Source organism: Artibeus jamaicensis, unplaced genomic scaffold (genome assembly GCF_021234435.1).
Source record: "Artibeus jamaicensis isolate MK-2021 breed Jamaican fruit bat unplaced genomic scaffold, CSHL_Jam_final contig_311, whole genome shotgun sequence".
NCBI classification, from domain to species: Eukaryota; Metazoa; Chordata; class Mammalia; order Chiroptera; family Phyllostomidae; genus Artibeus; species Artibeus jamaicensis.
In genome coordinates this window covers 180,058-324,236 of record NW_026521717.1, presented here as the reverse complement: position 1 = coordinate 324,236, position 144,179 = coordinate 180,058, and the positions used below count along the sequence as shown (strand labels likewise).

At 37.9% G+C, this 144,179-nt stretch overlaps 2 protein-coding genes across 3 annotated transcripts; both read left to right on the top strand.

The window, feature by feature from the left end:
- Positions 1-87,334: 87,334 nt before the first annotated feature.
- On the top strand, positions 87,335-102,852 carry LSM8 (LSM8 homolog, U6 small nuclear RNA associated). 2 transcript variants are annotated; one of them, XM_037163404.2, is made up of 5 exons: positions 87,335-87,496; positions 88,628-88,668; positions 98,142-98,192; positions 100,072-100,199; positions 102,610-102,852. In XM_037163404.2, exons 1-5 carry the CDS (start codon positions 87,340-87,342, stop codon positions 102,698-102,700), a joined length of 468 nt encoding a protein of 155 aa, XP_037019299.2. In that variant the 5' UTR covers positions 87,335-87,339; the 3' UTR covers positions 102,701-102,852. The 2 variants fall into 2 exon arrangements, with proteins under 2 accessions (XP_037019299.2, XP_037019300.2); XM_037163405.2 differs by lacking the exon at positions 98,142-98,192.
- Positions 102,853-117,079: 14,227 nt separating this feature from the next.
- On the top strand, positions 117,080-139,095 carry ANKRD7 (ankyrin repeat domain 7). Its single transcript, XM_037163403.2, has 7 exons — positions 117,080-117,309; positions 134,736-134,850; positions 135,015-135,188; positions 136,085-136,191; positions 137,025-137,162; positions 138,800-138,848; positions 138,964-139,095. The coding sequence occupies exons 1-7, from the start codon at positions 117,080-117,082 to the stop codon at positions 139,093-139,095; spliced, it is 945 nt and encodes a 314-aa protein (XP_037019298.2).
- Positions 139,096-144,179: the final 5,084 nt, after the last annotated feature.

Sequence of the window (144,179 nt, the reverse complement as noted above, 5' to 3'; positions counted from 1 at the left end):
AAGGCAAGGGTAGCATCAGGTGTTCATCTCAAATTTCCTTTCACACCAAGTCTCCTGACTTCCAACTCAAGCCAAAAGAGCACCAGGCAGTAATTCTTACCCCTCCTAGAAAGGAAGGTGGCCAGGAACACAAAGATAAGAACAAAATTAAATCATGGTTGCAAAACCAGGATATAACTTCTATCAGTGGGTTTAGCGTGTAGTATTACATATTATATCAATATTTACCTATTTGTATTATTTGCTGTTTATTAAAGGAGAGTCTTGAAAGGGTTTTGTGAACTGTCTTTTTACATTATAGTTTCAATTAAATTGCACCCTGGAAATGGCTTTTCTATACGGATTGCAATGAAGTCAAAACAACAAATAAAGTACTCTCTTTTCACCTGCTGATATATGAGAAAACTGATGTTTCTGCTTTTCTATAAAGGCTAAAATAAAAATTTAGAACCTTGGACCTTTAGCAGAACAACTAAATTATACTCTAAGATTTAGGTTCACTGTAGGTTTTATAGTTTCTGAGGATATCTGAGAATATAATCATATATTCTGGGCTTGATTATTTCTTAATTTAAGAGATAATTAAACTTACTTTATTTCATAATTTTTGTTCCCCTCCTCCTTTTCTGTAATATGCATACACACACAATAGTTTTTTTTTAACTCAGCTACTAATTTTCTATTAAAACTCAACCCAGCTAGCAGCTCCTCTGACAAGACTTTCCCATTGTTATTATCCACCTACAGCACTGGAGTTTTCTTTTTTTCTGTGATTTCTAGGATGGGGTAGGGGGTGCTTTACAACAATTATAAACACCAAACACTTTCTGATGGACTAAACCTAAACCCTTCCTGACCAAACTAACAGTTCGGAAGCCAGAAGTAAACATGCTACCCTAAAGAAAACAAAGGGTTTATTTATTTTAGTCCTGCAATAGTTAGCTTCATCTTGGACTACTCTAAGATATTTATTTACCTATATGACCGGTTCTGTGAAGCTACTTCATGATTTCATTATTGCATTTTTAGTTCTCATCCTGAGGTTTTTCCTTCTCTAAGTGAATTCCTAACTGTCTTTTAAAAAGCACATCAGTATAAGAATCACAAAAATTGACATTGTTAGAATAATGAATGGTAGCAATGTTTACTAACATAAAGGTTAATTACCCAGGGAAAAAAGTCCACATGAGAATTATTATCAGTGTGTTCTGGAAATTGCAATGCCTGATACAAATGGCTTGAGGGCCTCTGGCTAGGCTTTCTGCGCTCTTAGTCATTTTGTGCCCAGTAGACTGCCTGGAACTCAGTAAATATTGTGAAATAAATAGTGGCTTTGTCAAGCCTAAGACATAGTTGGGCCTATATCGGAAAACTATTTTTCAAGTTATCTGCTTCAAAGAAAAGACTTAGCATTCAGTACTACAGGTATTAAAACTGACTTTGACATGCCTTCACCCAGGCTCCCAAGGCTGTGGTCAGAGCCTTGCTGAACTACGATACAGAGTGGTATTTTCTGTAAACTTACTCCAGCCTACATGTACTTTCGAATTTCTAGTCCTGTAAATCAGTGATTTTCAAATCTGCCTTCACATAAGAATCATCTGAGTTGCTTTGAAAAAAAAAATACTGATGCCTGTGATCCACTCCCAGAAGTTCAGATTTAAGTATCAGTAACGCTGGTATTTTTGGAAATTGGGCATTTTAATATAAAGTGCTAGTTACTGCTGGAAAATATTCTGTTCTATTTCTGTCTAGTATCTTAGCAAAGTTCTAAAAATTTCACTTTGGTGTAAGTTTTTTTTCCCAAAGCTTGCATGGGGCTACCATGACAGATAATTTGCATATTCATCTTTATGTGAATATTGATACTACTATGTTTAGCATGTGATTTCTTCAAAGAACAGCAACATAGATGACCTGGAGGAATCTGACATTTAATTGTTTGAATTTCCAGGTAGGATTCCTGGGAAAACATTGATATAACTGATGACACTGAAGTTACCGGTGCATGTCCTAAACTGTTGTGTTGTGATTTTCTCTGAGTTCCAGGAAAGATAAAATAGCTGGGAATTCTGTTAGCTAAAAATCTGAATAAAGTTTAAAGTGGATGAAAGGTCTTTAATTCATGAATAATTGTCATCTAGTTTTTAAGTGACCACATGTCCAATCTTTCATAAAATAAAGATAGCTTTCAGTGATACAACAATAAATTAACCTAGTTAACCTTTCTTTTAAGCCATCACATTGCATAGCAATCACAACTAAAGATCACAAAGTAACTGGTTATTTCTGTAATGTATAGTTTAGATGTCAATTCAAAAATTGAAATTGGAAAACATTTTTTAAAATTAAATGTTCTTGGCTTTCTACATTATGGGTGCTGTTTTGTTTCTAAAATTGTAGCCTAAATTCATACTCCATTTTGGTTGGGCAAGTGAAAATATTTTTAAAAGGTTGGACAAATTAAATTACAGCCAGCTACATTTTAAAACCTTAGACATAAGATTGCTATATTAAGAAGTAAAATTGGGGTTATGAAAATGTTTTTACTATGTTTAAAGTGACTCAGGCCCTGTATGTTCAAGAAGAGGAGAAGAGAGTAGAGTACTCAAGATAATTTATAATGGGTCAAATTCAAGTCTCTCATTTGAAGATATTAATATGAAAATTATTTTGGATATCAACTGACTCTTACAGAATATTATTAAATTTAAGTGTAAATGAGCTGGAAACATGCACTCTGTTTTTCTTGAAATGTACTTATTAAAAGACTGGCAGAAGTGCAGAGAACAAGAGTAGCTAGTTGCTATACGCCACCTGTACACACACTAATGTTAGCTTTGTTTATTGCCTTCCTAATGGGCTCAGGCTTCCTGGCAGGTTTTAGTGGAAGGACTGTTTCTAAATACTCATCTCTAGCAAAAAAGGAAGGTGACAGTAAGCTCCATTAGCGGTTTGTAATACAGGCACTATTTACAAAAATACTGAGAAAATCATGGGAACATAGTGATCACAAACATAATTAACAAGCTACATCAGAGGTTATGGGAAATATTTGGCAATATTCAGACAGTGAGGACTTCTTTGCCTATCACCCAATTATCTTTTATGTTTGGCTCTGACTTAAGTTGGGATATGTTACAGACAATTCACTACTAGGACTGGGATTTTTTTTAATCAGTACTCACTTATGAGAAGACTTGCTCTTTCTGTGGCTCTGCTTGCTTATTCTTTTATAGTTGAGTATTCAAATACCCCCTTTATAATGACCTATAAAACAATGACAACTATAACACAAGAAGAAGAGGATTATACTGTACTCAACAACAGCTCTAAAAATCTTGCTTTATATTTTGTAAATATAACTAGCCAAATTGAAAACTTCCTAAGCTATGGAACAAGTGGCAATTGACATTCATGATGAAGAAAATCATTATGATTCCTGGGCTTAAGTGACTTTTCTTTTAAACAACAGCCTGGTCACACACAGGTTCTTCTGCAGTGTTTCTGTTGTGTGGCGGTGCAGGAAATTGTCATGACTCCTACTTCCCAAGAGCTAGAGTGCCATAGTTTCCTTTTACTCATAATCATGGAGAATTTGATTGTCCAAAGCCATGGGTAGTGTAAGTTAATTATTTGAGGAGCAACATAGAGAGGTCTTGGAGAATTCTATCTCTGAAGTGTTCTGCCTTCAGGGGTTAAATATCCAGACATGGCCTGAAATGCTGATCTAAGATATTTGAAATCAAAAAAAAAAAAAAAAAAGAAGAAGAAGAAGAAGAGGCAGTTTCTATCAGCCAGTTTGTTCATTCATCCCATGTTGGGCGTGCTAGAATGACGATGGCTGTCAACAGCATTAACTGGACTTATTTTCTTGCAAGAAGTAGATAGAGATGTGACAACTCAAGTGAAAGTGATTTATTTAAGTTTTTACACAGTTGAAGGCAAAGCAGACTTGCTGCCATTCCAAGAGGAGATTGAGAAGACCATTGCAATTAGTGTGGTTCAAATACTCAGAGAAGAAAAAAATTACTCTATTTTCATCACTCTCCAGACTGTAACCTTCTGTTTGACAAGAAATTGCCTCTAACTTTGACAAGATCATAATGTACATCTTTTCTCCCCACACCTTATAGCAAATTGCTGTGCTGTTATTAGGATAAAAGTTCCCCTGTCCCCCATTTACTGTTTCCTGTGTGGTTTTTGACATTTTGTGCTATTTCAAAGTAGAACATCAGTATTCTTGTTTCTGAAGTTATAAAAAATTATTTAAGCAACCTAAATTATGAACTATTTATAACTTCAAAGAACACTGACTTAATTATTTCATGTATACAAAAAGAGGAAACCAAGGCCAGTTTTCAGCTGCAAGACTCTTCTTCCCCATGAGCCAATTAGCCTCTGTACTCTGGTGGCAGAGCACTCTGCCAGAGCACCTCTTCATCTTGTCAGACACTTGCCGTTGAGCACACTGCAAACAGGACAGCCTTGGCATTAATATCACTGGTACTTTCTGGCCTCTCCACTGGCTACAGGGAAACCAAAAAGGTGAAGTAAGTATAAATGCTTCATCTGAAAGAAAATCTATAGTTTGCTATTGATAGAAATCTTACAGTCCATGCAATGAAAGGAAATAAAACAACCCTTACAATTAAAAAACAAACCCAAACAACAAAAAAGTAAAACAAATCAAACAAACAAAAAAACTCAAAAGATGTTTAAAAAAAAAAACTAAAATTATCTAACAGCAGTGGGTTATTTGAAGAAATCTGAGGAAGATATCTGGATGCAGCTTAGTTCTAATCCCTGTCCTTTTCTACTTTTTCATACCAATCTCTTCACCTTTTTCCATTATTTTTCCCCTGTTCCCTAAGTTTCCCTTTTATGTCCTCACTCCTCCTCTCCCTTCCTTTGTCACAGACTATTACTACCCTCCACTCTCTAATTCTAATTTTTTAAGTTTAAAAAATATGGATGCTTATTATAGGATACTTTGATAGGATCGATAAGTGGAATAGAAATACTTGCAGGTCATTTTGACAATCTATAACTTGAATTTAAAAATCACTACAAGCAAGATTTTATTTATCATGATGCTTTCTTTTATTTCTTCATTTCATATCTTCTTTTCATTTTTCAATTTTACCAACAGATTTCTCAATTTCTTTAGTATTTAAAATCTTGAGGTTGATGGCACCCATAACACCAAGTTCAATGTTTTCACTACCTGACTGAACCACTTCCAGAAGGGCCCTGATAACCAGCTGGATGGTCAGATCATCCACTTCAGTGGATTTATCGGTATAGTTCCACACTAGAAATTCGCACACTGACATGGCACCCTGGCCAAAGGCAATGGCCTTCTAGACATGGCATGTGCCTGAGGAGCCAGTCTCCTGAGGTGTAGGAAGGTGAGGGTGAAGTTGGGTTGGGTCCTTGCCAGAGTGTGGAGCAGGGGTGAGAGGCAGCCCCAGAAACAAGAATAAAAGTTCAGACTCCAAGAACCCAGGAGGCCTGAAGTTCCAAGACTCCTAAACTGGTTCTGGTTTGGAAAGAACCAGCATGGACAGAATTTATAGGTTCAACAGAGTCAAACAAAGGACAAATAAAACTTTTGGATGAATATAAATATAAATAAAACTATTGTAGAATGCTAAAGGTAAATATCACTTCCAGTTTCTCTTGTGAGGTTTGTTAATATAAGGAATTTTCTTTGGAAAGCTATTCTTTTTAAAACTGAAGTCTTATAAAATGTCGAAATGACCAAAAATATTAACATAAGGCTTGATTATAGATATTTTGTACAAAATAATTCAAAGTGTCAAAAGAATTTTTAGCACAGAGTTTTTAGTATAGCAAAATTGTTTTACAGAAATGTGTAAAAATGAAACCACAGATCCATAAATTCTTGTATATACACTATAAAATTTTGTGTAGCTACTAAAGGTACCCAAGTAAAGAAAATCACAGAATACCTTAACAGCAAGGTAAAAGAATATAATCAATATATATGTATTGATATGGTGCCATCTTCAATACAAATGATATAGCAAGTAGGATTTTTATAGTCACAAGTTTTTGTGGAAAAATGTATTTTTACTTGTTCTACTGGCTGTAATATCTGACTCTTAACTTCCCATTCTTCCTAATGAAGGAAAACATTATCTAGTCATTTCTAGGTAGAATCTGTCAAATGCAGTAATTGTTCAGTCATTCCAATGTTTATACTCAAGGAAATAGACGTATTGGATGCTGGCAATCTGCCATGACAGACCCTGAAAACCCAACTGCCTTCACCACTGTGCTTGCCACAAGGCTCATGTCCAACTCCGTGTCCAAACCTCACTGTGAATTTAACTGATTGGCTGGCACATAGTTACATGCCTGCCATAGTTTCAAGGGAATGTTAGAAATCTAATTTACTGTTTTTACTTTCCAGCCTCTCTGGTAAGTAATGGAACTCACAAGGAGTTGGAACTACTTGGTAATGGAGTCATAACTGGCTATAGCATCATCTCATTAGGATGATCAAATTGGTCTACAGTTTGAAGTTACTGAGAGTATACCAGCCTCATGGTATCTAACAATTGATTTAAATGATGCAGTTTGACTATTCAACTGATTTTAAAAAGAATAACTTTAATAGTTTTTTCCCTTTTTAATCATGTCAGATTTACCCCTATGAAATAGCAAATATCTCTCAGAATGATCACATTTGTCAAACAAGATAATGCAGTGATTTAGCAATCGTTCAGAGTATCTATTGAGCACTACGTGCAAGGTAATTTAGTAGAAATTAACCATTGCCTTATATTTGCACATGCTTCAATTTTATAGAACACACTTGTGCCTGTTCTTACTTGAGCCTAAAAATAGGTTTGTGAAGTGAAGAGATCCCTGTTTTAGATGAGGAGACAGTGGATCAGAGTTGAACCATTTTCACTAAGTCAAACTAGTAGTAAATGGTAAAGTTGGGATGAGGACTCAGCTGATTGTATAAGTACTGTTTCCAACATTCCACATTGTCATATTTTCTAATGACTCTGTAAAGAGGCTTTGGGAGGAAAGCTGAAGAAAATCTGGGGAATAGGAAGGAGGTAACTCTAAATGTGGAGGATGAGGGACAGCACCTTTTGAAAGGAGAGTTTAGTGAAATTGAGGGCTTCTTCTTTCACCAACTTCCCAACATCACCCAGGACCAGCCCTCCATTAGTAGGTATGTTTCCAGCTCAGGTTCTATTCCCTGACTCCTTCTATTGGTCTCTCTGACCAAATACACTCTGATTATTTGAAAACAAGTTAGAAGTTGTAAATACAAAATCCCAGAAGGTCCCACTTGCCAAAGCACACTATAAAAAGTCCTGGTACTTTGGCCTTGGGGAGGGAGCTTTCATTTGTTTTCAGAATAACTGTGAATTTCTATCACTGATCTGAAACACTCTTTTTTAAGCCAGGGACCTCCTGGTGTATGTGTTGAAGGGATGATGAAGATTGGAAAAATGAAAGACTTCTGGCCAAGATGGAGGTGTAGATAGACACACTGTGCCTCCTCACACAACCAAAAGAAGGACAACAATAAATTTAAAAACAAGAAACAATCAGAACTGACAGAAAATTGAACTGTATGGAAGTCCAACAACTAAGGAGTTAAAGAAGAAGCACTCACCGAGACCAGTAGGAGGACCAGAGATGGGCAGACGGGTGGAGAGAACTCTCAGCAAGGCAGTGGCTAGAGGACCAGGAAAGGTGGTGGCTTGTGGACTGGGTGGTCCCACATGTGTATGCAAATAAACCGGGAGGAACAACTGGGGAGCAAGACAGACCTTGCAATCCAGAGGGTTCCAGTGCCAGGGAAATAAAGCCTCAGAACCTCTGACTGTAAAAACCTGTGGAGGTTGAGGTGGCAGTAGGAGACACTCCCAGCCTCACAGGAGAATCCACTGGAGAGACCCACAGGGTCCTATAATGTACACAAACCCACCCACATGGGAATCAGCACCAGAAGGGTCCATTTGATTATGGGTAGTGGGGGAAGTGACTGAAAGCCAGCAGAGAGCTAAGCAAGCAGCACCATTCCCTCTCAGACCCCTCCCCCACATACAATGTCACAACGCAGCAAGGTGGGTTGTCTTGCCCTGGTGAACACCTAAGGTTCCACCCCTTACTACTACCAGGCATACTGAGAAAAAAAAAAAGGCCCAAATAAAAGAACAGATCAAAGCTCCAGAAATATATAACTAAATGATGAAGAGATAGCCAGCCTATCAGATGCGCAGTTCAGAACACTGGTAATCAGGATGGTCACAGAATTGGTTGAGCACAGTCGCAAAATGAAGGAACAAATAAAGGCTACCCAAAGTGAAATAAAGGAAAATATACAGGGAACCAACAGTGACAGGAAGGAAACTGGGACTCAAATCAGCAATTTGGAGCAGAAGGAAGAAATAAACATTCAAACAAAATAGAATGAAGAAACAAGAATTCAAAAAAAAAAAAAAAAAAAGGAGAGGCTCAGGAATCCCCAGGACAACTTTAAACATTTCAACATCTGAATCATAGGAGTGCCAGAAGAAGAAGAATGACAGCAAGAAATTGAAAACTTATTTGAAAAAATAATGAAGGAGAACTTCGCTAATCTGGCAAAGGAAATAGACTTTCAAGAAGTCCAGGGAGCTCAGAGTCCCAAAGGAGTTGGACTTAAGGAGGCACACACCAAGATACATCATAATTACATTAGCTAAGATTAAAGATAAAGAACAAGAGAAAAGATTAAAAGGAGCAAGAGAAAAAGAGACAGTTACCTACAAAGGAGTTCCCTGAAGACTGTCAGCTGATTTCTCAAAATAAACCTTGCAAACAAGAAGGGGCTGGAAAGACTTATTCAACGTCATGAAAGGCAAGGACCTACATCCAACATTACTCTATTTAGCAAAGCTATCACTTAGAATGAAAGGGCAGATAAAGTGCTTCTCAGATAAGGTCAAGTTAAAGGAGTTAATCATCACCAAGCCCTTATTGTATGAAATGTTAAAGGGACTTATCTAAGAAAAAGAGGATAAAAAATATGAACAGTAAAATGACAACAAACTCAAAGTTATTAACAACCACACCTAAAACAATAACAAAACTCAGCAAACAACTAGAACAGGAACAGAATCACAGAAATGGAGATGGCAGGGAGGGTTATCATGGGGGAGTGGGAGGGGAACGGGGAGGGGGAGTACAGAAAATAAGTAACATAAATGGTAGGTAGAAAATAGATAGGGGGGTGGTTAAGAATAGTATGGGAAATGTAGAAGCCAAAGAACTTATATGTACAACCCACAGACATGAACTAAAGGCAGGGGGAATGCGGATGAGAGGGGATGTGCATGGTGCAGGGGAATAAAGAGGGAAAATGGGACAACTGTAATAGCATAATCAATAAAATATATTTTTTAAAAAGACTGGAAAAATGAGTCCAGTGACTCTGAAAACCTAAAAGTCACAGCGTCCCTGCTAATATTTTACATTGTTATTGCTTGCCACAGTGTTGGAGAATAACTCAATGAGTCTTGATCAGATTTACAAAAAGACAGCAGGCTTTTTTCACAAGTGAGGAGTAGGTATGAGAAAGAGGGTGACAAAAGAAACACTGTAACAGTTTAAACCAAAAGAGAAAAACCATGTGCCTCTTCTGCTCAGTTTTCTGTAGCACCCAAACATCTAATGTCAGCAAAGGAAAAGAAACAAAGGGTTAAAAATAAGAAATACCCATGTTTCATGGTAGAAAGGAATGAAGGTAAGACTTATGTTAAATAATTTTAACTGTATTCTGTCAGCCTGGGGAAAAAAAGCTATCTGCTTGGAAAATCCTCAGGCTTCTTCTCAGTGAATGCTTTTAACAGTGCAGGTTCTTCCCATATATCTCTCTTGTTAAAGTGCCTTCACATTGGTTGTTTCTAAGCTTAGCACATTGTGATAGTTACATCAAAGTCATGGGTGTATGTTGGTTACTAGTTTGTTTATTCATTTACATTCGGCTTTGTTCTAAAAATGCTTTTAGATGGCAATGTCCATTGTGCTTTGTGCCTTGATTGTATTTAGTCAGTTATAAAATACACAAATGATCATTTCAAAGCATACTCGGATGAATGAAGGAGTACAAATTTACAACTATAACTAGGAACATAAGCCAGAAAGCTTTTGCATTAAATTAACAATAGGTATGCAGCAGTTTCTGTGGTAGATGAAGGCTAGATAATTGTAGTTTAAAGTGATCAACAGTGTACTGTGCTCTAAAGAATCATAAAGGCCCAGTGAGACAGAGATACCCAACTACCCTGCTCTTGGAAACCCCCAGAAGTATACACTATAATCCTCAAACTCAGAGAATTTTAGCCCAAACTAGCACCTCTTATATAATAAAAACTACAGCATACAAGGGGGGACCCCAAAAAAACCCCTGGAATTATATTTTGGAGGGCAGACACCTTGTAGTACAGGCTTCATCTGCTGGGTGATTGTTCTAGGAACCTGCCTGTAACAGTATATCAGCTGGCATTGTTGTGAGGAGCTTTGTTCATCTTCAGGGAATTTTTAAAAATACTTTTCCTGTGTGTTTGCCAGTATCATGATGGGTGATTTATGAGTGCACCTACCTACAATGTGCTGAGTGTTCAGCAGTGTTTGATCAACACAGTATGATCCCTTCACCCCTATGCCCCCACTCTCCCTATTCACATGATCTAGCCTCAAGCGACTTTTTTTGTTTGTTTCCCTGATGAAAAATGTCCTCAAAGGGAAACATTTTGCTGATGTGGAAAAGACGAAACAAAAAAAATGGCAGAAGCACTAAAAGGCATCAAAATCAATGAGTTCAAAAACTGTTTTGACAGTGGAAAAAAAGTCTCAGTAGGTGTATTGAATCAAATGGAAAGTGCTTTGAAGGTGACTGAAGTTCAAACATGTAAGAATAAATATACAATTTAATAAATTAATTCTGTTTTTCCTGGATTCCCCCCTCTTAGAGAGTCACTGGGATATATCACTAGAGACTGAACAAGATGTTTATATAATTACTGTTAATTTTATTCAATCTAATTTTAATCTTGAACTAATTTGGACTCTCTCTGCAAAGTTAAAGAACAAAACAATTATTGTGGCAGAGTTGTAAAATGGTTAAAATTATAGTCTCTGTCTTTAAAGAGATGGGTTTGAGGACTTCTATAACCATGGTCTAGCTTGTTCTATGGACTTGGACAAGTCCCTTAATCTCTCAATGCCTCAGTTTCCACATTTGAAAATGAAGTAATAATACCTGTCCCATCACCTTGTTGCATCAAATGAAGTAACACAAAAAATGCTTAGCATATTATGAAAGTTCATTGATGTTGTCCATTATTACTATGTACCTGGTATTGTTTTAGGCCTTACAGATGCCAAAATGCCTTAGTCTATTCAGACTACTATAACAAAATACCATGAACTAGGTGGCTTAATAACAAAACAAATTTATTTTTTACAGTGCTGGGGAATGGAAAGTTCAAGATTAGCATATTTAATGATGTTTGGTTCATAGATAGCCATTGTCTCACTGTGTTCTCAAGTTGCAAAACAGGTGAAGGAGCTTTCTGGAATCTCTTTTAAAAGGATACTAATCCCATTCATGTGTGCTCCACCCTCATGACCTAATCACCTTCCAAAGGTCCTGCTCCACATACCATTACATTAGGGATTTAGTCTATAGCACGAAATGATTAAATACAGTCTGCCCTCAAGGAGCTTGTATTAGTCTGGGTTCTCCAGAGAAACAGAATTAGGAACATAGAGAATATAAATCTTATTTTTCAAAATTTCCAACTAATATGATTAGAATAAAGTTGTTTGCTTAAAATAATAAAGTTTCACCTAACTGGAAAATTTAGCTACTTATAAAAACTTCCATGAGGATTTAGAATAATATTTGGTTTTAATAATTGCTATAACATGAAAATAGGTACATGGCTTCTGAGGTTCCCATGAGACAAAATATAGACTTTGTGTGTTCATTGACTAATGATATATGATATAGTAAATCTGATAAGAAAGTTAAAAAGTTAATGGTTTACATTTTGAAGAGGTAAAAAATATAGTCCAATATCACAAGTAGCTTAAACATTGGTCAGCACGTGTTACAATGAAAGCTATAACTAATTTCCTTAGTGGTGATGATGGAAACTAAATATGAACAGAGATTTACTTACATCAATATGTGTAAACAAGCAGACTCAGTGATTGAGCAATGTTATGTAGCTAATGGAATTTTGTTCAGGTTAAGTGCTTTGTCAAGAAGAATGTTGCCTGCAAAGATAATAAGCCATTAGGATAAAGTCATTTCCAATTAATCTAATATCTGAGTTTCATTGAGAAAAAGCTAAAGAAATGCCTTAGCAGCAGAAGGATTGATGATCACCATAAAGAAACTTGGGGTCAAAAATCAAACAAGATCAATTTATCAAGTAAGGCTAGGTGACCTGGAAGAGGATGGGGTGCAGACACACCCAGATTGTCTTTTATAATCGGTATGTTTATTTTTCCTGTATTATCAATAGAATGATGACAATAAATTTAGTCACAAAATTGGTCACTGTCCTTTTTCTCCATTTTCTTTCCCTTTTTTTCATTTGTTTTCTTTTATATCCAACCAACCAGCTTGTGTTAATGGACTTTTCTTAAAATTGATTTGAGTCAGGCAGTATGAAAGTAATTAAATTAGTCACTCACAAAGAAAGAGCCTGAGAGATTTTTTTAAAGCTTAAAAAACAATCTATTAACAGCAATTTTCAACCAACGTGCCACATCAGGTTCACTGGTGTGTGCCACGAGAACTTTTAAAACATTCAATAGCAGACTATTTAGTCAGGGGCAGTGACCTCTTTTCCCCTGGATTGTCATATTTAAAAAATGACACTAGCCAATACAACAATAGCTGTCCAATGACATCATCCAACACTATAGCCATCCAGTGTGAATAACTCAAAATTACACTTATTTTTTGGTCATATCAGCAAGAAATGTATTTTTTTTGGTATGTTGCATAATTTTAGCAATTAGTTTATGTGTGCAATTAGATAAAAAAGAGATGGAAAATCACTGCTTCTTAACATAAGTAGTATGGAACAAACCATCAGAGATCCTCAAAATCTCAAGAATGATTGGGGTGAAGAAAAGGAAACAGATCCAAAGAGGGAAGGTAAGGTGCTGCTGCCTACTGTGGCTTTCCTACCTGGCCTGTTTTCTAGACACATGACTTGAGACCCTGAGAAGCACCTTTCTTTGGAGGAGATTCAAAGAAATGTGAGAAAAGGATGTCTTTTGATCTAAGTTAAAACAATGGAGGAAAAACAGGCATAAATTCTACACACAGTTGCAAGGGTACACTGATTAGGTTAATTGCCCTCACCATTTCCTTTATTTCTGTTTAACTGTGACAACTTCATAAATGACACTAAGCTTCCAAGATTTTTTAATCTTTCAGAGTCATTCTCACATAGACAATTCTTGAATTCCAAGTAGAAAATTTTAATAGGTAATTTGAAGGATTGATATTTTGAGAGTGCAGAATTTGAGGCTATTTATATGTTTAATTTTCTGAAAAATATCTTCTGATTTACATGGCACAATTACTTTCTTATTCTTTTCTGTCCCTCACTAATCCTACTAGGTATGTTCACTTCTTCCCTATCAGAATCCACTGCAGTATATATTTCCTGTAGTTATATCTTTGACAACTCTTCTCACCCTAAATACTCTGTCATCGGGGTTCAACCTTATTTCATGGATTGAAGCAATATAAATTCCAAATGAAAAGAAGAAAAATCTTCCAAAGAATACTCCTTACAGTAACAATCCCCTATTATAAGGGTAACTGGATATGAAATATCCTTTTTCATGATATTCTACAATACAGATTCTACAGTCATTTCTATTTATATTTGTCCAGAAAGCATTTTGCTTACCCTTTGTTTGACTGTGCTGTAAATTAGTTCAGAGAAAATGGAGAACTTTTGAACTCCCTCCATCATTATGGACAACCTTCCAGGATCCAACACACGAAGTCACTCTAAGAGATTTGCCACAGCAGAACCACATGGCAATGGTTGTCTGGTCTTTATTTAGGTGAAAGTAAGTTATTATTTTTAAATTCAGAATCCACCTTATTTTTTATCAAAGAAACTAAATATTTAACACCCTTAAAATGCTAAAATTTATAAAACTTTTCAAAAATATATAAAAATAAAAATTGATTAAGCAGCAGCTCAGGGGATAAACCAGGAGGGTCTAAACTTTTCCAATCTTCTCACACAGGTGGCTGAGATGGTTTGGTGCCTGGGTCTTGATGGTTTGTGGGATGGAATCCCTCTAGATCTAACCCTTGGATACCCTATGTGATCCCTGTCAAAACACTCTATCTGTTTATCTTTCAAGTAGCAGGTACCTCTGAGCTGAGGAGGGAAAGGCTGGCACCTAGCTGGCCACCAGGACCAGACTGGCAGTCTTGTCTGCATGAGGCTCCCAGGGATTCAGAGTATAAACTTTAGCTCCTCCTTCTGAGTCTGCCTCTCACCCACTTCACCAATCATGACTTAACCTGCCTTTATCCTCAGCCCCACCCCAAATAAGTTATTAGTGGGAATTAGGGACTAGAGGTCTGAAAAGATCTTGGAGACAGAAGAAAAGCAAGGAGGGAAGACAGAAGATGAAGGGACTGGAGACAACACATACACACACACACACACACAAAACAAAAAGAGTAAGGAAGGAGGAGAAAGGGGAAGGAATTAAAAATAAACTACATCCAAATATTTTCCCCAGATGTCTTTAGATAAGCCTATCTTTTGTTTGATAACTTTGAGGAGACATTTTTTTTATAAACCTTGTGTTTCTTGCTTGATTGGTTGGTTAGTTCAGTTTTTCTGTGTTAGTTTATTTTATCTAATTATAAAACTTTTCAGAGTTGTTGTTTTATTTTGTTTTCTTTCCAGGACTTCAAGAATTCCCTGGTGCCCCATCTCATGAGAAGCCTTCATCTATGCTGCCCTATCACTCCCCCTTACCTAGGTCATAACACAAATGGCTCTGTTCATTGTTTGTTTTGCCATGTCTATTATCGATTTAAACCACCAGTGAGAGGGCAAATTTTTCTGCAGGCTCCCCCGTCAGCCATGGATGAAAGTAAACACTACCAAGACATGATCTGCTTGGAGAGGAGAGGTGGCCAGTTTCTCTGAGGAAAAAGGCCTTGAGCCCCTTCCTCCAGGGGCTTTTATTGGGTTGTAATACACAGGAATATAGGGTGGCAAGGATCAAACAGTAGATAACATTTCAAAGAAATTGGAGGGCTTAGTCTGAGTCAGAGTCTGTCAGGAAGGGAGTTTTGTAGAAACTTTAGGGTTTCCTGCTCAGACCCTTAACATGAGAATGAAAACACTCTTAGCAGACAGGTTTCACAGGATTTTTAGGAATTCTTTGTGATGCCAGATTTTTCCCTGGGGATCCACTCTGGCAAGGCAAGGAGCTGCACCCCCTCCCCATTAGGTATTCAGGCTTAAGGGGATTAGAGCCAGGAAGTGCTTCTCCCAGAGGACATGGGACCCAAGCTATGTCAGATAGCCAGTGGCAAGGGTCCGTTGCTTGCTCTTTGTTGCAGCCCGGTGAGTCCTTCCATGATGGCCTCCCAAGTGACTGAGTCTGGCTTAGGTTGCCCCCTGCTGTGAGTCTGGCTTAGACAGCGACCTGCTGTCTTACCTGTCATTGACTTCTGACCATGCTTTGGGGGCAAGGAGAGGAAACTGAGGCAGGGTTTGCTATCAGAGACAAGCTTTGTCTCCTGTGGCTTGCATTCCAGAGGTTGCTCACTCGTCCTTAGCCATGAGGGGTAGTTACAATTTCTGAAACTAGGCAGAGCGGTCCACAACACACCAGGAGGGCAGGGACTGATTTGTTTTGTTCTGTTTCTAATGGTATGCATTCACCAGAAAATAACCTTTTCTACAATATAAATACTGCACATAAAAATTCTTAAGACATAACATGTCAAGATTAAGAGGAAAGTATAAAAATACACGTTCTATTTCTTATTCAACAGTTCCACTTTTTACAAATGTGGATATAATTGTGGTTCAATGAAAAATATGCTTACTTATCTCTTTGGTCCTCCCTTTGAAACATTCCTTAATTGATAACACATTTGCTTAGCCACTCTACTAGGTGGCTAATACTTAAAAGCTAGAGAATTTTTAAAGAGTTAGTAGAAAATCTGGGTAGCTGTGAAAACTGATTTTAGCTGAATTTCTAACTATCAGCTTTCTTTGCTTTGTTCAAGAGTGTTTGTTCCCATACAATTACATTTGCATCTACCTTATACCAATTCTTAATAACAAGTAATTTTACCCCTAGCAGTCTTATTTGGGTCCCCCCAGGAACCTAGAAACTTAAATGATTGTTTCCTGCTTGACTTCAGCCCATGCCTGAGTCTTGGCATTTATCAGTTTATTCTGCTACAAAATTTTAAACTGTTAATAACTTTATTTATACCTATGATTTTGGATTTTGTATCACCTTTTAATTCATTCTTTTATGCATTCATAAAATAAGAGACAAAAGATGAAGAAGTAATGGATTATACCCTCAAGAAATTTACTGTAGGGAAATAGTCAAATAGTCCATTGCACTACAGTGATATAAGTGCTATTTATTTATTCATTCATTTATTCAAGTGGTTTCTGAGTTCCTTCTCTGTCCTAGCTCAGTGCAAAGTAAAAGGTATGAACAGACTGCCATATAAAAGGGGCTTATAAAGAAGGAAAAGGAAATATTCTGGAGGAGGTGATCCCAAGTTTAGTCCTGAATGATAAGGAGCCTGTAACCAGGAAAGTTGGGGGCAGGGGAACAGCGAATGATGATGTTCAAAGCAGAGGGAGCAGCACCTGAAAAGTTATAGAAGCAAGCAAGATTTGCCAGAGGTATTACAAGCTAGCTCCTGACTATAGCTGGCCTATAGAAAAGTAGAGATTGAGCTCAGGACATGTCATAGCAGCATGTGTTAAATATACAAGTATGTTTAATAAAGGAATAGAGAGAAATGAGACTAGAGAGGCAAGGAGGAATAAAATTTTTTTAAAAATTTATAATCATGCTCAGGAGTTCAAACTTCATCTTGCCAATTTTGAGAGTCTACTGCCAGGATGGGTGGGGCTTTCCTTTTCCTGCTGAAAAGGAAAGAGATGTGATCAAGCTTGTATTTCAAATGTTTTACTTTGCTGTTATCATCAAAAAATGATAGAGGCAAGAGTGGAGTCAAGGAACCCAGGAATGAGGATAGTGTTGTAATTTAGATCCTAGTAACCCAAAATGTGGTCCAGGACAAACAGCATCATTTACATCACCCAGGAACTTGTTAGAAGTGCATAATCTTGGGCCACACCACATAATATTGAGACAGATTCTGCATTTTAATAAGTTCACCCACTGATTGAAATTCATATTAATGTTTGAGATGCACTTCTAGTGGTAGTAAGGCTAAGAAGAATGGGAAAATTTGAGAGGTATTTTACTAGAACAATTCAACCAGACTTTCTAAATTAATGGATGAGAGGGGATGATAGGCAGGCAGATATGATGTCTGTAAGTAAAGAAAAGGGTTATAGATAAAGCTGGTACTGATCTCTTGGGTGTGTACTTTACATATTTGATTTGGACTGCCAGTCGAGATGGTGGCATAGGCAGGTATTTCTTTCCCCTTCACACAACCATAGCAAAATTACAACTAAAATATAGAACAACCATCACTCAGGAACATCAGAAATAGAGCTGAATGGAAGTCTGACAACTATAGAATTAAAGAAACCACATCCACCCAGACTAGTAGGAGAGGAGAAGACACAGAACACGCTGGTCCCACATAAACGTGGATAAAAATTTGGGAGGGATATCTTGGGAGTGAGGAGTCCCAGACCCACACCAGGCCCCCAGTCCAGGATTCCAGTACCAGTAAGATAAGTCCCCAAAATTTCTGGCTGAAAAAACCAATGGGGATTGAGTCAGTGAAAGAAACTTCTGAAGCTCCAAGCAGTTTCTCTTAAAGAACACAGACATGGACTCACCAACCCAGACTCACTCCCTCTGAGCTCCAGCACCAGGGCAGCAGCTTGAAAGGCACCAGTGATATACAGGGAGAAACTGAATTGTCTGGCATCAAGACAAGAAGAGGGCATTGTCCTTTTGCTAACCCTTCCCATCACAGAGCTGGTAAGGAGGCGCCATATCTGAGACTACATCAACCTGGTTAGCGCTGTATGATCCACCTTGGAGATCCAAAGACGCTCCACCCCACCTAATTTACTGGCCCACCCAAGCTGCTTTTCCATAAGAATGTCTTGGTTTAGCTCCTGAATCCTATCAAATAAGCAACAGCTGGCTTCAGTGAGCCCTCTAATCTGGAAGCCAGATTAGAGCCACAGCTTGGCTTCACCTGAGAATTTCCAAGCCCAGCACAAGTAGCAGCCTCCTCAGATTCCTTCACAGCTCAGGCAGGGTGCCCTGGGTAAACACAGGTGGGGGATGACCTTGGGCTGCACCACCCAGGACACCCTGGGGCTAGCTGGACACCCAGTGGATAGCTACAGACCACATTAGAGCACCACCACCATGCCCTTGCATGGCTGATCCACCAGAAAAGGTGGAGGTTGGTGGTCTGTGGTCACAGCCAGTCCTTGCAGCTGACAGGCCTGGGTAAGTCCCTCCTATTGATCAGCTAACAGCAACCAAAGCTCAACTGCAAGAGGAGGATCTACTTGGCCCACATGAAGGACGCATCTTGAGAACCCAGGTGGGGTGATAGGGGAGGCTGTGCCACTGGACCCTAGAAGACACCTACTAAATTAGCTACACTTACTATACCTACTACCACACTGCCAAGAAATGGAGTAAAAGCAGTTCTATCTAATACATAGGAACAAATACAGGGAGGCTGCCAAAATGAGGAGGCAAAGAAACATGGCCCAAGTGAAGGAACTCAACTCCAGAAAAAGTGCTAAATGAAATAGAGATAAGCAATCTATGAGATGCAGAGTTCAAAACACTGGTTATAAGGATGCTCAAGGAACTTAGTGAGGAATTCAGCAACATAAAAAGAAAACCTAGTCAGAAATAAAGGATACATTAATTGAAATAAAGAACAATTTACAGAGAAACAACAGCAGAATGGATGAAAGTGAGAAAGAAATCAATGCTTTGTAATGTAAGGAAGCAAAAAACAACCATGCAGAACAAGAAGAAAAAAGAATTAAAAAAAATGAAGACAGTATAAACAGCTGCTGGGACAATTTCAAGAGTTCCAACATTCACCTGATAGGGGTTCCAGAAGGAGAATAGAAAGAGCAAGAAATTGGAAATCTAGCTGAAAAGATAGTGAAAGAAAACTTCCCTAATTTGGTGAAGGAAATAGACATGCAAGTCCAGGAAGCACAGAGAGCCCCAATTATGATGGATACAAAGAGCCCCACTCCAAGACACATCAAAACTAAAAGGCCAAATGTTAAAGATAAAGAGACTCTTAAAAGCAGCAAGAGAAAAGTTAGTTACCAGATAGTTGCCAGATGGGAGGGGAGAGTGGGAGAATGAGTGAAGAGGCGAGGGGATTAAGAAGTCTAAATAGATGGTTACAGAATAACCATGGGGATGTAAATTAAAGTATAAGAAATGGAGTAGCCAAAGAACTTATACACATGACACATCGACATGAACAATGGTCCAGGTTTGCCTGAGGGAGTAGGGGGTGCTGGGTGGAGGCGGGCAAAAGGGGAAAAATTAGGACAACTGTAATAGCAAAACCAATAAAATATAATTTAAAAAATTTGATTCGTACTCTGACCAGTGTGACTCAGTTGATTGGAGCATAGTCCTTCAAAGTGAAATGGCACTGGTTCCATTCCAGGCCAGCGAGTATGCCGGGTCAGGGCTCAAAGGAGAGGCAACTGATCAATGTTTCTCTCTCACATCTATGTTTCTCTCCCTTTCTTCCTCCCTTCCTGTCTCTAAAAATAAATAAATACAATCTTTTAAAATTTTGATTTGCAATTGGTCATAGAATAAAGTTGTTATATAGCTAATATCTACTCTGAAAACGACAGCCAGGCGATGCTTAGAATTATAACATAGGAAATATCATGAAGTTAAAAGAATCAACAGGGTAGTACATTGTAGATTACCGGTACATCCTATCTCAAAACTTCTCTCTTTGTGGCAACAGCCCAGAGACTGAAATACTACTTTGTCTTAGTTCACTTTAGCATAAGTGTAGCAGATCACAGAGGGAGAATATAAAGGAGGTTACAGGAAACAGAGAGAGAAAGAGAGAGAGAGAAATTCAGGGTCTTTCCCAAGTCACAGCTCCAGCCACCATTTGGTAGAGAGTGTTGGAAAAAAGTAAATTTTCCTATATATAAAGTTTATAAAAATTATATATCAAAATAAATTTTCCTTAAAATTTTAAGGGAATTGATAAGATTCTAAGGATTTTGAATACCTTGTATGTGCCAGTCATTGCCTATTCACTGTATTTAATCTTATTTCTCTTAATCCTGTAGGGTGAGTATTTCCCTCTCCCCTTTACAATTAAGGAGTTTGAGGATCTTTGATGTGAAGGCATTTGCCCGAGGCAGGTCACCCAAATCAAATTTCAACCCAGGATTTCAACCCAGGCTGTCCATGCTTTTCCTACTGTTATACTGCCTTTTAAAACAAAGAATTATTTGCAGTTGAAAAAACAAAACAAAAAAACTTTACAAGGAACTGACACTCCAGCATGGATAAAGTTGAACATAAACACCATGCACATTCACCAAGATAGGAATAGAGACCAGACAAGGTCAGAAATATTCTCCTTAGCCACAGAGCTAAGAATTCATCACTTCCTAGAGAGCAAAGGTTAGAAAGTTAATTCTAGACCCACGATGTATATAATTTGTATTTATAGTTATATATGAGGTCTGTCAGGAAAAAGTCCAGCCATTATTAATATAATGAGAACAGTTTGCGTGACATCAATGTAACCTGGCAGCCAAGGAGAGTAGACTAGAATGCACATGTGTAAACAATGACAATTTCACTGTATTAGTTAGTGGGGGCAGTAGATGCTGCTGAGCAAGCATGTGTACTCTGTGGCCATTGCATTCAAAATGAGCAAGTGGATCTATGAATCTGCATCAAATTTTGTGTTAAACTTGAACATTCTTCAGCAGAAACCATTCAGATAATTCAGAAGGCCACAGCTACGGGCAACTGGTGATTGGCAGCTTCATCATGACAACCTGCCAGCCCAAGCATATCTCATGCAGAGTTTTGTGGTGAAACATCAAATCACCCAAGTAACTCAGCTCCCCTAGAGCCCAGATTTGGTGCCCTGGGACGTCTGCCTTTCCCAAAATTAAAATCACCTTTGAAAGGGATTTTTTTTTTAATCTCAGCAATTCAGAAAAATATGATGGAACAGTTGATGGCTATTGGGAGAACTGTGTGAGGTCCCAGGTGCCTACTTTGAAGGGGACTGATGTGTCATTGTCCTATGTACAATGTTTCTTGTATCTTGTATCCTTTTCAATAAATGTCTCTATTTTCATGTTCCATGGCTGGGTACTTTCTGGACAGATCTCATATCTTTTTAACTTGACCTTTTAAAAATAGAGTATCTAGATAATGTATAATGTAATATATCTGATGTCTCTGTTTTCTGGTTTTAGCAATTGAATTCTCAAGCTTGTTAACTGAATTCAAATAGCATGGCCACAGACTCAAAATCATAAAACTCCAGTTTACAAAACTAAGAAAGATGAGATGAAGAATATTTAGGTATACTAACAACCAATATAGTGTCTTTCTGGGGAGAATAGGAGAAATGCTTATTGATGAAATCTTTCTTTGGCTGCAATTCACAAACTCACTTAGCTGTGTTCTGCCAATCACTGAAAGGATATTATCTGGCTTTTGAGCCCTTCCAGGCATTTCTTAGAGTTTAATTTTTTTCTTTCCACATTGCTTAAGAAGAAGAAAAATTATATTTCATAGCTTCATTCTGTATTGTTAGCATAAAGTCTTTACATGTGTGTTTTTAAAAATCAGAAATAGGTAATCTTTAATATTATTTTCAAAAGCAAGAACTCTTCTTTTCTTAATGCGGGATTTTCATTTCCAAAAATTTCAGGGTCTTTTGGGGGTATTGGTAGGCAGTGGGGAGAGGGCTCAAATGATATCTGGAAACTTAATTCTGTATCTTATTTCTCCCTGCTTTTCTATCCCAGTTCCTAACAAACCCATTTTGGCTCATATACGTTTTTCATATGTAACTTCTAAAAAAAGCTAAATGTATAGTTTCTGTGTTCCAAATCTAGTTTTCAGACTTAGCATCTAAATCTTTTTATTCTCATCCTTATCTTTACCAAATTTTTAGATAATAAATATTTTACTTTAGACAAGATCGGGTGCCATTCAGAGTGGTATGGCCATAGACAAATTCTTTACTTTAAAAGTACAGATTTCCACCCTGGCTGGTGTAGTTCAGTGGATTGAGCATGGGCTGTGAAGCAAAGGGTCGCCAGTTCGATTCCCAGTCAGGGCGCATGCCTGGGTTGCAGGCCAGGTCCCCAGTGGGGGACACATGAGAGGCAACCACACATTGATGTTTCTCTCCCACTCTTTCTCCTTCCTATACCCTCTTTCTAAAAATAAATAAATAAAATATTTTAAAAGTACAGATTGCCCTGGCTGGGTGACTCACCTGGTTGGAACATCATCTCACACACCAAAATGTTACTGGTTCAGTCTCTAGTCAGGGTGCATACAGGAGGCAACTGATCAATGTTTTGCTATCTTTTTCTTCCTCTCTCTCCCCCCTAAGCCCTTATTCTCTCTCTAAAATCAATAAACACATCCTTGAAGATTAAAATAATAATAATAATAATAATAAAGTACAGATCATTGGACCTTAGTATATTCAAATTCACTTTTTTTGAGTTTCTAATCTTGAGATCTATATAGAAAATGTATCTATTTTTACCTTCTGTCTGTCACACATTGTATTATTAGAAAAGAACTTTTTAAGCCCTGGCTGGTGTAGCTCAGTGGATTGAACACGGGCCTGCGGAACCAGACATTCGAGGTTTGATTCCCAGTCAGAGCACATGCCTGGGTTGCAGGCCGGTTCCCTGTAGGCCAGTTCCCAGCAGGGGATGCACAAAAGGCAATAATACATTGATATTTCTCTCCCCCTCTCCTTCCTTTCCCCTCTAAAGATAAATAAATAAAATCTAAAAAAAAAAAAAACACCTGGGAGGATGCTTTTAAAAAAAAAGAACTTTTTAGTATGAATTCCATGAGATCAAGAGGATGACTAACTCCTGTCACTCAGTTGCAGATGAGTTTCTTTACCTTTTCTCTCTTTATTTCAGAAGATATCCCCTATTCTGTGTTCTGGTGTTCTACATCATTTGCTATGTAGAATAGGTTTAATATAAATGCAAAGTTAATTTTTAAAATAATTCCTTTACAGAGGGGATGTTTCTTGTAGGCAATGTTCTAGAATCTTGATTTGAGTGCTGGTTACATGAATATATTTGTTCATTTTGTGAAAATTCATCCAGTTGTATACTTACAATTTGTGCCCTTTTCTTCAATATAAGGTTTATTAAAAAATACTGAATGAAAGATCACCTTTTTGTCTGAGTCCAATTGCATTGTGGACCACTTTTCCATTGAGGTGTTTGTCATTTTTTTAATTGATGTGTAAGAGCTCTTCCAATAACTCGGGCCAAAATCTTCAGTCACCCTTGACTCTTCTCTTTCTCACACTTACACCTAGGTCCAATCTGTAAGCAAATACTGCCAGCTGCACTCTGAAAATTGATCCATAGTCCTACTCCTTCACTCCATTGCTACCAGTAGCTAAGCCAGCATTATCTTTGCATAGATACTGTAATAACCATGTAAATGTTCACTCTGCTCCCACACTGTTCCCTGAACCCTATATTCAGTATAATATCAAAGTAGCCAGACAGATCCTATCAAATGTAAAGCAAAGTTTGCTATTCTTCTGCTCCCAATTCTCCAGCAGGTTAATATTTTGCTCCAAGTAAAAGCCAAAATCATTACTGTACAGAGACCTATACAATTGTCCCGGGGTGACTGACCCATTGTCACCTGTTAGTACTCACTCATTCACTTACTCTGCCTCACCACAGTGATCTCACTGATGCTCCTCAAACGCACTAGACAACCTCCAGTATCAGGTTCTTTGCAATCACAGTTGCTTCTACTTAAAAAACTCTTTTGCAGGATACACATCCACATGTCTTGTTCTCCAAATCTTCACATCTTAACATAATTGTCACCTTTTCACTGAGGCATTTCCTGACTATCCTATTTAAAATTGCAACTGTTTTCCTCAAGCATTTCCTACCCCCTTCCCCTGATTTACTTTTAAATTGACCAGTAGTTAAAATGCCAGGTGGATAGACAGATGTAGATGAAATATTAATAAAAATATAGATATGTATAAATATTATTGGCAAAAGATTGTTCTACATACCTGCAGTAATCATTCAACTACCATGAGAATTGCATTCCTGAGGAAAGAAATTAGTATATTAAAACCACTGTTAGAAAGAGAAACAAAATTGGAAAGCCTTTAAGCAGGCTCATCAAGAAAAAAAAAGAGAGAGGACCCAAATAAACATAATCAGAAATGAAAGAGGAGACATTACAACTGATACCACAAAAATACAAAGGATTGTAAGAAATTATTATGAAGAACTAAATGCCAAGAAATTTGAAAACCTAGGTAAAATGGACAAATTTCTAGAGAAATATAATCTTCCAAAACTGAATGAAAATAAAGCAGAAAGCCTGAACAGACCAATAACAGCAGATGAAATTGAAGCAATAATAAAAAAACTCCCAACACGCAAAAGTCCTGGACCAGACAGTTTCACAGGAGGATTTTACAAGGCATTTAAGGAAGCACTAACCCATATCCTTCACAGATTATTCCAAAAAATCCAAGAAGATGAAAGACTCCCAAACTCTTTTTATGAAGTCAGCACATCCTAATCCCAAAACCAGATAAAGACATAACAAAGAAAACTTCAGGCCAATCTTGCTGATGAACATAAATGTTAAGATCCAAAACAAAGTATTGGCAGACCACATCCAGTAATATGTTAAAAAGATGATACATCATGATCAAGTGGGATTCATCCCAAGAATGGAAGGATGGTACAATATTCACAAATCAATAAATGTAATACATCACATAAACAAAACAAAAGACAAAAATCACATGATCAATCAATAGATGCAGAAAAAGCATTTGATAAGGTACAGCACCCACTTATGATAAACCACTCAGCAAACTGGGAATAGAGGGAGCATTCCTCAATATAATAAAGGCCATATATGAGATACCTACAGCCAACATCATACTCAATGAGCAACAACTTATAGCTTTTCCACTAAGATCAGGAACAAGAAAAGGATGCCCGCTTTGACCACTTCTATTCAACATAATATTGGAGGTCCTAGCCACAGCAATCAGATGAGAAAAGGAAATAAAAGGCATCCAAAGTGGAAAGGAGGAAGCAAAACTGATATTGTCTGCAGATGACATGATAGTGTATATAGAAAATCCTATTGACTCCACCAAAAAACTATTCAACCTAATAAGTGAATTGGCAAAACAGCAGAATACGAAGTCAATATTCAGAAATCAAAGGCATTTTTGTACATCAATAATTAAATATCAGAAAGAGAAATAAGGTAAAAAATCTCATTTAATACAGCAACAAGAAAAATAAAGTACCTAGGAATAAACCTAACCAATGATGTAAAATACCTATACTCAGAAAACTACACAACACTGAAGAAAGAAATTAAGGAAGATACAAACAAATGGAAGCATGTGCCATGCTCATGGATTGAAAGAATTAACATCACCAAAATGTCCATACTACACAAAGCAATTTATAGATTCAGTGCAATCCCTATTAAAGTGCCAATGACATATTTCACCGATATAGAACAAACATTTCAGAAATTTATATGGAACCATTAATGACCATGAATAGCTGCAACTATTTTATGAAAGAAGAACAAAGTAGGAAGGATCACAATACCTGATATCAAACTGTATTACAAGGCCACTGTAATCAAAACAGCCTGGTACTGGCATAAGAACAGGCACATAGACCAATGGAACAGAACAGAGAGCCCAGAAATACACTAAAGTCTCTATGGTTAATATTTGACAAAGAGTGCAGGAGCATAAAATGGAGTAAAAATAGCTTTTTCAACAAATGGTGTTGAGAGATTTGTATAGCTACATGCAAAAAAAAATGAAACTTGATCACCCACTTGCACCACAGACAAAAATAAATTCAAGGTGGATAAAACACTTAAATATAAGTCCTAACACCATAAAAGTCATAGAGGAAAACATCAGCAGGAAAATCTCAGATATTCCATGCAAAAACATCTTCACTGATATGTCCCCTAAAGCAACGGATATAAAGGAAAGAATAAACATATGGGACCTAATCAAATTAAAAAGCTTCTGCATGGCTAAAGAAAACAGCATTAAAATGAAAAGAGGACCAACTACATGGAAAGACATATTTGACAGTGGTACCTTGAACATGGGTTTGATCTCCAAAATATATAAAGAACATGACTCCACTCCAGGAAGACAAAAAACCCAATTAAAAAATGGTCAAAAGGCTTGAATAGACACTTCTCCAAGGAGGACATACAGAGGGCCCAGAGACATATGAAAAGTGATCAGCATCACTAGCCATAAGATAGATGCAAATTAAAACCACAGTGAAATACTACCTCACACCAGTAAGAATGGCCATCATGAACAAATCATCAAATAAGTGTTGGAGAGGATGTGGAGAAAAGGGAGCCTTGGTGTACTGTGGTTGGAAATGCAGACTGGTGTAGCCACTCAAGAAAACAATATGCAATTTCCTCAGAAAACTAAAAATGGAAATGCCTTTTGACTCAGCAATTCCACTGCTGCGATTATACCTGAAGAACCCTGAAACACCAATCCAAAAGAACTTATGTTCATAGTAGCTCAATGTACAATAGCTAAGTACTGGAAACAACTAAAGTGCCCATCAGTAAATGAGTGGATTAAAAAGCTGTGGTACATTTACACAATGGAATACTACACAGCAGAGAGAAGGAAGGAGCTCCTACCCTTCGTAACGGCATGGATGGAACTGGATAGCATTACGCTATATTATAGCGTAATGGAGGTGTTGGAGCCAGGCTGTGAGGGACAATTGCCATATGATCTTATCTTTAACAGGAACCTAATCAACAAAAATAAAAAAAGCAAACAAAATTTAACCAGAGACTCTGAAATTAAGAACCAGTAACCAGATCTGACAGTATCTGACAGTAAATCAATCTGACAGTAACCAGAGGGGAAGCGGGAGAGGAAATGGGGGGAAGGGTTTTCAGGTACAACTATAAAGGACACATGAACAAAAACAAGGTGGGGGTGAAGAAAGGGAGGGAGGTGGGTTTTGCTGGGTTGAAGAGGAAGTGGTGGTGGGGGTAAATGCAAACAACTATAATTGAATAACAATTGAATAACCTTTTTAAAAAAAATGCAGCACTTTAATGGCAAATGAAGACCTGCTCCAACACCTTTGCTGTGAAAAAAAAAAACCCAATAAAGAACAAAAAACACTTTTAGCAACAACAAAGTCTCAGAGAAATAGGTGATACTTTTTTGTGCCTTTTTAAAATTTTTATTTTTTTGATTATGCCATTACAGTTGTTCTATTCTCGCCTTCATTCCCCTCCACCCTGCACCCCCAACCCTATCATTTTCCCCCCTTTAGTTTATAACCATGTGTCTCAAGTTCTTTGGATTCTATATTTCCCATACTATTCTTGCCCTTCCCCCTGTCTATTTTCTACCTACCATCTATGCTACTTATTTTCTGTACCTTCTCCCCCCTTCTCCTCCCACTCCCTTGTTGCTAACCCTCCATAAGATATTCATTTCTATGGCTCTGCTCCTGATCTAGCTGTCCTCTTAGTTTGCTTTTGTTTTAGGTATGGTTCTTAATAACTGTGAGTTTGCTGTTCTTTCACTGTTCATATTTTTTATCTTCTTTTTCTTAGGTAAGTCTCTTTAACATTTCATATAATAAGGGCTTGGTGATGACGAGCTCCTTGAATTTGATTTTATCTGAGAAGCACTTTATCTGTCCTTCCATTCTAAATGAAAGCTTTGCTGGATAGAGCAATCTTGGATGTAGGTCTTTGGATTTCATGACTTGGTATACCTCTTTCCAGCCCCTTCTTGCCTGTAAGGTCTCTTTTGAGAAATCAGCTGACAGTCTGATGGGAACTCCTTTGTAGGTGACTATCCCCTTATCTCTTGCTGCTTCTAGGATTCCCTCCTTCATTTTAATTTTGGCTGATGTAATAATTATGATGTGCCTTGGTGTGTTCCTCCTTAGGTCCGGTACCTTGGGACTCTCTGAGCTTCCTGGATTTCCTGGAAGTCTATTTCCTTTGCCAGAATACGGAAGTTCTCCTTTATTATTTGTTCAGATAAGTTTTCCCCTTGTCGCTCTTGCTCTTCCCCTTCTGATACCCCTATAATTTGGATGTTGGAATGTTTAAAGATGTCCTGGAGGTTCCTAAGTCTCTCCTCATTTTTTTCAATTCTTGTTTCTTCATTTTTTTTCTGATTGGATGTTTCTTTGTTCCTTCTGGTCTACTCCATTGATTTGAGTCCCAGTTTTCTTTCCATCACTATTGGTTCCCTGTGCATTTCCCTTCATTTCAATTAGTTTAGCCTTCATTTGTTCCTCTAATTTGTGACTAAAATCAACCAGTTCTGTGAGCATCCTGATCACCAGTGTTTTTGAACTATGCATCTGATAGGTTGGCTATCTCTTTGTTGCTTAGAAGCATTGGCTCTGGGGCTTTGACCTGTTCTTCTGCTTGAGCCATAATGTTTTGGTCTGTTCATGCCTGTTATGTATGAGGGGCAAAAGTTTAGGTGTTCACTGAGGTGGGTCAATCCAGTCCCTGGGTTGTGACTGGGGGCAGGGTCAGAGAAGGAGAAATGGTGCTTGTTCCATGCTCTCTCTCATATTTTGGTCCCCTCTGCTGCTTCCCACAAGCAAATGGGGCCCTTCCAGTGCTGGTTCTGGGTGGGTGGGCTTGTGTATGTTCTAGGACCCTGTGGGTCTCTCCAACAAATTCTCCTGTAAGGCTGGGAGCCTCTCCTGGCACCTTGACCCTCAAAAGTTTTTCTAATTGGTGCTTTTAGGCTTTATTTCCCCATCACTGGGACCCTGGTTTGTGCAGTCTATCTCACTGCTCACTCCTTTGCCTGGTTTATCTGAGTGTGAATGTGTGACCAGGGTCAGCCAGCCACCTTGCACCCTCACTGGGTCCGCTTGTTGCCACCCCATGCCTGGGATCTGCCAACCACTGCCTGCGTGCCTGGGTAGGTCTAGCAGCTTTTTCCTGCCAGGACTCCTCTCCACCAGCTGCTGAGTCCACCCCTCTTACCAGTCTGGATGAATGGTTTGTTGTTGTCGGACTTCGTTGCAGTTCAATTTGCTGTCTGTTTTGTTTGTGTTTTTGTTACTAAAACTTTGTTGTCTTTAAACTTGGTTGTGTGAGGAGGCACAGTGTTTCAACCTATGCCTCCATCTTGGCTGGAAGTTTTGTTTTACATTTTAATTTTCGCCTATCTTAGCTTGGTTTTCATTCCTGCTCTCTCTATCCTCTCAAAATCACATTTATTTCCTCTAGACATAAGCTTTTCTTTCTTTCTTTTTTCCTTGTTATTCCCATTCCAGCTATTCTAATCTTTGCTCATTTGTTGTGAATATTACTATGGTGGATCTTCTTGTCCAATTTACTTCCTATATTTTACACTGTATATTTCTTAAAAATTTATTTAAACCTAATACTGTACTCTTCCCTTCTCTACTCTACTCTGCAATCTTCCCTACCTTTTTTTATTTGAATGCATTTTATTTATTTCATCACCTTGTTTCTATTCCCTATTTTATTATTTCTCCTCCCTTGACCCTCTCAAAAACATTTTTCTTTCAGCTAGTCATATCATATTTGCTTTTCCATTCTTATAATAATCTCAATCTCTTTACATCTTCATTAGTATTTGCTAATATGCTGTTGATAGTGTGGCTGTGGGTGGAAGTTGCTTTTGTGGGTATGGGTTTGTTTCCTGGGTTGTTTGGTTGTACTCCAGCTGTACCTGTTCAACAGCATGGAAGACATAGTAGGTGGTGTAACAGTCAGCCAGCCATAGGGAAGTACCCACTGAAAAATGACCCAACAACAACCAAAACCCAATTACAACTGAAGAACCCATAAAAATGGCATACCATTTTCGCAGTCAAGAGGACTGCACCACTGAGTCCCACAGCTCTCCTACCACAGAAGGCTACACCACAAAGATAGTGTTTCAGATCAATCTGTAATATAAGTAACAAACAAGAAGAGTCACCTAAAATGTGGTGACAAAGAATCAACCCTCAATTGAAAGGAAAGATGGAATCCTCAGAAAGAGTGCTAAATGAAATTAAGGTGAGCAAACCCTCAGACAGTGAGTTCCAAATAATGGTTATAATGATGCTCAGGAAGCTCAGTGAGAACTACAAGGATCTCTATGGATGTTATAAAGAACTTACTGGGCACTACATCAGCATGAAAAAGGACATAGAAACTACCAATAAGAGCCAGGAGAAAATGAAGAATATAGTATCTGAAAAGAAGAATATATTAGAAGGAATAGTAAGTAAGCTAGATAAAGAAGATCACATCAGTGAGCTAGAAGACAAGGTAAAAAAATAACTCCCAGATTTCCAGCCAAGACAGAGGCATAAGTGGAAATACTATACCTCCTCACACAATCAAATTTAATGACAACAAAAATTTAGAAAAAAACCACACAACCAAATCAGACAGAAAATTGAACTGTACCAAAGTCCAACAACAACAAACCACTCATCCAGACTGGTAAGAGGGGCGGTCTTGGCGGCTGGCCAAGAGGTGTTGCAGCAGGGAAAAGCATTGCCTGCCGGAGTAAGCCAGGTGTGCAGGTGTCCCAGGTGTGGGGTGGTAACAGGCAGACCCAGTGAGGGCACAGCATAGCTCACTGACTCAGCAGTCACACATTCACATGCAGATAAACCAGATGAAAAAACAGACAGTGAGACAGACCGTGCAATGCAGGGCACCAGCGCCAGGAAATAAAGCCTAAAATCACCAATTGGAAAAACTTTGGGGGGTCAAGGTGCCAGGAGAGGCTTCCAGCCTTACAGGAGAATTTTCTGGAGAGACCCACAGGGTCCTAGAACATACACAAGCCCACCCACCCAGAACCAGCACTGGAAGGGCCCCATTTGCTTGTGGGAAGCAGCAGAGGGGACCGAAATCTGAGAGAGAGCATGGAACAAGCACCATTTCTCCTTCTCTGACCCTGCCCCCAGTCACAACCCAGGGACTGGATTGACCCACCTCAGTGAACACCTAAACTTTTGCTCCTCATACATAACAGGCATGAACAGACTAAAACATTATGGCTCAAGCAGAAGAACAGGTCAAAGCCCCAGAGCCAATGCTTCTAAGCAACAAAGAGATAGCCAACCTATCAGATGCATAGTTCAAAACACTGGTGATCAGGATGCTCACAGAACTGGTTGATTTTAGTCACAAATTAGAGGAACAAATGAAGGCTAAACTAATTGAAATGAAGGGAAATGCACAGGGAACCAGTAGTGATGGAAAGAAAACTGGGACTCAAATCAATGGAGTAGACCAGAAGGAACAAAGAAACATCCAATCAGAAAAAAAATGAAGAAACAAGAATTGAAAAAAATGAGGAGAGACTTAGGAACCTCCAGGACATCTTTAAACATTCCAACATCCAAATTATAGGGGTATCAGAAGGGGAAGAGCAAGAGCGACAAGGGGAAAACTTATCTGAACAAATAATAAAGGAGAACTTCCGTATTCTGGCAAAGGAAATAGACTTCCAGGAAGTCCAGGAAGCTCAGCAAGAGATAAGGGGACAGTCACCTACAAAGGAGTTCCCATCAGACTGTCAGCTGATTTCTCAAAAGAGACCTTACAGGCAAGAAGGGGCTGGAAAGAAGTATTCCAAGTCATGAAATCCAAAGACCTACAACCAAGATTGCTCTATCCAGCAAAGCTTTCATTTAGAATGGAAGGGCAGATAAAGTGCTTCTCAGATAAGGTCAAGTTCAAGGAGTTCATCATCACCAAGCCCTTATTATATGAAATGTTAAAGGGACTTATCTAAGAAAAAGAAGATAAAAAATATGAACAGTGAAAGAACAGCAAACGCACAGTTATTAACAACCACATCTAAAACAAAAGCAAGCTAAAAGTACAGCTATATCAGGAGCAGAGCCATAGAAATGAAGATCTTATGGAGGGTTAGCAACAGGGGAGTGGGAGGAGGAGAAGGGGGGAGAAGGTACAGAAAATAAGTAGCATAGATGGTAGGTAGAAAATAGACAGGGGGAAGGGCAAGAATAGTATGGGAAATGTAGAATCTAAAGAACTTGTGACACAGGGATATGATCTAAAGTAGGGGGAAGGGGGGAGGAGTTGTGCAGGGTGGAGAGGAATGAAGGGGGGAAATGGGACAACTGTAATGGCATAATCAATAAAATATATTTTAAAAAGTAACTCCCAGACAGAGCAACAAAATGGAAAAAGACTAAAAAAAATGAAGAAGGCTTAATGGAGCTGGAAGACAACATGAAAATAATAATATATGTATCATAAGGACACCAGAAGGAAAAAAGCAATAGATACAAAACCTGTTTAAAAAAGGAATAACAGAAAACTTTCCTAACTTGATGAGGAAAAAAAATCATGGGAGAACAGGAAGCACACAGGGTCCCAATCAACATAAATCCAAAGAGACCCACTCCAAGACACATCATAATTAAAAGAATAAAATTAAAAGACAAAATAAGAATCTTAAAGGCTGCAAGGGAGAAATAGCTGTAACATACAAGGAAGCTCTGATAAGGCTATCAGCTTATTTCTCAACAGAAACACTACAAGCCAGAAGGAATGGCAAATATTTTAAGTAATGAAAAACTAAGGCTTACAACCAGGACTACTCTACCTGGCAATGCTCTCCTTTAAAAAAGAAGGTAAAATGCGCGATTTCACAAACAAAAAAAATCTAAAAGCATGCATCTCCAGCAAACCAAGTATGTAAGTGATGCTAAATAGACTGCCTTAAGAAGATGAAGAAAAGTAAGAGAGAGGGGAACACAGGAACAACTGGAAAAAGTGGCAATAAATAAGTAGCTATCAATAATAACCTTCAATGTTATTAAATGCAGCAATAAAAAGATATAGGGTAGGTGAATGGATAAGAAAACTTGACCTGCATATATGCTGTCTACAGGAGACCCACCTCAGAACAAAGGTTTTACACAGCCTGAAAGTGAAGGAATGAAAAAAATTATTACAAGCAAATGAACATGAAAGAAAAATCTGGGGTAGCAATACTTATATTAGACAAAATAGATTTCAAAACAGAGGCCATAAAAAGAGTCATAAAAAAACCAGTGCCTAATACTTAAAAGAGTAAACTATCAAGAAGATATAACACTTATAAACATGTATGCACCCAACAAAGGAGTACCCAAATATATGAGGTAAATTTTGGAGGACTCAGGAAAGATATCAACAGCAACACAGTGAACATATGGGATTTTTATACACCACTGTCAACAATGGATAGATCTTCCAAACAAAGAATCAACAAGGATATTGTGGCATTGAACAGCACTGTAGATCAAACGGACTTGATATATACAAACACTTTGCCCCCAAAAGCAAAATATGCATTATTTTCAAATGCACATGGAACATTTTCAAAGATAGAAAACATAATAGGACACAAAACAATCCTCAACAAATTCAAGAAAATTAATATCACATGAAGCATCTTCTAATGGCTTGAAACTATAAACCAAACTCATGGAAAAAACTCAAAAAACAATCAAATACATGGAGACTGAATAACATGCTACCAAATAATGAATGGGATAACAAGAAGATCAAGGAAGAAATCAAAAAGTTTCTGGGAACAAATGAAAATAAACACATAACAACCCAAAATCTATGGGACATAGGGAATGCAGTCCTCAGAGGGAAGTTCATAGAAATACAGGCCTACCTATAGAAGAAAGATCTAAAATAAACAAACTAACTCTACATCTATGCTAACTAGAGGAACAACAAAAACAAAGCCCAGGGCCAGTGGAAGGAAGGAAATAATCAAGATCAGAGCAGAATTAAAAGACAAAGACACTAAAAGAACAATGAATAGGATCAATAAATCCAGCAACTGGTTCTTTGAAAAAAATAAATAAGATTGACATGTTTTTAACCAGACTTATCAAGAAAAAGAAAAAAGAGAGAGGACCCAAATAAATAAAATCATAAATGAAAGAGGAAAACTTACACCTGATACCACAGAAATACAAAAGATTATAAGAAATTACTATGAACAACCATATGCCCCGAATTGGATAACCTGGGTGAAATGGAAAAATTTCTAGAAACACACAATCTCCCAAAACTGAATCAAGAAGAAACATAAAGGCTGAATAGACCCATACTAGTGAAATTGAAGCAGTAACAGAAAAAACCAGCACACAAAGTCCCTAGACCGGATAGTTTAAGGGTCAAATTTTACCAAACATTTAAAGAAGAACTAACTCCCATCCTTCTCAAACAATTCCAAGAAGTTCAGGAAGAGGAAAGACACCCAAACTTTTTTACAAGTTTAGTTTTCTACTAATTCTAAAACCAGGGAAAGACACATCCAAGAAAGAAAATTACAGACCAATATCTCTGAAGAACATAGAAGATAAAATCTTCAACCAATACTGGCAATCTGGATTTAGCAATACATTAAAAGATCGTACACAATGATCAAGTGGGATTTATCCCAGGGATGCAAAGATGGAATATTTTCAAACCAATAAACATAAAACCCTACATAAATCAAATGAAAAACAAAAATGACATGATCATATCAATAGATGCTGACAAGGACTTCCGCCAAGATGGAGGCATAGGTGGATGTGCTGTGCCTTCTCACACAACCAAGATTAGAGAAAACTAAATATTAGCAACAGAAAACACAGCCAGAACACGGAAAATTGAACTTTTCGGAAGTCCGTTAACAACAAATTCTTCAGCCTGACCGGTAAGGGGCGAAACCAGCGGCTGGCGGAGCAGGGTTGCACAGAAGGACTCGGCCAGACGGACTCAGGCTCAGGGTTGGACCTAGTGAGCAACCCAGCAAGCGACCGCGGGGGAGACAGCGGGGCAGCGGGGCTGCGAGTTGACTGAGGTCGCGCATTTGTGCGCGGGTGGACAGGCAAGGGAGTGGGCGGTTGGACCGGGCCGACAGGTCCCCACGGCAAGCGGCAGTGGAGGGCGCCGCCATTTCCCTGCTCTGACCCCACCTCCACATACATAACCCAGCGACTCTGAGTGGCCCGGCCCAGGTGAACCACCTAAGGCACTGCTCCTCCGCACCCAGCTGTGAGAAGCAGCAGAGGGGGTCGCCATTTCCCCGCTCTGGCCACGCCCCCACATACAGCGTCACAACCCAGCGACCTGGGAATCCAAGGCACCACTTCTCACACTTAAAGGGCCAGAACAGACCAAGAATGGCGCAGGAGGATCTCAGAGCCCCAGAGCCAATAGATCTAAGCGATGAAGAAATAGCAAAACTCTCAGACGCACAGTTTAAAACATTGGTGATCAGGATCCTCACAGAACTGGTTGATTATACCGACAAATTAGACAAATATATGAAGGCGAAACTAATTGAAATGAATGGAATTGCACTGGACACCAATAGCAATGAAAAGGAAACTGGGACTCAAATCAATGGAGTGGACCAAAAGAAAGCAAATAATGGCCAAACAGAAAAGAGTCAAGAAGCAAGAATTCAAAGAAATGAGGAGAGTCTTAGGAACCTCCAGGACATCTTTAAACACTCCAACATCCGAATTATAGGGGTACCAGAAGGGGGAAAGGCACAGCCACCAGTGGAAAACTTATTTGAACAAATAATAAAGGAGAATTGCCCCAATCTGGCAAAGGAAATAGACTTCCAGGAAATCCAGGAAGCTCAGAGAGTCCCAAAGAAGTTGGACCCAAGAAGGAACACACCAAGGCACATCATAATTACATTAGCCAAAATTAAAATGAAGGAGAGAATCCTAGAAGCAGCAAGAGCTAAGGGGACAGTCACCTACGAAGGAGTCCCCATCAGATTGTCAGCGGATTTCTCAAAAGAGACCTTCCAGGCAAGAAGGGGCTGGAAAGAGGTATTCCAAGTCATGAAATCCAAAGACCTACAACCAAGATTGCTCTATCCAGCAAAACTTTCATTTAAAATGGAAGGACAGATAAAGTGCTTCTCAGATAAGATCAAACTCAAGGAGTTCATCATCACCAAGCCCTTATTATATGAAATGTTAAAGGACTTATCTAAGAAAAAGAAGTTAAAGAAACATGAACAGTGAAAGGACAACAAACTCACAGTTATTAACAACCACACCTAAAACGAAAGCAAACTAAAAGGACAGCTAGATCAGGAGTGGAAACATAGAAATGAAGATCTCAAGGAGGGTTAGCAACAGGGGAGTGGGAGGAGGAGAAGGGGGGAGAAGGTACAGAAAATAAGTAGCATAGACAGTAGATAGAAAATAGATGGGGGGGCAAGAATAGCACGGGAAATATAGAATCTAAAGGACTTGAGACACATGGTCATAAACTAAAGGGGGGTAATGGTGGGGATGAGGGGTAGGGTGGAGGGGAATAAAGGGGGAATAGAACAAGTGTAACAGCATAGTCAATTAAAAAATTTTAAAAAATAGATGCTGACAAAACATTTGATAAAGTACAGCACCTATTTATAATAAAAAACATTCAGCAAAGTGGGAATAAATGGAGCATACCTAAAAATAATAAAGGCCACATATGAGAAACCTACAGCCAACATCATACTCAAAGGACAAACACTAATAAAATCTTTCTCCTTAAAATCAGACACAAGACAAGGGTCTCTGCTTTCATCACTTTTATTGAACACAGTATTGGAAGTTCCAGCCACAGCAATCAGACTACAAAAAGAAATAAAAGGAATGCAAATTAGAAATGAGGAAGTAAAAATGTCATTATTTGCAGATGACATGTTAGTGTACATAGAAAACCCAATACTCTCCATCAAAAAAATTACTCAACCTAATAAGTGAATTTGGCAATATAGTGGGATATAAAATCAATATTTAGAAATCAAAAGCATTTTTGTACACAAACAATGAAATATCAGAAACAGAGACTAAGCGGAAAATCCCATTACCTATAGCTAGAAGAAAAATAAAGTACCTAGGAATAAACTTAACCAAGGAGATAAGAGACATGTACCAGAAGAACTACAGAATACTGAAGAAATAAATTAAGGAAGATACAAACAAATGGAAGCATATACTATGTTCATGGATTGGAAGAATTAACATTATTAAAATGTCCATATTACCCAGAGCAATATATAGATCCAACACATACCCTATTAAAATAATAGTGGCATATTTCACAGATCTAGAATAAATATTTTGAAAATGTATATGGAACCAAAATGATTCCAAATAGCCTCAGCCATCTTGAGAAAGAAGAATAAAGTAGGAAAGATTACAATACTCGATATCAAACTATATTACAGGGCCACTGTAATCAAAACATTCTGGTACAAGAACAAACACATAGATCAATGAGACAGAATAGAGAGCCCAGAAATAAACCCATATTTCTATAGTCAGTTAATAATTGATAAAGGGGGAAAGGACCATAAAATGGAGTCCATAAAATGGACCTAAAAATAGCCTCTTAAATAAATGGTATCAGGAGATCTGGACAGGTACATGCAAAAAAAAAAAAAATGAAACTAGACCCTGAACTTATGCCATACATCAGAATAAACTCAAAGTTGTGACACCATAAAAGTCCTAGAGGAAAACACAGGCAGTTAAATTTTAGACACTCCATGAAGCAATATCTTTGCTCATTTATCTCCTAGGGCAAGGGAGATAAAGGAAAAAATAAACAAAAGGGACTACATCAAATTAAAAAGCTGAACAGCTAAAAAGATCTCAGCAAAATTTCCCACTGTATGGGAAAACAATTTTGCTAATGATATCCTGGACTAGGGTTTGCTCTCCAAATTATATAAAGAACTCATATGACTCAAGGCTAGGAAGATAAACAATCCAATTTAAAAATGGGCAAAGGACCTGAATAGACACTTCTCCAAGGACATACCAAGGGCCCATAGACATGTGAAAGAATGCTCAACATCACTAGCCCAAAGAGAGATATAAATGAAAACTACTGTGATACCTCATCAGACTGTTTAGAATGGCCATCATTAACAAATCATACAAGTTCTGGTGTAACTGGAGAAAACAGAAACCTAGTGTACTGTTTGTGGAAATGCAGACTGGTGAAGCTACCATTTAGAACAATATGACATTTCCTCTGAAAACTGGAGAGAACTACCTTTTGATCCAGTGGTTTCACTGCTGGGAATATATCCTAAGAATTCTGAAACACCAGTTCAAAAGAATCTATAAACCCCAATGTTCATAGCTGCACAATTTATAATCGCCAAGTGCTGGAAGCAGCCTAGGTGCCCATCAGTAAATGAGTGGATCAATAAACTATGGTACATTTACACAATGGAATACTATGCAGCAGAAAGAAAGAAGGAGCTCCTACCCTTCGTGACAACATGGGTGGAACTGGAAAGTATTATGCTAAGTGAAGTAAGGCAGGAAGTGAAAGACAAATACCATGTGATCTCACCTATAAATGGAACCTAATTAACAAAACAAACTTGCAGGCAAAATATAGACAGAGACATTGAAATCAGTAATAAGCAGATAGTAACCAGAAGGAATGGGAAAGGGACATAAATGAACATGTGTGAGGGACCCATGGACAGAGCCACTGTGGGGTGTGATTGAGGGTGGGAGGTAGGGCAGGGAAAAGTGGTTGTGGGAAAATTGAGACAACTGTATTTGAACATCAATTTTTAAAAATGTCAAAAAAAAGGATATTAGAACTGATTATTCTGTTCTCACTCCATGGTTTATATATGATAAACCAAATTATCCATTATAATTATGGACTACAGAATTAAAACTAGTGGGTATAAGACTCAAGAAAACAGAAATATTCATCAACAGAAATGTCTGAATAATGATGTTGTTATAATGTTAATGAAAACCACAGATGGTGAATGCTCATTTGAATTTAAAATGGTTGTAGGTTTTCAATTGTAGTGAAACAATTCAGCAAAAATTGCATGATAGGAAAAATGTACATAATTGTGTTTCTCTTATTCCAGGAGAAACCAGGAGGGCACTCTAAATATCTGTTGAGGCTTCCACTGATGGTAAAAACAGAAGGCTTTTTGTCAAGGCTACTAAAAGTAGGTAATATAATAGCATGATCTGTGGTTTGAAGATTGAGGAAGAGATTTGTATTTGTACTTCATGTTATTTTGTTTCTTTTTTCTGTAATTATTGTAAAACTAAATTTATAGCATCGCATGTTTTCTCAAAGTTTAGCTTTCTTTATTAATAACTTAGAAGGTGAAAATCTTTATTTCCGTATTTACCTGAAGAAACTCAAAGGGAAAGCCATCTTTAACCATTCCATAGTAGATTCAGAGGCCTCTATAAACTCTTCTGATACATTTTGGTTATAGCCACAGCTCCATGAATATCTTCCATGAGAAATGATATAGACCAGTGGATTAAAAAGTGGGGGTTGGGAGGGGATAATGGGGCAAAAGGGGTAATGGTTTTCAGAAGCAACTATAAAGCACACATGGACAAAACCAAGGGAGGGGTGGCATGGGGGGGAATGTGGGGATGGCTGGAGTTGTGGGGAGTGGTGGGGTGAGTAAGATAGACAACTGTACTTTAACAACAGTAAAAAAATAAATAAAAATAAAAATAAATAATTGGCCACATAGAATTATCTGAGAAGTACCTTAAAAATAACATCTAGGCCTTACTTCAGTATGTTTTGATTCAGTATGTCTGGGATAGAGTCTAAGGGTAAAAACTTTTGATGAGAATATATACCTGTGGGCCACCCCCTCCCTCCTCACTCTCTCTCTCTCTCACGCACGCACGCACACACACACACACAGATTTTGATGTAGTTATCCAACTGTGTTTGGCAATTCCTTTTTTAGATATATTTTATTCATTATGCTATTACAGTTTTCCCAATTTCCCACTTTATCCCCACTCCATCCTGTACCCCCAACCCTCCAGCATTCCTCCCTGTCTTAGTTCATGTGCATGGGTTGCACATATAAGTTCCTTGACTTCTCTGTTTCCTATACCATTTTTTACCTTTCCTCATCTATTTAATGCCTACCAATTATGCTTCTTTTTCCCTGTACCTTTTCACCCCATTCCTCCCTTCCCCCTCCCCACCAAAAACACTCCATGTGATGTCCATTTCTCTGATTCTGTTCCTGTTCTATTGGTTGCTTAGTTTTTGTTTTCATTGTTTTTCTTTCTTTTTTTTTTGTTGATAGTTCATTTGTTGATAGTTGTGAGTTTGTTGTCATTTTACTGTTCATATTTTTTATCTTCTTTTTCTTAGAGAAGTCCCTTTTACATTTCATATAATAAAGGGTTGGTAATGGTGAACTCCTTTAACTTGATCTTATCTGGGAAACACTTTATCTTCCTTGCCATTCTAAATGATAGTTTTGCTGGATAGAGTAATTTTGGATGGAGGTCCTTGCCTTTCATGACTTCAAATACTTCTTTCCAGTCCCTTCTTGCCTGTAAGGTTTCTTTTGAAAAATCAGCTGACAGCCTTATGGGAACTCCTTTGTAGGTAATTCTTTCCTTTTTTCTTCTGCTTTTAAGATTCTTTGTCTCTAATCTTGGGTAACTTAATGATGATGTCCCTTGGTGTGTTTCTCTTTAGGTCCAACTTCTTTGGGACTCTCTGGGCTTCCTGGACTTCCTGGAAGTCTATTTCCTTTGCCAGATTGGGGAAGTTTTTCTTCATTATTTGTTCAAATAAGTTTTCAATTTTTTGCTGTTGTTCTTCTCCTTCTGGTACCCCTATAATTCAGCTATTGAAAAGTTGGCCCAGAGGTTCAAAAGTCCCTCTGCATTTTTTTGAATTCTTGTTTCTTCGTTCTGATCTGGTTGAATATTTATTTCTTCCTTTTGTCCCAAATCACTGATTTGAGTCCTGTTTTCCTTCCTGTCACTTTTTGTTCCCTGAATAGTTTGCTTTATTTCATTTTGGGTATCTTTCATTTTTCGACCAAGGTCAATCAATTCTGTGAGGATTTTGATTACCAGGGCTTTAAACTCTCCATCAGGTAGGTTGGCTGTCTCCTCATAGCTTAGCTCTGTGGTTTCATTTTGGCCCTATTTCTTTGTTTGGGGCACCCGTTTAAGTTGTAAGTGGGTGGGGCCTTAGGTATTCACACTAGCAGGGCAACCCTCCTTACTGTGCTGTGGTGCTGCTTGTTGTGGTGGGGCCAGAGAGGGAACAATACAACTCCCCTGCTTGTCTCTATCCCACTTTCCAACAAACTCTCCTGTGAGACTGGGAGTTTCTCCCACTGCAGCAACTGCCATAGTTCACAGCTAGCTCTGAGTCTCAGTTTCCCCTTAAGTCAGCCCTGCTTGTACAGTCTGCTGCCTCACCATGGGTTCTCTCCATCCACTGCCTTACCAGTCTGGTTGTTCTGTTTGATTGTTTCTTTAATTCCATGGTGGTCAGAGTTCCATGCAGTTTGATTTTCTGGCACTTCTGGTTGCTTATTAATTTTAGATTGGTTGTTATCCTCCTTTGGTTTGTGTGAGAAAGTGAAGGGTTTTTACTGGTGCCTCCATCTTGGCCATAACTCTGGTTGGCAATTCTTGACAGACTCCTGGATCTCATAAAATTTAGAACCCTATCTACAGATCCCACCATCCCCTGAAACATTAGGATGGTTTAGTTTTACTTTCTCAGAGATAGGTTCTATTCCACAAGGTTCAGAACCATGTGTAAGGGAATAGAAGCATATTGTGAAGGTATGGAACTCCATCTAAGATACTCTAATATATTTAGAAAATACAACTCCCTAATAATCAAAAATCATTGTCCAATTAAGTGTTTTAATTGCTTGTCTACATTTGAAGAAAAAAATGATCTGAGACTATCTCCTTGGCTAGTCTCAGAATAACCTGTGGTGTAATTTCTCTCAGTCTGTACCATTTATTTGTAAGCAAAAAACTTATTTGCAAGGTTATGAGAGACACAACCAGAGAGGCATCTTGATTTCTTACCCACAATAACTGTACAATGGTAAATATTGTTGTTCTATGCCATTTCATTTTAAGGTAATTACTATAGTTTAAAATATTTTATCATAGGTGCTCCACCAGTAACAAAACTTAGCATCAATGTAGGGATCTTGCATCTAATATTGTTACTCTTCAGACTAAGTTTCCAGGAATCAGGTTCAGAGGATCCAGTTCTAGGTAAATCCCACTGCAACTGCATACATAGCAACACAAGCATCCTGAAAGATATAAGAATCATCCTTCTACCAGAGAGGTTCTAGTGTGACCAGCATCCTGAAAGATATAAAAAACATCCTTCTACCAGAGGGGTTCTAGTGTGACCAAAGAATTCTTGCAAGTACAACAGAAAATGACAATAGTAAACAAAAAATATCAATCTGTGATGCTATATAAAGCATGATGGAATAGGTAACTTTTAACAAAGGCTAAGACTGTTTGACTAGCCTACCTCTATTTGAAACCCATGGTTTTTTCTCACATGTTTTTCTACACTAGTTTTTAATTTTCTTCTTTGGATGTCAGCAGTTCCATATGATGCCATTAACTATTTTTTTTTACTTTAAGATTTATTTGTTTTTAAAATAAATTTATTGGGGTGATATAGGTTAATAAGATCATATAGGTTTCAAGTGTAAATTTCTATGATAAGTTATCTGTCTATTGCATTGCATGCACATCATCCATAGTGTGATCATCTTCTGTTACTATATATTTAGACCCTTATTCCCTTTACTAACCCCACTCCCATCCCTATGGTAGCAACTATGCTGTTATCTGAGTCTATAAATTTTAGTTTTATATCACACATATGAGTGAAATCATATGGTTTTTTACTTTTTCTTACTGACTTGTTTTGCTTAGCATAATATTCTCAAGGTCCATGAAGGTCATCTTTTCTTATGGTGAGTAGCATTCCATAAGATATATCTACCACATCTTTATCCCATCCTCTATCCAAGGACACTGATTTTCTCCATGTCTTGGCCACTGTGTGTAATGCTTCAATGAACATAGGGGTGCATAAGTCTTTGTGAATAAATGTTTTTGAATTTTCAGGTAGATCCCCAGAAGAGGGATTGCTGAGTCATATGATAACTCTATTCTTAATTTTTTTAAGAAACCACCATGTTGTTTTTCACAGTGGCTTTACCAGTTTGAATTCCCACCAGCAGTGAAGGAGGGTTCTGTTTTCTCCACAACTTCTTCAATACTTATTACCTGTCTTGTTCATAATAGCCATTCTAACAAGTATAAGGTGGTATCTCATTGTAGTTTTGATTTGCATTTCCTTAATAGCTAGTGAAGTCGAAAATTTTTTTGCATGTATCTATTGGCCATTTGTATGTCTTCTTGGGAGAGGCATCTGTTCAGGTCCTCTGCCCATTTTTAAATTGGATTGTTTGTTTGGTGAGATACATGAGTTATTTACATATTTTGGGAATTAACCCCTTGCTGGAGCTGTTGTTTGCAAATATCATGTCCCATTTTGTTGGTAGCCTTTTTGTTTAATTGGTGTGCAGAAGTTTTCTAGTTTGATATAGCTCCATTCATTTACTTTTGCCTTTACTTCCCTTGCCTTTGGGATCAAATTAATAAAATGTTCTTTACTTTTTCATTCCCGATTTTGATGCCTTTTATTTCTCACTCATCCTTGATTTCTCTAGCTAGGACTTCCAGAATTATATTGAGTAACAGTGGTGAGAGTGGGTATCCTTGTTTTCTTCCTAATTTTAGAAAAAAGCTTTCTGTTTTTTACCATTGAGTATGATATTGGCTGAAGGTTTGTTATAGATAGCCTTTATTATGTTGAGGTACTTTCTTTTTATACCCATTTTACTGAGTGTTTTAATCATAAATAGATGTATCTTATTAAATAAGATCATATTATTTTCCTTTATTCATTAATGTGGTGTATTATATTGATCTATTTGAGTATTTTGAACCATTTGTGTCCTTGAAATAAACCCCACTTGATTATCATGTATTTTTAAATATTTTATTGTATTTGATTTGTTAGTATTTTGTTTAAAAATTTTGTGACTATTCATCAGAGATATTTGTCTGTAGTATTTGTCTTTTGTGTTATCTTGCCAGATTTTAGTATGAGGGTTATGTTGACCTCATAAAATGTGTAAGGAAATATTGCCTCTTCTTTAATTTTTTAGATGAATTTGAGAAGGATAGCTGGTATTAGATCTTCTTTGAATATTTAGTAGAATTCACCAGTGAAGCTATTTGGTCCTGGGTTGTTGTATTTTAAAAGGTTTTTCATGGTTGTTTCAATTTTCTCACTGTTGATCAGTCTTTTTAGGTTCCTCTAGTTCTTTAATATTCAGTCTAGGAAGGTTATATATTTATAGGAGTTTATCTATTTCTTCTAGGTTATTGAATTTTGTGGGATATAATCTTTCATAGTGTTCTAGTATGATTCTTTGTATATCTGTGATGCTTGCAGTGTTCTCTATCACTTCCTAACTTTCTGTATATGTCTTTTTTTCTGTTTTTGCTTTAAAATTATTTTATTAAAATTTTTTTTAATTTAATTGTTGTTCAAGTACAGTTTTCTGTCCTTTACCCCATCCCAGCCACCCCTCAGTCCTCCCCTCCTCCCTCCTGTCTCCACCCCACCCTTGTTATTATCCATGTGTTATTATTCTCTATACTAGTTCTTGCAGACCCTTCCCCTTTTTTCCTGAAATTCTTTCCCCTCTCCCCTCTGTTCACTGTTAGCCTGTTATCTATTTCAGTATCTTTGCTTATATTTTGCTTCTTTGTTTGTTGTTGTTGTTGTTTTTTAGGTTCCTGTTAAAGGTAAGATCATATGGTATTTATCTTTCAAATACAAATGGCTTTGTTGCCTGGCTTATTTTACTTAGCATAATGCTTTCCACTTTGTCTCAAAGGGTAGGAGCTCCTTCTTTCTTTTTGCTGCATAGAATTCCATTGTGTAAATGTACCATAGTTTTTGGACCCATTCATTTATTGATGGGCACCTAGGTTGCTTCCAGCACTTAGCTATTGTAAATTGTGCTGCTATGAATATTGGGGTGCATAGGTTCTTTTGGATTGGTGTTTCAGGGTTCTTAGGATATAATTCTAGCAGCAGAATTGGTGGGTCAAAAGGCAGATCCATTTTTAGTTTTTTAGAAAATTCCATACTGTTTTCCACAGTAGTTGTAGCAGTCTGCAATCCCACCAACAGTGCACTAGGGTTCCCTTTTCTCCACAACCTCTCCAACATCTGTTGCTTGTTGCTTTGTTTATGATGGCCATTCTGACTGGTGTGAAGTGGTATCTCATTGTGGTTTTTAATTTGTATATCTTTGATAGCTAGAAATACTGAGCATCTTTTCATGCATCTCTGGATCCTCTGTATGTCTTCTTTGGAAAAGTGTCTGTTCAAGTCCTTTGCCCATTTTTTAATTCGGTTGCTTGTCTTCTTAGAGTGGAGTCATGTGAGTTCTTTATATATTTGGAGATTAAACCCTTGTCTGAGGGATCATTGGCAAATATGATTTCCCATATAGTTGGTTCTCTCTTTATCTTAATACTGTTTTCTTTAGCCATGCAGAATCTTTTTATTTTGATTGAGATCCTATTTGCTTATTCTTTCCTTTATGTCCCTTGCTCTAGGGGACATATCAGTGAAAATATTGCTGTGCAAAATATCTGAGATTTTCCTGCTTATGTTCTCCTGTAGGACTTTAATGGTGTGGTGACTTATATCTAAGTCATTTATCCACCTTGAATTTATTTTTGTGTATGGTGTAAATTGGTGCTTGAGTTTCATTTTTTGCATGTAGTTGTCCAACTCTCCCAACAACAGTGCTATGTCCTTGGCTTGTTCCAACTTTTCTCTTTTTTGCCTTCCCAGTTTTCTTACTCTTGCTCACCTTTAAATATTTCAATGCACAGATCTCCTAGGTGTGTTTGTGCATTAAGCAGGGAATTCTTAATTGAGTTATTGCTGTTCAAATTGTTGAAACTTGAATAGGAGGGACCAAAGGTATCTTTCATGCCACCTTTCCTCTGATGTCACTCTGACTTTAAGATCATCATCCACTTTTCAAAGTTGTCATGAACCAGTCTGATAAACAAGATGGTAATAGAGAAAGCCCACAGACTTCAGCATTGAAAATGTCTGGCTTCAAGTTCTGGCTGACACTAATTGTAGATCTTTGGGTAAGTCACTGAGTATTTAGATGGGTGTGGGCTAATGTTTACCTTTCAGAATTGCTGTGAATATTTAAACCTCAAAATTTAAAGTAATGCAGTGAGGACTCATACACTGTAGGTGCTAGATAAATAACAGTCATCATTGTTATTGTTGCTTCTTTCATGTTTTTCCCCCTCTTAATTCTGATTTTATGGCATCCTCCAACACATTTTATTAAAAATCCCTTTTAACAAAATCAAGCTGTATTTAACAGCAAAACATGTTCTAGACTCTCCCCACATGCCTTTTCCAGGATCTAGAAAATCCTATTTCAGAGTAAATGGTACATCTACAACACGGAAATACTCATTCTTCAGTACTTATTGAATGCAGAAGAAAGGTTGTTTGTTGGCATGTGCCAAGTAAAGAATAAGCTAAACACACTACTAATTTACCACAGTGCAGTCCATCACATACCCTTACTCTGAAAGTAAATTTTTGAAATATTTGTTCTAGTTCTGTGAAATATGACCCCATGAGAATGGAAGAAAATGGAAGTCAAGTTCCTGTCACTGCTCTCAAAGTAATCTCTTCCAATATAATTTGAGGAGAATTAGGACAGAGAAAAACTCAAACCTCCATATGGCCCATCTCTGTCTACTCTGTTTTTACCCAGAGATAACTGTTCTCCTGTAGTGGGTGTGTACTATTCCCATGCATGAATGTACAATTTTATAATCTGTATGTCTACCAACAATATATAGCATTATTAAATGTTTATGGTATTTACATAATGTGTATCTTTTCCTCCCACTTTCTGATCATGATCTATATCTTCCTTTTACCTCCATTACCTTATCCCTAACCCCTTCACTCCCTCAAATTCTAAAAGTATACAATGCTATGCTAAGAAAGCTTGAATCCCCCAAGGGGACTTTATCAAACTTGGATGTAAGCCACACTGATAATTCTGGTAATAGTTCCCTTCTTGCCCTAAGTCTCCTGTTGGCTTTGTGTCCTACATTTGACAGAAAGATTTTCCCATTGAAAGAATTCTTCCTCAGTATGTAATAATCTGTCTGCTTTCTTCCTACCTTCCCACCCTGCCATCTGAAATATACCACAAAATATTAGAAAGTAGGAGGTCACTTAGCTTTCTCCAGGTGAAGAGAAAGCTAAGTGACTCCATCCATTTCACCAGTTAGCTTCAATCTAGTGGGAATAATAGTTAGTAAGAAATCCTGCAGACTTGCCCAACAACCTTGGCCCAGGTGAGTTCTGTTGGATAAATATGGAGTGCACTGCTCTATATGAAATTGCATGTTGGCAAGCCACAAAACACACAGCACAAACAGTGAGTATATAATTTTAAGCCTAGTAGATCTGGAGCATGATTTGTATTCTCTAAGAATCTCCTATGCATTTTTTGCTGTTTTATCCCTACAGTAAGATCTCTAAAATGTTGAGGACTTTTCATGTTAATTGCCCTCTATAATTCTAGATCTCTCATCCTTTTCATTATATCTGATCTTTAGGACTTTTACTTCTCTAGTCATTAGAGGAAAAAAATTTTTACAGAAATACAGATCTATCCACCACTTTTATCTCTGTCAGTTTTAGAGCTGCTGTTGCAAAATTGTGACAGGAACTCATTCAAAAGGAAACCTTTTTCTGCAATTTTATATCTTGTTTCTTGGCAAGCTGATATGATATGTTTCTATGTTAAAATGTCTAGGTTTAGATAATAAATTATATGCTTTATAATTTATTATCTAAATCTAGACATTTTTTAGAGCGACAAATTGTAAAACATTTGGGGTGCTAGTACCACAGGAGAGCACTGGACAGTCCAGGCAAACCATATGCATGGTCATGGTCACCCTATTTAATGTGTGCATTCCGTCTTCAAGAGGAAAGTTCCAGAGGAAGTTCTCAGTAAAAGGCTGTCGTGTTACCCCTGCCAGGACTATCTGTTTATGTTTGCAGTTCCAGGAATCCTTGAGATTGACTAAGTCACACAAAATATATTTGGATACATGTAGTATATGTAGTCCAACTGCCTGTGATCCTCTGATGGAGAAATATGTTTAAGTCCATGTTTTAAATAGAAACTTCATTTTCTGTACACTGTGTGTTTTTGCCTAGGCTCACAATACAGGAACTTCCATCAACATTTCTTTCTCTAAGAAAAGTCTTAAGACTGACAAACACATCTGCCCTCTAGAAGTGCCAAGAAAAATCTCCCATTCTTTGCAACCCAATTACTAGCAAATTCTCATGCAAAGAGGAGTGACTTAATTGATTGTTTAGACCAAACAGAAACCAGTACCTATTAAACCAAATTTTCTTTTAATCAATGGTAATAATAACAATAATAATACCTTGTATTTGAGTGTTTGTAAGGACAAAGTTAGCACTATTTGCCCTCATGGCGCCATTTGCTGAGCAGGCCTATGACCTTGTTAAACATGGCTGCCATTTCACTCTTCTGAGCTTCTGTCCCCAGGACTAGAAATTACTGTTAAGCCAAGAATAGAACAGAACTAATCTCACCACCACATTCCTCAGCTTCAGGGAAAAGGTAACATTGGAGCAAACTGCAGCTTACCCAAGACTAACTGAAACCTCACAATGCCCCTAACAGCCCAGTGGCCACACAACAGCAACCCTCCACCCATTTATAATCCAACTATAACCCTATAAAAGCTCAAAGCCTCCGCACCCCATTGTTGGTATATCTCTCCATACCATGCCTCTTTCCCCTCTGAAAGTGAGTAACACTTAGCTCTCTGCCTTTTCTTCTTTTTGTGAATTCTTTCACATTTGCATCACCAACCACCCTAACAATATTTGCTATATGCCAGGAAACTTACCTGGTTTTGTGTGGTGTGTTAGTTCAAATTGCTACTAACTTGTCTGCTTCAAACAACAGAAATTTATGCTCTCGCAATTTTGGAAGCCAGGTGTTTGAGTCAGAGTGTTGACAGGAGTGTGCTCCCACCCACCAGAGGCTCTAGTGAGAATCCATTCTTTGCTTCTTCCAGTTTCTCGTGGCTATTAACACTCTTCATTTATGGCCTAATCACTCTAATCTCTGCTTTCATGGCCTAGTAACAGAGGGGTCAGGCTAAATCCCCAGGAGAAGGCAGGGGACAGGGAGAAAACTCTAAGGTGGAATTGAAGGTTAGAAGCAGCTTGCCCTCCCTGCAAAGGGAGGGGCTGACAAAGAAGGGAAATTGCTCAAGATAACTGTAAGTGAAAGCAATTGCACAAACCAGCCCAGCCACACCAATGTGAATGGCTGCCGGCAATCAAGCAGCTTGGACCTCAGCAGAAGGGAGTTTGTACAGGGTGTGCATGGCTCAAGACTTCTTCCCCATTGTACAAGGAAAGAGGGACAAAGGAAAACATGGCATATATTAATTGGCATTTGTTAAAAAGCCTAATCGTTACACTGCACAGGGATTTTGGGGCTGAGTCTTTAAAATGGAATGCGCTGAGATGGCTCTTTCCCCTCCCCTGCCTAACCTGGTTAGCCACAGGTAGCCTGAGTTCCTGAGACTAACAGTTCCCAGAGACCACGGGGCTAGGTTCTAAGCCGTTGTAACACTCCAGCACAGAAAGTGGCACTGCTAGCTGAAATGTGACTGGGAATCTGGCAAGCTTCCTGAATAATCTTGCTATAGGTATCTGCATTTCATAAAGGTTGGTACTTTTAGGAATGGGAAAAGGGATTTCAGGTACATTCTTGAACTAGCAGAGGGTGGCCTTCTTTTCTGTCTTCTAATCTTCTTCTGCCTTACACACATAAGAGTGGATTTAGGGCCTACTGAGATGATACAAGATGGCATCTTTAACTTAATTATATCTACAAAGACCCTTTTTCCAAATAATGTGACATTCCGACATTCTAGGAATTAGAACATAGACATATCTTCTGGGGGCCCTTACTTCAACCTACTATATGTGAATATCTCTCCAAATTCTCACCATATCAGTCTAGAAGGTGAGTACTAGTAAAACCACTTATATTATTCTGGTAGGGAAATGAAACTTATTTTTGCAGGTGATAGAGCTAGTCAGTGGAAGAGCCAGGATTCAAATCTAAGGAATTGGACAATAGAGTCCACATTCCTAACTATGGCACAGGACAGAGTTCAGGCATGGACTTTCTTCTGTACCTTTTACTCTTTCTTAAACTTTTTCTCCTCATAAATTAAGAAGGGTCAGAGTTCTTTGTTACTTCCATATGATAAACAGATCAAGTAGATCAACCCTATTTACATTCTAAATAGGTCAGACCAAGTGCAAGAGCTCCATACGTTTTGTGTGCTGCAATTTTGTTATTATATCTTGTTGTAGACAGCTCTTCCTGGTTCCAGGAATTGTAACTCTACCCTTGTGGCTAAGGGCGAGAGACGACATTTGGGATGCCAGCCACAGGAGACAAAGCCTGTCTCTGGTAGCAAACGCTGGCTCAGTTTCCTCTCTCTGCCCCCAAAGCTTGGTTGGAAGTCAATGACGGGTAAGACCCCTCACAGCGGGGGGCAACCTAAGCCAGACTCGATCACTTGGGAGGCCTTCATGGAAGGACTCGGGGGGCTGCAACAAAGAGCAATGGGCTCTCACTGACCCTCCCCCCTTTGACATAGCCCATGTCCCCATGTTCTCTGGGAGAAGTACTTCCTGGCTCTAATCCCCTTAAGCCTGAATACCTGTTGGAGAGAGGTGCAGCTTCTTGCCTTGCTAGAGCGTGTCCTGGGGAACAATCTGGCAACACAAAGACTTCCTGATAAATTTGTGAAATCTGCTCTGCTAAGAGTGCTTTCATTCATATGTTAAGGGTTCGAGCAGGAAACCCTAAAACGCTGTTCCTGACAGACTCTGACTCATAGTAAGCCCTCAGATTTCTTTGAAATGTTATCTACTGTTTGATCCTTCCCACTCTGTATTCCTGTGTATTACAACCCAATAAAAGCCCCTAGAGGAGGAAGCTCAATGCCTTTTTCCCCTGAGAAACTGGCCATTGCTCATGACATTTTTCCTCTGGGAAAAAGGCCACTTCTCCTCCCCAAGCAGATCACATCATGTCTCAGTCATGATTACTCTCATCCGTGGCGACTGGGGGTCTTGTGAGGAAAGTCGCCCCCATAATATATATGTGTGTGTGTGTTATATATATAAATATGTAGATAAATATATATATATTTATCTCTGTTGCTCAAAAAATTTTGTTTTGTCAAGTTACCTGAGCTTATATGAAGAAAGGGAATGGACAGACCACTCAAAATCTATGTGACTTGATGGACATGCACACTAAAAAACAAACACATTAACAATAATAAATCAATAATTAGTATCTCAGAGAAAACTTGGACAATCCAGTTGGGCAGCTCATCATTGCTGGTGGATACCACAGAGGATACTGAAAATACATAAACAATGATAAAAAAAAAAAGCAGCAGAGTAAAACTTCTGAATACATGGTTTACATGTGTGTGTGTTAATTAATTCCATGAACCCATGGGTGAACCGATCAAAGGTGTGTGTCTGTACTCTCTGGTTGCTGGTAGGTCTGTAGGATCCCTTCTGCATTTGCTGAGACCTGCTTTCACTCAGACTGTATCAGCAGGAGTAAATAACTGGCATTCAGATTTAATGTTAGAATAGAAGAGGAGGCATGAATTATACCTTCATAGGACAGTTCTATCACATACATTTCTGTAATGTTAATTAGCTCGTACACAATTAGTATTTAGGATAGTGATATCAGATTAACACAGAAGTCATATCAGTTCATACTTAGCTTTTCCTTAGCCAAAGAAATAGAATAATTATAAGCATCCACAGGAAAAAAAGCCAGCTTCTACAGTGGCAGTAAGAATAATTTAGCTTTAATTTTTTAAATATGAAGCAAGCATCTGCACTCTCAGAGAGGTGCCCATACCTTGCATGATTCTTGGCTCATGGCTGGTTGTGCTTCTTCAAGTGCCCACCTTATAGATAGCCCCAGTGGCTCAGAGGTTGCTTTTATTCATGTAGTCTCAGCACCATTCCAGTTTCACTGCCCTCTTATGTCTGTTCTGAGTTGGTTCAGAATCTTACAGGAAGAAGAGGTGAGGTATTAGAATTTCCTTTTATTAACTCTGGACATAGGCTCTGGCATAGGCAAAGCTCAACCCAAACTTCTGGTTATGAACGCTCATACAGAATCCCACCATACCAATCATCACAATGACAGCAACAAGCACTCAAGAGTGCCTGCTATTTGTCAGGAATGCTCTAAAAGTATTAAATGGTCTTATATATTAAAGGGGTCAAAATATGCTATCCCAAAATACTCCATTTTGACATAGGATTATTTTGAGCACAAGGAATTTGAGTTCCTGATGCCCCTTATCTATTTAAAAGCAGAGCTTTCCCAAAGAGCTCAATTGTTATAAATTCCCTCCCAGAAGCAATTCAAATCTCTTCTGGGAGACTAGAAGTTGGCTCCATGCCCAGACACACATACTGTCACAGAATATCATATCTCCCATGTGGATCCATTTATCTAAATGCAAATGACCTTACACTCCCTGCTTTCCCCTACTAAGTAAGGTATATAGACCCCAAATTCTATCCATTCCTTTAAGTTACTCATCTCTGAGTGTTTCCACATGTATGTGCCATGCACTTGCCAAAAGACTTCTATTTTTCTCTAGTTATTCTTTTATTAGTCCAAGACCCCAGCCAGAGACCCTAGGAAAATAAAAGAAAATACATTTTTTCTCCCCTATATGTATTTATGAAGTCAACACATTTAATCACCACAACCATATGAGGAAGGTGCTTTCAGCTGAGGAATCTCAGCTGAGTGGTTTAGCTAAAGCCATTGTTACTACCATGGCATAGCCTGGAGAAACAAACTAAAGGTCTAGAGTTAGAATTACAGTTGTGGGGTGGAGGCAGAGGTGAGTGGATAAAAAGGAAAAATAGGAGCTAATACTAAGCTTCTTGAGTTGGTATAAAAGTGAAATTGTAGGATCAACCTAGATAAACTGGAATTTTGAAAAGTCCTATGGTTTATGAATGTTAACATGGGGCTCTCCAAATAATTGACAGGTGATTAAACACACTATTTTTTTCTTAAAATCACATAACACAATAAATTCAAACTGTTCTTCTATTAGAAGATTTAAATCCTTAAATTTATCAGATCTGGACTTGTGACAGAACACCTAATATTTTCCACAAGGCTAAAATAAAATCATCATTCCCAGCGCTCTTTATAACTTTGTTCTCAATGGATGCCACTTGCAGATGAGTTGGACGCAATCCCATAGAAAACAGAAAGATGAATATTGTTTTATAGATTAATGGTATGGATATATTATCCTAAATTGCTAGTGACCTGAGCAAACAGCGACCTCTAAAATCTCGATATTCACAGAAAAGCGAGTTACAGAACAACTTTTCAAATGTGAAAATTGCTGGAGGATGTCCCACAACTTTTAACCAGTTTATAAACAACAAGCCAAAACAAGTTGTCTGGGTCAGTTATCTTGGTGAACATTGAACAAATAGAGGATGTGTGAGGAAGTAGCTCTCCTCAAACTCAGTTACTTTATGGGATCTAAAAGGAGATTTTTTTAAAAAGCAGTTTCATTTTTATGGTTGTTTATCTGAAGCAAGCATCTGGTTATAACTGCTTTAAATTATTTTCTAGCTAATTCAATTGTTGCCATGCTACACAAAGCAGAACTTTTTTATTCTATTTTATATTCATCTGTGTGCTAGAATAGACACAAAAATATTGTAGAGAGAATTGTAGCCCTCTGCAGTATTTTCCTAATTTATTTCATGTGGAGTAGGTATAACAAAGGCCAGCATAGACACACATATATTTGAATACATGTCTGCTTTAGCCCCGCTGTTGTTATTCTCTCTTCTTTTACCTTAGTTCTAATATATCGCACCAGGTCACATTTTATGCATCATTCATTGTAAGACGCTGTAAATCATTTTTGAAGAAAGGTACAAATAAATTGTGCAAGAATTTAAATATATTAATTCAGATGTTTTTATATTTCTTGAAATATTAATTCAATTATTACTGTAAAAATTCACACATACTGTTAAGAAAAATAAGACAACAAGCCCAAAATGGAATCATTTATGCTAAGCACCATGTCACCAAACTGAGACTTAATTTATACTTTCATTGTCCCAGAAATGGGATCTTAAAACAGTCATCAGAAATTGTCTGATCAGCCCCATTAGGTAATCTGCCTGATAGATCCCTGCCATTCTCTAAGATACCTTGCAATAACCTACTTCCTCCCTACCCTAAGGTAACTTCCTTGGTCCCACCCCCTTTTGCCTATAAAAGTCATGAAAGTCATCGATTTTGTATAGCTCCTCAGATCTCCTTTCTATCTATTAGTTTGGATATTGCCTGATTCAAATAAATTTTCCTCAAATAAACTCTTAAACATTTTAATATGCCTCAGTTTAATTTTTAACAATACACATTGAAACTCCTCCAAACTTTGTCTAAGAACTTGTTCTCCTATTTGATTGAATTGTTACTGAATAAAGGTGTGACCTCTTAGGTTAGAGACCACATTTAAGGCCTTGGAGTATGAAATGTTTTATTTTCCTAAATAGGAAAATTTTGTAATAGTCATCTTTCCAAAGGAGATAGTATTGTCTTTCTAATAAGGCTTAATCTATCTTGAAAAAAGAAAACTTGCATTCACATTTAAATGTATTATTTTTAAATGTGAAGACATCAAACTTATTTGCAGGAATGGCCAAGTAGAATGAGTGATCTTTTCAAGTTGATGTTCCATTTGACAAAGGACAAAACTTTCCCCCTCACTACACTGAAGCACATGTCCAGTCCTCAGACCATAAACCCTTTTACCAAAGAAAGATTGGAACTTAAAGTAGAAGTTAAAACATTTCTATAAGTCCTAACTTAGGACTTTGTTCTTTAATTGAAACATGAACGGACTTTTCTCATTATTAGATAAAATACCTCTCTAAATTTGTTCCTACCCAAGAGGAAACTCAGAGAGACAATCCTGGGTGAAGTTGGTTCATATGGGTCATAATCCTAGGCCACAGAAATGAGGGATAAAGAAAAATGTGTTTAGAAAGTAGAAAAAGCCAGCGTAAGGGTTCAATCATTACCAGAGTTCTCACTTGGGCAAAAACCAAGTTTACTGGGACTTACTGAGAATCATACATCATTCTTTCCAGAATCATCTTCCTAAAGGACAGGAGGCTGAAGCTGGTAAATAGCAGTGTATATCTTCCACTGGTATAAGGTTGTCTTGGAAATTAACTCACCTATATTTTCAGGTTTCCTAGCAATAGGGAAGGACAATGGCAGAAAGCTAAAAAAGTCTGGCTCTTACTTGAAATGAGACATGCAAAGTCAGTCTGAGCTTGTACAGAAGTATACACCATAGTCTCACCTAAAATCTGATATGGGCCTAAGGAATGGGATTTAGTGTTCTAGAGATGCGTAATAAAGTACCCAAATGTGGTAGTGAATGGTTGATGTGGCAACCCCCAATGAACCCCACCTTTTGCGTAGTGCCCCTTCCATGGTCTCTGGGTTGAGCTTGTGATTGCTCTAATAGAATAAAATTGAACTAATACTGTGCCTATTTTGGGTCTAGCTGACCTGGTAACCTTTGCTTCCTTCTTCTTAGAATGCTCACTCTTAGAACATTACTTCTTAGAACCCAATCACCATGACTTGAAGCTCACTGTGGAGAGGCCTAAGTGGAGGAAAACAAAGATCCCTGGTTCAGCTCCTAGTCAAAACTGCAAGATGACTGATGCTGTTGTGATGGTCCTAGGCAATACTGTGTGGGGTAGAACCATTCAGTCAAGCCATGGAATCATGAGCCTTAACAAAACATCATTTTATGTTGTTAAATTTTGAGGTATTTATTCAGCAGTTAATAACTAAAATATCAGACAAGTTACCTTTAAACAAATAAGGTTGTCTATGTCCCCAAGACAGACAGTGTTATCTTCCATGATATATTCATGGGAAAATTTAATTTTCTAGTTTTCTGATTCCTCATCAGGCCATATGGCAACCTTGTCATATCCCTGCCCATCAGTTATGTCTCTAGAAGGTTTAGAGAAATTTTAATAATTCTGAAAGAAAATGTTCTTGATTGTATATATGTTAATTTTTGTTGCTAAGTTACATTGCTGAACATTACTGTGTGAGAAATTTTCATGTATGCTCTATCCTAACTTTTTATTCCCCAGTGTGGATGGTTATAGGAATATGAAAATAATTCAATATTTATCAATAAACATTTAAAATTCATTGAACACATATTTATTGAGTATCTACTCAATAAACAGTGGCAGGCCCTGATCAAGACACTGCAATTAAAATGAACAAAAATAGACAAAAATCTCTGTACTCTTGGAGAGGGGAATTAACAATAAGAAAAGTAAATACATAAAAAAATAACAGTATCTAGAGACTGGTAAATGTTAAGGAGAAAAATTAAACTAAGGATAAGAAATAAAGAAAAATTTAAAAGATGAATATTAAAATTTTAGATTAAATGACCAGAGGTGGCCTCATTGAGAAGACAGCATTTTAGTAAAGGCCTTCATGAATAGAGGGAGGGAACCACAAGGAAATCTAGGGGGAAAGCAGAGAGAACAGTGAGGACAAAGAACTTGGGGCGAGACTGTGCCAAAAGTATGCAAGACATAGTAGTGAGGCTGTTATGGCTAGTGCTGGGTGAGCCATAGCTAGTGCTATGGCTTCCTGGGTGAGTGAAGAATAAGGTCTGAGAGTTAATGGGGGACTAAATCACACCAAACCTTTTAGTCATAGTTGGAACTCTGGCTTTTATTCTGATTGAGCTTGGAAGTCAGTGGTTGAGCTGAGGATGACATAATGTAAGTGTTTACAAATATTGTGGCTTCTGTGTTAAAAACAGACTAGGAAACCCTATTCTATATATACATTCAGTACTTTTATCTTGTGCTAGAAAAATTTTGGAAATGCAACATAAAACAAACAAAGTCTAGTATATAAATAATCTGTTCGTGTATGATCATATAAGGTGACATTTTAAGGATTGTTTATGCCTATGTGTCAATTTTCTAATATTTTCTGAGAAGCCAAATAATTATATGTCTGTTTGTTTTGCATTTTAGTGTATGTGGACCATGAAAAGAAGTTAAAATTATTTTTCTTTTATTACTGGGTCACTGATATTTGGATTTATAAACTCAACAAGATATTTTATTTTATTTTAAGATTTTAGTTATTTATCTTTAGAAGGGAAGGAAAGGAGAGAGGGAGAGAAATATCAATGTATGGTTGTTTCTCGTGTGTCCCCTGCTGGGAACTGGTCTGCAACCCAGATATGTGCCCTGACTGGGAATTGAACCTCAATTCTCTGGTTCACAGGCCCGTGCTCAATCCACTGAGCTATACCAGCCAGGGCTCAACAAGATAGTTTACCTAAACTTGTTCAATAGAAATATTTAATAGAAGTGTTACTTTTAAAAAATTCAATAAATCTGGGTTGAAGTTAACATGTCTAATCTAGGGAAAGAAAAAAAAAAACAGACTAGGAAAGAGGACAGAAGACGACTCAGGAAGACCAACCAGGAGATCATTGCGATACCAGGTGAGAGAAGAATGACTTATACCAGATTGGTAACAGTAGATACAGGTGATAGATGTGGACAGATTAAACAGATTTGAAATATAGATGAAAATAGTCAGATAATAAAATTTTCTGACACTTCAGATGTGAGATAGGATTAGTAAAAGAGAGAGGTGTTTAAACATTACTCCATAGTTTTGGTCTGAGCAACTAGAAAAATAATTTCTATGAACTGAAATGAGGAAGTTTGGGGATTGTATATAAAGATTTTAGTGCCAGACATATTAATTGTGAGATGGTTAAGCCTCTGACAGAAGATTTGGGTAGGAAGTTTTAGCAAGAAGGTTGGAATTCAGGCTATAGATTCAAGCCAGAGGTATACATATGGAAGTGTATATATACTTCCATATGTATACATTCTATCATCAGCACGTGGTATTTACAGCCACAGATTAGATAAAATCATTAACTGAATATAGATAGAAAAGAGAAGACTCAAGGACCAGGCTTTGTCAAGTGCCGAAGTTGGGAAAGGGAATATGTAGAGGGAGAGCAAAAGAGATTGCAAAGGAGCCAAGAAGAAAGAAAACCAAAGTGCGGTATTTAGGACACAAGTAAAAATGTTTTAAAGAGGAAATGTAACCAACCATGTCAAATGCTGATAGTAATTCAAGAAAAATGAGGTTTGAGAGCTGGTTGTTGGATTTAATAATACAAATTGCACTGGTGATCTTCATAAGAGCAGTTTTTGTGAAGCAAGGGTAGGAACTCAAGAAAGAATGAAAGGGAAGAAAATGATACAGTCAATACAAAGAATTCTTTGAAGAAGTTTTTTTTTTTTTTAAGTAGAAGCAAAACAGAGCTTGTGCAGTACAACTTTTTTTTATTGTTATATGTGGGAGAAGTAACAGCTGTTGGGATGCTGATGGGAGTGAACCAAAAGAGAGGGAATAGTGCTCTAAGAGAATGGGTGAGAATTAGTAGAGTCATGTCTTTGTAGGTGAAAAGGAATGAAATATAGTGCATCAATGAAGGGTTGGTCTTAGCTAACAGTAGAGACAGTACAAGTTCATTCTTAATAACAGGAAAGAAGGTGAAATGAATGGATATATGCAGAAGGTAAAAATTGATGAGCTGGGAGAGTTTATGGAAATTCTCTGGAGGCTTCTATTTGCCAATGAAATGGAAGCCAAGAGTGATTATGATGGAGAAGCTATTGGGAGTTTTGAAGAGAGGTTCAGAAAGTGCAAAGTCATCAACAAGAAGATTATGAATTGGGAATATACAGTATCATTAGAGGGCAATGTCACCTACTTAGGAACAGTGGTCGTGAGTGTTAGTGAAGGCAATCAGCATTACTGTGTGCTTCATTCTGTTTAACTATGTGGGTGCAGAAGCAGCAGGGAATTGGATTTAACCAGACTGTGTTTGGCTAATTACAGCAGCATCCCCCACCCTACACTTGCCACCCTCACAGATATATCAGCTTTCTCTTTCATAATAGGTAGAAATATTGTTCAGAGATCTTGGTGATTCTGACTCAGCTTTCAATACTTCCACAAATGATGTCTTTAGAAAGTTTTATTTTGTCCTTCACTTTTACTGTTCCCATCCCCAAATTTATGTTTTTCTATTTTCACTATATGCATGTATTCTAATCAAGTTTCCAAAAGAGGTGAAGACAACTGTGGAAGGAGAGGTATAATTAGGACTTTTAACAATATCTCAGTAACTTTAAATACCACTTATGAAGCACCTTTTACATCCTAGGCATTTAACATACAATTCTAATCCTTTCAACTAGTTTCCCAATTTTAAAGAAATGAAAACTTAGAAAATAACATCAGCCCCCCAGTTAGTAAATACCAAAGCTGAGATCTAAACCTTGGTCTGCATGTGGAACCAAGTGTCCTTGTGACTTTGATTAAATTTAGATCTTGAATCCTGGCTCTAGAAATCATCTCTTCCCCTTCTCTCTACACCCCTTATAGAACTAGCTTCCCCTGACCCAATGCCTATAATCACAATACCCCAGGCAGCAGAAACAATAACCTTGCCCTAATTAATGGTCATGTGGTCAGAGACTCTGGCATTCTAAAGATAACATCTTGACCTAACTTATATTTCAGCTCCTGAGCCCTAATGTAGAACTTCCTGGTAACTATCCCATGAAATCAAACCCATACGTATTTCTGGCTACAAGACTGTCACCTCTTTGGTGATGAAGATCATTTTTGCATCTACAACACTGACAAAAATCATAATACATAAGTATGTACTTCACTTGTGCTTTTAAACTGTATTGAAAGGAATTCGATGTGTTAGCTATTTTCAATTGTCTGAGCCTACAAAATGCCTATTTTGTCTTGTGACCTTTACTCAAACCACAGCCCTGCCATCTAGTGGCCAATTACCCAACAACTTACATGCCATATCTCTCAAATACAAAAATTTAAAACCACATTCGGTATCACAAGAAACCCCATACATATGTAAATATATTTTCTAACTAATAAAATACTTCAATTTTTAACTTTTTGCTGAGTGAAATTCACTTGTATAAACTTTTTAGTTCCAATATATGAAGGGGGACCCAAAAAGACTCAGAATTTATTCATTAAAAAATGGTGTATTTATCCTTACATGTTTAAACTTCAGTCACCTTCAAAAAACTCCACTTGATGCAATACACCTGTCAAGACTTTTTTCCACTGCTCAAAACAGTTTTTGAACTCATTGATTTGATGCCTTTTAGTGCTTCTGTCTTTTTTGTTTCATCTCTTTCAAAGCAGCAAAATATTTCACTTTGAGTAATATTTATCATCCAGAGGGGGGAAAAAAAAACAAAGTCACCCAGGATGAGATAGGTGAATAGGGAGGGAAGGGCATGGGGGTCATGCCATTTTTGTTCAAGAACTGCTGAGACCTCAACACAGTGTGGGCAGGTGCACTCATAAATCCCACACCATAAAATGGGCAAATGGGCTGAGTCTTCAAAAAAAATAATAATTCACTGAATCCAAACACAGCCTCTCACAACAATGCCAGCTGGTACACTATACAGTTGGGTTCCTAGAACACTCAACTAGTAGGAGAGGCCTGTACTACAAAGGGCCTGCCCTCCATAAGATAATTCTATTTTTGGGGGGGTGTCCCCCCTTGTACAGCATTTTTTATTTGCACATAAAATATATAATGAATATACAATGTCCACATTACCCCTCTTTGATTTTACATAATGTCCTTTTCCAACCAACCTCAAGCTTTGTTGCTTTTTCCTTTTAGAGACCTCTCTCCTTGAAGAATCTAAGCCAGAGATTTTCAACCTTTTTCATCACACAGGACACATAAACTCATTACTGAAGTTCCTTGGCAAAACAAAAAATATATACTTGTTGCTGACCTGACAAAAATTGCTATAATTTTGATTCATTCACACCAGGCTATTGTTATGTTGGCTGTTGTCATTTTTTTAAATTTATTTTTTAGAGAGAGAGGAGAAGGAAGGGAGGTAAAGAAGAGAACCACCAATGTGCAAAAGAAACACAGGTAGGTTATATCTCACTTAATGCTCCAACCAGGCACCAGGTACCTGATCTTGATCCAGGCATGTTCCCTGGCCCAGAATCAAACCAGTGACCTTTCATCCTACAGGATGAAAAGAAGGGAAAAGAAGTCAGTGCCCCCGACTAGTCAGGTACTGCATGTTTTAAAAATTCTTGCAACACACTGGTTGAAAACAGCTGGTCTAAGTATAGCTCAGCTGAATGGGAAGACCTGGGCACAAGCTCCTCAGCTACCAGGATTCATTGCTTATTGGACCCAAAGTTGTATAATTTGAACCAAAATAAGCAGTTTTAGCCAGTAGAATTTTAGTGTGGTTACAGGGTTTATGGGGTTGACTAATCAATTCAACCAAGCAGATCCGTATGTGTTGGGCCTGGGGAAACATCCCCTTAGTTCTACTTGGTCAAACAATATACACCAAGTTAATAGGAGAAAATAAAAAATTTAATTTGTGCACAGGGAGAATTCATATAAGTATGAAAATTCCAGACAGCAAGGCAACATTGGGCATATATAACATTTTGGATAAAGAAGAAAAGCTGCAACAGGTTATTAAATTTCAGAAGTGAGAATTGGTAAGTTACAGATAGAGGAAAAGTAGAACATGCAAGATCGGCAAATTCTTGCTAGACAATTCAGAAACAGTGAGACACAGGGGTTAGTCTAGTAAACATACATCAAGTGGTCCTGACTGATGCTAGGGTGAAAATGCTTAAGGTGATTAAGCCAAAATTCTCTCTGGAAGCTCTTTATCTGAATGAATCTCTTCAAAAAATAGGGAAAGTAAAAATTCTTTCTGAGTTTATTGGGCTTTAATTGATTTCAGTTTGAAATAATCTGAATGCCAGGGTGGCATATTCCGAGACACCTTCTCCTGACCCCCAGGCAGAAAATTAGTCTAAATATCAAAAAAATTAATTATGTAAAAGCATTTTCATTACTAACTTTATTAACCTTCTAACTCATTGCCTTCACCAATTATGAGCATATACTTTCAAGATCCTCATTCATACATTATCCCCCCTTTATGCTAACAACACTGAACTAATAATACATTTTGAATGGAGAGAATAAAAGAATGGAAGAAGGGTGAGCAGAAGTTGGCAATTCAATTTCAACTTTACTAATTAACATTTGAGATATTATAATCTATTACTAATTCATGTTTATCAGTTACAAAGTGTGTTTACTTTAGCAGGAAGTTATAACCAAATGTCTATAAAATATGCTAAATTGTTCTGTCATTTGTCTCTGTTTTGTTCAGTTAACATGCTTTGAAACCAAATGTAGCAGATGTATAAACTTGCAGATATTTCTCATTCTTCCTATTAGCTCCTGATACATCATCAGTCTGCAAGATGAATATTTATTTATTCCTAATACTGCAGACTTACCAATGACATGCCCCCATTTCTTTATGACTGATACTTAAAATGCCTGAAGAAATTCAAGAGGTGATTTAGACCAATTCCTCACTGCATAAATTGAACTTTTGATAGGTTAAGCACCTGTCCAAGGCAATGTGGAGATAATTGTGGAAGATGATTCAATAACACTCAGATGCTGAGAAAACAACTACTAGTCCTAAGGTCAAATCATAACTTAATATCTGAGATGAACATACCATCAAACATTTTACAAGGTGAGCCTCTTGAGACCAATCCCATTATACTTCACACCCCCATGAACCTCACTAATATGCAATCTTAAAGTCATTTTCTTTTTTTTAAAAATTTTTATTCATTTATCTTTAGAGGGGAAGGGAAGGAGAGAGGGAGAGAAATACCAATATATGGTTGCCTCTCATGTGTCCCCTGCTGGGAACTGGCCTGCAACCCAGGCATGTGCTTTGACTGGGAATCAAACTGCGATCCTTTGGTTCCCAGGCCCGTGACCAGCCAGGGCTTAAAGTCATTTTCTTAAAAACTCTTAACCTGACAAGCTCTATGTGTCTTCTCTACTTCCTTCCCTTCTGAAATAAACCCTTCCAGTGCCTCTTGTGGTTCCAATCTGTGACCAGCAGTTCCCTTTGATCCAAATATTCCCTTTACCTCCTTGCCTTTCTTGAAATCTACCTGGGCCCTGAGTGAACGCTGAATGCTGGGGCCAGGAGTTGAGTGAGGTAGGTGCATTTCTTGCTCCCCACCACTACTTCCAAATTATCTTTCCCCTTCCCTCCAGCAAAAACCACTATTCTTTTCATGCTTATGTCATCTGGATATACTACTCTTTCCTACACCTTCTTACATTCTTCTAGTTACAACTCCTCATTCACTAGTATTTTATTCGTGGCAGAGTCTTCCATTCCACCAGATTCCCTTTATCCTTGGTGATTTCAACACCTAAGTGGATGGTCATCAAAAGGTGCCAGCTTCTCAGTTTTTTATTTCCATATTCCAACATCTTTCTTTTTCCACTTCAGTCACCCACACATTTTTATGGTCATAACCCAGACCTTTACATTTCTTAAAAAATACACACCTTTTAAAAAATTTCAGCTAGACAAATCTTTGTTTCCTACTACAGCTTCCTATGCATTCAGTTCAGTAATACAAGTAATTCCATACAACCATATAGTTCTTTAACATGTGGGGACATTTGATCCTTTCAGCCCACCACTACTTTATTATCCATCAGTCCCTTCCTGTCATCATTTCCCTTCTTGCTCAGCACAGGTTCCATTATCACCAATATAGTGCCCCTCTGCAAATACTTTCAAATGTTTCTTCTTACCCTCAACTGAGCTTACCTTACAAAACCCCAATCCATGTCTTCTAACTTCACTTTGCATAAGACTTTCTCCTTGTTTGCACCTAAACATGAAAGTGTTGGTAGTCACAGAAATCACATAATCAGGTGACTAATTCCACTTTAAACTTGTAATTTCAGGCCAGAGATTGAATCTTGACACTGCCCAGAAATTTCTCTAGTAAGTTTACTTTTCTGCTACCCAGGATAATCATAGTGATCAGGTTCCTCTCTCTTCATCTTCTACCCCATTTCTCCCACCTTATCTCTCAGCAGGTACCTTTGCCCAGTTGATTGAAAATATGGGCCTATCAGAAGGAAGTGTTCTACCTGGCTGGTGTAGCTCAGTGGATTGAGCGCGGGCCTGCGAACCAGACAATCGCGGTTCGATTCCCAGTCAGGGCATATGCTTGGGTTGCAGGCAGGTTCCCTGCAGGCCAATTCCCAGCAGGGGACGCATGAAAGGCAACCATACATTGATGTTTCTCTCCCTCTCTTCTTCCCTTCCCCTCTAAAGATAAAATAAATAAAATCTTAAAAAAAAAGAAGGAAGTGTTCTCATCTTCCTATGACCAAATCCCCAAGTCTACCTGCCACTGAACCATCTTCCAATTTCCATCAAATAATGAGAGATCAGAAACATATCAGCATACAGATGAGAACTTCAGATATAAGGCACCTGAACTTAAAACTGAGTGTTAAATTAGGGATGATGCCAGATTTAGAAAGATGGCATATATTATGTTCTGGAGAAAAGAAAAAGGATTTAGTGGGGAGATACATGATTCAAGTTGTTTTGTAGGTCAGGAGTCAGCAAACTACAGCCCCTGGGTCTGTTGACTAGGTTATTTTTTTTGGGGGGGGGAATTGTTCATAATGTTTATTTTTACTCTTTAGTTTACCTTTCAGGATCCCAAAACATTTTTAAAGTCTTTTCAGGTTATTCTTGTTATTTTCTTTTTTAAAGTAGTTTGTTATTGTATTTTTCCATTAAAATTATGTCCCCTTATAACCTCTTCCACCTTCACCCACACTCTCCCCTGTACAATCACCATACTGTTATCTGTGTCCATGAGTCCTTTTTCTTTCTGCTCGGTTGTAAAGAAAATTGTATTGAGACATGAGTATATTTGCTCATTTATGTACTGTCTATAGATACCAGCATGCAACAATGGTAGGTTTGAAGTGTTGCAACAAAAACTGTATGACCCACAAAGCCTGAAATATTTACTATCACTCTACAGAAAAATGTACCAGCTCCTATTTTTAAAGGTAATTCTTGCAGCTTGATGAATAATAAATAATAGTGGGAAAAATTAGATGAACAGAAAATATTTGAAAGAAAATTTTGTTAGATAAGAATGACAAAGGCCTGGTCTAATGGTAGCAAACATGGAAAAAAAAGTGAGACACATTTTGTGTAGAGAATCAGAGGACACAATGAACAATGAGATATGAAAAAAAAACAGAGAGATAGTCAAAAATTGACTTCAAGTTTTCTCTTTTTGGTGAATGGGAGAATGGTAGTGTTTTTTAATTATTTTATTTAGTTATTTTTCAATTACAGTTTTTTGTCTATTTCTCCCATCCCAGCCTCTTCTGCCCCGTTCTCCCCACCTCCCTCCCATTTCCACCCCCCTTAGTTCTTGTCCCTGTATCCTTCCTGTTTGTTTCTCCAAATCCCTCCCACTTTTTTCCCTTTAAATTCCCCTCCTTCTCCCTTCTGGTCACTGTCCCCTTGTTCTCTATTTCAGTGTCTCTATTTTTCTTCTGCTTGCTTGTTTGTTTTGTTGTTTAGCTTCCTGTTAAAGGTGAGATCATATGGTATCTGTCTTTCAACCCCTGGCCTATTTCACTCAGCATAATGCTTTCCAGTTCCATCCATGTTGTTGCAAAGGGTAGTAGCTCCTTCTTTCTCTCTGCTGCATAGAACTCCATGGTGTATATGTACCATATTTTTGATCCATTCATTTACTGATGGGCACCTAGGTTGCTTCCAGCTCTTGGCTATTGTAAATTGTGCTGCTATGAACATTGTGGCGCATAGGTTCTTTGAAATTGATGTTTTAGGATTCTTAGGATATAATCCCAGCAGTGGAATTGCTGGGTCAAAAGGCAGGTCAATTTTTATTTTTCTGAGAAAATTCCATACTGTTTTCCATAATGGTTGTACCAGTCTGCAATCCCACCAACAGTGAACTAAGGACCCCTTTTCCCCACAGCCTCTCCAACATTTGTTGCTTTGTTTATGATAGCCATCCTGACCAGTGTAAAGTGGTATCTCATTGTGGTTTTAATTTGCATCTCTCTGATAGCTAATGATATTGAGCATCTCTTCATGTGTCTCTGGATCCTCTATATGTCCTCCTTGGAGAAGTGTCTGTTCAAGTCCTTTGCCCATTTTTTAATTGGGTTGGTTGTCTTCTTAGAGTGGAGTCGTGTAAGTTCTTTGTATATTTTGGAGATTAAACCTTTGTCTGAGGTATCATTGGCAAATATGTTTTCCCATACAGTTGGTTGTATTTTTTATACTGTTTTCTTTAGCCACGCAGAAGCTTTTTATTTTGATGAGATCCCATTTGTTTACTCTTTCCTTTATATTCCTTGCTCCGGGGGACATATCAGTAAAAAAGTTGCTGCATGAAATATCTGAGATTTATTTGACAATGTTCACCTCTAGGACTTTAATGGTGTCACAGCTTACATTTAAGTCTTTTATCCACCTTGAATTTATTTTGGTATATGGTGTAAGTTGGTGCTCAAGTTTCATTTTTTTGCACGTAGTTGTCCAGTTCTCCCAACACCATTTGTTGAAGAGGCTATCTTTACTCCATTTTATGTTACTGCCCCCTTTTTTGAATATTAATTGACTGTAGAGAGTTGGGTTGATTTCTGGGCTCCGTTCTAATCCATTGGTCTATGTGCCTGTTTCTATGCCAGTACCAGACTGTTTTGATTACAGTGGCCTTGTAATACACTTTGGTATCAGGTATTGTGATCCCTCCTACTTTTTCTTCTTTCTCAAAAGTGCACCTGCTATTCGGGGTCCTTTATGGTTCCATATAAATTTTTGAAGTGTTTGTTCTATGTCTGTGAAATATGCCATTGGTACTTTAATAGGTATTGCATTGAATTTGTATATTGCTTTGGGTAGTATGGACATTTTGATGATGTTAATTCTTCCAATCCATGAACACGGTATATGTTTCCATTAGTTTGCGTCTTCCCTGATTTCTTTCTTCAGTGCTGTGTAGTTTTCTGCATACAGGTCTTTTACCTCCTTGGTTAGATTTATTCCCAGATATTTTATTTTTCTTTTTGCTATATTGAATGGGATGTTTTCTTGATTTCTGCTTCTGCTGATTCATTGTTAGTATACAAAAATGCCTTTGATTTCTGGATATTGACTTTGTATCCTGCTGTTTTGCCAAATTCATTAATTAGTTTGAGCAGTTTTTTGGTAGAGTCTATAGGATTTTCCATGTACACTATCATGTCACCTACAAACAGTGACAGTTTTGTTTCCTCCTTTCCTATTTGGATGCCTTTTATTTCCTTTTCTTGCCTGATCACTGTGGCTAAAACTTCCAATACTATATTGAATAGAAGTGGTGAAAGTGGACATCCTTGTCTTGTTCCTGATTTTAGTGGAAAAGCTTTTAGTTTTTGCCCATTGAGTATGATGTTGGCTGTAGGTCTCTCATATATGGCTTTTATTATATTGAGGAATGCTCCCTGTATTCTCACTTTACTGAGTGTTTTTATCATAAATGGGTGTTGTACCTTATCAAAACCCTTTTCAGCTTCTATTGATATGATCATGTGGTTTTTGTCTTTGCTTTTGTTTATATGATGTATTACATTTACTGATTTGGGAATATTGAACCATCCTTGCATCTCTGGGATGAATCCCACTTGGTCATGGTGTATCATCTTTTTCATATATTGTTGGATGTGATTTGCCAATATTTTTTGAGTATTTTAGCGTCTATGTTCATCAGTGATGTTGGCCTGAAGTTTTCTTTCTTTGTTGTGTCTCTATCTCATTTTGGAATTAAGATGATACTGATTTGTAAAAAAATTTGGGAGTTTTCCATCCTTCTGGATTTTTTGGAATAGTCTGTGAAGAATAGGGGTTAGCTCTTCCTTAAATGCTTTGTAGAATTCTCCTGTGAAACCATCTGGTCCAGGGCTTTTGTGTGATGGGAGTTTTTTGATTACTGCTTCAATTTTTTTTTTGCTATTATTGGTGTGTTTAGATTTTCTGCTTCCTTTTCATTGAGTTTTAGAAGATTGTATTTTTCTAGAAATGTGTCCATTTCCCCTTGGTTTTCAAATTTCTTGGCATACAGTTCTTCATAGTAATTTCTTACAATCCCTTTTATTTCTGTGGTATCAGTTGTAATCTCTCCTCTTTTGTTTCTGATTGTGTTTATTTGTGTCTTCTCTCTTCTTTTCTTGATGAGCCTACTTAAAAGCTTGTCTATTTTGTTTATCTTCTCAAAGAACCAACTCCTGGATTCATTGATCCTTAGAATTGTGCTTTTACTTTCTATGTCATTTAATTCTGCTCTAATCTTGGTTATTTCCTTCCTTCAGCTTGCTCTGGGCTGTCTTTGTTGTTGTTCCTTGAGTTCTTGCAGGAGTAGGGTTAGGTTGTTTGTTTGAAATGTTTCTATCTTCTTTAGGTTAGGCGTGTATTGATATGTACTTCCCTCTCAGGACTGCCTTCGCTGTGCCCCTTAAGTTTTGGGTTGTTGTGAGATCATTTTCATTTGTTTCCAGAAACTTTTTGATTTCTTCCCTAATTTCATTCTTGAGCCATTTGTTGTTTAATAGCATACCATTCAGTCTCCATGATTTTGGGTGCTTTGGGTTTTTTCCTTTGGGGTTGGTTTCCAATTTCAGTCCCTTGTGGTCAGAGAAGATGCTTGGTATGATTTCAATTTTCTTGAATTTGTTGAGGCTCATTTTGTGTCCTATCATGTTGTTTATTTTGAAAATGTTCCATGTGCATTTGAAAAGAATGTGTATTTAGCTTCTTTGGGAGGTAGGGCTCTATATATATCAGTTAAGTCCATTTCATCTAGGGTGTTGTTTAATGCTGTAATATCTTTGTTGATCTTTTGTTTGGAAGATCTGTCCATTTTTGATAGTGGGGTGTTAAAATCCCTTACTATAATTGTGTTGCTGTCAATATCTTTCTTGAAGTCCTCTAAGATTTTCTTGATATATTTGGTTGCCCCTATGTTTGGTGCATATATGTTGACAATGTTAATGTCTTGTTGGTGGATTCTTCCCTTGAGTATAATGAAGTGACCTTCTGGGTCTCTCTTTATGGCCCCTTTTTTGAAATCTATTTTGTCCTATATGAGAATTGCTACCCCATTTTTTTCTTGTCCATTTGCTTGGAAAATTTGTTTCCAGCCTTTCACTTTTAGTCTGTGATGGTCTTTTGTCCTGATGTGGGTCTCTTGTAGGCAGCATATGTGTGGGTCATGCTTTCTTATCCATTGAGCTATTCTGTGTCTTTTGATTGGACATTTTATCCATTTAGTTTAAGGTTATTATTGATAGGTACTTATTGATTGCCATTTTTGTACCTGTGTTCCTCTCTGTCTCCCTCTTTTCTTTCCTTCCTTTCTTTGAAGCAGTCCTTTTAGTATTTCTTGTAGAGCTGATTTGGTGGAGGTGTATTCTTTTAGACTTATTTTGTCTTGGAAGCCCTTTATTTGGCCTTCTGTCTTGATAGAGAGCCTTGCTGGGTAAAGTAGCCTTGGTTGTAGGCCTCTGGTTCTCATTACTTGGAATATTTCTTGCCATTCTCTTCTTGCTTGGAGTGTTTCCACTGAGAAGTCAGTTGATAACCTTATTGGCACTCCCTTATAGGTTACTTCCTTTTTCTCCCTTGCTGCCTTTAAGATTCTCTCTTTGTATTGGAATTTTGCCGTTTTAATGATGATATGTCTTGAAGTGGGCCTCCTTGGGTTCCTCTTGATTGGGACTCTGTGATTCCTGGATTTGTGTGACTTTTTCTCTCATCAAATTAGAGAAATTTTCTCTCATTACTCATTCAAATACATTTTCTATCCCTTGTTCTTCTTCTTCTCCCTCTGGTATTCCTATTATTCGGATATTATTACATTTCATATTGTCTTGCATTTCTCTTAATCCCTCTTCATTCTTTCTGAGACTCTTTTCATTTTCTTGCTCTTTCTGTGAGATGCTTTCTACTCTGTCCTCCAACTCACTAATCCTATCCTCTGCCTCATCTATCCTACTTTTGAAACTTTCTACTGTGCTCTACAATTCAGAAATTGTATTCTTCATTTCCTCTTGTCCCTTGCTGATAGTTTCCATTTCCTTATTCATGTTGATGTAGTTTGCAGAGAGATCATTGTAGTTCCCCTGTAGTTTCTGATAGCTCATTGTGAGCTCTTTGAACTTTGTAATAACCAGTGCTTTGAATTCACTATCTGATCGTTGATTAGCCTCTATTTCGTCTAACATTCTTTCTGAAGTTTCTGCTTTTTCTTTCATTTGGAGATGTTTCTTTGTCTTCCCATTGTTTGAGACTCTTCTTGTTAGTCTCAGCTTCTAAAATTGATCTGTTCTGACACCCTGGGTTTATGCTGTGAACTTCTGTGGTATGATACCTGTGAAGTTTAGTGGTGCAGACTCCTTCAAGTATCTTGATGTTCTGCGTCTCCACCTACTCTCATGCTGGTCCTCTCGCTGGTCCCCACGCTGGTCGCCTACCACTGCTGAGTGTCCCGGCTCCCGTAGCTGACTCCCTGGCATTCAGTCCCGTTGCCATGGCAGCGGCACAGGGACCGAGAATGTCCCGGTTACCGTAGCTGACTCCCTGGCATACAGTCCTGTGGCTATGGCAGAGGCACAGGGGCTGAGAATGTCCCAGCTTCTGTAGCTGACTTCCTGTTGCCCAGGCCCGTCTCTATGGAGGTGGCACAGGGGCCTCCAGTGTCCCAGCTCCTGTAGCTGACTCCTCTGGCACCCAGGACCGTCACAGGGGCTTGGAGTGTCTGGCTCCCATACCTGACTCCCTGGCTCCCAGGCCTGTTGCTATGGCGGCAAAACAGGGGTCGTGTGTGTCCCAGCTCCCCTAGCTGACTCTGCCCCTGTCTGGTGTTTCAGCATCAGTCACAATCTCTGGTCTCTTAATTTCATAAATGCTGGGTAACCGATGGTTTATTGTGCTGTTTCTCTATAGATCTGCCAGGATTTTCACCCACGAGTACAGGAGCTAGAATCCACTCCGTCCTACTCCATCGCCATCTTCCCAGCATCCCTCGGTAGTGTTCTTAACTGCAGTAGGAGAAAAAGGCTGGGAGAAATGAAAGTTTTCAAGAATAATCATGATTTTCATTTTGGACAAGTTCAACTCCTACAAAAAATAAGCATGGAGCTCATTTTAATGATTCCCAAATTGATTTCTAAGGCTAAAGGAGTTTTGTAGTTCTATGGTCTATAACTGGTAGCTGGCGCTATGGGAATAGATGAAATCACTTAAGGGAATGTAAAATAAATGTAAATTTCTCTGAAAAGTCTGCATCAAATAGTAGAAAACTTGTGTGCACACAAAAATCTGCACATAGATGTTTACAACAGCTTTATTCATAATTTCTAACAGAATCAACTAAGATGTCCTTTAGTAGGTGAACAGATTAAAAATAACAATAAACAAGACCCTGTGGTACACCCACGAAATGAAATGTTATTTAGCACTAAAACAGAATGAGGTATTAAGCCATGAAAAGATGTGCAGGAGCCTTAAATACAATCTAGTGAGTAAAAGAAGCCGATTTGAAAAGGCTACATACTCTGTGATTCCAAATATATGACATTCTGGAAAAGATAAAAGCATGGAAACAATGAAAAGATCAGTGACTGTTGGAGATAAATAGTTGGAACACAGGATTTTTTAAACAGTGAAACTATTCCATATGATACTGTAATGGTGGCTACATGCCTTATTTATACAAACACATATTTTACACAACACCAAAAGTGAATGGTGATGTAAACTATGGACTGTGGGTGATTACGATGCACCAGTTGTAACAAATGCACCACGGTGGTGGGGAATGTTGATAGAGGAAGGTTATGTATGTGTGGGAGCACAGCATATATGGGAAAGCTCTGTATCATTTCAATTTAGCTGTGAACCTAAAAGTGCCCTAAAAATAGTCTTAATTAAAAAAATAGTCTGTATTTAAAGGGTGATTGAAACTATCATTAATTCATAAAGATTATAGAAAAGTTAAGATAAACTAAATTTAGAGGCATCAAAATAAGTAAATCTCAAATATATAATGTTCAGTAATATGACAAAAGATGCTTTAATATACCATATATGTGAAATTTTAAAACATAAAATAATGTACATGGTGTGCAAACACACAAATTTACAAAAATATATTAATGATAACACAACTTCAAAATAGGAGAATAAAGAGGAGAGAGAAAGAGTAAGAAGGGTAAATTATAGCTTTATCTGCCATGTTATATTTCTTTTTAAAAAATAACTTCTAGTAAAAGACACCACAAGACAGAGAGGGGTATAAGCTGTCAGGAGGAAATTAGGAGATGACAGTAGGTCCTGGACATCAGGGAAGGAAGGAGGTATGTTTTCAAAGAAGGGCATAAAACATACCATGCAACTCTGCAGGCAAGCGAAGTAGAGGATTAACAGCACTTTCTATTATTAGTTAGAAACCTCAGAGAAAGTTTCAGCAGAAAGATGGGGGTGGAAGCCAGATGGTGAGGGTAAAGAGGAAAGACTTAGCATTGAAGAAGTGGAGGCAGTAAGAGCAAATGGCTCATTCAAAAAAGTTGGCAATGAAGATAAGAGAGATACACAATAGCTTGAATGAGAAATATTTAATTTGATGCTTTAATTTCAGGCCAGGTGAGTACTCAAATAAATCAACATTTTTTTGCAAAGCTCTGAATCCTTATATTATCCAAAGTAAATAACAGAAATATTTTTTTCATTAAGGAGATATCTGCAAAGTATTTCATACATGAATATTGTATAAAAACAACATTAAGAGCTTAGTTTAAATCACAAATAACATAAAAAGTAGAGTTGAAGGAGTGTGGGGGCAACTTCTTTGTGAGTACCCCCAGTGCCACGGACACATGTGAATGAATAAATATGGCTGAGACATCCTGAGATCTGCTTAGGGGAGGAAAGTGGGCTGTGGCCAGTTTCTCAGGGGAGACAAAGGCCAGCAGCGGCCAGTTTCTCCAAGGAGAAAAAGGCGCCGAGCCTCTTTCTCCATAGCCTTTTATTGGGTTGTAATACACAGGAATACAGGGTGGCAAGGATCAAACAGTAGATAAAAAGAGATCTGAAGGCTTCAAAGTCTGAGTCAGTGTCTGTCAGTAAGAAAGTTGCAGAAACTTTAGGAGACATACTCATTTCCTATCGGACCCTTATCATATGAATGAAAGCACTCTTAGCAGAGCAGATTTCACGAATTTATAAGGAAGTCTTTGTGTTGCCAGATTGTTCCCCAGGACACGTTCTAGCAAGGCAAGGAGCTGCACCTCTCCCCAACAGGTATTCAGTCTTAAGGGGATTAGAGCCATGAAGCACTTCTCCCAGGGAACACGGGGACTCAGGCTATATCAAAGCCAAGGGGCAAGAGACCATTGCTCTTTGTTGCAGCCCCCCCGAGTCCTTCCATGAAGGCCTCCCAAGTGATCGAGTTCGGCATAGGTTGCCCCCACTGCGAAGGGTCTTACTCATCATTGACTTCCAACCAAGCTTTGGGGGCAGGGAGAGGAACTGAGGCAGCATTTGCTACCAGAGACAGGCTTTGTCTCCTGTGGCTGGCATCCCAAAGGTTGTCTCTCACCCTTAGCCACAAGGGGTAGAGATACAATTCCTAAAATCAGGCAGAGCGGTCTACAACAGTAGAGAAAATGTGAGCCATGAGACCTATGGTTTTCATGGTATGCTGCTCACCCAGAAAGTGAATATATATACCTTGACATAGTCTCCTGGTCCAGGATCTGTCCTTCAACCTCTCATAGACAATTAATCTCATTAATGTGAATACAATGAACAAAAGTGATTACAGACTGCTGTTGGTGCTGATTATTTATAACGGCAACTGTAATTGCCAAGCAGTCCAGATATATCAGCCTGGCCAGTGAATCCAATTATCACAAAGGTGTTTGGGAAATCAGGAAGCAGGAAAAGGAGTTACCTTACTGTAGTGTTTAATGACAGCTGGCATCCATGTGACAATGCTATGTCTTTGTCAAATGGCTTCTCGAATTGGCTGAATATCCTCTCTTCAGGTAAAGGCCTGCTCTTACAAATTGCCTTTCTCTGTATCTTTATTTCTACACAAACTTTTTCTAAAGCACAAATCTATTCCTTGCAAACATTTATACCTTTTTACCCAGGAGTAGATACATCTCTTTAAGATGATTCTACTTTTCTCTTCTGTGAATGCAGTACAGTTGTTATTATTTAACTTTTGGAGCTCTGTTGATGGGCAGAGTCAATACTCCCCAAATTTGTCATACTTGTACCATATTCATGATTTTTACTGTTATCTGAGTACAACTTTAGGTTTACTATACCTGTGGACAACTCTAATGTCATTGTTCATTTTCTTTTTCCTCAAATAAACTTATTTTTAAAGAATATTTTATCTTAATACCATTAATTAGCAACCCACTTTATACTTGACATAAGTGAAAATGACCAATAAGAATAAAAATATTCTTTAATAATTCATTGGTTTCGCTACTAACACATATACATATGCCACCACTTATTACCATAGCTACTAAAATGACATTGTTTTCTATCTTATGTAAGGTTCAATATAGCTCATGTAATCTAGCCTGTTACCAAAGATTGCAAAGATATTACCATGTTATAAATATCAGCACTCTTCTGATTCATCAAACCTTGATGTGAATGCTAGTTCAACCTTTAAAAGAAATGAATGAAAAATACTATAGAAAACATGAGTTATTTATATGGAATGTTCCTTAGGATAATATTTTTAAAATGAGATCAATTCTGGAATTCTGGCCAAGATGGAGGAGTAGATGGATACATTTTGAATCCTCGTGCAACCAGAAGAAGGACAGCTGATGCAGATCCTGGCTCGTGGGATCCGCCACATTGCAGATGGGGGAGAGACATTCACACAGACTACCGAGTCCTGTAGAGGAAAAGGGACAGCATGGCTTTTTCCCTCAAGGGGAGCCAAAAGCCGCAGCCTCTGCCATGACAGGCCTTTATTTCTTTTCTCTCACATTACATGATGGTCGTCATTTACTATGCACAGGTTTGCATTAGTAGGGTACCGTTTACAGAAAACAAAGGGACTGATGCTGCCAATCACATCACAGAAGAAGGATATTTGCAAATGAAATAGGAAAAGTGGTTGAACCAGTTACATTCCATACTGGGGAATTTTAGTATGGATTTTAGGAAGTTACAGTACGTACTAGTGTCTCAATTCATGGTGAGGGAGTTTTAGCAAAAGCAAGTCTCAAAAAGGCCTAGGTACATTGCAGGCCTGATTCCCCATGGGAGAACCTATCCATGGGCATGGGTCCTGTGCATCTCTGAGTGGGAGCTGGGCCCATGCCATGCAGAATGGTCTCCTACAGACAACAACAAATTTAAAAACAAAAATAACTAGAACTGCCAGAAAATCAAACTGTATGGAAGTCCAACAACCAAGGAGTTAAAGAAGAAACATTTATCCAGACTGGTAGGAGGGGCAGGGATGGGAATCTGGGGTGGAGAGGACTAGTGACAAGGCAGCAGCTGGAGGACCAGGTGAGGCAGTGGCTGGTGGAGCAGGTGGTCTCACATTTGCATATGGCTAAACTGGAAGCAACAACTGGGGAGTGAGACAGACCATGAAAATGAGGGTTCCAGTATGGGGAAATAAAGCCTCAAAACCTCTGACTCAAAACACCTGGGGGAGTGAGGCAGTAGAAAAAACTCTCAGCCTCACAGGAGAGTTGGTTGGAGAGACTCATAGGATCCTAGAAAGTACACAAAACTACCTACCTGGAAATTAGCACCAGAAGGGCCCAAGTTGCTTGTGATTAGCAGAGGGAGGAAGTGACTAAAAGCCAGACAAGGTAAGCAAATGGCACTGTTCCCCATTGGATCCCTCACTTACATACAGCACCACAATGCAGCCACATGGGTAGCCTGCCCTGGTAAATACCTAAGTCTTCTCCCCTTACAAGGTAACAGGTGAGCCAAGAGAAAAAAAAATATGGCCCAGATGAAGGAACAGCTAAAAACTCCAGAACAAATACAACTAAGCAATGAAGAGATAGCCACCCTATCAGATGCACAATTCAAAACACCTATAATCAGGATGTTCACAGAACTGGTTGAGTGTGGTGGCAAAATAGAGGAAAAAGTGAAGGCTATGAAAAGTGAAATAAAGGAAAATGTACAGGGAACCAACTGTGATGGGAAGAAAACTGGGACTCAAATCAATGGTTTGGAGCAGAAGAAAGAAATAAATTTTCAACCAGAACAGAATGAAGAAACAAAAATTAAAAAAAAAATGAGAGGCTTAGGAATTTTCAGGACAGCTTTAAACATTCCAACATCTGAATCATAGGGGTGCCAGAAGGAGAAGAGGAAGAGCATGAAATTGAAAAGTTATTTGAAAAAATAATGAAGGAGAACTTCCCCAATCTAGCAAAGGAAATAGATTTCCAGGAAGTCTAGGAAGCTCAGAGTCACAAACAAGTTGGACCCAAGGAAGTACACAAGGCACATCATAATTAAGTTACCTGAGATTAAAGATAAAGAGAGAATCTTAAAAGCAACAAGAGAAAAGGAGACAGTTACCTACAAAGGAGTGCCCATAAGACTGTTAGCTGATTTCTCAAAAGAAACCTTGAAGGCAAGAAGGGACTGGAAAGAAGTACTGGAAGTCATGAAAGGCAAGTTACTTACATCCAAGATTACTCTACCCAGCAAAGCTATCACGTAGAATGAATGGCAGATAAAGTGCTTGCAGATAAAGTCAAGTTAGAGGAGTTCATCATCACCAAGCCCTTATTATGTGCAATGTTAAAGGGACTTATCTAAGAAAAATAAGATTAAAAATATGAACAGTAAAATGACAACAAACTCAGAACTATGAACAATCAAACCCAAAACAAAAACAAAAACAAGCTAAGCAACCAATTACAACAGGAACAGAATTTCAGAAATGGAGATCACATGGAGGGTTATCAGTGGGGAGGGGGTGGGGCGCAAATGGGGGAAAAGGGACAAAAAATAAGAAGCATAAATGGTAGCTACGAAATAGATGAGGGGAGGTTAAGAATAGTATGGGAAATGGAGAAGCCAAAGAACATATATGTCTGACCCACAGACATGCACTAAGGTGGGGGAATGATGGTGGAGAGGTACAGGATGGAAGTGAATAAAGGGGAGAAAAAATGGGACAACAATAATAGCATAGTCAATAAAATATATTAAAACTAAAAATAAAATAAAATGAAAGCAATTCTCTATGGAAATAATCTAGTGTGTTTTTCATGAATTCTTTAAGATTTAGATGGTATACTTAAATAGCTACCATTAAACCATTTATTGCTGTGTAGGTAGCAAGTTTTAATACATTTTCTGAGACAGAAAAAGTTACAGCTTCTTTGGACCTACAACAAAATGTTTACCTTGCACAGCTCATGCTATTCAACATGCATGGCACCCTAAAATATAGTAAAATGTTTGAAAGTAATTATTAAGGGAAAGAGAAAAGTGAGGAATTATGAGGTTTGTATGCAAAGGTATAAAAAGTACACTTTCAGAGGCTATTTGAAAATGTAAAGGGTTGCTGATTAGGTACAGACAACACAGTAAGGAAAATGCTGGCAAAGCTTCTTGGCCTTTGATTTATCAGGGGCCCTAAGTAATGCTCTTTGTGCAGAAAGTTTGTGAGCAGAAATCCCTAGAAAAAACAAATCTTATATTCTGAACCATAATATTTTAGGACATCTCATTAAAACATGACAAGTATAAATTCTGGATATCTTTCAATCTTTGTTTCCAAACTTAGGTTCATGGTTATATAGAAAACTTCAAGCAAATTTAAATGAAAAAATTAGGAACTATAGATATTTCATATAGCTAGAATATGATTCAACTCAATATAACTGGGTATATGCCCTGACCAGTGTGGCTCAGTGGGTTGGGAGTCATCCTGTAAACTGAAAGGTCACTAACTTAATTCCTGCTCAGGGCACATGTCTGGGTTGTTGGCTAGGTCCCCTGCTGGAGGGTATGCAAGAGGTAACCAACAGATGTTTCTCTTGCACATTGATGTTTCTCTCCTTTCTTTGTCCTCCCTTCCCCTTTAAATATAAATAAAATATTTGTCTATATATATACACACACACATATACACACACACACATATACACACACATGCACACAGTGGTACCTTGGAACTCATTGTTAATTTCTTCCAGAACTCATGATGAGTGCCCAAACCAAGTACTGAATGATGAAGCATTTTCTCTTGTGGGGCAGTGTATAGCTCATACAAGTTCTAACAAGTGTGACAAGTCCAAACAAGTGCCAAATGCTGAAACATTTTCTTCTCTTCAAAATGTGACGAGTATAGGGTTTGATGAGTTATAAAGCTGATGACTACTGAGCTATGATTGTATATAAATATCTGGATCTATGAGCTACGTAGGCATCATAATAGGGATTTTGCTGCATTAGTTTTAAACACATCTTAGGGGAAAATGAATATTTATTGACCCCATTATTAGCATCTATTTCCCCTTTCCAATCCAGAGCACCTCATTTTCTATAGAACTCACCCATTCCCAGTACAAACTAGTCTTACGGTTTGAAAGAATAGACCCCACCCATAGATTAAGTTCAGCAGAGCATCTTACACCTGACCACAGAGATTCATCCAGGGGTAGGCATGTATCACATTTTGAACAATAAATGCCAGAGATTTACTAATGACTCCTGTGAATGAAATTTTCTTTTTCTCTTGTGGTAGCTTTAGGATCATGCCATCATGAAAGGATTTAGCATGAAGACGAGCCTAGCACCTGGAGATGGACAGGGCTACATAACTCAAAATGGAGTTGGTGTCCCTATGTCATCATGAACATATGAATCAAGACTTCTCAATAGCCTAAAATCAAAATAATCTGTGGGTAATTCAGTTACATGAATCTATATATACCTACATATTTTTATTTCTTAATCCACTTTGGTTCAGGTTTCCCATTATCTGCAACCAAAAGCTCCCCAACCAATACAGGGAAATAATCTGGAACATGGAAGAAAGTATTGTGTTCAGAAGGCCTGAGTCCTGATTAGTTCTGCTTCAACTAAATCCTGTAATGGTTTTAACCATGAGTAAAATGAAAGCATTAGTTCTAGATGCTTTCTGAAACAGCAGAGACAGTTTAGATGTACACCAATTCCACTCCTCTTCCCAGGCACACACAGCTTGACTACATTTCCTACCTAGTTCCTGGTACAGTTTGGTTAGAGAATTGTGACTCAGTTGTAGACACTGGGATATAAGGCAAAGTGATGAAAAACACATCAAGGTGTATGTAGCCTTTTAAAATACCTTATATGATTCCAAAGTTCTTTCCTTTTTGTAGTGACTACAAGGGTAAATGTTAAGGATGACAGAATCCTAGATCACTGACTCTTTCCTAGGACAACACCACCCAGAGGAGTTGCTCAACCCACATCAGACTCTAGGTGAATAAGAAATAAATTTTAATGACACAGGTTTGGCAGTTATTTTTTTTATAGCACTTATCCATACACTAATTTTTTTTCATTTTATAAACTGAGTATAAATCAGGATGGAGGTACTACAGCATGCAAAATTTCAGTTTAAATTTTCATATAATATTGAATAAAGGTCATTTTATCAGTTCAATGAATAAACATTTCCTTTAAACTTTGTCTTTTTTCAGGGTAACTTTTAATGGTTGCCAAGGTAACTGGGTATCAGAGAAATACCACTACATGGAGAACCATATTTCCTGCCCATTATCAGTTCTACATATGTATGTTCATTGGTGGAGTAGAGGGCCAGACACTGTGATGATCAGAAACATATTGGAAAGTTTTCAGGTTTTATTGTTTGTGCAAATTTGGTTGAAAACTAGAGAAAGATGATTTTGAATGAATCAGACTACAGTGTGACAATTCAAAGTGAAGTAGTATAGGCATCCTGTGGATGGGATTGAAGCTGCCCCTTAGCAGGTGAGAAGCTAGAGCAGAGCCTTGCAGGGGGAGTGAGGCTTGATTAAGGAAACAGGCCAAGTGAAATGACTAAGAGCTACCATGAATCTTTTCTAGGTCATTTTGGGCAGCCCATCCCACTGACTCAGGCAAGAGGTGTCATTCAATTCATAATTGATTACTAAACCAATCTGGAAATTTTAGATCAGTCTTCTAAACTGGATTTATTTTGTCTCTTTCCTAAGCAGTCCAAGATGTTTGCCTATCTCTCTAGCTCTTGGATACAAGGAATATCATTCCAATTTCCTTGTTTCCATCCAAGAAACTGCCCCCATTAAAACTTAAGCTAGTTGTGTGTAATTCCATTCCTGTGTCTCCCAACCTACACCCATAGGCAGAATAACCTCCATACCTCCATTTATTTCAGAAGTGATGTCATTATAATGTGAATTCAAGAGCAGCTTTGGATAACTGATTATCATCACAATGCCTGGCCCTCTAGTCTACCAATAAATATTTGTAAAACTAATAATGGTCAGGAAATATGGTTCTCCATCTAGTGTTTTACAGATACCCAGTTACTTTGGCAACCTAAAACAGTAAGAGATCCTAACCACAGTCGAATTAAAAAGCTTAGTTATATATAGTGATCATATTCCCAGCAGTAATTATGTGGTAACAAACACCACTGTATACGTCCCTTTCTGCTATCCTATGGTGGATAAAATATATAAAGATGTAAGTAAATGTGTTCTCCACAAGAATGGTATACTTAAGAAAATTGTCTTATTTGATACACTTTATCAAATAACTATTTCTATTTTTTCAGCATATCAAACTTTCATTAAAGATTTTTGAGTAAGTAAACAAATTAAATCCCACTACAACATTTCCATTTACAGAGGGGCTTTCTGTGTAGGCGAGCACATGTACGTGTGTGTTTGTGTGTGTTTCTTTGGAGGGGTTTATAGAAGACAAATTTAAGATAAAGTTGTGTCAACTGCTACAATTCAGGTCAAACTAGGAGTTTCTGATATATTTATAGTAGTCTGCTTGCATGAGTTCATTTGCATGGAGTAGAAAGAGACTATGAGAGCCCTGGCTGGTGTAGCTCAGTGGATTGAGCGCGGGCCTGCAAACCACAGGATTGCGGTTCGATTCCCAGTCAGGGCACATGCCTGGGTTGCAGGCCGGTTCCCTGCAGGCCAGTTCCCAGCAGGAGACGCACAAAAGGCAACCATACATTGATGTTTCTCTTCCTCTCTCCTTCTCCCCCGCCCCTCTAAAGATAAATAAATAATAAAATATTAAAAAAAAAAGAGACTATGAACAGGATCTTTTTCTTCAGCCATGTCCATGGTCTTATATCTCAACTCTGGGTGCAGGGGGCCAGCTACACACAGACAGAAGCAAGAGTTGATTTTGCAAGAAATCTCTGAGAGCTGGCTTCAACCTAATAACAAGCTCTTATAAAGAGACAAGAAGAAATCTTTACTTAAGATCTGAAAACAGTACAACATTAGCTAGGAAAATGTATTGAGAATAGACGACCATTTTGGCAAACTTGACAGCCTAAAGCTCTGGAAGTTCTGAGAGATAACCCTCTGCTCTCTCATTCCCCGCTCCCCCAGAGATATTTATATTGTCGATACAGGCCTGAGTCATCACACTGGTAGAAAGAGCCACCCTAAAGAGAATTCTCTGGGCTACATAACAAATAATGAAATCTGGAGTAGAAGAAATGAAAGGACTCTTGGTGAGTTATTTTGAGACACCCAAGGTAGATTCCTCAAAATGACCAGGAAGACTTTAAATGGGGGATGGAAATACTGCATAAGGCAGATTCATCACAAACCAGAGAAGTCCAACTTATTATTACATAACTTTCACCCTGGCCAGATGAATCAGTTGGTAGGAGTGTCACCCTGTACACCAAAAAGGTGCAGGCTTGATTCCCAGTCAGGACACATACCGGGGTTGAGGGTTTGATTCCTAGTCAGGGGGTATACAGGAGGCAACAAATCAATGTTTCCCTCTCTCTCTAAAAATCATTAAAAACATCTTTAGGTAAGGATTATACACACACACACACACACACACACACACACACCATATTTTGCCATGTATAGTGCACACCCATGTCTTGGTACTAATTCCAATGTACAATCCGCATCTTTATTTTGCCTGAAGTTTTGGGCAAAAAGTGCACATTATACATGGCAAAATATGGTGTGTGCGTGTGTGTGTCTGAAACTTCTTCTGGCCCTCAGGCTATAACAACTTCTAGGAAAACTTAGTTTGCATATATAACAAAAAAAAAGCTCAACAATAAAGTGTCCCAACAAACATTTCAGACAATACAAGGGTTTGCTAATGTCACAAAAATTTCTTCTATACAGTGCATAATTCTCTCCAGCCTTTTCTTACCCCTGCCCATATATTGAAAGAACTGCCTTGATTACAAGTAAATGTTTTTTGAAGCTGTATACCTTATTGACAAGTAGAGAAAAACACACTTTTAAATATCTTTTACAAAAATGGAAGTATCTTCTGACCCTTCTAACATTTCCCTACTTCATATATCCCCGAAACTTAAAATGGCTAGAAATTGAATCAACTGAATCCTATATAGCTTTACCCAGACACTCTAAAAGTACCTTCATGGATTCTGTGCACCTCTCTCCTGGCTTCATGTGATTTTGCTTCCTGAGGCCAGGACCTGCTCCTCTTTAGTAGAATACTGCTACCATTAGGCTACCTGGGCTTTGTCCTCACTAACAAAGAGCTGGAAGTTTGCCTCTTTCATACCAGTCAGCCATTCTCAAGGACTGACAATGTGGGGGTTATAGAAGCCCAGATCCCTTGCCTCTGGTAAGGACAAAACTGTGCAGCATCAACTCACACAATGCAGGCCTGGGTAAGAGCTACTCTGCAAATTCAGCATGCCTCATTTCCTCCCCTTCCCCCACTGCTTCCTTAAATTCCTGATTTCTCGTGGGAATATTTCCTCATAAATTACTGACATATAAGTAAACTTTTACTTCAAGGAGTGCTTCTGGAGACTCCATCTCAAGACAGTCTTCTAAATATAAAGGTCTATAAATAAATCTCGGGACTCGGAAGGGCAATATTATAGGCACAGTCTTGCAAAGAGATAGAGTAAGTCATTCCCATCCCAACATGTTTTAAGGAAGACTGGAAAAACTTTTTGCTAAATAATTTGACTGCCACTAGTACTGGAAATGACAACATGAATGACTTATTCTGTAAGCTCTAGGTCCTTGCAGGATCACCACCCCATGTCGTTACTTCAGTAAAGAGGCATGAGTAGCTCAAACCTTCACCTTCACCATTAAAATCACCAAGGATTCTGAATGCCACAGCTAGATCACTGTGGCATTGGGGAGAAAAGTGAGCTCAACTTTGTCAAATTTTTACCCAAAGCACTCAATATTTAGGGGATGCATAGTTTATCGGTGGCATCTATTATGGCCAGACCACAGGCTAGTCAGTATTTGGGGTCAGAAGAGCAACTCAGACTCACTTAATGGTGCTTCCACGTTGGCTTGCTTTTGAACCAGTAAGCAAGCAGGGCAAAGGGTATACATGAGATTAGTACATAAACTAGTGGTTGTAATAACTAGGAGGCATATGCAAAGTTGGGGGATCTCGTCCTCTCAGAGGGAGAAAAGTCAGCTGGTCAGAGTACTAAACTGTGGGCTTATTCTGCAATTTATACCATTTCAGACTTGATGAGGGACACCCTGCAGTTTACCCTAACACCATTAAATAAATTCTTGCTGTGCTACTGTCAGATAACTGAGTCATTTCTGTGCTTCATTTCTTGCCACATCAGTGAGCCTAACTGAAGTTTTATTGCAACAACCTGGCTATGTTCTACCCATAAACAGGTATTTTTTAAGCAAACCTATTTTAAACCAACTTTAGTGGCAGCAGCAATTGCTTACCTAGGGATATTGAGAGGCCTGCACAGATCTGTGGAGAAGGGAAGCCTCATATCCTCCTTTGCATTGTGTGAAAAATGATCTGGTGATAAGGATTGGGGTTAGGCTATAGATGCCCTCAAACTCAAGTAAGATACAGATCCCTTAGAAAGGAAGAAGTATTCATGATCTGTATCTTAGTTTGGGTCTCCTCCAAATAGACCCTGAGGTAAGAATTCAAGTGCAAGTAGTTTATTTGGGGAAAACCAGTAAGGAAGTGGAGAAGTGTCAGAAGGAAAGGAAGATAACTGAGAGGTGCACTATTAAGTCAGCTACTATGTTGAATGACTGGAGATATCCCACCTGTGTTATCCTACCTGGTTTAAGAAAGGCTGAGGTATTCATAAAACTACCTTGTCAGTCACTGACAAATGCTTTGTAAAAGTGCTAATTCCCCAGGATTTCCAGCCTGCCACACACAGATAGGCGGGGTTCCAGAAAAAAAACCCTCAAACACAGAGATGCACATATCGACAATGGAAAGTCACTGAAGCAAAATAAAATATTTTGAGAGAATTAAAAATGTATATTATAAAGCTGTTTACCTAGAAATTGAGTTACAAGGGACATACAATTGACCCAAATAAAGAGTAAGAAGGACTTTGCATTTGAAGCATACCCAGAGGTACAGGGAACTTCAAAGCTCATGGTAGACTGACTTTCCAACAGTTCTCACAGAATGCATGTCGACATATATATTTAAATTGAAAAATAAAGTCAACTGATTGATTTGATAATAGGTACAGGCTTTACTATAAAATTATGTGTTAAGTCTGTAGCTCCAAGGTTTTAATGAAAATATATTTAAAGCACATAAACAAAATACTATGTGACAGTAATTACATTTTTGTAATTAATAAACTTATAACACAAACTTGGAATTTCAAAATAAGCTTGTATAAAGAGGTTTTAGTTAAAACTATTTTTAGTTTAAAAAAAACTTAGAGATCAAGCCACAACCTTGGCATGTGCCCTGAGAAAAGACCCGAACCCACAACCCTTTGGTGTAAGGCAGGACGCTCCAACCAATTGAGCCACACTGCCAGGGCCCTTTTGAAGTTAGGGTCCCACAGTTAAAGAAAAGGGGAAGAGTTAAGTTTTCTAGTAACACTTGGAAATACCCCAAATTATAGCTGTGGCAGCTTCTAAGAAAACTGAGGCCAAGATAAACTGATACTACTTGTTTAAGGGCACCCATACAATTCGTAAGCAGAGCTAGGACTAGAACCTAGCGTGGTGCTTATTAGAAGACTGCCCCTTAAATCAGTCCTTTCCAGGGTGGTGCAGCAGACTTTTTACTTACTAACTGAATCCTAAGGTCAGAGAGACCTTGTGGTGTGATAAAAGGCTGTTTTCTAAGGGAGGTGCACACACCTTTTCCAGGTGGGGCACTTTTAGGGGCAACTGGATAATATAATGGGGGACTTGAAAGTTGGAAAATTTTAGTTTAATCAACAGCTAATAAGCTTAGTAATCAATGCATGTAAAAACTATTGTTCCAGGAACTGAATGTATGACCCACCCTGACTCCAGAAGACCACAAGCAGTTCCACATTTGTACCTCAGAAGGACTTGCAAGCAATTCAAGATATGTGAGCCATTGTCCTCCCTTGACTTGACCACTGCCCAGAACACAGTTAAAAACCACCAACCATCCAAGGGAAGGATGCTGTGGTTTAATCCAATTAACTTTTCTCTGATTCCAAACCCCTTGCCTACACTTTGTTCTCCTTAAAAAGGGCCATTTAAAAATGGAATTTAAGAGAGTCTCTTAGGGTACAAACCTGCCATCTTCTCAGATCGCTGGCTATCTGAATAACATAAAGATTCAATTCTTGCCTCTGCTTATTGGGTCTGATAGATGACAGGAAGCACGAACAAGGGCTTTTCTGGTTTCAAATATGCAAACATGCTTTTTTTATTAACGTGGTCTCCAGAGATGTATACCAAATAGTCAGAACCTGCTCTTTTGTCCCAGGTCATTCCATTCCTAAAATGTTTATTTTGGATCCTGTAGTGCAAACTACGAATTCCACTCTCCCGCACCCATATTTCACAGAACAGCACTCATCTCTGGTTGTGATGAAAACACCTTATTCCGTTCCTTGTCTTTCCCACTACTAACACTTGCCACTCACGAGTACCTTGTAGGCACTGCCTTTCACTCTGCTAGAAAACTCGCTTTCCCAGCTTTCCCCCTCCTACTCCACTTCCAAGGAGTTTCACCTTTTTCTTTGTCTCCCGCAGGCTCTCGTCCCCTACGCTTTTCGAGACTGAGGCACCGAACAATCGGCAGAAAAATACTGCGCACGCGCACCAAACTGAGCCGCTAGGCCTCCTGGGTTTGGCTGACGCGGTTTCTGCCAATCACTTACTCGCGGAAGCCGGGATGTCGGAAATCTCGCGATATTTACGGCAGTCTGTGGATTGGACCGTTGTGTGCTGCGGTCGATCTCTTTTTAGCTCCTTTCAGCGCGTACGCTGTCGCTTTGCTCGGAGTGGTCGGTGGAGCGCCATGACTTCAGCTCTGGAGACCTACATCAACCGTATCCTCTGGTGGCCGGCTAGTGCCTGAGCCGTGGCGAGGCCCCGCTTCCGACTGGCGAACGCTGGTGCCGGAGGGACCGGGGTCGGGACTGGGCGGTTGGGATTTCCGGCCACTTCTTGGCCTGGGTTCGAGGGTTAAGGGTCCTGACCCACCAATCCTGCGACCCGGGCAGGAGGCCAAGGCGACTCCAATGGGCCCAGGACGCCTTTTCATTTTAACCTTTAAAGTGTGATTTTTCTGAACTTTTCCTTGTCTGTAGAAGGCAACTATTGGTCTACTTCCGTAGGGCCTGTGCGGTGAAGTTTGGGAATAAAAATGAACATAGCCATTTTAGCAGCGACGATGGTCTGGTAAATCCCTGTACTTGTTTTATTCTTAGGTTTTGCCCATTGTTCGAGGATAGCAAAACTTGTAAGGATGGTGCACAAATTGCATTTCCACCCCTTTACCACTTGAAGTCAAAACTTGTTGATGGAATGGAAATAAAGCTTACCGTTGTAATGGGTCGTCACAAGGAACTAAAAAGCATCTGTGAAGTCTTAAAGTCTATGTATGTATTAAGCCTTTTAAATTCTGAGGACAGCAACACTACGTTTTCTTCACATACAAATTTGGGGCCAAAATGAAATACTAAATACTTTTAAATGATGCAAACAAAGCATATTTCTACCTTGTGACACTGATTATAGCTTCGCTTCTTTTGAAGTTTAGAACCTAAGTCCTGGAAGACTGTCTTACCCACGCTTTAAATCATTCACCATTAATTCAGCACTGATCTACTTTTTAGAGATGAGGAAGCAGATATAAGAAAGGGGGAAATGTCTTGCTCAAAGTCAGTGGCAGTATTCCCAAATTGTACCAAACATACCAGATGTTTTTAGACAGGTTACGCTTGATTAAATACAAAAAAAGAGGTTTTGTTTTTTTACTCTTTCCTTTTCTAATTGTGTAATTGTCACAGGAATTGAAGAAGTTAGGAACTTTAGAGTTTTCATGTTGTGAATGTAATGTTGTGTTAATAGTTGTACCTTTGTCACCTTTTCCCTAGTAATTCAAACCACTTCTTACTAAGCTCTTAAGTGTCCAGGTTGCATTCCCTGAGAAATGCTTTCCTTGATTCATTTATTAGGAACTGTTGCTGTTATTACTTCTGATGGGAGAATGATAGTGGTAAGTATTTGGCATATTCACTCTCTGCTTTCCTGGGGGCTTATTGGATGTAAATTTTTCTGTGCAAGCGCTGACCTCCAATACCTAGGCACTATAGTATTATATAGTATCATGCATTAAAGTCTTCTTGTGAGTCAGCTATTTACTGGAAAGGTTACACTGACCACATACAGAAAAGGATTTTCTTTTTCTATTTTTTCCTTTTCTAAGTGTTTTATTATTACAAGAAATTAAAGAAGTTAGAAACTTTGTTTTTATGTTGTGAATGTATTATTTATTAGCATATTTATTAATAAATGTTGAATATAAGTTATAAGGCTTCTAAGAACTATTATGAATAATAGATTCTGCCCTCAGAGAATTCAGTATAGTCTGCAGATATTTGCCTATATTTTATACTTATCTTCCCCTTCCATTTTTACTTTTCTTTTCCAGTCACTACTCTGGTATTCAGTACATGAATGTTATAATTATTGAAAAAATTTTTAAATTTAATTATTGTTCAAGTACAGTTTTCTGTCTTTTACTCCCATCCCAGCCCACCCCCCCAGTGCTCCCCACCTCCCTCCCACTTTCACCCCCTTTAGTTGTTGTCCATGTGTCCTTTATACTAGTTCCTGTAAATCCTTCCCCTTTATCCCCTGAAATTCCCTCCCCTCTCCCCTCTGGTCACTGTCGCCCTGTTCTCTATTTCAGTGTCTTTGTTTTTATTTTGCTTGCTTGTTTGTTTTGTTGTTAGCTTCCTGTTAAAGGTGACATCATATGGTATTTGTCTTTCAACACCTGGCCTATTTCACTCAGCATAATGCTTTCCAGTTCCATCCATGCTGTTGCAAAGGGTAGGAGCTCCTCCTTTCTGCTGCATAGAATTCCATTGTGTATATGTATCATAATTTTTTGATTCATTCATTTACTGATGGGCACCTAGGTTGCTTCCAGCTCTTCACTATTGTAAATTGTACTGCTATGAACATTGGGGTGCATAGGTTCTTTTGCATTGGTGTTATAGGGTTTTTAGGATATAATCCCAGCACTGGAATTGCTGGGTCAAAAGGCAGGTCCATTTTTTTTTTTCTTAGAAAATTCCATACTGTTTTCCATAGTGGTTGTACCAGTCTACAGTCCCACCAACAGTGGATTAGGGTCCCCTCTTCTCCACACCCACTCCAACACTTATTTGTTGCTTTGTTTATGATGGCCATTTTGACCGGTGTAAAGTGGTATCTCATTGTGGTTCTAATTTGCATTTCTCTGATACCTGGTGATATTAAGCATCTTTTCATGTGTCTCTGGATCTTCTGTATGTCCTCCTTGGAGAAATGTTCTTTGTATATTTTGGAGATTAAACCCTTGTCTGAGGTATAATTGGCAAATATGTTTTCCCATACAGTTGGATCTCTTTTTGTTTTAATACTGTTTTCTTTAGCTGTGCAAAATCTTTTAATTTTCATGAGATCCCATTTGTTTATTTTTTTCTTTATGTCCCTTGCTCTGGGGGACATACATATCAGTAAAAAAGTTGCTGTGTGAAATATCTGAGATTTTCTTGACAATGTTCTCCTCTAGGACTTTAATGGTGTCACAGCTTATATTTAAGTCTTTTATCCACCTTGAATTTATTTTGGTGTATGCTGTAAGTTGGTGCTAGAGTTTAATTTTTTTGCATGTAGCTGTCCAGTTCTCTCAACACCATTTGTTGAAGAGGCTATTATTAGTCCATTTTATGTTGTTGCCCCCTTTGTTGAATATTAATTGGCTGTAGAGAGTTGGGTTTATTTCTGGGCTCTCTGTTCTGTTCCATTGGTCTATGTGCCTGTTTTTATGCCAGTACCAGGCTGTTTTGATTACAGTGGCCTTGTAATACAGTTTGATATCAGGTATTGTGATTCCTCCTACTTTGTTCTTCTTTCTCAAATTGCGGCTGTTATTGAGAGTCATTTGTGGTTCCATATAAATTTTTGAAGTGTTTGTTCTATGTCTGTGAAGTATGTCATTGGTACTTTAATAGGTATTGCATTGAATCTGTAAATTGCTTTGGGTAGTATGGACATTTTGATGATGATAATTCTTCCAATCCGTGAACATGGTATATGTTTCCATTTGTTTGTGTCTTCCTTGATTTCTTTCTTCAGTGTTGTGTAGTTGTCTGCATACAGGTCTTTTATGTCCTTGGTTGGGTTTATTCCTAGGTATTTTATTTTATTTTTTTGCTATATGGAATGGGATTTTTTTCCCTTGATTTCTTTATTGTTGGTATACAAAAATGCCTTTGATTTCTGGATATTGACTTTTTTTAAAATTTTTTTATTGATTATGCTGTTACAGTTGTTCTATTCCCCCCCTTCATTCCCCTCCACCCTACCCCCATCCCCACCATTACCCCCCCTTTAGTTTATGACCATGTGTCTCAAGTCCTTTAGATTCTATATTTCCCATGCTATTCTTGCTCCCCCCATCTATTTTCTACCTACTGTCTATGCTACTTATTTTCTGTACCTTCTCCCCCCTTCTCCTCCTCCCATTCCTCTGTTGCTAACTCTCCTTGAGATCTTCATTTCTATGTTTCCACTCCTGATCTAGCTGTCCTGTTAGTTTGCTTTTGTTTTAGGTGTGGTTGTTAATCACTGTGAGTTTGTTGTCCTTTCACTGTTCATGTTTCTTTAACTTCTTTTTCTTAGATAAGTCTCTCTAACATTTCATATAATAAGGGCTTGGTGATGATGAATTCCTTGAATTTGATCTTATCTGAGAAGCACTTTATCTGTCCTTCCATTCTAAATGAAAGTTTTGCTGGATAGAGCAATCTTGGTTGTAGGTCTTTGGATTTCATGACTTGGAATACCTCTTTCCAGCCCCTTCTTGCCTGTAAGGTCTCTTTTGACAAATCAGCTGACAGTCTGATGGGGACTCCTTTGTAGGTGACTGTCCCCTTAGCTCTTGCTGCTTCTGGGATTCTCTCCTTCATTTTAATTTTGGCTAATATAATTATGATGTGCCTTGGTGTGTTCCTTCTTGGGTCCAACTTCTTTGGTACTCTCTGAGCTTCCTGGATTTCCTGGCAGTCTATTTCCTTTGCCGGATTGGGGAAATTCTCCTTTATCATTTGTTCAAATAAGTTTTCCACTGGTGGCTGTGCCTTTCCTCCTTCTGGTACCCCTATAATTCGGATGTTGGAGCGTTTAAAGATGTCCTGGAGGTTCCTAAGACTCTCCTCATTTCTTTGAATTCTTGCTTCTTGACTCTTTTCTGTTTGGCCATTATTTGCTTTCTTCTGGTCCACTCCATTGATCTGAGTCCCAGTTTCCTTTTCATTGCTATTGGTGTCCTGTGCAATTCCATTCATTTCAATTAGTTTCGCCTTCATATATTTGTCTAATTTGTGGCTATAATCAACCAGTTCTGTGAGGATCCTGATCACCAGTGTTTTAAACTGTGCATCTGAGAGTTTTGCTATTTCTTCATTGCTTAGATTTATAGGTTCTGGGGCTTTGAGATCTTCTTGAGCCATTTTTGGTCTGTTCACGCCCTTTAAGTGTGAGGAGCAGAGCCTTGGACTCCCAGGTCGCTGGGTAGTGACTCTGTATGTGGGGGCGTGGTCAGAGCGGGGAAATGGGGACCCCCTCTGCTGTTTTGTGCTGCTGGGTGAGGAGCAGAGCCTTCGGGGGTTCACCAGGGCCAGGCCACTCAGAGTTGCTGGGTTATGACGCTGTATGTGGAGTTGGGGTCAGAGCAGGGAAATGGCGGCGCCCTCCCCGTTGCTTGCTGTGGGGACCCGCTGGGTTCCGGTCCAATCGCCCACTCCCTCGCTTGTCTATCCGCGCACAAATGCGCGACCAAGGTCAACCCGCAGCCCTGCTACCTCACTGTTTCCCCGCGGTGGCTCACTTGGTCGCTCACTTCATAGCTCAGTAGGTCGCTCACTAGGTCCAACCCTGCGCCTGGATTCCGCATGCCTGAGTCCGTCGACCCAGTTTTCCTGTGCAACCCCGCTCCACCAGCTGCTGGTTTCGCCCCTTACCGGTCAGACTGAAGAATTTGTTGTTAACAGACTTCCGAAAAGTTCACTTTTCTGTGTTCTGGCTGTGTTTTCTGTTGGTAATATTTAGTTGTCTCTAAACTTCTTTGTGTGAGAAGGCACGGCATATCCACCTATGCCTCCATCTTGGCGGAAGTCCTGGATATTGACTTTGTAAGCTGCTGTTTTGCCCGATTTATTTACTAGGTTGAGCAGTTTTTCCATAGAGTCTATAGGATTTTCCATGTACATCATCATGTCATCTGCACACAGAGATAGTTTTGTTTCCTCCTTTCCAATTTGGTTGCCTTTTATTTCTATTTCTTGTCTGATCTCTGTGGCTAAAACTCCCAATACTATATCGAATAAAAGTGGTGAAAGTGGACATCCTTGTCTTGTTCCTGATCTTAGTGAAAAAGCTTAGTTTTTGCCCATTGAGTATGATGTTGGCTGTGGGTCTCTCATTTATGGCCTTTATTATATTGAGGAATGCTCCCTCTATTCCCACTTTGCTGAGTGTTTTTATCATAAATGGGTGTTGTACCTTATCAAAACCCTTTTCCACTTCTATTGATATGATCATGTGATTTTTGTCTTTGCTTTTGTTTATGTGATGTATTACATTTACTGATTTGCAAATATTGTACCATCTTTGCATCCTTGGGATGAATCCCACTTGGTCATGAATGATCTTTTTAATGTATTGTTGGATGCAGTTTGCCATTATTTTGTTGAGGATTTTAGCATCTATGTTTATCAGCGATATTGGCCTGAAGTTTTCTTTCTTTCTTGTATGTCTATCTGGCTTGCGGATTAGGATGATGCTGGCTTCATAAGAAGAGTTTGGGAGTCTTCAGTCATTTTGGATATTTTGGAATATCCTGTGGAGAATAGGAGTTAGCTCTTCCTTAAATGCTTTGTAGAATTCTCCTGTGAAACCATCTGGTGCAGGGCTTTTGTGCTCTGGGGAGATTTTTGATTACTGCTTCAATTTCATTTGCTGTTATTGGTCTATTCAGGTTTTCTGCTTCTTCTGTGTTGAATTTTGGAAGATTATATTTTTCTAGAAATTTGTTCATTTCACCTAAGTTTTCAAATTTCTTGGCATACAGTTCTTCATAATAATTTCTTACATTCCTTTGTATTTTCGTGGGGTCAGTTGTAATCTCTCCTTTCATTTCTGATTGTGTTTATTTGGGTTCTCTCTCTTCTTTTCTTGATGAGCCTACTTAAAGGCTTGTTCATTTTGTTTATCTTTTCAAAGAACCAACTCCTGGATTCATTGATCCTTAGGATTGTGCTTTTAGTCCCTATGTCATTTAATTCTGCTCTGATCTTGGTTATTTCCTTCCTTCTACTTGCTCTGGGCTGTCTTTGTTGTTGTTCCTCAAGTTCTTGTAGGTTTGAAATGTTTCTATCTTTTTTAGGTAGACCTGTATTGCTATGAACCTCCCTCTCAGAACTGCCTTTGCTGTGTCCCATAAGTTTTGGCTTGTTGTGAGACCATTTTCATTTGTTTCCAGAAACGTTTTGATTTCTTCCCTAATTTCATTTGTGACCCATTCGTTGTTTAATAGCATGTTATTCAATCTCCATAATTTTGTATGTTTTGGGTCTTTTCTCTTGGAGTTGGTTTCCAGTTTCAGTCCCTTGTAATCAGAGAAAATGCTCGGGATGATTTCAGTTTTCTTAAATGTTTTGAAGCTTGTTTTGTGACCTGCTATGTGGTCTGTGTTTGAAAATGTTCAATGTGCATTTGAAAAGAATGTGTATTTAGCTTCTTTGGGATGAAGGGTTCTATATATATATATCTATCAGTTAAGTCCATTTCCTCTAGGACATTGTTCAATCCCACATTATCTTTGTTGAAATTTTGTTTGGAAGATCTGTCCATTTTTGACAGTGGGGTGTTAAAATCCCCTACTATAATTGTGTTGCTGTCAATATCTTTCTTGAAGTCCTCTAAGATTTTCTTGATATATTTGGGTGCTCCTATGTTGGCTGCATATATATTTACAATGTTTATGTCTTCTTGGTGGATTCTTTCCTCAAGTATTATGAAGTGACCTTCTGGGTCTCTTTTTATGGCCCTTTTTTGAAGTCTGTTTTGTCTGATAATGATTATTGATAGCTTGGCTTTTTTTCCCTATCTGTTTGCTTGGAAAATTTGTTTCTAGCCCCTCACTTTTAGTCTGTGTGGGTCTCTTGTCCTGAAGTGGGTCTCTTGTAGGCAGCAAATGTGTGGGTCATGCTTTCTTATCCATTCAGCTATCCTGTGTCTCTCAGTTGGAGCATTCAATCCATTTATGTTTAAGCTTATTATTGATAGTTACTCATTCATTGTCAATATTCATTGAGAGACAATATTCATTGTCTCTTTCTTTTCCTTTCTTTCCTTAATGCAGACCTTTTAGCATTTCTCGCAGAGCTGGTTTGGGGGAGGTATATTCTTTTTAGACTTCTTTTGTCTTGGAAGCTTTTATTTGGCCTTCTATCTTGATTGAGAGCCTTGCTGGATAAAGTAATCTTGGTTGAAGGCCTCTGGTTCTCATTACTTGGAATATTTCTTGCTTGGAGTGTTTACATTGAGAATTCGGCAGCTAACCTTACATTCTTTTCTTGCTTGGAGTGTTTACATTCTTTTCTTGCGTGGAGTGCTTACATTGAGAAGTCAGCAGCTAACCTTATTGAGGCTCCCTTGTATGTTACTTTCTTTTTCTCCCATGCTGCCTTTAAGATTTTCTCTTTGTCTTGAAATTTTGCCATTTTAACTATGTGTCTTGAAATGGGCTTCTTTGGGTTTCTCTTGATTGGGACTCTCTGTGATTCCTGAATTTGTGTGACTTTTTCTCTCGTCAAATTAGGAAAATTTTCCATCATTATGTTTCCAAATAGATTTTCTATCCTTTGCTCTTCTTCTCATTCTGTATCCCTATTATTTGGATATTATTATGTTTCATATTGTCTTGCATCTCGTAATCCCTCTTCATTGTTTCTGAGCCTCTTCCTTTTCTTGCTCTTTCTGGGCATTTCTTTCTCCTTTGTCCTCCAACTTGCTGATCTGATCTTCTCCTTCATTGATCCTGCTTTTGATTCCTTCCACTGTGTTCTTCAGCTCTGAAATTGTATTCTTCATTTTCTCTTGGCCTTTGCTGATAGTTTCTATTTCCTTTTTCATGTTGATACAGTTTGCAGTGAGTTCATTGTAGCTCCCCTGTAGTTTCTGGTGGCTCATTGTGAGCTCTTTGATCTTCGTGATAACCAGTGCTTTGAATTCAATATCTGATAGCTGACTTGCCTCTATTTCATCTAGCATTATTTCTGAAGCTTCCTTCTTTCCTTTCATTGGAGGCTGTTTCTTTGTCTTCCTATTGTTTGTGAGACTCTTCTTGTTAGCTTCAGCTTCTTAAATTGATTTGTTCTGGCTTCCTGGATTTATGCTGTGCACTTCTGTGGTATAATACCTGTGAGATTCAGTGGTGTAGTCTCCTTGATCTCCCCAAATCCCTGGTCTTGGGCAGTCCTCTATGTTGGCTCTGAGTTTGTCTTTGGGTTTTTGTTGTTTCTGGGTCTTTCTTTTGTGGGTCCTTCCCACCAGCTGGTTAACTGATGGTCCCTCTGTCCGCTACCCTTTTAATTTGTTGTGCTGGTGAGGGCGGGTTGCATTGCAGCTAGTTCTTCTGCATGTACAGGGTTTTGAGAATTCTGTTTTGCTCTTGTTCAGTTGTTTGCCCTGGGGAGTTTCTCCTCTGTTTAGTTGTATTTCCAGATAGGTCTTGGGTTGAGGTTTGGGTGGTTTCTACTCCCTCCTTTACCTTCTTCTGTTGTTATCGGTTGGTGGTTCCTTTGTTGTTGGGTTTCCTCTTCCTTTGGGTATCCTGTTGTTCACTGCTTCCACCTTCTCTTTTATGTTTGCTTGTTTTTGTGATCAATTGGAGGGGAAGTCAAACTGTTTTATGACAGCAGGAGAGTAATCTGTGATATTTACAGTAGCAGCCGGTAGAGAAGAGATAGGAGATCCCCCGACTATGTATAATGATAATCGTGATCTTCAACCCAACTAGCCACTTTTTAGAAAGGATGGAAGGACGATAAGGCTCATGTTGGGGAGGGAAGGTTTGTGATTTGGATCTAGAAAGGAGTGTGGTTGAGGGAGGTCAGATTGTGAGGTAAGGTGAGAATAAAGGATGGTAAATAGGTGTAGTGTGAGAGAGAATAGAGTTATAGAGTGGCGCCTCTCCCCAGCACCCCACTGAGCAAATTTTCCCCAGGATTCACAGTCCTGTCCTGGGTTGTGGGCATAGGCTCCTGGCCAGGCTTCCCTGGTCTCACAGGCTTGGGCACGAACCTTTCCCAGTGCCATGGTGGAACGCACAGGCAACTCTCAGTTCTCCCAAGCCAGTGACCACAGACTGATTCCACAGGTGCTTAAAACTCTCTGGTTTGCTTCTTCATGCTCACTCCTCTCTCTGACCCTCCAAGCAAACTGATCTCTCCTGGCATTTTTCAATCTGCGCCCAGCCGGGTAGGGAGGGAGCTGATGACTGGCTCTTTCCCAAGGTCCTTGCTGCCAGCCCTCCACTCCCAGGACCAAGGCGGGCCGGCCCGGGCCCTGGCACAGCCTGGCGGAGGGCCTGCAGCCTCTGCGCTGTTCCCTCGGAGCTTGTTGACCTGCAGTCATCTCCTCTCCTCACTGTCTGGTCATTTAGTGTCTGCTACAATTTCTGGAGTCCTACCTTCCTATATGCTGGGTCCCTGTTGGCTATCCGCTGCGCTCCTCTGCAGATCTGCCCTGTTTTTCTCCGGTACGTGGGGGGAAGCAAAATCCTTTGTCCTACTTCACCACCATCTTCCCTCTTCTCCTGTTATAATTATTTTTAAAGTTTTGTATATGCCTCTGAAATGTTTTGTGTAATTTATATACTACATACATAGAATAATAAACAGTTAAGTCTTGTATGGTAGTAATATTCTTTGACTATTCTTAGGTTTTGTGACCTCTGTCTTGTATAGGACAAATTATGATTGATCCTAAATTTATTTCATTTCATTAGTCCATTTATCATAGTATCCCCTTTAACTCCAAATAAATCTTTGATTCTTTTGTTATTCCTTGATCTGAGGAATTTATCCCATTGTTTTTGGCTACTTAATTATTTATTCACTTATAATTCATGCAGCTGTTGTTATGAAAACGTTTTAAGGCTGCTAAACTTCCTCTTTTCTAACTGTCTAATTCATATAACTTAATCTTTTATTTAATTATTCTGCAGTTCTGTTTTTGTTTTCTTGTTTTCTGTTTAATTCTTGTGGTTTTTCTCAGTGGGTCCTTAAGTGACTATTACCCAAAGTGTTAGGCTTTATCATTAAATTATCTTATGTACCAGGCACTTTACATGCATTATACCTTTTAATCATCAGTATAACTCTGTAAAGAAGAATTATTCCTTTATTCTAGATTAGGAACCAAGATCAGAAGAAGGAAGTTCCTTTCCCAGAGTCACATGTAGTAAGTGGCAGAAACAAACTGGGATTGAAATTGGATTTGTCTCTAAAGCTAAGCCAGTTGCCTTGCCTCCTTAATCAAGAGAACAATTATGTTTTCTTTTATGGACCTTACCTTATGTTTTGTCAAGGACAGTGTGAAATATTTAAGTCTCAGTTTAACACTTTGAGTAGCCTACTGCTATAAACAGATATTTGCAAATAGTTATTTCTATTGCAAAAACATCAAGTTTAAACTTTTAAATTTTTGTTAACAGGGTAGATAATGAATTGGAAAAATAACACTTTGTTTTTCAATATATTTTTTATTTTTTAAAAAGGATTTTACTGATTTATTTTTAGACAGAGGGGAAGGGAAAGAGAGAAGAAGAGAACCATTAGTGTGTGGTTGCTTCTCGGGTGCCCCCTAATTGGGGGCCTGGCCCACAACCCAGACATGTGCCCTGACTGGGAATCAAACCTATTACCCTTTGCTTCATAGGTGGATAGTCAGTCCACTGAGCCACACCAGCTAGGGCTGTTTAAATATTTTTAATTATTGCAGTCATGTTTGTATCTACCTTATTGCATTTTAGGAAAGTAAATAAGTAAATATACATGAGGCCCATAGAACACTTTCTGGCAAATAGTAAGTACTCACTATTAGCTGTTAATACCAGTTGAAACTTGTACATGTTTATGGGACTTACTTCAATCTCTTTAAAAAGATAATTATATTTGCTTCTTCACAGTGTTAGTAGTATAATAGTTCAGTGGTTTGGCTTTGAAGCTATCCTTTCATTGTTCGGGTCCTAGCTCTGCTGCTTTCTACCTATAAAACTTTGAGACCTTATTTAACCTCCCTGTGTGCTTCAATTTTTCTTCTCTGAAGTGGGAATAATTATATCTACAGTACTTCAAAGGGTAAAGATTAGTTAGCCCCGGCTGGTGTGCCTCAGTTGGTTGAAGTGTCATCCCGTAAATCCAAAGGTCTCAGGTTTGATTTCCAGTCAGGGCACATGCCTGGATTGCGGGTTGGGTCTTCTATCTGGGCATGTTTGAGAGGCAAGCAGTTGATGTCTCTTTCACATTGATATTTACCTCTCTCTTTCTCTCTCTCCTCCCTTCCCTCCCCCCACCCTCTGCCCCCTCATCTCTTTCCATCTCCTCTCCATCTCCTTCTGTCTCCCCCTCCCTCTCTCCCTCTGTCTCTCCGAGTTCTTTCCTTCCTTTTTCTTTTCTTTCGTAATTAATCTATTTATCTGTCTGTCTGTCTGTCTGTCTATCTTCCGTCCTCTGTCTGGAATTAGTGGATATATCCTCAAGTGAGAATTTAAGAAAAAAGATTAGTTGAGATATCGTGGGAAAGCATGTTTAGCACAGGGCCTAGTACTAGTATGTAAACACATATAGGGGTGAGCAAAAGTAGGTTTAAAGTTGTGAGTACACAAAACAGAGTTTATTGTTCTATTATTATCTATTCTTGTAGTATATATTTTTCTGTGTGAACAACTGTATAAACCTACTTTTATCCAGCCCTGTAGTTTCCCTTAAATTTTACTTACTGTACTTTGTGTCTTTAGAAAGTTAGTTTTAGACTGGACTGCCTGGGCTTTTATGTTACTTTCTTGGAAATATATTGGTACCTAGATGTCCTTTGTAATTCTCAGCAACTCTGCATGCTAATCAAATGTGTAGTGTATATTTTTTACTCCTTAAGAAACTAAGAGGTAAGTGTTATGTCAGAATACTGTGAATTATAAAGAGGTATTGTGTTTTACAGTGGACTTAAATCATGTATTCTGTTGGAGGACCCAGCATCTAAAATTGTTGTGTGATTAAATGTATGCATTCAAGTAAACTAGGGTATTTGCCTTTTTCTTGTGAACTTTTCTTTTTTACAGGGAACATTGAAAGGTTTTGACCAGACCATCAATTTGATTTTGGATGAAAGCCATGAACGAGTGTTCAGCTCTTCACAGGGAGTAGAACAAGTGGTATTAGGCTTATACATCGTAAGAGGTGACAATGTGTAAGTAAATTGTGTCTTTTTAAAGGCAGATTAAATATACTGTAGGTGTATTGCCCTGCTATATGGAGAAAAACTTTTTATCTACTGAGATTTGTAAATAGTTAAGTGGCCTGGATAGGGCCCAAAAAGCCCCCTGCCTTGTATCAAATACTTCATTAGAGAGGCTTCATAGAATGTTCTTCCAACATACCCTTAATTTCATAGGAATATAAATATACTCCTAAGGTACCAAAGCCAGGGTTTGAAAATGTCTTTGAAATCTCTTGCATGAATAATTTTAAATGAGTCATGCTCTATAATATAGCTGAATTTAAAAACAAATACTATATCATTACTTATTTTTTCTCTTTTTTTTTTTAGTATAATTGGCACCCTTTTTTATGCTGTGGCCTCAGTTATTTTGTGGCATGCTGATAGGGCAGTTTGAGAATGTATATTTTAATGGTGGCAATTTAAGAAAAGTCTAACAGTTTAGGGCAAAACTGTTCAGTGGAACTATTTGGGATGGTGGAAATGGTATATATTTGCATTATCCACTAAGGTTAGTACTAGTCGTGTATGGCTAGTGGGTACTTGGAAAATGGTTGATGTGACTAAAGAAATGAGTTTTAAATTTTGTTTGATTATAATTTAATAGACACATGTGGCTGTTAGCTACTGTTGTAGACGTTGCAGTTATAGCGGGTAGAAAATTGTTGAATCCATTTTCTGTTGAGTACTATAGATTTAAAACATGGCTGACAGGCAGCAAAAGATACATTAGCATCTCAGGTTATTCTAGGAGATAGGTAGAATACAGATGAAAGAATACTGTTCATTCAAATTGTCTACCTTTAAATTATTTGATCTTTAATAAATATTAGGGGTTTATAAAATATTCTATAGAAATGACTTTTGCGTGTGGTTATAAAGTGAGCAATAAGAACAAGAAGAAGGAAAAACAGTGGGGCTCAGGTCCCCTGACAAGAGCATACTGATTTTTTTTTGTTGTTTTTTTAATTTTTCTTTTTTTTAAAAATTTAATTATTGTTCAGGATACTAATTCTTTATACTGGGGCTCTGCATGATGATTGATTTTAAGAATTTCTCCTACATTAAAAAAATACGTAGTTTTGAACTGTAACTTTTTAAAGCATTTGTTTGTTTGTTTGTTTGTTTATAGAGGAAGGGGAAGGGAAGAATAGAGGGAGAGAAACATCAAATTGTGGTTGCCTCTTGCGCACTTTCTATCGGGACCTGGCCTGCAACCCAGGCATGTGTCCTGACTGGGAATTGAACTGGCAGCCATTTTCTTTGCAGGCCCGGGCTCAATCCATTGAGCTACACCAGCCAAGGCGGAACTGTATTTTTTTTTTAATTAAATATTTTCTGTAGATCCCGTGGAGTGCTGAAGCCAGCTTGTATTGGCTCATGGAAATTGTTGTATTTTCAGTTTTGCAAATACTGGTTGATTAATGTTTTGTTGGTAGCTTGAAATTGACTATAGTGGGAGTATTTGTACTATGGATGTCAGTAAATGCTGCAAACCAATCTGTAAATGAAACTGAGAGGACAAAGTAAAAAGAACTTTGTTTTATATTGAGAAAACTATATTTTTCCAGAGTTTGGTACTTTTCATCATTAGAGAACTGAAGGCCTTATGTAGTTTAAAGTAAAATTGGGCAAATTCTTTATTAAAAGTATTCATTTATAGAATTTACTGTTATTAAAACAAAAGAAATTTAAACAGGTGATTTTAGTGGAATAATATTTCATACATGCCTTGTGGTTTGGATGTAACAATGACTATTTCCAGCTGGAAAGGCCCTGCCTTTGTTACCTAGCATGGTATTAATGAAATTAATGTTATGTTTGTGTTAAATGAAGGGAAAATTTACTAGCTTTAACTCTATTCAATCACATCAAAAAATCATTTGTTATATACCTAAGTACTTGTTGCTGCTATTTTTGTAAACTTTTTGTTCTTGAATTTAAATAAACAGAAATCGTGAGAATCACTAATAGATACTATACCATTGATGGATTTAGTTTATTGATGTTACTTAAATAACATGTGTTTTTATTTCCTTATGTAGTAGTGATTTTTATGATTCTCTCCTCTCTCCCTATACTTACCCGATACAGTCCCTGGAGTTGAAATTGTAGGATTGGAAATTTGGAGGGTTTATACTCAATCTGACCCATTTTTGTCTTTTCCTTTTAAGGATTTATGATCCAGTCACACTATATGAAATAAGTCATTTAATATTGGTTTCTGTCATAATGTTGCCTTCAAATAATTTCATGAATTTTGTCACTTAGCACTATGAAAAGTTTGATTTTCACATTACATAGTTCTGTTTACTTTGCCATCTCAGTTTTATTCGGAAATTAGATAGTCTTATTTTGTTTCCTCTTCAACTAATTGCAGTGCAGTCATTGGAGAAATTGATGAAGAAACAGATTCTGCACTTGATTTGGGGAATATTCGGGCAGAACCTCTGAACTCTGTAGCACACTGAGGAAGAATTACATACATTGGACATCTGTGAATCTTTGTACAGAAGCCGATTATTCTGAGGATGGTGTGGAATTATTGTAAATGTGTAATTGTGCAGTTTTGACTCCATGTTGATTCAATGTAATAAGATAAATAAATGAAAATATTTTTACATTTTCTTGAGTAAACTTTTTTTGGTCCTAAATCATAGGTTTGGTAGCTTGACTTTATTTTTCTAGTAAATATTGTGAAAATCTAATGATTATTTTGAGAACTTGTAGGAAAAAAAAAATTTCTGATATTTTAATATTTATGGAAAACTAGTTGAAAAGAGAAATGTGTGTGCTATAGAAAACAAGCATGCAAATACTATATGTAGTGCAGGGTACATGTTTTTGTTTCTGTGATTTTTAAGAAAGAAGAAGGTCTTATGTTGTAGACCGCTCTGTCTTGTTTTAGGAATTGTATCTCTACCCCTTGTGGCTGAGGGCGAGGGACAACCTTTGGAATGTCAGCGGCAGGAGACAAAGCTTGTCTCTGGTAGCAAACGCTGCCTCAGTTCCTCTCCCTGCCCCCAAAGCTTGGTCAGAAGTCAATGAAAGTCAATGACTGGTAAGGCCCCTCACAGCGGGGGGGGGGGGGGCAACCTAAGCCAGACTCAATCACCTGGGAAGCCTTCATGGAAGGACTGGGGGGGGGGGGGGCTGCAACAAAGCAATGGACTCCCCCCCCTCCTGTTTTGACAAAGCCTGAGTCCCCATGTCCTCTGGGAGAAGTGCTTCCTGGCTCTAATCCCCTTAAGACTGAATACCTGTTGGGGAGAGGTGCAGCTCCTTGCCTTGCTAGAGTGTGTCCTGGGGAAAAAATCTGGTATCACAAAGACTTCCTGATAAACCTGGGAAATCTGCTCTGCTAAGAGTGCTTCCATTCATAAGATAAGGGTCCGAGAGGAAGTGAGTATGTCTCCCAAAGTTTCTGCAACTTTCTTCCTGACAGACACTGACTCAGACTCTAAAGTCCTCAGATCTCTTTGAAATGTTATCTACTATTTGATCCTTGCCGCCCTGTATTCCTGTGTATTACAGCCCAATAAAAGGCCATGGAAGAGGGTGCTCGGGGCCTTTTTCTCCTTGGAGAAACTGGCCGCTGCTGGCCTTTGTCTCCCCTGAGAAACTGGCCACAGCCCCTTTTCCTCCCCTAAACAGATCTCATCTTGTCTAGGCCATATTCATATTCATTCACGTGTGTCCGTGGCACCGGGGGGACTCACGAAGTAGTCGCTCCCACGGTCTTAACCTTCCACAATTTTCTGAACCATTCACATCTATCACACTTCCTTGGGGGTTGTAGGTCAAATGTGTTTGATTGAGAAAAGGAAAAATGCTATAACAAAGTGGTATGTTACCTGAAAAAATTGATTTCGTAATAGTGTTAAAAGCCATCTTAACCCTAAATTTTAAGAATTGTGAAATTACTAATATTAAAGGAATTTTAAAAATTGTTTATAAATACGAGTAAAGAAACCTTTGTTTGTATTGAACTAGTGCTTACTGTTATTGTCAGCAACTGTTCCATAAACCTGATTTCAAAAGAAATAAACATGGTCTCTTAGAACATTTCAGCTCTATTCTTTGGTTGATTGTTTGAGTAAGTCAAGTCAGTAGATAATGTCCCTCATCTACAAATAGGATTTTTTCTAAACTCTTTTGTACAATTGGTTGATTTTACTTTTTAAAGAATCCATAGGAATAATGTTATAAGTAGTGTTTAGATATCCAGGCTGTTTCACGTAAATTCTCATCAACTTGCGTAGGCCAAAGTGATGAGAAGAAAGTGAGAAAATATTTACGTTCTTGTAATTCAAAATTATTTTTAATAGTGTTTTTTTTTCTTTTCAGTGGAAGTGTTTAAAATAGGTGTTGGCAAACTTTTTTTGTAAAGATGCAGTTTGTAAATATTTTAAGCTCTGAGGGCCGTATGATCCCTGTTGCAGCTACTCACTGCGTTGTAGCATGAAAACAGCCACAAACACTACATAAATGAATAGGCGTGGCTGTGTTCTAATGAACCTTCATTTCCAATTACCAGAAACTGGCAGGCTGGATTCTGCCCACAGACCATAGTTGGCTGACCCTTGGTTTAAACAATACAAGCTCAAGAATATAAATTCTGAGAAGGGCTTCTAGAATGGATTCCTTTAATTTAGAGATGGAGTTACTTGTAATTTTTAACATTTAAAGTTTTATTAGAGACTCGTTCTTTGATCCATAAATAAGACATCTAGAAGAAAATCACTTTCACAGAAACAAAGACTGGTTAAGGAGTCAAATGAACTTTTCTTTATTGGTCATCAAGTTACATCACCCAGAATAATTTGGGTTTTCTGATGTTCAGGGCTGTCTCTGGGAGGACTAGAGGAAGGTTAGCTGGTATTGGCTATTCATAAGTAGCTGTTGTAGTATATGATGTTGTAATTAGTGATATAAAGTGAGCAAAACAGGCAAGTTCAGTTAGGGACTATTAATAAATAATGGTGTTTTAAGCTGGTAAATAATTTCAGAAATAAAGATGAGAACTTGATGGCTAAGTGAAATGTATTCTAACAGTACAAATAAAGTCCAAAGTCATAAATTATACATAAACCAGTAAACAAATTAGGTCCCTCTGTCACAGTAATGCATTTCTAATATGATGGATCCTTTTGAAATCTAACATGCCTTACAAAGTTGAATTTTCCTGATGTCAGGAAAGTCATTCCCAAAGTATGAATTGTTTGTCTTAACGGTTGATAGAGGAAATTAATGAAAAATGTACCAAATGGTATATGCAGTTCTTTATTCCTGAGTACACATAGTAGGTTTTTTAGCTTATAACCAATTCAGGTTGGGTATCTTTGCAAGAGCACTGGAAGGGAACCATAACTATAAGTGGTATCATGATTAATACACAGTGTCAAGTTTTTTATATTCCTTAGACTTTTACTCTGGAATCAGTTTCTTATCAAGAGACTCAGAAACTATTTTAACCTATAATTACCTCTGTGCTTTGTTCTCAGGTACTATCTAAACCCAGCTTGTAATGAATCAAATTTTTTTTGGCAACATATTTTCACTAAAATTTTTGTAAAAGGCAATTGACTGCAGAAAGGACAATTTGTTTCTTTTTTAACTGAAAAAATGTTATCTAAAAATAATAGTTTAACACACAGTTAAAGCACTTTGATAAGTTAAATGACCTTACATGCTGATAGTTGAGTTTAAATGTTACAAATCTTGATGGCAGAAGAGTAAGATATTAAAAATAAACTTATTAATATTTGCTTTACTTAAATGTCCTGTTTAACATCTTTATAAAATTTGAAATTTTTATATGTGAGACTTAAGTACGATAAAAAGTGCTAAGTAGTATTTATTGCAATTATAGGCTATATCAATATTTTTCTCAGATATGTAACAAAAGATTCCCTATGTGGACAAGAAATATACAGTCTTTTCATAACGGCATGTGAAACTACTTGTGTAAAGTTATAAATCAATCCTTAACTGGCAATATAGTATATTCTGGGCCTTCACCTTCAAAATTGGTAAGTAGTGTTTATTGAGTGCATTCCATGTGCCAGGTAAGAAAGATGTTGAGTGCTTACACCAGTGACCATTTTACACATGGGAACATTGAGGGTTAACAGGGTTAGGTACCTTACTCTTAAGAGGTCACTTGTAACAGGTATCTAATTTGGGGCTTTGTACTCCTTTTATAAAATAGCCTAATGGCAGGGAGTATACTCTCAAAATATCTGCTCTTAAACAAGTATCTATTAGAAGAAGCCTAGTTGAAAAAAGTACTTAGGTGATCGAAGGCCATTCCCAAAGCTCCACTGTGGACCACTTTTGTTATAATTACCTGAGATACTTTCAATACTAGGTCTGTCTGGAAAAAGTCCAACCGTTGTTAATATAACGGGAACAGTTTGTGTGACATCATTGTAACTCAGCAGCCAAGGAGAGTAGCCTAGAATGTGTATGTGTGAACAATGACAACTTTACCATACTAGTCAGTGGGGGCAGTAGATGCCTATGAGTGAGCATGTGTACTGTGGCATTCAAAATGAGCAAGTAGAGCAAGAAACCTGCATCAGATTTTGCATTAAGCTTGAACATTCCTCTGCAGAAATTATTTGGATGATTCAGAAGCCTGCGCCTATGGACAAGTAAGTGTTAGGCAGCTTCATCATGACCACATACCTGCTCATGCATCACGTTATGCAGATTTTTTTGGCGAAACATAAAATCACCCAGGTGACTCATCTTCCTTAACAGTCCAGATTTGGAACCCTGTGACTTCTGACCTTTCCCAAAATTAAAATCACCTTTGAAAGGAGAGATTTCAGACCATGGATGAGATCCAGAAAAATATGACAGGGCAGCTGATGGTGATTGGGAGAACTGTGTAAGGCCCCAAGGTGCCTACTTTGAAGGGAACTGAGGCATCATTGTCATATGTATAATGTTTCTTGTATCTTCAATAAACATCAACATTTTCATAGTACATGGCTGGATACTTTCTGGACAGACTATTAGGCCTTACTGTGGTGGTTCAGCGGATCTAGGATTGGCAGGGGAAAAAAAAAAAACCTCACTAAATAGTAAAGTACGGTAAGTGTGGTGAAATTATTGAAAGAAGCATTTGTCACATGCCTGGATGAATCTCTGACTATGCCTCACTATCATTACCTTTAGGACAAAAATAATGTCTTATGGCATTGTAAGAAATGAAATTACACTGTATTTAAAACTTGGTATGATTTGATTTGGGGATATAAAACTGCTATTCCTAGATACTCAAAGGCTAACGCAAAAATGTTACAAATGTGGGTATTGTCACCTTAGTTTTTCAGAGTCCTACTTATAAATCTGTGTATAAGTGGATTGTATAAATTAAGAGGATTTCAAGGTATGTATAATAATATTACATATTAATAAATGTAAAATAAGATAAAATTTGTTTTATGTCAATCATATACTCATGGAGTGGGAAAATGAAAACTCAAAAGTCACATTGAAACAGACTGTTCTGAACTTGCATAGTTATTACTTCATTTTGTAAATTTACTGATTTGAAATTTTACTAATTTTGGGATTTTTAAAAAAGCTTAGGCTATTATGCTCAGTTTTCAGTCATGGGAAAATTTGATAAATGTATTTCTGTGTACAGGTAACACAAAAAATTGTTAAGGCAGAGCTATCTCCATCCAAGTTGATACTGTTCCATTAAAGAGCACAGAATTATTATTTTGCCAGCTACAAATTCATTTAAATGCAAGGTATTTACTTTTTATTCTCCACCTTGTTTATAGAGATTATTCATTTGAAATTTAGTCAAAAGCTTTGATAAGATATTCATTCCTCTCTACGAAGGAGAAACTCTGTGACATGAGCATAGTTGGTCTTTTTGAATTCATGCTGTCCCCTGTTTTCATTGCTTACTTTTCTGTATCTACAAACTTAAAAAAAGGGAAAAAAAAACCCAAACCCCAATTTTGGAATCTTGTCAGGGATGTTTGTCAAGCCATGTTAGGTGCTGTATTCCAAACTGTGGACAGATCAAGGAATGATACTGATAAACTCTTGTTCTTAGGAAGCTTGTATTGGTCTATAGTACCTCAACCAAATTACCTTGACTCAGAGATTTACTGCTCAGGGTCATGAATTATTCCATGAAATCCTTTTAGTACTCCAGGATATAATGTGTGGGTCTTGGATTCATTTAAAATAATTAAAAACTGTCTTTTTGCCCTGGCTGGTGTAGCTCAGTGGATTGAGCATGGGCCTGTGAACCACACGATCGTGGTTCGATTTCCAGTCAGGGCACATGCCTGGGTTGCAGGCCAGTTCCCAGCAGGGGACTCACCAGAGGCAACCATACATTGATGTTTCTCTCCCTCTCTCCTTCCCTTCCCCTATAAAAAAAATTAAAAAAAAATTTTTTTAACTGTTTTAAGTTGGTTATAATTTGTAGTGAATTTTACCAGCCTTTATTTTGTATTAAGATTGCAGAGTCTATGTAAGTTGCATAACATGAATGATAAAGGCAAAGTGGAACTTCAGCAGTTCTCTATCATTAGCCAACACTATACCCATCTGTGCCTCCTGCCATAATCTGCTGAATGAAGGACTTGAAAACTATTCTTCAAGACATCTTTTCTTGGTTTAGCATTAATTTTTTTAAACATTCAATTTTTATATTGATATTTCTGTTACATTCTTTACTTCTATATTTTTATGTACATTTCTTTATTAAACATTCAATTATTTGATAGAAGTATTGCCTGCCAGAATTGGCACAGGTTAGGTATTGTTAAACTAGGATCAAAATTCCATCCTATTCTTTACAGTCTAGTGTTCTTTCAACTATATGATATGACTTTCTTCTCATCAGGGTAATTATCAATTATACTATAATCATTTTTAAGTATTATTTTCCCCATATACTGGCTTTAAAAACACTATATGATGGACACAGTGCCAGGTTATTTTTACATTTGAAATATATCAAAAGGGAAATATTTTAGGAGTGGAGAAGATGGGAGAGATCGCTGGGGAATGTGACACATTATGTATGCAAAACTGTGTGTGTGTGTGTGTGTGTGTGTGTGTGTGTGTGTGTGTGGAGGGTCTACAGTCAGAAAAATAAGATTTTTCTTTTTGATATATCAAAATATGCAAAATATCTTATGTTTCATCTAATTTGCCTCATATCAGGAAAGTCGTAGATTATAATAAATTGAGCTTTACAAAGAGGAACGCTCATAAGCATGTAAGTTGTCAGAGTGCTACAATATAGCTTATGTAACATTTAAAAATAAATGGTCTGAATTATGTCAGAATGACAGCTAACTTTTTTCAATGAATTTTATTTATCTTTAAAGTTAATTTTTTTATTTTAATAAAGTGTTTTGATGTCTCAATCTGGTTTGTTTTTACATAGTTCCTAAGGTTTCAAAGTTATTCAGTTTTCAAAAAATGTTTTAAGTTCCAATATTGTTTCTTAGGTGGCCTATTGTTTGTGATTTGTAATTTAATGACTTGTGCATCTGCTACATCATTTATAACTAAAGTCTTATATATTATAAGTTATTAAATGATTTATCTGTGTTTGCATATAAAAATTAGTGTCTCTGTTAATAGTGTCCAATCATACTAATAGGAGAGAGCTAATAGCGGTCAGGAGTGATGTGAAAACTATTCCTTCACTATCCACACAGATTCCGAACCAGATGATCTTTATGAGCGTAATGCTCAGTCTCCCTTTTGATCCCCAGTTGTGGTTGAAATTGAAACTAACTTTTATACTTATTCATAGATGGACTTGAATGAACACTGTTTGAGAGACTTAGGTTTTTTACAGTCATAGAAACCTATTAAACCTGAAAAGTATGGCAGCCTTTGCTAAAATTGAGGTGGAGACAGGAGTCACATTGGAGACTTTTGCTGTCTCACATGACTTCAGTGGCCAGCATTAGCACAGTGGGAATCTAGGATAACAGTTCCCCACTACTCTGGGGAAGGATGACATAGCATACCCAATTCAGGCGACTACAAAAGACATAGCTCTTGGGAGACTATCTGGGAGTAGAGAAAGTAGACTGATCCCTCACTGCAATACTATTTGAATCTGATGGTTTAAGTTGGTTTCTATTAGCAGTTCTTAGATTTGCACCTTAAGTGTCTCACTTGCTTCACTCAAACCCCAGCCCTGACTTCATGTGCTGTCATGAAGTTGTCAGTGAGAATGTAGCATGAAGGTCTGGGTGATGATTCGGGCTCCACACAGAGTTCTGACTAAATTGGGAGAATGGTCTAGAAACAATATCTGAGCACTTCGGTGTGAACTGAAAGAGCAATGATACTTCCAACAAGGGTTTGATCTCCAATATACATAAAAAGTATTCAGGACTTCACACCAGGAAGACAAACAATCCAATTAAAAAATGGGCAAAGGACCTGAACGGACACTTCCCCAAGGAGGACATACAGAGGACCCATAGGCATATGAAAGGATGCTCAATATCATTAGCATCAGAGATGCAAATTGAAATGACAAAGTTACCACCCCACACCAGTCAGAATGGCTGTTATTAAGAAATTAACAAACAATAAGTGTTGGCAAGATTGTGAAGAAAAGGGAACCCTAGCTCACTGTTGGTGAGAATACAGACTGGGGCAGCCACTATGGAAAACAGTATGGACTCTCCTCAGAAATCAAAAAATGGAACTGCCTTTTGACCTAGCAATTCCACTGCTGGGATTATACACTAAGAATCCTGAAACATGAATTCTAAGGAACCTATTCACCCCCATGTTCATAGCAGTGCGTTTACGATAGCCAAGTGCTGGAACAACCTAGGTGCCCATCAGTAAATGAGTGGTTCAAAAATCTGTGGTACATTTACACAATGGAATACAATGAACCAGAAATAAAGAAGGAACTCCTACCTTTCACAACACCATGGATTGATCTAGGGAGCATTGTGGGGGGCTCCATCTAGCAGAGCCCTCCTGGCCACCTCATATGACAATAAGTCTACCAAGGCATGAACTGCTTGGGGAGAAAAGGCCAGCCAATCTCTTAGAGGAGAAGGGTCTCGAGCCTCTCTCTCAATGAACTTTTATTGAATTTAGCTTGCATAGGGATACACATCAAAGAAAGGAGGTATGGTTTACAAATAACATTCCTGGGATGACAGGGGTCCTTTTGAGTCAGGACCTGGTAAATAGGGTGACACCAATCGGCTATAAAACCCGGGGAAACAAACTTATTTTGTGCTTGGACCCATAACATTTAAATTGAAGACATTTTTAGCAAAGCACGTTTCACAGGATTTTATGTATTCTTTCACAGGCCTGATCACCACCACCCCCCTTCACTGCCAGGAACTACCCATTCCGGCACAGGGCTGCACCTCCTTTCAGCATTGTTTCAGGCCTGAATCAGGTGGGGGAAGCAAGGCAAACAAGAGATTAGAAGCTCAATTCACTTTTTTTTTATTAATTTTATTTAGTTATTTTTCAAGTACAGTTTTTTGTCTATTTTTCCCATCCCAGCCTCCCCCGCCCCTTGCTCCCCACCTCCCTCCCATTTCCACCCCCCTTAGTTCTCGTCCCTGTGTCCTTCCTATTTGTTCCTCCAAATCCCTCCCCCATTTTCCCCTTAACTTCCCTTCCTTCTCCCTTCTGGTCACTATCCCCTTGTTCTCTATTTCAGTGTCTTTGTTTTTTTTTTTTTTTTCTGCTTGCTTGTTTGTTTTGTTGTTTAGCTTCCTGTTAAAGGTGAGATCATATGGTATTTGTCTTTCAACCCCTGGCTTATTTCACTCAGCATAATGCTTTCCAGTTCCATCCATGTTGTTGCAAAGGGTAGTAGCTCCTTCTTTCTCTCTGCGGCATAGAATTCCATTGTGTATATGTACCACAATTTTTGGATCCATTCATTTACTGATGGGCACCTAGGTTGCTTCCAACTCTTGGCTATTGTAAATTGTGCTGCTATGAACATTGTGGTGCATAGGTTCTTTGATATTGATGTTTTAGGATTCTTAGGATATAATCCCAGCAGTGGAATTGCTGGGTCAAAAGGCAGGTCGATTTTTATTTTTCTGAGAAAATTCCATACTGTTTTCCATAATGGTTGTACCAGTCTGCAATCCCACCAACAGTGAACTAAGGACCCCTTTCAATTCACTTTTGATGAATGAATGAATGAATGAATGAATGAATGAATGAATAAATAAGTGTACTTGGAGAACTCACTGTTTTAAATTAGAACTTAAAAGTAATAATTTTGATGTTGAAAAATTATCTTGTAAAATTGCTATTGTTAATCTTCAATGTTCACAATTAGACCTAATTCTAGTCTTTGTAAAATGTATATGGCATAGTGAGAATATATTGCTTAATTTGGAAAAGATATAATCTATTTTCAATTAATTCAAAGAAACTATTTCAACAAAAGAGATGATCTTTAGGTTTGTAAGATTTCTATTTCTGTACTTCTCCAGGATCATTTTCTTATACTAAATTTTCATCGAAATTTGCAAAAAATTAATGTTAATTATAGAAATAAGGGAACTGTTGAGAATAGAGAGAAAAATTAACCATGAACAGTTGTGAGATAAAAACACATATATTTAAACACACAAACTTCCCTGTCATATTCATTTAGAAGTTTGTTTCCTTCATAAATCTTGCTTTTATCATCTAAGAGTTGATGTTAATTATTCTTCTAAACTTTTATGTCCTGTTTTCTTTATTTCTGAAAATAGGAGTATTACAGGGTATTGAAAACAAGCCTTGATTTGTAGTTCTTATTCATTTTTATCATGTAAAGATTCCTATTTCTTTCTTTTTAAATTTTTCTAAAATTTATTTATTTATTTATTTTTAGAGAGAGGGCAAGGGAAGGAGAAAGAGAGGGAGAGAAACATCAATGTGTGGTTGCCTCTCTAGTGCCCTCTGCTGGGGACCCAGACTCAAACCCAGGCATGTAGCCTGACTGGGAATCAAACCAGTGACCCTTTAGTTTGCAGGCCCATGATCAATCCACTGAGCTACATCAACCAGGGCCAATATTCCTATTTCTGACATCAGGCCTCCCATAGTTCCAGAATATTCAGCAATAGCTCCCTAGGTATGGTGTAAGTCAACTCGAGCCCATAATTGTTTGGATAGTGTTTGGAGTGAAGATACAGAGACTATTTAGAGGGTCATAGAAGTAGTAATCTAAGCAAGAGATAAATAGACTAAATTAAGATACTCTAAAGAAGAGAGACAAAGCCCTGGCTGGTGTACCTCAGTGGATTGAGCATGGGCCTGTGAACCAGAGTATCGCGGTTTGATTCCCAGTCAGGGCACATGCCTGGGTTGCAGGCCAGTTCCCAGTGGGACATGCATGAGAGGCAACCATACATTGACATTTCTCTCCTTTTCTCCTTCCCTTCCCCTCTGAAGATAAATAAAGAAATCTTTTTTAAAAAAAGAAGAGAGACAGTCTCCAAATAGAATAGATAAGAGGGAGCTCATAAGGAAATAATCCTTTCTCGGGTCTTTATCTCCCTCATACGGATGTTGGGCTGCTGTGTTCAGAGGGCTAGCCTGTTGGTACAGGGAATATTGTCCTAAATAGGGTGGATATTTTCTTTACCAATCATCCAATTTGAAAATACATCTTGTAGTAGGAAATGGGTCTTATGTTGTGGGTCTTTATTAAGAGGTACAGGGAATTCAATGGTCTCTTGTGCCTGAACACTATGGCACTGTCGTCTAAATTAAGTCAAGGCAGTTGGCAAAACAAAATAAAATTCCTATGTATTTTATTGACTGACATGTCAAATATATGTGTGCATGTGTCAGTATACTAATATGTCTATCACAGAACATACAAACATACATTTTCAAAGGAAGATATAATAATAGGTGCAGTGAAGTTCTGCTACTTCCATTCTTCACCCAGTGGATTATTTCTTGTATGCCTTGTGTGTTATGTACTGTTCCTTAGAAATCCCTGAGAGTAGAATGGGGATTGATGCTGCCACATGGTGACCTTGTCATAGCCAGAAAGCTGCCTACTAAAGGCTTCTGTGGAAACGTACTGGGTTTTGTGGTTTCATAAAACAATCAACTTTGGTGGGCCAATTTTACATTAAGTTCTGTATTCTTGTTTCCATCTTCCATCCCCAAGTTTCTTAATAAATGTTACAGTCTACTTTTTACCTCTTCTCCATGGAGTTAGAAGTCCCATGTCCAAAATTGCACTCAACAATTCAAAAGGTAGGTAGGTCAAAGCAGAGAATATTATTTACATAGTTACTCATTCATTTGATAAACATTTACTGATCCCTTCATGTACCAAGTCCTGTTCCAGGGGTTGCAAATTAGCCTGGAAAAAAGCATTCAAAAGCATCTGCCTTCTCAGAGCTTCTATTATTGTGATAGGAAAAGCACTCCAGAAAAGGGGAGTGGAACAAGGTCAGAGGCTATGAGACAGGAATGTGCTTAGTATGTTGGGAACAACAAAGAAACCACTGTGGCTGGAGTAGTCTGAACTTAAATAAGTAAAAGGAGTTGAGGTTAGAGAAGTAAAGGGTAGAGGTGAGGAGGAGTAGGGTCACAGATTAGGCAGGGCCATGTATGCATTATAAGAAATTTAGTTTTTCCTGTGAGGGATTTAGGAAATCCTTGGCAAATTTTCAGCAGAATGTTACATCATCTGAAAGCATTTTAACTGGATCATTCAGGCTGCTCAGTCTCAAAAATACTAGGGCAAAGGTGGTTTATAAGGGCAGATGCACAAAGACCAGTCAAAATTCTACTATGAAATTAATTAAAGTAAAATAATGCAGTTGAGAGAAATGATGTTAATCTGGACTACAAGGAAATCAGTGGTCAAATTCTGTATGTATTTTGGAAGTAGTGCACTCAGGTTTTGCTAAATAATTAGCAAAAGTTAGGAGTGAGATGCCAGTAGAGTCTCCAGGCAACTCAATACACCAGACTGAAGTTCGGTATGGACTAGACTGAAACTTCAGTCTTGGAGTTGGTAGCATATAGATGTTATTGAGAGTCATGGGAATGAATGAGATCACCCAGAAGCAAATATGGATAGGGGAAGAAATCAAATGGATTCTGGATATATTTCATAGTTAGAATTGAAAGGATTTACTTGCAGTTTAAATGTGAATGTTAAAGGTATGATTCAAAAGTGAATCTGAGGATTTTGGAGAAAATTAAGCTGTTGATCCTGGGGATCCTCAATACTGGCAATAAAGAGGAATCCAGGAAACTAGACTGAGAAGAAATGGTTAGAAAGGAAGAAACCAACCAGTGCGATGTCTTAGAATCCGAGTGAAGAAAGTGTTTCAAGGAACAACTGTCCTCAAAACCTATGTTAAATACTACTAGATTAATATGAAAAGTGAGTAATGACAATTGAATTTCACATGATGGCAATCATGATCAATTGTTCTGAAAATAGTATTGACTGAGAGAGGGGAACAAAAGGGTGATGATAGGTATAACTTTAAGTGGTAACAGAGGAAGAGACATTATAAAATTATAGACAATGAAAGGAGTTTTGCTATAAAGAAGAAAAATGAGGCAATGGTTGCAGAAGAGGTGTTGTCTATTTTTTTGTTTGTTTTTAGGATGAAAAAATGCTAGCATATACGCTAATAAGAATTAATTAACAGGGAATGAAACTTGAAAGACCCATGAGAAAGCAAGAGAGAGGGTATTGCTGAAGCAGTGTTCATGGATAGGCTACAGAAGATGGGTTTTGGTACAAGAGAAGTGCTGGCCTTTCCTAGAAACATGAACAGGAGAGAAAATAAAGTGTTTTTTTGGCAAGGTGTGGGTGAGTGGGTCTTGGAAGCCTATAGAATCTCTTTTCTGATTAATTCTGCTTTCTCAATGGATAAGGAAATCAGTTCATCAGCCAAGAATAAGTTTAAAGAGAGAAGATAAGCAATAGTCAAGGAAGATATGAAATGGATCAGAAAAATATCTAAGGATTGCTGGGAAGTGTACTCATCCTCTTCACGCAGATTGAGACAAGACAGCATGGTCTTGTTTTTTTTTTTTTTTTCCTGTAGTCACATTCAGTGGCTTAGGACAGACAAGTTTGATTTGGAGTTTTAACTAGGACTATGGCTTAGGCAGACAGAAAAAAAAAAAAGAATGGGGGCAAATGTATGTGGGAGTGATTATGATTAACCATAGAACTTAATCTAGTTAGGTAGGTGAGTTCAGAGTGGAGTTGCCAAGGTCCCTGAGAGGTAGCAGATTAATGAACTGACTGTAGATGCAATGAGTTGGAAGAATTTGAAGTTTTGTCATGAAAGTGAGCTGGAATATGAGAGGCAGTTTTCAAAAGTATGTTTGAAATTGAAATTATGGTGGGATTTTGATGATTGTTAGAAACGAATTGTATGAGGTGAACATGCTGGTGAGTCTGGACGGCAAGATCACAGAAGTAGATCTGTCCGAACCACAAGAGGAAGGGGCATTTTAAGAAAGTTGTGAGGTGTCAACCCAAAGTCTCTCCAAGCAACAGAAAGACTAAATGTGACAGTTTCAGATCGTAGGCGAGAACCTGGGTCTGGGCACCCCAGAGACCAGGTCGCAGCCACAGGGGCTCCAGGATCTAAGCGTTTGTGAGGAAAGCAAGGCTGGAGTGTCGCTCCAGGCACGTGACCCAGTTGGTTTCTGGCCACTGGCCAACTTCCTGTCTCTGCCTGCTCGGCCTCTGGGACTGGGGCCCACGAGCCTGGGGCCTGGCAGAAGGGCATTCCGGGTTGTTAGGAATCACAGAAACGTCCTAGTCCGACTAGAGGACAGTTTCTTGCATTGCCATGAAGAAGCGTTTTACTTTGTGGAGAAGGAATGATGAGCCCTACACTCCCTCCTCACACCTGCTCCGGCGTCAGGCCAGTACTGGTCCACACACCCAGCCAGGCTACAACCTTCGAGATAAGGATTTAAAGAAACTTCATAAAGCTGCTGCAGTTGGGGATTTGGAAAAAGTGAAAGAGTACCTGCAGCTCAAGAAACATGACGTGAACATTCAAGATAGAGAATACAGGTGACCAGAGTGATGAAGGGTAGCGTGGATGGGAAGCTGGAACCACTGGAGCCACTGGGGACTCTAACTAGAAGCATGACTTAACTGGGTTACCCAACTGGTTGTGACTCCTGGCTTCCCATAGCAGAGAGTTTTGGTAGCCACTGGCAGAGGGTCACATTCCGAACTTTCATCTTGTTATTTTTTTAAGTGCTTACCTGGATATTGGAAGGCATTTGTGTTCTCTCTGATTCTCTTCACTCCTCCCATTGCCTTAATCTCCCTTGGGTATTCTACCTTTTCCCCAATCCTGCTATTTTTTCCTATAGAGCATATTATCCCATCACCTAAGATTTACCATATAACTAATGTACTGATTGGAAAAGAGTAGCGGTGACTTCCCAGAACAATGGTTATGAAGATTGAGACATTGAAAGAGCAAAACAGTTAACTCTATAGTGTGAATCTTCTATGACATTTTTTTTCAGTTGCAGAGTATCTTCAAAAACCCCATCAACACCACTTAATAGACAACAAAATTAATTTTATATTTTAAGAAATAAAAGTTAATTGCTTGGTATTAATAATAGAAAATATGTACTATCTGTGTCTACGTTAAAATATTTTATGCAGTTTTTAAGTCATAGGGTATGAAAAATGTCATTTTTCATTATAATTGGGTAACTGGAAACCTATGATTAGAAAGATGACATATCATCCTTCTAATCTGATATAGTTTTACCTCCTCTTTAACAAAAACAGTTATATAATTTACCTTTTATCCTAAATCACTCCATTGAATTACTTTACAAGGTCATGGGTAACCTCAGTGTGACTTCATTCAGTAGTCAATTCTCAGTCTTACCTGACTGGACTCTTAGACAAGTATCTTACTTGACCTATCCTTTCTTTCTCTCTTCACTTGCCTCGTGAAGAGAGATCAACTTTAAATATCTATATTCCAAATCTTTTTATTTCCAGGTATATCTTTCCCCTGAACTCTAGACTTATATAAGTGCTGTACTTCTGCTTAGATATCTAATAGACTGTGGTATGCTCCTAAATGTTCAATAACAAACACTTGGGGGATGGAGGTGGAGAGAAGAAAAGCCCTGATTTCCAGCTACCAATGTCAACTGGCTCTAATGATTCTTGAAAATTTAGAATGTAAATGAATCTTAAAAATTTAACAGTTGGGTCATGAAAGCCACAGACTCCACCACATTGCTGATCAGGCATCTCAAACATCCCCAAACTATACTCCTGTTTTCCCTCAGATCTGCTCATCTGCTTTTATAAATGCCAAATCCTTTTTTCAGTTGTTTAGGCCAGAAACCCCAGGCTCATTCTTTACTCCTCTCATTATTTCACATTCTCCATCCGATTCAACAGAAACTCTTGCAGGCTCCACTTTCAAAATCTAACTAAATTTCAACAATTTCTAGCCTCTTCCGTTACCCTTCTAATCAAAGCCACCATCATGTCCTAACCAGAATTACTACAGTGGCCTCCTAACTAATTTTCTTTTAACCTTTTCAGTTTATTCTCAATATAGTAGCCAGGATGATCAAATATACACTGTATGTCAAATGATGTCATTGCTCATCTTAAGAACTTCCACTGGCTTTCCATCTCACCCCTGCCTGTTATCCTCTTGATCTTATTTCCCACAACTCTCCCTTTCATTCATCTCCAGCTACCCTGGCCTCCTTAGCATTCCACAGAAATGCATTTAGGTTTTTGGACTTGCTGTACACTTTGCCAGGAGTGCTTTCCTCCCCAGAGATTCACATGGCTTTCCCTCCCATTTCCTTTAGGTGTTCATTTGTCACCTTGTCAGTGAGGTTCCCTGGCTACTCTACATCCAGTTGTAGCCTGTCTGTTTGCTGATATTTCCTACCCTTCTTCCCTGCCTGGTTTGTGTTTTTAGTAATTAATACCATTTAGCCTACTTTGAATTTTAAGTTTTATATTTACCTCTTCAGCTAGCATATATGATCCATAGGAGCAGGTATTTTGTCTGTTTTGTTTGCATGGTATCCTCACCATCTAGAAACCTGCCTAACTGTAGTAAGTGGTAAATACTTTTTGATGAATGAGTGCATATATCCATACATAGATAAATAGGATAATTTAAAGATACTATTCAGAAATAAAAGGATATTTTTATTAATAAATAAGTGAATTACTGATATATTCAACAAGGTGGATGAATCTTAAAACTGTCATGCTATATGAAAGAAGGCAGACACAAAAGATTTATATTAAATAACACCATTTATATAAAATTCTTAAAAAGCCAAAAGCTACCTACAGAATGAAAATTACATGTTAGCTGGGATACCAGATGAAGAGGGGAAAATGGTATTGATTGTAAATAAGCATGAGAAAACATTTTAGAGCAATGGAAATGTTCTTTATTATGATTATGATGATGTTTATATGACTGTGTATTGGTTAAAACTAATAAAATCACACACTTAAATTTTATATATAAATTATATTTCAACATAACAAATTTCAAGCTGTATATTCTGTTTAAATATTTGTGTGTAGGGAAAGACAGATTGAGAATGAGAGAGATAAAATCTGAAAGGTTACATACTAAAATAAAATAACTATTTCTGATGAGAACGAGATTTGGGCAGAGGGAGTAGGTAGAATAAGAACGGTCCCTGGAGACTTTGCTTTGTGTTGCTTATGTCAAGTGTACTGCATCCAATAAGTTTTAAAATTAATAGCAGATATTTAATATTTCTTTCAGCTATAAAATTAAAGTATCTATATAGTTATTAATAAAAAACCCTCAGATCATATAGAGTCTGATGGGTGAAGGCTGAATTTTAAACTAATAGTTTTAGCCTCTAACTCTACCTCTACTCAGAACTAGATTAGATATAAAGTTCTCAGCCTATAATTGAAAATAATTTAATGGTCTAGTATGAGGTAGATTCTTTGGCTACTTCTTCACCTACTCAGGATCCTAAGCTATCAAGAATCCAACGAAGTCAGTTAATAAAAAGGGTATTTTTATGATAAAACCTAATAGAGGATTGCAGCTATGTTCTTGTGCTACACCAGGTATAGAAGGATAACACTTCATTTTGGCTTCTATAGTAATGACCTATACTTGACATCCATTCAATTCATGGCTTTAGCTTAAGTTGAATTAGAGATTTTTGGAATATGACAATTCTTCACCTGTCCACAATCTATGCCAACAATTCTTTCACAGATATTTGAGAAAGTGAGAAACTGGGAGAAAATCAAATTTGAATGAAAGAAAATGATACCAGCCAGACTGAAACTTTAGAAATGAACACTAGTCTTCACAGGAATTTAGATTTCTTGTAAGATAGGTACTACCAGTTAAAAAATAACATTATACCTTTGAAAGATGGCAGCAATGTAGGTGGGACCTGAGCCCACTTGCTTGTGCACCTAACTGGGACTCTTAGTCAATCTTCTGAAAAACAAAGTAAAGAGCCAGTAGAATCTTAGCTGATATGAAGTTTGGAAGCCAAAGTGTGTAAAGGATGCTTCAAAACAGGCAGTAAGGAGTTATTTTAGGCCGAGAGGAGGGTACCAGGGAACTCAGCTGCCACAGGGACATTGGAGGAGAGCTCCATTGGTGATAGCAGCCTAGCAGCTCCATCCCCTTCCAGGACAAGGAAGTCCCAGATCTGCACTAGGGAGGACCTGGATGCATAAAGTCACTGGGGATGAAAAAAAAAAGGCAACAAGCACATACACAGCTGGCAGCATACCCAGGTTGGGGTGACAGTCACTGGCTGGGATAGTGACAGAAAAATTTGAAGATCCTGGTGGCACCTACAGCTGGGAGAGGAGGTGAGCTGCTACTGACTGTGACCTAGAGAGAATCTGGACTTGTCAGAGAGTTGGAGTATATGGAAAGCTGGGGTCTGCAGCAGCAGTACCTAAAGAGACTTTTTTCAAAGGGAAACTGAGGTACACATGGCAGGGACTTCGTGGGTGCAGCAGTCAGGCAAACAAAGAGGGAAGAGTGTGGGCATAATTTGCTTCCACTCAGTGTCTCATAGACTGATTTAAAGGGTGCAAAGTGAGGTGGCTTATTGACATCAGCCTGGCACAAACCAGTAGAGCAGAGTTTGGGCTGCACAGTGCTCTGAGGGTGTGCACTGTAAATTGGCCACCTGAGATTATTATAGTTTAGACTGAGCCCCAAACACAGAAAATGTAAAATGGAGCCCAGCCCGCCTCTGCCTGCAGGAAAAAGTAAGATCTGAAAAACTGGTGGGGCAGGCTTAGCAATCAGCAGGAGGTTTTTTCTCTTCTTCTTTTCTTCAAGAGTAGTACAGTAAGTCCTGGAGCTGAGAGAAAACCAAAGACATTCAGAAATAAGTCAGAAAGCTAAAACCAACAGCTGAGACAGTTTTTTTCACTCTTCGTAAGAACTTGGAGGTTTTTTAAATTTTTTATTCTCCATGTTTATTTAGTTTTTTTGTTTGTTATTATTGTTTGGGTTTTTTATTCTCCCTTTCATATTGCACTTTAATTTTCCTTCTTTTCGCTCATATTCCAAATAACTCACTACTCTTGGTCTTTTACTTTTTATTCTTTTTATTCAGATTGTATATTTCTTATACTGTCGTTATTCCAACTCCCACACAGCACCCTTCCTTGATCTTAATCCATTTCACCATCTTCCTGAGCTTTAGTAGTGTTGGTGTAAGGGATTCTTTCGGCTTCTGTCCCTTACTCTCACTATTTCTCCTCCATCTAACTTCACATAAGCGCTCTACTTTCTTAAGTCAGCTCACATTCTTTTAACATCTTATGAGATTTTTATTTCTTTTCCACATTTAATAAACAGTGGCCTGTTGGGTGAAATAACACAGTTATTGCTATACTTCTCCAAAGGAACTCCCATTTGTTCATGATTTGTTTGTACTTTAAATCCCGTAGAATACTCTCCTGCTGTCTTATTCCATTTCACCTTCCCCCTAGCCCTGATCATTTGAATGAACAATTTTATTTCATTATTTTCTCTCTCTGTTTCTCTCTCTCTCCTTCCCTCATGCCCAACCTGGGCTTTACTCCTTACTCTTATTAGTTTGCTTCCTGCATATTTTCAAAATCATTTCCTTTACTGTAGACATCTCATATCCATTTTTCACTTTTCCACAATATTATTATTCCCATTCCACCTTTATGGAACCCCATTCAGCTATTGTTGCTATCAACCCTGCTGTGGTTTTTCTGCAATTTTGCTCCCATTGGTCTAGTACCTTTTCAGTTTCACTTCAGGCCTCACAGTATACTCTTTCCTCTTTCTACTCCATTGTTCCCATTGCCCTTTCATGTTTTACTTACAAATTTTGTTGTCTCCCTTTATTTACTTTGGTTCTATCCCAATTCTTATCAATTCTCCTCCCTTTTACCAGTCAATAACATTTTCCCCTCTTCTAGTCAACTCATATTCCCTTGGTAATATTTTATCATATCTGCAATCTTTCATCATCTGTATTAATTTTAGTTCAATTGAGTTTAAGATTGCTGATGTGGTAGAGGTATTTTTTCTTTTCTTTTTTTTGCTGATATAGGTTTGGTTGTTTGGTAATACTTCTTTGTTAACCAACAACTGTGCAAGAGCATATAAGACAAGGTGGGAGTTGTGAATACCAGTAAAGAGGGGAGAACCTACCAATAATGAAGCCACCAACATGTAAAACCCAAGTACAACAAGAAAGCCCACATGAACAGAAGAAAAGGCCATCCTAGAGCATCCAGACAAGGAGACCAAAGAGACTGTACCACTGAGTCCCACAGAAGTCCTACCACAGAAGTTCACACCATGAAGACAGCTGGCAAAGCAGAGTGTCCAGAAACATGGAAACAAAGTAAAAGAGTCATCTAAAATGGGGAGACAAAGAAAGAACCCATAATTGAAAGGAATGGAAGACTCCCCAATAAAACAGCTAAATGAAATGGAGGCAAGCAAACTATCAGACATATAATTCAAAAGAATGGTTATAAGGATGCTCAAGGAACTCAGTGACAACTACAAGGAACTGAGTGGAGCTACAACAGTAGAAAAGGAAAGAGAAACAGTAAATAAGAACCAAGAATAAATGAAAAATACAATATCTGAAATAAAAAATATACTAGAAGGAATTACAAGCAGGCTGGATAAAGCAGAGGATGGGATTAGAGAGCTGGAAGACAAGGTAGAGAGAAATACCCAGGTAGAGCAGCAGCAGGAAAAAAGACTAAAAAACCATGAGCGTAGTTTAAGGGAACTTCAGGACAACATGAAACACAACAACCTTTGAATCATAGGAATACCAGAAGGAGAAGAAAAGGAGCAAGGGATAGAAAATCTGTTTGAAAATATAGGGACAGAAAACTTCCTTAAGCCAGAGAGGGGAAAAGCAATACAAGTTCAGGAAGCATGAAGGTCCCAATCAAAATGAAATGAAAGAGGCCCAATCCAAGATACACCACAATTAAAATGGCAAAAGTCAAAGACAAAGAGAGAATCTTAAAAGCAGCAAGAGAAAAGCAGATAGTAATGTGCAAAGTAGCTATGATAAGGGTAGCAGCTGATTTCTCAATAGAAACACTACAAGCCAGAGGGGAATAGCAAGAAGTATTCCAAGTAATGAAAAGCTAAGGCCTGCAACCAAGACTACTCTACCCAGCAAGGCTCTCAATTAAAATGAAAGGTGAAATAAGGAGTTTCCCCTACAGAAGAAGGCAAAAAAGATACACCTCCTCCAAAACAGCCTTGCAAGATATGCTAAAGGATCTGCATTAAGAAAATGGGGGAAAAGTGAGAGAGAGGAACACAGGTCAAAGAGGAAAAATGAGTAAGTACCTACCAATAACAACCTTCATTATAAATGGATTAAATACTCCAATCAAAAGATATAGGGTAGCTGAGTGCAAAGAAAACAACCCCCACAGACTTCTGGCCAAGATAGAGGTGTAGGTAGACACACTGTGCCTCCTTGCACAACCAAAAGAAGGACAACAAAAAATTTAAAAACAAAAAACAACCAGAACTGACAGAAAAATCAAACTGTATGAAAGTCTGATGACAAGGAGTTAAGTAGAAACATTCATTCACACTGGTAGGAAGGGCAGAGACAGGCAGCCGGGTGGAGAGGACTCATATCAAGGCAGTGGCTGGAGAACTGAGATAGGTAAGGCTGTGGCTGGTGGAGCTGGTGGAGTGGGCATTCCCACATTTGAGTGCAAATAAACCAGGAGGAACAACTGGGGATCAAGACAGACGGTGCAACACAGAGTTCCAGCATGGGGATATAAAGCCTCAAAACCTCTGACTCAAAATACCTGTGATGGTTGGGGCAGCAGCTGGAGAAACACCTAGCCTCACAGGAGAGTTCATTGGAGAAACCAACAGGTTCCTAGAACATACAAAAGCCCCCCCACCCAGGAATCAGTGTCAGAAGGGCCCAATTTGATTGTGGGTAATGGGGGAAGTGACAGAAAGCTGGCAGAGAGCAGAGTGAGTGGCATTGTTCCCTCTTGCACCTCTCCCCCACATAACAGCATCATGACACAGCAACATGAGTTGCTCTGCCCTAGTGAACACCTAAGGCTTCACCCCTTACAAGGTAACAGGTGTGCTGAGATGACCAAAAAATGGCCCAAATGAAAGAACAGATCAAATCTCCAGAAAAAATACCATTAAGCAATGAAGAGATAGCCAACTTATCAAATGCACAGTTGAAAACATTGGTAATCAGGATGCTCACAGAAATGGTTGAGTGTGGTCACAAATTAGAGAAAAAAATGAAGGCTATGCCTAGTGAAATAAAAGAAAATGTACAGGGAACTAGCAGTGAAGGAAAGGAAACCAAGACTCAAACTAATGGTTTGGAGCAGGAGAAAGAAACATTAAACCAAAACAGAATGAAGAAACAAGAATTCAAAAAAAGTGAAAAGATGTCCAGGACATCTTTAAACATGCCAACATCCAAATCATAGGGATACCAGAAGGAGAAGAGAAAGAGCAAGAAATTGAAAACTTATTTGAAAACATAATGAAGGAGAACTTCCTTAATCTGGCAAATGAAATAGACTTCCAGGAATCTCAGAGAGTCCCAAACAAGTTGGATTCAAGGAGGAACACACCAAGACACATCATAATTACATTACCCAAGATTAAAGATAAGGAAAGAATCTGAAAAGCAGCAAGAGAAAAGGTGAGAGTTATCTACAAAGGAGTACCCATAAGACTGCCAGCTGATTTCTCAAAAGAAACCTTGCAAGCAAGAAGGGGCTGGAAAGACATATTCAAAGTCATGAAAGGCAAGGACCTACATCCAAGATTACTCTATCCAGAAAAGCTGTCATTTAGAATGGAAGGGCATATAAAGTGTTTCCAAGATAATGTCAAGTTAAAGAAGTTCATCATCACCAAGCCCTTAGTATATGAAATATTAAAGGGACTTATCTAAGAAAAAGAAGATCATAAATATGAACAGTAAAATGACAACAAACTCACATTTATTAAAAACCAAACCTAAAACAAAAACAAAAACAAACTAAGCAAACAACTAGAACAGGAACAGAATCACAGAAATGCAGATCACATGGAGGGTTATCATTAAGGGAGTGAGTGTGGAGAGAGGGAGAAAAGGTACAGAGAATAAGTAACATAAATGGTAGGTAGAAGATGGGGGAGGTTAAGAATAATATAGAAAATGTAGAAGTGAAAAAACATATATATGACCCATGGATATGAACTAAAGCAGGTGAATATGGGTGGGAGTGGGTGTACAGAGTGGAGGGAAATAAAGGGGGAAAATGGGGCAATTGTAATACTATAATCAATAAAATATATTAAAAATAAAGATAAAGGGAAAAAAAGAAAACAACCCACACGTATGCTGCCTACAAGAGACCCACCTCAGAACAAAAGACTTACACAGACTGAAAGTGAAGGATTGGAAAAATTATTCCAAGCAAAAGGACAGGAAAGAAAGCTGGGGCAGCCATGCTTATATATAACAAAATAGACTTCAAAACAAAAGACCTAAAAAGAGACACAGAAGGACACTTCAGAATGCTCAAGGGAAGAATCCACCAAGAAGACATAAACATTGTAAACATATATTCACCCAACATATAGGTGTCCAAATGTTTAAGAAAAATTTTGGATGACTTCAAGAAAGATATAGACAGCAACACACTTATACTAGGGTATTTTAACACTCCACTGTCAACAATTAATAGATTTTCCAAACAAACTATTAACAAGGATATTGCAGCATTGAAAAAAATGCCCTAGATTAAATGGACCTAACTGATATATATCCGTTTTATATATATATAAAACCTTTCATCCCAAAGAAACAAAATACATATTTTTTTCAAAGTAGAACTCATGGTAGGACACAAAATAAGCTCAATGTATTCAAGAAAATCGAAATTATATCAAGCATTTTCTCAAACCGCAAGAGCCTAAAACTAGAAACCAACTTCAAGGAAAAAACTCAAAAACATTGAAATTCATGGAGACTGAATAGCATGCTACTAAATGATGAATAGGCTAATAATGAGATCAAGAAATAAATCCAAAAGTTTCTGGAAATGAATGAAAATGAACTCACAATAGTTCAATACCTATGAGACACAGCAAAGGCAGTCCTGAGACTGAGCGAGAACTTTACAGCAATACAGGTCTACCTAAAAAGATAGAAATATTTCAAATAAACAACATAATCCTACATCTACAAGAACTGAAAGAACAATAATAAACAAAGCCCGGAGTGAGTACAGGGAAAGAAATAATCAAGATCAGAGCAGAATTAAATGACATAGAGAATAAAAGAACAAATCAAAGTACTAATAAATCTGAGATCTGGTTCTTTAAAAGATAGAATTGACAAGACTTTAACCAGACTTATCAAGAAGAAATGAGAGAGGGCCCAAATAAATAAAATCAGAAATGAAAGTGGAGAGATTTTAACTAATACCACAGAAATACAAAGGATCGTAAGAAATCACTACAAACAATATGCCAAGAAATTTAAAAACCTAGGTGAAATGGACAAATTTCTATAAACATATAATCTTCCAAAACTGAATAAAGAAGAAGCAAAATCCTGAAGAGACTAATAATAGCTAGTAAAATTGAAACAGTAACTATAAACTCCCACCACACAAAAACCATGGACTGGATGGTTTCACAGGAGAATTTTAAAACACATTTGAGGAACAGCTAACACCCATCCTTAAACTATTCCCAATTCCAAGAACAGGGAAGACTCCAAAACTCTTTTCATGAGGCCAGCATCATCCTGATCCCAAAACCAGGTAAAGACACAACAAGAAAAGAAAACTACAGGCCAATTTTGCTGATGAATGTAGATGCTAAAACCCTCAACACAATATTGACAAATTGCATCCAGCAATACATTAAAAAGTCATACACCATGATCAAGTGGGATTCATTCTAAGGATGCAAGGATGGTACAATACTTGCAAATCAGTAAACATAATACATTACATAACCAAGAAGAAAGAAAAAATTACATGATCATATCAATAGATGGAGAAAAAGCATTTGATAAGGTACAACACCCATTTAAGATAAAAAACACTGAGCAAAGTGGGAATAGAGAGGGCATTCCTCAACATAATAAAGGCCATATATGAGAAACCTACAGCCAGCATAATGCTCAATGGGCAAAAACTAAAACCTTTCTCTCTATGATCAGGAACAAGATAAAAGTGTATGCTTTCACTACTCCTATTCAACATAGTTTTGGAAGATCTAGCCTCAGTGATCAGACAAGAAAAGGAAATAAAAGGTATCCAAATTGAAAAGGAGGAAATAAAACTGTCATTGTTTGCAGATGACATGATAGTGTACAGAGAAAAACCTATAGACTCCACAAAAAAGAAACTACTCTACCTATAAGTGAATTTGCTTAAACAGCAGGATACATAGTCAATATTCAGAAATTGAAGACCATTTTGTACACTAACAATGAAATATCAGAAACGAATCAGGGAAAAAATCTCATTTGCTATGCCAACAAGATAAATAAAGTACTTACAAATAAACCAAATCAAGGGGGTAAAATATCTGTACTCAGAAAACTACACAACACTGAAGGAAAAAATTAAGAAAGACACGAATAACTGGAAGCATTTACCATGTTCCTGGACCGGTAGAATTAAAATCATCAAAATGTCCATACTATCCAAAGCAATTTATAGATTCAGTGTAATCCTTATTAAAATACCACTGACATATTTCACAGATATAGAGCAAATATTTTAAAAATGTATATGGAACTATAAACAACACCAAATAGCCACAGCAACTTTGAGAAAGAAGAACAAAGTAGGAGGGATCACAATACCTGACATCAAACTATATTACGAGGCCACTGTAATCACAACAGTCTGGTACTGGCATAAAAACAGACACATGGATCAATGAAAAAGAAGAGAACCCAGAAATAAATGCAAGTCTCTATGGTCAATTAATATTTGAAAAAGGGGGAAGGAGTGTAAAATGAAGTAATAATAGCCTCTTCATTAAATAGTGTTGGGAGATCTGAACAGTTACATGCAAAAAAAAAAAAAAAGGAAACTTGATCACCACCTTACACCATACAAAAAAATAAACTCAAGGTGTATAAAACACTTACGTATAAGTTGTGACACCATAAAAGTCCTAGAGGAGAACATAGGCAGGAAAATATCAGGTATCCCAAGCAGCAATATTTTCACCAATGTGTCCTCTAGATCAAAGGACATAAAGGAAAGAATAAACAAATGGGATCTCATCAAAACAAAAAAGCTTCTATGCAGCTAAAGAAAACATCAGAGAAATAAAAAGAAAACCAACTATATGGGAAAATATATTTGCCAATAATATCTCAGACAAGAGTTTGATCTCCAAAATATATAAAGAACGCACACTACTCCACACCAGGAAAACAAATAATACAATTAAAAATGGGCAAAGACCTTTAATAGATAATTCTTCAAAAAGGTCATACAGAGGGCCCAGAGATATATGAAAGGATGCTTAGCATCACTAACCATCAGAGAGATACAGATTAAAATCACAATAAGATACAACTTCACACTAGTAAAAATTGCCATTATAAACAAATCAATAGACAACAAGTGCTGGTGAGATTGTGGTGAAAAGGGAACCCTGGTGAACTGTTGGTGGTGTTACATCCTGTCCTTGCAAGCAAGAAGGGTTGGAGACTGCTGGGTAGTCAGAGGTGTTTTATTGGCCAAAGTTTCAAAGTTTTACCTGCGCAGGGGTGAACTCTCGGGGTGCCTCCGGAGACACATGAGTGCCAAAATGGCTGCAAATGAGAGTCGTGCCAAGCACTCACAGGTTAGGGCTCTTATAGGGGCGGGCAAGCAAGCGGGTCCACAGAAGCAAGGGTGGTGGTTAGCAATTGGTTCGGGGCTATGTCAGGGCTCATGGTCTTTCTACTGAGTGGACCGTGGAGCTTGTGAGCAGCTCAAGCTCTTACTGATGATTGGATCGTAGAGCTCAGGCCATGTCTTGAGGTAAAAATTTTCCCCTAATGGGTGTCCGAGAGATTACTTCAAGGCCTTGGCTAAACTCCCTGAAACATCTGCCCACGGCCAGGTGTGGTTTTCTGCCTAAGTCTAAAAATAAACATCTAGTTTAAGCAAACATCTCAGCTCTTCTCCTCACCCCCTAACAGTCGGAATGCAGACTGGTGCAGCTACTGTGGAAAACAGTATGGTATTTTCTCAAAACCTGAAAATGGAACGGCCTTTTAACCTGGCATTTCCACTGTTGGGAGTATATACTAAGAATCTTGAAACATCAATTCAAAAGAACCCATGCACCCCAATGTTCATAGCAGCACAATAGCCAAGTGCTAGAAACAACCTAAGTGCCCATCAGTAAATGAGTGGATCGAGAAGTTGTTGTGCATTTACACAATGAAATACTATACAGAAGAAAGAAATAAAGAACTCCTACCCTTCACAACAGCATGAATGGGACTGGAGAGCATTATGCTAAGTGAAATAAGCCAGGCAGTGAATGACAAATACCGTATGATCCCACCTATATGTGGAACCTAATCAATAAAACAAACAAGCAAGCAAAGTAGAGCTAGAGATGTGGAAATAAAAAACAAACTGACAGTAACCATAGGGATGGGAGATAATGGGAGAAAGAAAGGGAAGGGTTAAGTCAAGGAATATATATATAGGACCCATGGTTAAAAACCCCTGGGGAGTGGAGCATTGAATGTGAGAGGTGGTGGTGTATAGGGTAGGGGGACAGTAATGGTAGGAAAATTGGGACAACTGTAATTGAACAACAATAAAAATAATGTAACATATAAGTGGTATATGATGGCCTACATATTAAACTGGTTCTGAATCTTAAAAAAAAAAAACCATAAAGTTTCAGACTGGAAGTATAATGCATTGATTTTAAAAAGTTAAGAATGGGACTTCCGCCAAGATGGAGGCATAGGTGGACATGCCTTGCCTTCTCACACAACCAAGTTTAGAGACAACTAAATATTATCAACAGAAAACACAGTCAGAACACAGAAAATTTAACATTTCGGAAGTCCGTTAACAACAAATTCTTCAGCCTGACCAGTAAGGGGTGAAACCAGAGGCTGGTGAAGCGGGGTTGCACAGGAGGACTCGGTCAGATGGACTCAGGCGCAGAATTCAGACGCCTGGAATCCAGGCGCAGGGTTGGACATAGTGAGCGACCGAGCGAGCGACCAGGCGAGCGACCGCGGGGGAGACAGCTTGGGGGAGCGGTGCTGCGTGTTGACGGTGGTGGCACATTTGTGCACAGGCGGACAGGCGAGGGAGTGGGCAGTTGCACAGGGGCTGGGCGGGTCCCCGCGGCAAGGGGCAGTGGAGGGCGCCGCCATTTTCCTGCTCTGACCCCACCTCCACATACAGCGTCATAACCCAGTGACTCTGAGTGTCCCGGCCCAGGTGAACCACCTAAGACGCTGCTTCTCACCCAGCTATGAGAAACAGCAGAGGGGGTCGCCATTTCCCCCGCTCTGAACACGCCCCCACATACAGAGTCACTACCCAGCGACCTGGGAGTCCAAGGCTCCGCTCCTCACACTTGAAGGGCGTGAACAGACCAAAAATGGCTCAAGAAGATCTCAAAGCCCCAGAGCCCATAGATCTAAGCGATGAAGAAATAGCAAAACTCTCAGACGCACAGTTTAAAACACTGGTCATCAGGATCCTCACAGAACTGGTTGATTATAGCCACAAATTACAGAAACATATGAAGGTGCAACTAATTGAAATGAATGGAATTGCACAGGACACCAATAGCAATGAAAAGGAAACTGGGACTCAAATCAATGGAGTGGACCAGAAGAAAGCAAATAATGGCCAAACAGAAAAGAGTCAAGAAGCAAGAATTCAAAGAAATGAGGAGAGTCTTAGGAACCTCTAGGACATCTTTAAACGCTCCAACATCCGAATTATAGGGGTACCAGAAGGAGGAAAGGCACAGCCACCAGTGGAAAACTTATTTGAACAAATGATAAAGGAGAATTTCCCCAATCCGGCAAAGGAAATAGACTTCCAGGAAATCCAGGAAGCTCAGAGAGTACTAAAGAAGTTGGACCCAAGAAGGAACACACCAAGGCACATTATCATTATATTAGCCAAAATTAAAATGAAGGAGAGAATCCCAGAAGCAGCAAGAGCTAAGGGGACAGTCACCTACAAAGGAGTCCCCATCAGACTGTCAGCAGATTTCTCAAAAGAGACCTTACAGGCAAGAAGGGGCTGGAAAGAGGTATTCCAAGTCATGAAATTCAAAGGCCTACAACCAAGATTGCTCTATCCAGCAAAACTTTCATTTAGAATGGAAGGACAGATAAGGTGCTTCTCAGATAAGGTCAAGTTCAAGGAGTTCATCATCACCAAGCCCTTATTATATGAAATGTTAAAGGGACTTACCTAAGAAAAAGAAGTTAAAGAAACATGAACAGTGAAAGGACAACAAACTCACAGTTATTAACAACCACACCTAAAACAAAAGCAAACTAAAAGGACAGCTAGATCAGGAGTGGAAACATAGAAATGAAGATCACATGGAGGGTTAGCAACAGGGGAGTGGGAGGAGGAGAATGGGGGAGAAGGTACAGAAAATAAGTAGCATAGACAGTAGATAGAAAATAGAAGGGGGGGCAAGAATAGTATGGGAAATATAGAATCTAAAGGACTTGAGACACATGGTCATAAACTAAAGGGGGGTAATGGTGGGGATGGGGGGTAGGGTGGAGGGGAATGAAAGGGGGAATAGAACAACTGTAACAGCATAATCAATAAAAAAAATTAACAAAAAATAAATAAGTTAAGAATGTTTGAGAAATGGAATAATATTCTTGGTTATAAGGTGTTTCTCTAAGATATTTTTAAGCATACATTTTGCATTTGACCATTTTTTAAAAATAGAAGGGCTGTTGTTCTAGGCATTTGGTGAAAAACCATTTATATTGGCTTTGAAGCATTTATATGTGTAAACATTGGTAGATGACCATAACAAAGATATATTGTTAGCTCCAGAATTTAAGAACAGTTAAATCTAAAACTTAAAATGGAATGTAGGCAAATGTTAAATCTGTGTGATACTTTAAATTTTGTAATGTTTCATGCCTCCTCCAGATACCTTAGTCTTGCTTTCACATTTTGTGACAGACAATAGGCCTATATTGCTAAATACTTCCTTAAAAAGCTGAAGCTTTCCCATACAGTTAGTTGGATCTCTTTTATTTTAGTACTGTTTTCTTTAGCCATGCAAAAGCTTTTAATTTTTATGAGATCCCATTTGTTTATTCTTTCCTTTATGTCCATTGCTCTGGGGGACATATCAGTAAAAAGGTTGCTGCATGAAATATCTGAGATTTTCTTGACAGTGTTCTCCTCTAGGACTTTAATGGTGTCACAGCTTATATTTAAGTCTTTTATCCACCTTGAGTTTATTTTGGTGTATGATGTAAGTTGGTGCTCAAGTTTCATTTTTTTGCACATAGCTTGGCCATCATAAACAAAGCAACAAAAAACAAGTGTTACAGAGGTTGTGGAGAAGAGGAGTCCCTAATCCATTGGTGGTAGGATTGCAGACTTGTATAACCACTGTGGAAAACAGTATGGAATTTTCTCAGAAAAATAAAAATCAACCTGCCTTTTGACCCAGCAATTCCACTGCTGGGATTATATCCTAAGAACCCTACAACACCAATCCAAAAGAACCTATGCACCCCAATATTCATAGCAGCACAATTTAGAATAATAGCCAAGAGATGGAAGCAACCCACATGCCCGTCAGTAAATGAATGGGTCAAAAAATTATGGTACATTTACACAATGGAATTCTATGCAGCAGAAATAAAGAAGGAGCTCCTACCCTTTGCAACAGTATGGATGGAACTGGAGAGTTCTATGCTGAGTGAAATAAGCCAGACAGTGAAAGGCAAATACCATATGATCTCACCTTTAACAGGAAGCTAAACAGCAAAACAAACAAGCGAGCTAAATAAAAACACAAACACCGAAATAGAGAACGAGAGGACAGTGACCAGAGGGGAGAGGGGAGGGAACTTCATGGGGAAAAGGGGAAGGATTTACAGGAACTAGTATAAAGGACACATGGACAACAACTAAGGGGGGTGGAAATGGGAGGGAGGTGGGGAGCACTGGGGGGCTTGGATGGGAGTAAAAAACAGAAAACTGTACTTGAACAATAATTAAATAAAATTTAAAATTAAAAAAAGAAAGCTGAAGCTTCAGTAGACATTATATTTTATTGAATTTGAGGCTGATTTCTAGTATCCCTGGGGGCATAAAGATGGGCCCTAAGATTTTCAGAAAAGGTTTCATTGTCATAGTGTAGTTTAGACTTCAATTAGAGTAGTGAAATTATCCATCAGGCATGAGGCAGCCACTTTGGGAAGAGCTACTCTGTGCTGCCCAAATGACATTAACTTTCTATTGCAGCAGGGTTTTATTTCTTGTTTTTTTTTTTAATTAATGAAAAAAGAGAAGTGGAGTTGGATGGAGAGGTGAATTCAAAGATTGAGTAAAATGCACCTAAGTTCCTTGGAACTAAATTCTTGGTATATGTATAATAGAGGATAAAGGAGACAATTAGAATATTTGCTAGGTTTATTAAGCTACTGCAAGGAGTTATTTTAGGTAGGTTTAAAGCCTTTTGGTCCTGTGCATTTAGGTTGAGGGCTCAACAAACTTCCTATTACACAAGCAATAATTTAGTAAAAAGCAATTATAGTTAATATAAATTTTATTTAAACATAAATTAGTACATGAAGTATCTTTATATATGAACTGTCATATTCTTAAATATCTTGTCAAACTAAGACTTGTTTCTAACTTTGTGTTTTGTTATATTAATATAGAACACCTTTGCACTTGGCCTGTGCTTATGGTTATTTGAATGTTGTATCTCTCTTAATTGAGAAACAATGCAAAATAGATGTCTGGGATAATGAAAACAGATCTCCATTAACTAAGGTTTGTTAACTTTTTCTTTTCAATTGGAATGTGTTTGACTTTTTTTCCTAGTTAGCTTTTGTTGAATTTCACATTTTAAAACAAAATATTAATTATTCACTTAATACATCATATCCTGAGTAGTAAATTGGTTACTCATGTCTTGTTGTTGTATTTACTGGTAGGCAGTACAATGTGAAAAGGAGAATTGTGCAACTGTTCTTCTAGACCAAGGTGCAGACCCAAATCTGGTGGATTTACATGGCAATACTGCTCTTCATTATGCTGTCTGTGGTCAAAGTGTCTCATTAGTCAAAAAATTGCTTGAACACAAAGCTAATCTTGAAGCACAAAATAAGGTACTCTTATTAAAAACAACACATTATATTTTAGAAGATAATATAGAAGGCAACTGAAGAAGGTATTCATTGCAGATAATTTATATCTGTTGAAACATGTATAAAGTATGAATTTTCCAAAATGAAATTGAGGAGAAGAATGAGATTATCAAATATTGATACAGTTTTTCTTATTTATTTATTTATTTATTTATCACTTTTGGGGGGGTTCCCTTTTAAAAGTCTTTCTCCATTTAATTTCAGATTATAATCCTAATCTCCAAAGCAATATCATATTTAACAGTGATGACTGTTTAAAGTCCTATGTCAAATGAGACTTATCTGATTTTCCTATAAATAAATATTTGTTAAAACCATAAAGCTCATATTTTTTCTATTTATATACCTATAAATAATCCTAAAAAGAGGGTTGAGTTAGAAAATCATTTACAATACTAAAAGTAATCCAAATCTCTTATTGAGATGTTATGGAAAACTGAAGAGTATTTTTTAAGCTTTTTAGCACCTTAGCACTGATACTTAGTCTACATAACAGACAAAAATAAATGCCATCCTTGGAGGTTTAAATGAAACCCTATGAAAATCCAATTGTAACACCATTATAGAATGCAAATGTATGATTTAAGTGCTTGCCACCTAAATAGTCTAGGCTGATCTTATCCACAAGTGGAATTAAGACTACAGTTGAAACTTTATTTTTTGACTGGCTCAACTCCAATTTATTTTGTTGGTCTTTGAAATCATATTTTGTTATGTATCAAAACCTTTTAAAATTAAAGGGTATATTAGAAGTTTATTATAAGCACTCTTATTTTTAAATTGAACTTAGATCTAAAAGACATGTTAATGTTGGTGCAATATTTTAAATAATCATTTTGAAATATATATTTTTTCAGGATGGGTGCACTCCACTTTTACTTGCCATTACTGAAAATAATGTGGAAATGGTAGAATTTCTTCTGAAGAGAGGAGCAGATGCAAATGCCTCAGATAAGAATCAAAGGTATAATTAACACTGAATAATAGCATATAACTATAGCAAACTTTTGGGATGTTTATATATATATGTGTATATATAAAATGTATATTATTATTGCTGTTGTTTTTGTAAAAAAGATCTAGCCATATGATTTTGGGCAAGTTACCTAGATTCCTGAGACCTATTTTTCTGTGAAATCAAACATTTGGACCAAAATTAGCAGGTTATTATTATTATATTTTTATAACATTAGAATCTTACACAGAAACTCAACCCCTAAGTCCTAGATACTGTAACTCAATGTGGGTAGGGGACCCAGAACCCCAGAAACATTCTCCTCCATAGCATTTTGAGACATCTTGAAAACCCTAGGGTTTCGGGAATCAGGGACTAAAAATCACTAAGCTAGCTGCTTTTTAGGGACCCTTTATCTTTATTTTTTATTTTTTTAAATATTTTGTTTATTTATTTTTAGAGAGAGGGTAAGGGAAGGAGAAAGAGTGGGAGAGAAACATCAATGTGTGGTTGCCTCTCATGTGTCTCCTACTGGGGACCTGGCCTGCAACCCAGGCATGTGCCCTGGCTGGGAATCATACCAGTGACTCTTTGCTTCACAGGCCCATGCTCAATGCACTGAGCTACACCAGCCAGGGCGGACCCTTTATCTTTAGAATCCGGATGTGATCTGGAGTGACAAACCTTTTTGAGCAGATCTGCTCCATTTTTTACATTCTTGCCCTGATTCTTTTCCTGATAGAGATTCTACACTTGGACTGTAAATTTAGAAGATTAACTTTTTATAAAAGGGCAAGGCATGCTTAAGATCCATAAATACACATTTATATCTCTTGCTCCAGAACAGCCCTTATGATTGCTCTAAGTGATGAACCAACAAGTTTAGTCAGTCTTCTTCTTCAGCAAGAAGTGGACCTATCTTGCCAAGATATTTATGGATTCACAGCTGAGGAATATGCTTCTTTTAATGGTTTTACTATGTAAGTGATACTGCATATCTTTTAACAATTGTATGGAATTTGATCACAAGAAAGAAACATGAACTCCAAATACAAAGCTGGAATAGGCTCTGCAGTAGAGGTGACCACATTATGAACTGCAGTCCCATGGCTCCAAGGATCCTTGCTTTCACCTGCTTATAGAATTCAATGTAAGAACTACAGGTAGACTGAGTATACAGATTAATTGCCAGTGGCATGCGAATTTGCAGTATGTGAGGAGAGAGGATTCCAACAACTAGTAACATAGCCATTAATTAAATCTGGGTAGTAGGGTTGGGCAAAATATGATTAATTCACATAAGCTCCTTTCAATGTGTTTACACATTAGTGATATAATAAGTATATGCTCATGAACCCAAAATATAAAACTTTTATGCATAATAATATATTTCTGACTTTAATAGTAAATGAAAAATTGAAATGCAGTGTTCAGAAATACTTTCTGTTTTTGATCCTCCTTTGTAATGGGAACTAAGAGCTCTGTAATTGTGACTTTTGTTGCTTGAGTAGCTGTTACCTATCTTCCATATTTACCACATGGCCTTTGCTTATTAGTATCATTTATTAGCTCTTTTTCTTGGCACATAGTTTCTATGGTTTCTTAACAGTGGGAACATAGATAATATTTCTCAAACAGTTTTTTAAAAATAAGCATAACTGTGTCAAATCAGGGAATTATATTCAGACATATTTTTTAGTCAGCTTTAATCCACACATTACCTCATTCCTTTAATTTTGAAAATTTCCTCTAATTCCTGTAATTTTGAAACCACATGCCTACTAATAAGTCACCAGAATGGGCTTTTTTCAGGCATGGAGAGACGGTTTATTCTTTACTGGGCATGTCTTAGTCCCTACATTAATTATCCTCACTTGTCAATTTACTCTTAAGACCACATGTTATGAGCTGAATTATGTACCACCCCCTCCCCAAATTCTTATGTTAAAGTCCTAATTCCTAGTACCTCAGAATTTGAATGGCTATATTTCAGGAAAGGACTTTTAAACAGGTATTAATTTGAAATGACTGTGCATTAGGTTGGGCCCTAATCCAGTCTGATTGGTGTCCTTATAAGAAGGAGATATTAGGACATACAGAGAGACACCAGAGGTATTCATGCACATGGGGACAACTTATGTGAAGAGGCAACAGGATGATAGTCATCTACTAGCTAAGGACAGAAGCCTGGAACTCATGTTCCCTTAAGGCTCACAAAGGAAATCCACTCTTCTGGCACCCTGATTTTGGACTTCTAGCCTCCAGAATTGTAAGAAAATAAATTTCTGTTATTTAAGTCACCTAGTCTAGTATTTTCTTATGGCAGTCCTAGCAAATTAATACACCAAATATACCCTAAAGCCACTTTTCTACCTTGCTAGTGGCTTATTTATGACAGCAGGAAGACACTAAGGGCCAGGGAATGAGAGAGAGTACATGAAATAAAAACAGTGTCTGTTGATGGAGCTGGCTTGAGGGAAGTTTCAGGTCAGCAGCAAGTGTGTGACATACTTGAGAGGGCATTAGCTAATGTCTATGGTTTTGATTTGATAATTACATATTCAGTTGACTATTTCTGAATGCTAATATTCATACATATTTCTCTCTTTATGGATAGATATCATCATTTAATTGCTAGTTATGGAAAGGAAAAGAAAGTAAAGAAGGTATATACTGAAGATAAAATCTTGGACACTACATTTGATAAAGAAGAACTGAAGGAAGGAAAAATAATAAAACAGAACAAGTAGTTTTTCTTGTTGGTTTTTATTTGTCTTTTAGGAAGTGTGGTGGACTCCAGCCAGCAGAGTCCACCTGTTGCGGCTGACAATGAGAACGAATACACAGATGACAACAATCCTGTGCAGAAAAGGGGGATGGCACAGCTATTTTCTCAAGAGGAGAGGGTTTTGACCCTTGCCTAGACAAGCTTTTATTGTTTTCCTTGGGCCTTACATTAGAGAAATATTTATTATCTATTGCATAGAATATTATTGTCTACATTTTAGGTACAATCAAGGAAATGAAAATAACATGCAGAGGAGAATGGCAATGAGCTAATTAGCTCTGTCCTTGGGAACATTCATACAGGCTTTGGATATTACCTTGAAGATAGACAATACACATTTGTTATTTTAGACCAGGGTGATGGAGTTTTAGCAAGAGCAAGCTATAACAGTCTGTATGCATTTTCTAGGCCTGATTCCCATGGGAAAATTTGGTTTGAAGGTCTGGCTCCTGCCTATCACTTCACTCCTGCCCAAAAAACTTCGCTCTGTTTTTTCATACAGAGCTGAGTCACATTTGCAGGACTTAAACAAAACAGTCCCCTACAAGGAAGGAACACGGCTTTCTCAAGTAATGTTTTATTTGAAATTGAAATTTTCTCCTATTTTGAAATGCTAAATATTTTTAAGAACTGTTCTTATGAATATTTGTGACTAAAGTATTCTGGCACTGTATTGACTGAAAATATAATGTAAAGATACACTTGAATGCTTAAGATAATTTAATCCATAGCCTCTTGACTAATTATAGAAAATAAAGTAATTTTTGAAATAAATAGAGATTTTAATATGTATTAAACTGTTATTAATTTTTTTATTCTAAAAATTCTTCAGAGAAGTAGTTCAATAATAGATAGTATAATATTGGGTTGGCCAAAATGTTCATTTGTTTTTTTCCATAAGATGACTCTAGTGGTGCTTATTTATCTTTAACTTGATTCAGAACAATTTTGTTACATTGTATTGTGACAGCTTTCATCAGTGTACATTTTTAAAAAAACATCAAATTTGGTGAATTATTGTGTACCCATTTTAATATTGAAGATGGAAGAAAATACACAACATTTTTGTCATATTATACTTTATTATTTCAAGCAAGGTAAAAAGATTTGTATAGTGTGTTGAGAAAGTGCTGTGACTGATTGACCATGTCATAAGTGGTTTGCTCAGGCTGGCTTAGAGACATATGAAAGGATGCTCAGTATCACTAGCCATCATAGAGATGCAAATTAAAACCAAAATGAGATATGAATTTATACTGGTCAGAATGGCCATGATAAACAAATAAACAGACAACAAATAATATCAAGGTTGTGGAGAAAAGGGAACCCTGGTGCACTGTTGGTGGGAATGCAGACTGGTGCAACCTGTGGAAAACAATATGGAATTTTCTCAAAAAAACTAAAGATGGAACTGCCTTTTGACCCAGCAATTCCACTGCTGAGATTATACTGTAAGGACCTTGAAACACCAATTCAAAAGAACCCAATGCATCCCAATGCTCATAGCAGCATTATTTATAACAGCCAAGTGCTGGAAACAGTGTAAGTGGCCATCAGTAAATGAATGGATCAAAAAACTGTGGTACATTTACACAATGGAACTCTAGGCAGCAGAAAAAAAAGAAGGATCTCCTACCCTTCACAATATCATGGATGAAACTGGAGAGTATTGTGCTAAGTGAAATAAGCCAGGCAGTGAAAGACAAGTACCATATGATCTCATCTATAAGTGGAATCTAATCCACAAAACAAACAAGTGAGCAAAATATAACCAGATGTTGAAATAAAGAACAAACTAACAGTGACCAGAAGGGAGGGGGGAAGGGGATAATGAGGAAAAGAAGGGGAAGGGTCAAGTCAAAGAATATGTGTAAAGGACCCATGGACAAAGACAACAGGGTATGCAGGGGAGGAATGAAAGTAGAGGTGAGGAGTGGGTAGGGCAGGAGAGAGTAATGGGGAAAACTGTAGTGGAACAACAATAAAATTTTTTTAATGCTTTGTGAAATTTGTGCTGGAGATTTCTCACTGGATGATGCTTCACAGTAAGGTAGACATGTTGCAGTTGATAGTGACCAAATTGAAAGATTAATTGAGAACAGTCAGTGTTACATCATGCAGGAGATAGCTGGAATACTCAGAACATCCAAATCAATAGTTATTGGTGAAAATGAAAAATGTGTCTCTTATTTTACAGATAACCTAAACAAGCTTTTTGGTCAACCTAATATATACCTAACCATTACATAAATGTAAAATTAAGTAACAATATTTGTGAAGAATTGAAAAAAACATGCACCTTAAAATATATTTTGGTATTTATTTTCAAAAATACATATAGTTATTTAGGTCTGTGAAAATCAGCTTTACTTTGGTGAATATGTGTTTTTAAAAAATTTTGTATTATTGTTGTTCAATTACAGTTGTCTCCCTTCTTCCTTGTTACTCTCCCCTGCCCCTCCCACCCCTCACCTCCACTTTCAATCCTCCCACAGCCCCTATCCCTTCCTTGTCTTTGTCTCCAAAATATATAAAGAACTCACATGACTCCATACCAGGAAGACAAACATTCCAATTAAAAAAATGGTCAAAAATCCTGGTGAGTATGTCTTATGTTGGTGTTCTGTTATTGTTAAATGAAATAAAACTTTGTACAATTAGTCCCTGTATTCACCAACAACCACACTCCTACTGTACCCTTCACCTGTGATGTAAAAAAGTAAATATGGTGGAACAGAAAGAGAGCCTGATGGTAACAGGACATCATGTAAATGGCAAAACTATTCAAACACTCTCCATGCCCTCAAGTCTACAGTTAAGATACTTAGAATGATTCTTGGCCCCAGTGACTTGAGGTAAATAATTTCAAGAGAGAATTTCCCTGAATTCCTTTTTTATAACTTAATCTCACACAAATTTTCAACAAAATTTGTTTTTTCTGGACTCTCAATCTACATTATTATATACTTGTCTCTTACCATCTCTCTCTCTCTCCCTCTCTCTGTCTCTCAATTTCCACACAGCTATAAGAAATAAAGGATTTATGTGATTTACACTTTAAAGCTACCCTCAATCCTTTCACCCACAGTAATATATGTTTCCAGTTTCTAGTGAAATGTTAATTGTGGTGATGACTTTGCCCGCAAGTTCCCCTGTCTGCCACAGATGAAAGTAACACTACCAACACATGATCTGCTTGGGGAGGAGAGGTGGCCAATTTCTCAGAGGAAAAAGGCCCAGGAGCCCCTCCCTCAAGAAGCTTTTATTGGGTTATAATACACAGGAATACAGGCTGTAAGGATCAAACAGTGGATAACATTTCAAAGAAATCTGAGAGCTTAATCTGAGTCAATGTGTGTCAGGAAAGGGGGTTGCAGAAACTTTGGGAGACATACTCATTTCCTGCTCAGACATTTAACATATGAATGAAAGCACTCTTAGCAAAGCAGGTTTCACAGGACTCTTAGGAATTCTTTCTTATGTCTGATTATCCCGGATCCCACTCTAGCCAGGCAAGGGGCTGCACTGCCTCCCCCATCACAGGTTTTCAGGCATAAGTGAATTAGAGGCAAGAAGTGCTTCTCCCAGAGGACATGGGGACTTGAGCTATGTCAGAATAGCCAGGGGGTGAGGGTCCATCACTCCCTCTCTGTTGCAGCCCCCAAGTCCTTCCATGATGGCCTCCCAAGTGATGGTGTCTGGCTTAGGTTGCCCCTCCTGTGAGGAGTCTTACCCATCATTAACAACCATGCTTTGGGGACTAGGGATGAAGAGCAGAGGCAGCATTTGCTACCAGAGATAAACTTTGTCTCCTAGTGGCTTGAATTCCAGAGGTTGCTCACTCATCCTTAGCCATGGGGGGTAGTTACAACTCCTGAAACCAGGCAGAGTGGTTCCCAACAGTTAATTTTTTTTAATGTTTTAAAGTATAATTGAAATAATAGGTAAAGAAAATTACCAAAGACACAAAATAATGATGATGTTAAAAAGTTGTGTTTCAGTCAGATTCAAAGGGGTCATTTAAAAATGACTGTAAAATACAGAAGGATCAATTATTATTGCTAAATTATTATTGCATTGTAGCTGAGGAATATAATTTAAGATAAGAAATGTACTTAGTTGAATGTTAAATGAAGACACCACAAATATTACTTTTCTCATGTGTAACCACATTTCTGCAGATCTCTTGCTCCTGCCTTGAATTAGAAAAATCTATATTGAAAAAGCAGTTAAATGAACTGTCACAACATTTTTGCTGACTACTTGTTTGAAGAAAAGTTTGTGAGCAGTTTTCAGTGTAGAATCTGTGAAGAAATTTTAAAAGATAAACATCAATCTCATGAACTATCAGTTGAAAAGATACAATCATATTCAGTATATAGGCAGAAAAAAATTAGTCAAAATACTAAATGAAATATTAGTAAAAGTAAACTTTTCAATATGTTGTGTTAGGGATGCATGAGAACATTTAAATAAAGTAAAAATATTAACATTTCATCTACAAATAGAGGAGAAATTATAAATACTCCTGTGTAATTGGACATTTTCTCTTATTTACAAATACTTTCATTGATAAAACCCTTTTGATTTTCTAAAAGCACTATATTAATATTCATAAAATGTGGATAAAAAGAAAAAAATACATTACCATAGTGTCATAATTCAAACACTTGTTCAATTTTTGGCACATTTTTGAAGTTTTAAAAAATTTTCATAGTTTTTTCTCAAAGGGAACTTAAAATTTTGCATTTTTCTTTCTCAAAATGGCACATAGTTTGCAGTTTTCATTGTGCTCTTTGCCATACCTTAAATACATTCAGTATGGATGGTCAAGCTTCAGGACTTTTCCCTGGATGATTTCCTTTAGTTTCCTCTTTGGACAGCTTCCTTGACTCATGGGACCTCAGTCAAACTTTTCAGGTTGACCTGCCATTTGATCCTTACCTTTAGAATTGCAAGCTTTATGACAGCTTAAATTTTTTTTATAGTTAATTCTTCATCAGTTTTTTAATGCCTGGTGTATTAATGCCAGCTTGTCAAATACATAATAATTATTGGAACCATTAGGCACTGCTCCAAGCGCTTACCATATGTAATATTCAAATAGTCTTGTTGAGGTGAGTGCTATCTGTATCTTCACTTTGTAATGAGGATATGAGGTACAGCAAGGTTTAATGGCTTGCTCCAGGTTACTGATTTAGAAAGCCAA

Excerpts from the sequence above, each read along its gene's own strand:
- LSM8 (XM_037163404.2), top strand. The coding sequence starts at position 87,340 with ATGTCGGAAATCTCGCGATATTTACGGCAGTCTGTGGATTGGACCGTT. Across the intron at positions 88,669-98,141 it reads CTGATGGGAGAATGATAGTG|ATTAGGAACCAAGATCAGAA; the intron begins GTAAGTATTTGG and ends CCTTTATTCTAG. Across the intron at positions 98,193-100,071 it reads CTTTCCCAGAGTCACATGTA|GGAACATTGAAAGGTTTTGA; the intron begins GTAAGTGGCAGA and ends TCTTTTTTACAG.
- ANKRD7 (XM_037163403.2), top strand. The coding sequence starts at position 117,080 with ATGAAGAAGCGTTTTACTTTGTGGAGAAGGAATGATGAGCCCTACACT. Across the intron at positions 135,189-136,084 it reads ATCTTGAAGCACAAAATAAG|GATGGGTGCACTCCACTTTT; the intron begins GTACTCTTATTA and ends ATATTTTTTCAG. Across the intron at positions 137,163-138,799 it reads TCTTTTAATGGTTTTACTAT|ATATCATCATTTAATTGCTA; the intron begins GTAAGTGATACT and ends CTTTATGGATAG.